Source organism: Rhamphochromis longiceps, linkage group LG16 (genome assembly GCF_057381845.1).
Source record: "Rhamphochromis longiceps isolate RC_006_pf linkage group LG16, R_longiceps_female_GT1.1, whole genome shotgun sequence".
Lineage (NCBI taxonomy): Eukaryota > Metazoa > Chordata > Actinopteri > Cichliformes > Cichlidae > Rhamphochromis > Rhamphochromis longiceps.
In genome coordinates, this window is record NC_140572.1 from 16777096 (window position 1) to 16921274 (window position 144179).

Below are 144179 nucleotides of genomic sequence, written 5' to 3' on the forward strand. Positions count from 1 at the left end.
CTCTCTGAACAGAAAGCAATATTATGGCAGCTAATGCTAATGCACTTATTTCAGCTGATGTGCATCTAAAGAGAGCTGACTGACAAATTGAATGTACAAGCAGGTAAAGAGGAAGAGAAGAATAAATGTGCATAAAAGTAGGATGCCGCATTAGTCTATAGTGTGTGTGTGTGTGTGTGTGTGTGTGTGTGTGTGTAGGAAAGAGGGAGAAACAGAGGGAGGGATGAAGGAATGGAATGAAGAGCGAGGGAGGCCTTTCACTTCCTCTGTGTGCACATCACGTCTCCTCTCCCTGAGCTCAATTACAGGATTGATACTCAGAGAGGAAACTTCATCATGTCGTACAGATGTCTTCACTGGGAAAAAGAGGGAGACGATGCATGTTGTCATTTAACGTGACATGGCCTGCGCTCATTGAGAACAAACAAAATGAGAAACAGTCGGACTATAGATTTCATTAAAGGCTAATAATAAATATGGAGCACTGGTGTAGAGAGGGAGCCCGCGGAAGGAAGACTGGAGGCTACTTACTGACGGAAGAAGGAACTGGAGGTTGGCATGCCTGTTGGATAGAGAATTTAACAATTCTGCTGAGTGAATTAATCGAAAACAATATCTTGTAAACAATAATACTCTTTCAGCAAGCCATTCTGCTCCATCATAGTAAACATTTTTTATAACCCAGACAGCTCTATAAAGTGCTTTAGGCATCATTGGGCACAACCATCATTAGTCAGTGCCTGTGTGTAAATCTGAATAAAGTCACTGGGCTGGTGATGCAGCGCAGACACAAGCCCATATCTATTTTACACTGTTTCATTTCAAACGTGACACAAGCAGAGAACACACTCCACAACAATGGCCATGTTTTGCTTTAATTTGATTAGGTTTTGTCTCAGCAAATGCCAAGTCCTGTTTTGCCTCAAGAACATATCTCTTAATCACGTTCCATCCAGGCTGTGTCTTTCATCTAAATCTCACAGCCGTGGCTCACACCCAACTTTATTTCGCTGAAAGGTAGGGGGAAAAAAAGCACATACACACACACACACACACACACACACACACACATATACACAAATGTACCAGCAGGCACACGCACACATCCAACAAGGGGGAATACAATGACAAAAGCCTAGCTCTCATCTCTGTCATATAAAGTGATGTTTTGTGTTTAGCTGTGTGCAATAGAGGTGTGTGCGTGTCTGTGTGTGTGCTTGCCTCTGTGTGTGTGTGTGTGTGTGTGTGTGTATGTCTGCAGGGCTCAGATCCATGTTGTTTGGTTTGCTTCTCCATTAAGAGAGCTGTAAAGGAGAGGGAACAGATGGCTGCTGGCCCGCTCTGTCCTGCATCCTCTCACAACTGCCACACTTCCTGTGCGTCCATTAATCTTCTCTCACTAGTCCTGCAGCACAACTTTATTAAAACAACTCAGGAGAGAGCGAACAACAAGCCCGCACAGCTGTCAGGAGCAAAAGACAGAACCATTCGTCCACAGAAGAACGGCCTCGGATTTCGAGACGCATCTGTAAAACAGCTCAAGTAGAATCTGGTTCGCTTTGAAGCAGGCTCTGCAAAGCGAGCGCTGCTGTAGAGGCACAATAAATGCTCATTAGAACGCAGCTGGAACTGCTGTTGTTGCAGAGTTCATTGGCATAGTTTGTCAAACTTAAACGTGTACGGCTCTAGCTCCCTGTCTGGAACAGACTACTGTTTTACTCCACTCTAGAAGCTTGTGGGAAATGTGGTGTACTGGGCACATTTTGGCCTGAGCTAAAGCTTTTTGAGCACTAATAGAATGCCTGTTAAACATTACAATAAATTATACATCTGAACTTCTTAATGCGATCGTGCGCGCTAATTCGCAACAAAAATGTGAGTCGTTTTTACAGTAACCTTTCCACATAAATGCGTAAATTCTATAATCACACAAGGCCTAAATTTGTTGTCTTCCCTGATTGTTTTCTTGGAATGAAACAAATGTGCAAATTTGCATGTTTGGCTCTATCATGACAAATTCTAACAACGTAGCTCTATTTGGCCCTATGCTCTGTGTCCATAACAGTCAGTGGGTAAATTGAAAAATCAATTCCAATTTAAATTATTGGAATAAAGGACTCCAGGAGCTGAGGATATATAAAAAAAAAAGAAAAGAAAAAAAAACGTCTTCTAGGTCCCCTTTAATTGGAAAGTCATTTCTTCGGGGTATTCTAATGGTTCTGTGGGAAGATTGCAAAATAAAGTTGATGAGCTGGGGGGAGGTTAATAGTGTGTGCTTGTGTTTGTGTGTGTTCTACTGACCCTGTGTGTTTTCTTTGCTCTGCCAGCCAACGTTCAGTCTTCCCCTCCCTTATGACAGAGGCATCAAATGAAGACTAATCCAGTGGGCTCACACACACTCAGACACACACTCCCTTATGCCTGTGGTCACTCGTCTCATCTGTCTGTTATCTGGGGGAGTGTCGGTGGCTCTTGGGTCAAACTAAATTAACCATCCCTCGCTCACAATTGTAAAAATGTAATTGACTTAATATAACCAACCCTGGTGATTTGGATACTGTGTCTGTGAGTAATTTTGCAAGAGCCTGCAGATGCCACTTCAGATATAAATCACTATTGTATTGATATTTCAGGAAAAACAGTGGCCGCTTAAAAAATGTATCTGTTCCAGGGCCAAAAACTCGTTATTCCACAGTAACAAATGATACTTGTTCAATGTCCTGAAAACACAGGTGAAAAAGTCAGACAAGATAAGATGTGAATCATTTACATTACTTTCCGAATTTCTAATTTATTCATAAACTTGAAATGGATCTACAAAAATTCCCTTGTGCAAATATATCTTCTTATTTCTAAGCCCATTGTTTGCTTTACTTGCTCTATGTCAGTGACAGATGATACTCATGTTAAGTTTTAGATAAATAAACCAAATCATTAATGATATGAATGCAGGAGCATGAAAACTAATAGGTATTAAGGCTTCAGCCACACCAAACAATTCAATGAGTTAGGAATTGTTTCCCTCACTTAAAGACATAAATCACCAACTGGAGCTACTTTGGTAACCTACTACTTTTCTCATCTGAGAATATTAACCACATCACAAAGGGAATGTTGATGAATTTAGAATACCAATTTAGAATTACGTTTTAACCCTCAGTGTATTTACAGAATTAAACCTTTTTAAACATATATATTACCATTTTAGCAACAGAAACACCAACATATGATACATGTTTCAAGTTTTCAGGGCCCCAGTATTGAAACTAAATATTGAGTTTGTGACACAGTTCCCGACTTTTTTCTTTATGATGCCACAGGAACAAACTAAAGTAAAAGGAATGACTGTGTCCATCATACGCTACTGTGGTGGTGGTGCTAAAAGGCTTGCAGAGGCCGACTTTTGTGTAGTTCCACGGTGTACTAATCTGAAATACAGTGAAAAAGTCAGACAACAGAAGACATGAACCACTTATGTCAATTCTTATATTTCCTCTGAGGGCAGGACAGGGTCCCTCACCTTAGGAAGCCTAGGAGCAACACCTCAGAGTACTCATTTCACTTGGTTGGGTCCACTCTCCATTTATATTAGAAAAAAATAACCTTCTGTTGTCACCGCAGGTGTAATTAATTACTTTGGCAATTTCCTTCAATACCAAAATATTTTTTTTGACACGGCGTACAAAGGTTAAATAAATGCATAAAACTATCAAATCATTTAATGTGTGCCACATATTCAATAATTTATTCATGTTTACCGAGGTAATATAAGATTTAATGAATATTAGGTTTATATACTGAATAGATTTAAATCTTCACATTTCTCTGTATGAATAACAATAATGCTCCTTGTGGCAGAAATCAAATTTCCTATTGACTATGGATCATGTGACAGCTAGTACTCCTACTGGCTTTAACTAAAGAACCCACCTCTGTCCATCTCTTTCAGGATCCCCACAGTTCTAATGATCTAGCTTCTTTGCATTTCAGAATTTTCTTTCTTCTTCCATCCATTCTTCCATCCAGTGTAACTCATTCACATTCACACCTACATCCAAATGTATAATCACCAGTTAACCTAACATGCATGTCTTTGGACAGCCTGAGTACTTGCTAACAGCTCACAAAGACATGGGGAGAACATGCAGAGTCCACAAAGAAAGGCAGAATCCTGTATTAAACCCAGAAGCAACAGTATTAAGCACCACATCACTGTACCATCCCCAAAACAGAGGTAATACTGGACTTTGCATCATTGTGGCCCATGATATAAACTTAAAAGAGTGCTAATGATGCTGATGTTGGTGCTAATTAGTGCTACATAACATAAGTATAATTTTACTTACCAAAAAATAAATTCTTGGACAGACTGTTTGTACTTTTTTTTGATAATAATACATCTTATTTGGCAGAAAATTATATTATGAAAGGCACCGACACCACAAACACAGTCAGGAAGTTTAATTCATGATTTGAATTAGCCAAAGTGAAACCCAGTCAGCATCTACCTGTGGCGTAGTGCTTCCACAAATTAATCAAATTGAAATAGGAAAATAAAAACCCATAGCTATCATCAGTGTTGGTCAAGTTACTTGAAAAAAGTAATCAGTAACTAATTACTGATTACTTCCCCAAAAAGTAATCCCGTTACCTTACTGATTACTTATTTTCAAAAGTAAGTAATTACTTAGTTACTTTTTAAAAACACAATTTACAACCTTAGGTGATAAAGCGATAGATCTTTGAGGCCAATTCTACTTTTTCTACATAATCCATCATACAAAATGTAATCAAATGGAAAGGTCCCTTTTTAAAACTTGTTTTATTAGTTTTAATCTTTTAACTTTATGCATCAAGCAAAAATTTAATTATATGCAACATTCTCTGACTTAATATTTAAACCTATTTTCTGCACATTCCAGCACATAAAATATTTTTTTGTGTGTGTTTTCACTCACTCTTTCAAATAGATGCAAGTAAAACACAGCAGAAAATAAATAAAGTCAAAGACTCAGCGGTCCTGTTGCTCTATTTTCACATGTAAAGCAAGAGTCGGGTAGGCGGAGGTTTACCCTGGTGCAGGTGTGCCGCGGTCAGTTGAAAAATCCGCGAGTTTCTCTGTGAATTTCCCATTACATCGTGCTTGCTTGGAAGTTTAGGGTTTTTTTTCCGCTGTAAAAAGAAGTTTTCTTCCCACGCACAACGGACGCTAATGTTTTTGTCACTTTTTATGGAATCAAACTCAAAGTAAGGTCAGTACTTTCACGTTTTCAACGCTGCATGCTCATACTCTCTCCCACAATCGATATGTGATCCATTGTTGATCTGCACACAGCTGTTGTCACAAACGTCGCACTTGCTTACGTCACTGTCATGAGAGATTCTTGCAAGAAAATTCACGGTTTTAGTAAGGCAGTAATGCAGCGTTCCTACGGGAAAGTAACGGTAATCTAATTACCGTTTTTGCAATAGTAATCCCTTACTTTACTCGTTACTTGAAAAAAGTAATCGGATTACAGTAACGCGTTACAAGTAAATCAGTTATAGAAACCGAGGCTAGGCCTGTGTTAGATCATACTATCCAAGATAACAGTGATATAAACATTAAAATGATATAAAAATGTCATATCATGATATCGTTGCTATAGCAACATTAACATGTCTACACAACAAGACAACTATGAGCCAGGCATGTCTGACAGTGAGTAAGGATTTACTACCTAAACAGGGAGCCACTTCAACAAACTCCAACAAAGCAGAGTTTTGCAGAATATACAAGTAAACAGGATGAGCTGATGTTAGATGGGAATTACTGATGTGGTCATATGGTGGAAAACATGGCTTTAGCAGGTGGTTTAAAAGCTCTGTATCTTTAAGATTCACTATGTGACAATACTGATTTGTTAGTAGGTTAAGTTGCTTTAGTTATTGTTAAACTAAAGTATTACGCAGTTGTTTTATGTACTACTCAAAGAAAAATTAAAGGAATACTTCTTAATTACAAAATAGCATCAAGAGGGCATTGTCTCCATGCATACAAGCACGTGGAGCCCATCGAAACTGCTAAGTACCATTTTGAGTTGCTGCAATAAAATTAGTGAGAGAAGCATTATTTTTTCACTTTGTTTTCTGGAGTCTCTTTGAATTCCGCCCTCTGTAGGTTAATAATTTTCATTTGCATGAATCAATGCGGCATCCTTTTGTTCCTAACACATTAGCCAGTCAATTTGAAGATAGCTATTCAACACGATTGTTGTGATCTGGTGTGTTTTCAAAATGTTCCTTTCATTTTTTTAAGGAGTGTACCTATATTAAAATTTCAAGAACACTAACTAGGCTATGCTGTCTCACAGCTATTGCATTATAATGCTGTGCTTGTGTCAATGGATTCACACTTTGAATTAGGTAGTGTGTCATCAGTGACAGTAGCTCATTTAAAAAGAAGGATGGATAAGGCCCTTCATTTACTTATACTTATAATTTGGTGCTGCTTGCAAGCTGCAAACATCAGAACACTACATCATCATAAATATCATCATCATCATCACAGATTTTTTGGAAATATCGTGATATAATTTTGAAACCGTTCCTATATCTGGTTGTAAACACAAGCTCTAAAGTCAGTCATGTTAACATTAGTGTCTGTGGAAACTGACTGAACCAGCCTCAAGTGGCCATTCCAGAAAATGTAGTTTATGGCGTTTTGCACTGACTTAATTTTTCAGCCCAGGAGTTTTAATATGGTGCACATTGTCTGTAACTGCCTGTATCCAGTTAAGTTGAATATCAAAAGAATTTTAAGCTAGTGATGTATTATGACTTCCTTTAAAAGAAAAAAAAAAAGTAACTGCAGTCATTAAATGTTGGACTTGAATATCTGTTCCTGTGTTTACAACATCAGAGGGGTTTTTTCATCATGCATACACATATTTAAGCAAAAACCCTTATTTATTTTTCCAGGTGTTAACCCATTACCTCACCAGTACAACATAAGTCTGGCCCTCCACAATCCTTTAGTAAAAAATAAAATAAAGAAAAATACTCCATACAATGTTGCGCACATCACCCTTTTTTACCAACCTGGTCTGAGACCTTTCTCCATCGCCTCACTGACATTAAGGTGGTGCTGTGTAGAGACATTTCCATTCAACAAACTTGTTGACATAGTTATCAGACATCAAAGAGCCTTGTGTCATTTTGAAAAGGCCTTATGAGAGTAATGGAGATGTTAAAGGCCGCGTTGGCCCCAAATATCACAAAAGGATGAGAGGATATGAGCACGCTTTGACTGAAGACTCAAAGGAAGGCATGATAGAAACATAGTTCTGAAATGCATTCACTAGAGAGAGGGGGGGAAGAGCTCGGCTTCATTTCCGCCTAAGAAGCGCAGAGTTAAAAGGTGGCCCCTGTACAAATGAAACTCAATTTCACGCCACATTATCCCTCCCTGTTCTCTTTCCTGGCTTTCATTTTCATTAAGACCAGAGACAATCATAAATTAATAATTACTGCCGAATGTCTAAGCACAGGCCGCCGTCCTACAGCCCTCCTCTCGCTTCTGTCGTCTTCCATGTTCATGCTTGCAAAATGTTAATTTAGGTAATGTGGCCTGGCCCTTGTCAGATAAAACTGTTTTGTAGTTTCACTAATGCATAATGGTCTATCTGATTAGGTGACATTAGTCCCATCTTTCAGATGATCAGCCTGCACCTTCCTAATGCCTCTCCACAGACTCCAGGTCACCACTGAGTTATCAAGAGACATGCAATATTACTGCCTTCACTAAATGGTCATCGCCTGGCTGGGATGATGAGCGAGGAATTAGTTGGGGTTAACTATGTAGTTGACACGACGTTGAAGCATAAATAAAGCTTCATTTCTCACTTGTGAAACTTTTCATCCTTTAAGTGCAAAAAAATCTGTTGCCGATCTTAAGCTAACCATGCAAGCACAAAACATCAACCAAGTCGCATTGTGACATTGGATGAACCAAAAGGATCATGCAAGAATAATCATGTGTTCATGATGTCTTCATGAGCGCATCGACACATTGAGCCAAGTAAGTAAAACACACAGCTCACAAGGCTTTCAGTGCTTTGAATATGCAATCAGCAGTGTGCTTTCCGCACTACGTTGAAGCAAAAAAAAAGAAAAAAAGGCAACAGCACATCTATAATGCACATTTGGTATTTAAAGTCTTTGTGCCTCATGGTCATATTTGTACTGAATTGAATTTATTACAAAATGTGCAGTGATATGAAACATGTAGCTGCGGGGCCTTTTCTCTCACATGCAAGTGCAGGAAAATGCATCAGATAGAGAAATAAACAGAATATCTGAGTAATAGCTGAGAACAGCCCACATCTCAGAAGCTCACTGGAGGTGAGCAGAGTGAATCTTTCACTGCAGCGCAAAGAAGGAACCTTGGAGTCATTTGATGGATCAAGTGGACGTTATGCAAGTTTCTTTCAAACGATAGTGAACTTAAGTTTTTACTGAGTGGAGCGTTGACAGCCAGTGTGAGTCTGAACTCCACGAGAAGCATGGTTTCATGATTGATTGCCCACTGTGTGTCATATTGTTCTTTCAAGGTTGATTGAAACTTTAACCTCATTTTTAATAAAAAGAAGAAAAGCTCGAAATATTTTAGGCCTTGAATTTTTACAATGCAGCACTGAATTATGCAGCAATCAGTCAATTATTCATCTCTGTGGCTGTGTTATGGCCATGCTTTAAAAAGCATGCAAAATGGGAATGGGCCAAGCATGCTGTGTCAACACATTTCACTCAGAATTGCTTACTAGAGAAATTTGTCTTTCAATGTCGATTTTATATTTTTTATGTGCTTTAAGAGCTGTACCTGTTACAGTTACTTGAAAATAATCCCTGTGGATAGGTGTTGTGAATCAAAAACAAAAGCAATAAATCAAGAAAAGCTTGTACAAGCATCTACCTATTAATTGTTTTTATTCCGAACAAAAGTCCCATGGAATTTTTGTTCGTACAACTAAAAACTAGATGTAGTGCAGAATGTGTCAGGATATCCAGCTCCACATAAAAAAAAGAAATATTATCCAGGGTTGCTGCCTTCCTCTTGGTATTTTTAATTAAACAAGTCCCTTATTTAATGCTTTCCATTTTATATTTGTTCCTTCAAAATCCCCCCCCCCCCCAAAAAAAAAACAACAACAACAAAACATCAAAAAAGAGTGGTCCACTTATGACCACGGTTCCCTTTTGGTATTGTAGGCATGTACTTGTGTGTATGTGTGTGTGTTTCAAAATGGAACAGATGACAGGACAGGACAGATTCAAACCTACACCCCTGCAGTCTTTCAATATATGGTTACCAGGTGAGCTATGGCGGCAACTCAGGTGAAACACTTTAAATAAAGAATTACAGGAACCTGTATTTCCCTATCCGTAAATAAATAATCTGTTGTGACTAAGACCTATGTATTTTCTGTTATATTATATAAAAAGGGCATTTAAATAATATTTTCAATTTTGTTTTTGTTTCCTTAAAAAAAAGTGGTCCACTCATGAGCTGTGTAAAACAACGGTCCCCTTTTAGTACAGTAGGAGTGTACACTGTGTGTGTGTGTGTGTGTGTGTTTGTGTATGCGCAGCTACTTTGTTTCTCCTTGCAAGTGCATGGTCATTAGGTTTATTTTTATATTTATTTTTAAGGACAGTGGAGAGCAGACAGGAAACAGCAAGTGGAGGATGGCATGCAGAAAACAGCCCAGTGCAGACTCAAGCCTCGCAGGCATCTGCGATGTTTCAGCATATGGATCACCTACTCAACCAGGTGAGCTATAATGGCAATACAGGTGAAGTGCTTCTGTTAAATAATTACAGGAACCTGTATTTCCTCTAATTTTCTTGTGAAAAATGATCAAATGAGTAACCGATTGTGACTAATGACTAAAACCTGCGTTGCAGCCTCACGATTTGACAGCTTTCAAAAACTTTTAATGAATTTGTGCTTACCTCAGCTAGTACTTTAAGTGTGCAAAGGAAATTATTCCACTGTGGACACGACTGCGTCAGAAAGCATGCACACAAGGAAAACATATTATGCTGCCGAAACGTTGCCAATATCACACTCACAAAACAAAAAGGCAGCACGACTATAACAGCTTTATGATTTCTCAACAGCTCAGCGAGACCCCAAGTGCTTTTTAATGCGGATATTACGAAGCATGGCCATTCATCGTGCAGGGCTGGTTAAAGGGAGTGTTTTTGTTTATCATTTTAGGGCAATATATTGTGAATTAGCATCATACACACGGAAGTACACATGAAGTAATTTATTTACAGTGAGCTTGGTCACACCCTCATTTGCGTCTTTTATCTAAGATCAGCCTATGCATTAAACACACACACACACAAGTCAAAGGGCACACTCGCACTTGCATCTGGAGTCAGTGAAAAGAAAGGAAATTGTACAGAAGTTATTCCCATCATCTGATTATACACATTTTTTTACTGCTTTAAAAAGCAAAGAACAATATGTTCATTCATTCTTAATACATAGAAAAGAGTTAAAAGTCTGAAGGCTGATTGTAAATGTCCCTAAAATGAACACAACTATACGACCTCAAAGAAAGCAGATGCCCCCATGTTTCCATAAAATCATGTTTGGGTATCGCAGTGGTAAAGATCTGTGTGTTTATGTTTCAGCAATATCAATGTGCAATCTGGAAATGTTACATCAGCGTATTGTGGGGCAACCGCTTCAAACACGTCAATGGCACAGAACTGTGTCACAAACATTGGGTTTATCATCAACATGTTAACTTTATTTGAATTTGAAATACAATGAGGAGATGATTCAAGAAGTTATATAAGTTATCAGTGACAACAGACCTAGACACTCCATTGAGAACAAAAAAGAACAAACATTGTGAACATGGGACACTCTCCCTCCTCCTCCTCCTTCTTCTTCTCCTGATTATAACGCAAAAGGTCTAAACTGTTTTGCAGTTAAAGGACTGACATCAGTTTATGTCTTGAGAATATACACAGGTGTTTCAGCACCAAAACTCCAAAAGTCTTTAGGGAAAGTAACAGTAAAATTATGAATCTTTTCTTATTGGGATATCTTGAAACCCTATAAAAAAAACTAAAATAAAAAAAGTGTATTTGTATAGGTCAAACAGGGATTAGAGCAATGTAATCAAATAGCGTTTAGATTTGAAAGGTTGCATCATGACTGATTGTTTTTCAAGCTGACACGACAATAATTCATCTTTTTTCTTCTTCTTCTTTTTTTTTAAAAAACGCATCGAGAGGTGCTGATTTCTGAGTGTGCCTCATGACAAAAATGTACAGTAAATTCCAAGAAATATTACCTCTGTTACAAAGATTACAGTAGTATTGACAGCAAAAAAAACAAAACAAAAAAACCCCTCATTTTTGAAAGTGAAACATTTGTTAATTATGTTTTTAAAATCATCCGGGCTTGAGTGAGTCAACCCTAGTATTTGTTCAGCACAATATAGGATTTATTAAATATCATAATTCCAGGACAAACATTTACATGCCTGCATGCTTTCTCACCAAAATGGCAGCTATAGGAAAGGATGACGGCTCAGAGATAGAACGAAACAAAACGGAAAAAAAAGAACAAAAAAACAAAACAAAAACTGAAGGTTTATATAAATGGCGGTATTGTTTGCCTAATAGTTCTACTGCATACACAATACCTCTTAACATTATATACACATACCTTATCAATCCACTCGGGTTTGACTGGAGTGAGTTTTTCCTATCAGCATCATCGGATCTCGTATGTACAACAAATGTAAAAAGGAAACTTGATTGTATTATCATCTAATTTAGAAAACATGAAAATCAAACATCAGTCGTCTTCTTCTTCTTTTGATGAACACATGGATAAACTCACGTTTCCCCTCCCTCCCCCTTCCCACCCCGCCCACACACAAAGGTTCATCTCGTTAGCTTCTCAAAATTCAATTTGAAATACAAAACAGAACTTCAGTCGGATTTCTTCTTCTTCTTCTTCTTTTTTTTTGAAGCTTTCTCGCTGGCTGAGATACAGTATAAAAATCTTCAGTGCTGTTAATTTATGAGTTATTACCAACCATGTACCATGGGTACATTTTTACTGTGCTCAATATATATGTTTATCCTTCACGTTGGCCAAGCTGTTGTGTCAAAACCTGCTTTGTCAAACTATTTCATAGTTGGCCTCTGCGATGAAAAAAAGACTCCTTATTCTACATTCAAACTCAACCTTGTCCAGCACTGGGGTGAACACAGCATGTCCATTGAACTCCTACAAGCAGCTTGACTTCCTTCCACTACTAAATCTGCCTGGATAAGGGCTCTCGAAAGTCTTCGTGAGTTTTCTTTTCTTTCTTTCTCCCCACCCCGCCCCCTTTTTTCTCGCTCTCTCTTTTTTTTTTTTTAAATTCCTCCAGCTCCTCGTGGCCTTATCAGTACATCACTGTGGTTTTCAAGAAAAGTCTTCCATCTGCAACAGAGAACACACAGAAGCCAAAGATTAGCCAACAGCTAACATCCCGCTGACGTAAAAAGCACTACTCAGGATGCGATTGTTGATGAAACCTAACTTTGAAATGTTGCCCTGTAGTCTTTCAATTTCAGCGGCACCGCTATGAATTCATAAACTGATTTGGGGATAAGATTAAGTTAGCAGCCATGACAAATATGATTAAATATCATGCAGACTTTTTACTTTATTACTTCCAACCACTACAAGAAACTTGGTGATATCAGAGGGAAAACACCAATACAAAGTGTGGCACGCTACATCAGCATAGATATATAAACACAGAGCGTACATGCATATTTTAATGCCAACAGTGTAAAAGCAGTTATAACAATGACGCACGAGACTCATCACACATATTTAACACATCTAAACTGATATCCTTGTTGAACATAATCCTGCACTTACGACGTAAGGCGCTCGCTAAGTGACATTTCCTGCATGGGAATGGTGTTTATTAGAAATGGCAGACATTCCATTGCTACGTTATCTCCAGACACCTCCAACCTAACGAGCTTTGTCCATTTCAGGCAAACACTCTTGTCTGAGTGTTCGCCTGAGCGAGCAGCGCTGCTCCGACACTGAGCTGGTAAAAGCATCTGTTAGGCACAGCTCAGGAGCATGTTTGACGTTTATTACCTTCACATTTCCTCTGCTGGAGAGTGCCACGGTAATGCCTTTAAGAAGCACACCTCTCCATGGCAGTGCGCCTAAATAATTCAATGTTAAAGAGAAACGCGCACAAAGGCGTTTAGCGGCGCGCGTTGTCGGACATGACACAAGCCGTGCAGGACATCAGAGACGGCGCTTGACTACTATTCCGCCGAGCCGCAGAGGATGCACCTGATTACGATGTCTTGGAAACAGAAGAGACAGCATTCACCTCCGCTAATTAAAAACATCCTATTGCTGTTATTTTAACACACATTTTTGGGGTGCTTTATTATCATCTATATGCTCATTACATTATCAATATTTTATCAATTAGTCCTGCCCTCCCTTTTAGGCTGTGTTTTATGAATTGTGCACAGACGGGGGAGACAACAAAAGCTTGTTGTGTGTATGAGTGTGTGTGTGTGTGTGTGTGTGTGTGTGTATGTACTGTGTGTTTTTGGGGGGGGGGAGGATGAGGGGTGTACAAACACACAGGCTAATTACCCAGCACTGCTGTAGGTCTCAAAGGCATTGCACTCTGGCTGCCTCTATTCAAGCAACAACCACTGAGTTCTGTGTAAAAGTCATTACAGCATGAATGCAGCAGTAGCAAGAACAGAAAGCCAAAGATGGAGGGGGGTGGGGGTGTTTGAATTTGTGCGAGTGTGTGTGTGGGGGGGGTGTGGGTTAGGTATGCACAACTCGACGCACACATGCACACAAGCCCACAACAGCAGATCAAGCATCACCTCGCAGTCTGTCTGCCTGCCTGCCCAGCTTCACAGTTGGAGCAATTTATAGGGGTGTTAATGAAAACAAAGAGAATGCGATTATTTGATAGAGGATGACATTTAATACACTGTCGAGAGGGGCTTAAACATCGCGGCGTTTTGCTCCTGACAGATGAAATGATCACGAAAGCGGGGGGGGGGAGTGGGAGGTGGGAACTCGACAAACAAATCTCCCCGATTCAAATACTTCCTGAAATCGGCGCTGATATTAGCGCAAATGTTGAAACATCTGCTTTACACACGCGACGGGGGGGAAAAAAACCCCCGTAAAACTGGCGACGTCTTGACACGTTGTTTTATGAAAGGCTGTCTCATTAAAATATGTTAAAACTTTTCGTATTTTTATATTCAAATCAAGATGAAAAGTTCATTAAAGAGAATAAATATTTCATTAGATGCTAAATAAAACAAAGGGAATTTTTGGCTTCTCTCAGCATAAAATTCCTTTGAAAGATTAATTAATACATGTAAATTATGCAAATTATGCCCATGCAAATATTTTATGAAGACAATTAAGGGATCCATTAATTACAGTCTTTTTTGCTTCAGTGACATTCATTCATTTAATTTTAATTTCACTTTAACTGTTTTGATGTTTAATCTTGCAACAAAGAACTTTATCTCCGCGCGCAGGGTCGTGTAAACTTGCCGAACACGTCGAGTGGGGAAGCGGCAGGGAACCAGAGAAGATACTGGGGGAAGATATTCGCGTGCGCACCGTTGCCAGGCAGTACTGGCGAGGTACAGTCCCAGTAGCTCGCCTGCCTGTGAAAAGAGCCACGCTCCCTCTTGGACCCGATTCAAAACACTGTAAAAGCAATTAATAAACACAGACTGTGTTAATATCGCAGAATTAGAGAAGTGTGACAAAAGACAAATAGAAATAATTAGTTCTCTAAAATTATGCCCTCATTATTTTTTTTTCCACCCCTCTCTCTCTCGCTCCCTCTCCCTCCCCGTTCGCCTCCCTGAGTTTGGAGTTGAGACTATACCCACACATTTCTCTCGGCTTTCATGCGAGTGATAGGCTTGTTTTTTTCCCCCTTCTGCTTGTGTAATTTATCAACATCATTTTTTGCCATTTGAGGTTAATTATACGGCGAGGCTTGCAGAGTAGAGTAGAGGAGACATGGGTGGCAGACAAATGCTTCTCTAATTGAACAAAACACAAAGTGCAGCCTGTTATTCGGTTTCCGCCTTCATTCCACTCTTCGAGGCAATGATCAGAGTGATTGAGAGACCACAAAAATTATATGCTCTACGCTCCCATCATGGTGTTTCGAACCGGGATTAGACGAGGAAAAATAATCATTTCGACCCCGACTTTACATCGCAGCAGGACAATGGCTGCTGTCACTTTAAGTGCAAAAGCTTTAACACATTGAATCTGACACAATTACATCACAAAGAGGCAGGCTCTTGACGAAAGTGTGAAATATTAGAAATTAAAGGGGGCTAAATATACTAATTTGGTATGAAATAGAGAGCTATAATTGCGCTGTATCTGGAAGTTATCTTTTAAATGATGACATATGGATTTCCCTTTTTTTTTTTCCTTTCTTTTTTTCGGGTGGGGTGGGTGGGGGCATCAAACTGTTTCAGATCCCCGCAGTGACTGAATGACATTTAATTAAGGAGAAGTCATTATTTCTCTTGCTACATTTCCTCTTATTTTTGCCCTTTCACAAAATATCAGTTCAAGTAGACTAATCATACATTAAAGAGTTAAAGGGACCTAACTTATTCACAAAACTGAACATTCCCCCACTTTTCACAGCAAATTACGTGCAGCATTTTCCTGGATAAATTGGGACCTCTCCCACTGATAAGGGCAGTTCTGAGCAGATGCAGCTGAGGCGTATTAAAGCATTACGTTCGAGTAATAATGAGGATATTCAACCTCTGTGAGGTGTCTTGTATCTGGGTAAACACAGATAGCAGACAGTCTACAGAGGTTATCGCTGGAGCGCCCTTCCCCAAACACATACTGCACCCCCAAGGCTAACAAACAAACAAACCATTAAAAATGTACAAGGCTTATTCATAAAATGGATTGATTTGCCCCGTTTATGACTATCAAAGGAGGGATTCCACTGCTTTTTGTGGTTTTATGACTCATTAATGCCGCCTGAGTTGTAAATAAACAACTTTTTTTTAAAAGTCTTTTTTTTTTCCACGACCTTACAGCTTAGCTTTTTCGCTATTTTCCAGCTCTATCCCACGCGAGTTTTACCTCTTTCCCTAAAAGCATCACACCCACTAAAAGTCAAGAGAAAGAACAATATTATTTCTACAGAAAACCAATGATCTTGACCTAGTGCTGTGGCCCAGATGGTGAGCTGTATGTCTGAACAGCAGGCACAGAAACTCTAATGTTCATAAACTGAAGCAGCGTGTGTGTGTGTGTGTGTGTGTGTGTGTGTGTGTGTGTGTGTGTGTGTGTGTGTGTGTGTGTGTGCAAAGGAGGGTGAGAGAGAAAGGGAGTGGGGGGACAACAGAGGAAGAGAGCAAAAGTGAGAGCCAGAGAAAGAGAGGGAGATTTATTGTCTCATCTGAGCCCCTGTACCTTGTATTGTCCTTTCAGCATCTGTTCTCCCACTGCTGCGGTCACTCTCCATCTCAGGGGTCAGAGATTCTGAGAGAAGAGAGGGATCACCGCCGTTAAACATCCCTGACATCCACCTATCACAATGCCACTTTCACAGCATCATTCATTCAAAACAAGAGACTAAGATGTCAATCTCTATCTAAGCCGCATGCGTCCCGTTTCTCGCTTTAATTACCAACAGTGTTTGGGAGGGTGGGAGAGAAAGAAAGAAATCCTTGATTTAACACTTTGAAATAACAATCTTTTAAACTAAAAACCCCAGCGTGGCTTGATGAAATAAAGCTAGCAAAGCAACGTTACACCTGCACCTAATATGAACAGTCGTGTTTTGATTTTTTTTTCTAATTGCCTTAATAACTCCATACTGCGCACCGCTAGTGGCAGACCAGTGAACTAATGATAAAAGAATGCCACTTTGATACGGCTGAGCTTGTGCATTAATGACTGACGCATTGAAGTGAACGTTTCTTTTACAAATGGAACTGGGCTTCTGCCAGCTTAGAGCTGTCAGATAAACACAGTGATCAATAATTGAGGAAATGTACTTGTACCTCAAAGGTGCTGGAAAGGTGTGCTTGTCTGTGTGCTTACACCGGGATACATCCCTGTGTAGAGTACTCGTTAGAGCTGAAAACGTCAGCCAATCGGCTTGCAGATAGAGAGCAAAATAAATCATTTGGAACTATTTTGTTCATCAATTAATGCTGATGTTGTCTGTTCCAGCCTTCTAAACGCGTGTCATAGTCAGCGTAATGTATTTTGCCTCTGACAGAACAAAGGTAATCATGTAAAGATATGTCACCATGGATATTTTAGACATGTTAAATGACTAATCAATTAATCAAGAGGTAGATTAAATGATAATTGAAATGACTGGGTGCTGTAATAGTAGTAGAAGGACATAATGAGAACAGAAAGCAAATGTATAAGTTGACTGTGGGAAAGTTGCAGTTGAAATGAGATAGCAACTAAAAAATATTTGATGTGGATAAATAATAGATCATTTTTGTTTTGTTTTATCACTTTTCCTCGGGAAGAATTCCAGCATTTGATTTCTTTTCCTTATTTGTCCCTCTAAATTCCACACTTAAGTAGTCATGTACAGCAACACTGTCTCACTGTGGAGTGTCTGACCGTTGAGTGAGCGCATGCTGTCAGAGGGCGAGGGCTGCTTCAGGGTCTGCTCGGCCTGCTCTCTCCTTTTGGATTCATACTCCAGAGCTTCTTGGAGTTTCCTCTTGGCCTTCTTCTCCTTCTTCAGACGCTTCTGAATGATGGCTAAGACGAGGAAAAGACCACAGCGGGAAAATAAAATGAGCTCTGGGGCAAATTAGCGGTGCCTTATTTTCAAATGAAATGTGATTATCACCATACTCTAGCAGAAAGATGGTAATCTTTTTTTTTAGTCAGTGTAGCACACTATTATGGAAAAGGGAAACTCAATTAATCCTAAATATTTTATTATATATAAAGATATTTCCTTAAAGAAGAGATTCTGAGTAAATACTCACTGTGACTTAGTAAACTGCTAGAGGGAATTAAAGCTAATTGAAAAATTTATTGGGATATTTTTCATGAGTTTCTCTCATTAAACATAAACGATACAGTTAGCATATGACTGTGATGCATTTTACATGAGACTGAGAGTAAATCTGTATCGAGTGTGTATTTCCAATTATGTTAACAGACTAAGAGGGGGAAAACCAGAGCTATGCTATCACATTATGTGCAGCCACAGAAGCACACAGAAGCTTATGTCTGCTTTAATCAGAAGCATTAAACATACATGGAGAATTGCTTATATACATTCAGGAGCGATCATATCTACATGAGCACAGGCCTGTGAAGTCTGAACATGAGAACACTGTACACAGTTGTGCACAAGCCCACCCACCTGCTCTCACTCTCTCTTACACACACACACACACACACACACACACACACACACACACACACACACACACGGCTGACAGTGCCAGGCAGTCGTCAGGCAGTACCTCTGTTCTTCTGCTCCATGGCGAGCTGCTTCTCCAGAGTCTCCCTGAGCTCCCTCTCTCTGAACAGCTCCATTTTCAGCTCTGTCTTCTCCAGCTGCACCTGCTTCTCCTGAGCCCGCGCATTGTCAATTGCCACTTTGAGCAGGCCCTGCACACACGCACACGCATACAGAAACACACACCAATGAATATATACACAGCGAGATATACAGCAAAAAAGGGATGAGTGGGGGGGCAGAGAGAGAATGATGTGGTCTATTTAAGAGCTTCAAGATGAAGTGACAGCAAACCACACTGAAAGTATGTCACAGCAGCTCTTTGTACTGCCCACAGCGCTGAAGCAGAACACAGGGCCAAAAGCTGACTGCTTCTACACGTTTCCTTTCAGTCAGACTGTCACCTGAACTAGCCTCTTACCCATGACGGTGCCTTTTAGTGCAACCTTTTGCTCCACAGCTCTGGGTACAGATCTACAAGAGTGTGGGGTAGTTATTTTCTTTCTTCTTCTTCTTTGTTTTGTTTTTTTTAGATACAGAATACTGATGTGAGTGCTGCATATGTCTGACCCCTTTTGGTCAAAACTGTGAAATACAACTGTTGACAGCTTTAACAAGTTAGAGCTAAAGGAAGCAAACGTTAAGAAAAGGGAAGTTTGTCAGAAAAAGAAGAAAAACAGGAAACACTTGAGATGAATTTGGTTAAGTAGAGGGTAAACGATTACTATGGACAACACCAGCTTATTCTCTCTCTGCTGTAACTTTACAGACTTACACAGCACAGCGGGGGTTCATAATATGAACAAAAATGACAAGCAACTCATCATATACTCCTGACTGTCCTGAATTACATGTTGCACAGTTCTGTGCACGTATAGAAGTGGCACTTTCATCACAATTAGTCCCCATCCACATGCAATTATATCCAATGCACTGGGCTATAGCGTACTAATTGTTGATTCCTCTAACCCCAATTTATTCTAAGTTGCTTTATCTTAATTTTCTGCTTGGTTTCATTTTGTTGATTTGTATATAAATATTCAATGCGAAGATCATTATCAAAGATGACTTAGAGGAGTGTTGGGAGCTCGCAGTGGGTTTACTTGTGCCTTTCTAATTACCACGCAGAGCCAAAAGAGAAGCAGGACTCTGGTGCCAACGGTACAAGTGCAACGAGAAGGGCAGCAGCGTACACACATCATTACACTCAGACAGAAGGCAAATACATTCATCTTTCTGACTGAGGGTGTTTGAGTTGCAGCTTAAATGGAGTTCTGAGCAGATAGTGCTTAAGGTCTGCAAACTGTCCATTCAAATCTTCGTGTCATGAAGTTTTCTCGGACAAAGAAATTAGCTCTTACTCTGTAACACTGACTTATAGCATCAGAAGCCTTAATATTGCAGAGAAACTTAAACAGTAGAACATACTGACAGAGATTTTGTGAAGAGCTTTAAAGGTACAATAAGAAATGTTTTGAGGTTATTTATGTACATCGCCTTTCTGCCTGTAGCTAGACCTGCCACGTACATAGTACACTTTATAAGTTACTTTTAATTTAAAGATGACAAATTGCTCTTTCAAACTTTATATGACCACTTAACATTTTTACATTTGTATTTGCATCATTTCTTTTTTAATTTGTTCTCACTTCTTCACATCTTCACTTCATAATCATTCTTCACCTCATCTCCTGAACTGTGAAATGTGCTTATTTATTCCTAATATTGTTGCACTTATCACTGTCCTGAGACCCTCCTGTCTCCGGACACCTGACAACAAGCCGGCTAAACAACAACAGCAGGTTATAAGCTAACACTGTGGTACGGCGGTCACTGTAGCTAGGATTATGAACTTGAATTGGGAGGGATAAAACAATATTCAGTTGACTGCAATCTGCTGACATCTAGTGGTGACATTTTACGCACTGTACCTTTAAAAATCTATAAGAATTTCACATCCTTAATATGCTTGTCCCAGGCACATAGCTCTAGCTGTGAACATAGAAGCTCCACCCACCTACTGTTCAGTTTGCAAGGGCCAGCCAATCAGAAAAACTTTCTTAAAGGCAGTGAGGGTGAACTGTGGAATTCAACTAAGGCCCGCGACGAGATACAGTAAGTAAGGCTTAAAAAAAACTATAAATCCCGCAAAGCTGATCTAGTAGGGTGCAGCTGGAAACCTTTCCAGGCTTTTTTAAGTCTGACCACGTAGAGGCCCTCATATCTGAGGTCAAAGGTTCAACGCAAAGTTTACTACAAGAACACAAGTGAGCAACAATACCTGTATGTTGGTAAGGAGAGTCTCTATTGATGACAGGCCGTCTGGGAAGAGAAAAGGTGAAGGGAATCCCGGAGGCAGGGTCTGTCCAGCCAGTGACAACCGCTCGTAGCTATCTCTTGCTGTTGGAGTGCACATTGGGTTGTCCTCTGCAAAGAAAAACAGTAACAACAAAGACTGATTGATGATTACTAAAAGTTGCTCCACTTGAAAGTAAGTGGCCATATATGTAAGCAGCTTTTTTGTTGGTAAGCTAATACATATTGATCCTGAATCAAGTTGACCAGCAGCAATGGCTGGGCCTGTATTGATCTCTAGGAGCCAATCCCAGCTATCCTTTCCACTCAGAAATATAGTGGACAGATTGCTCCCTTGGACATTCCTTCATATTTTTTTGCCTCTTCTCTCAGCCTGAATGGTGGAGTTGAACAATATCAACCAGGACATAAATCCAGCTTCCCCCATTTAAGAGATGTCATGTGGACTCCAAAAAATCAGAAGCAGGCCAGAAGTTTGACCCCAGAGGCTTGGGCTTCCTTTATGTATGCACGCATGGGTGACTGTCAAACTTAAGATGACATCATCCTCCATTCATCACCGGCAGAAGGGTAGGGCCCTGCCATCTGCTGTCCAGCCTCTCCACCGGGCCTCAGAGGAGGAAGGAGGAGCTTTAGAGGGAGGGGAGAGAAAGCAGGAGGCAGAGCGGCAGAAACACGTACAGCCTGGTCAAACTAAAACAGTATGTCAGACAGTGCCGTTTGCTGCCCCATCAGATCTGACACATGTTTTTGCCCAGTGAGCTTTTTATCAAGCCAGGAATTTCTAAGTGTTACCATCTTGCAGAGAGACACTTTATTAAACACATCCAAGTCTAAAAAGGTCTCCACAGGAAGCCTGCGCCATCAGCTGTTTAATTGTTAATTTAATGAAAGGGGGGAAAAGTTTTATTTGTAATGTGGAACCCTGGCTGTGTTGTGCACAGCACCTCTCTGCTCTCATCCAGTATTCATATCTGTTTATGTGGCAGGCTGAATCTTGAACAAACAGCGAGCGGAGCTGAACAGCCCTGCCTCTCCCTCCCATCAATATTCACCAACGCCAGCCAAGTGCTGGGAACAGCTGGTCTTACATTAATTAGTTTAAAGTATTTATTTCACCCATCCTCAGAGCAGATTGAGCAAAAACATTGGAGATTATTTCAAGCATCTGCAAATGCCCTGGAAACATCTCACCGCCAAAAGTCGAGTGTTAGGATTCACAGTTTAGGTTTGTAATTTGGAGATCTTTTTTTCCCCTTCTCCCCCCTTCTCTTCCTGAGTGGGGAAGATGGTGAAATATGCACCGCTGGTCCGTGGAGAGAGTAAACAACCTTTCTCCTTTTTCAGATGGAGTTCACTCCTGTTGATTAATTAGAATGGATGGTTGCCTAATGGATTAAAATTTGTTTATAATTTGACTTCATAAAAATAATGAATTGCCTACTTTTAAGAAGCCACTCCTGCGGTAATTTATTTTGTTTGGTGCAATCCTGTCTGCATTCCGAGGTGGGCGTCTGGGTTGAGATATAAAATGCACCCTCCCTTATACAGTGGCACGACATGAAAGTCCCATTTTATCTCAATAAAGTAACTAATCAAAGATCAAAAGCATTACAGTTGGCTCCAGCTCAGGTTGATATAGATGTATTGCGTGCATTATATGCATGCATCACCCACCTCCAATAAAATCTCCATAACAACTAGAGACGTTAGTAGACCTCGGGGAAAGGTCTGCTGTTGTAGCTTTGTAATTGATTTGTACTGTAGGCACTTTGTCCCTTATTTAGTGTTGGCATTAATCATAAATCATTGCTTTAACAAACTCCGGCTTCCCACTCAGCAGGCCTCCCCTCCAACACAATGTTGGATCACAGAGAATATTTGATGGCTTTGTTGCAGGGGAAACAACCTGTCATGCTCTGGGAAAAGCAAACAGCGTGTTTTGTTCGACAGACTCAAACTACCGTACAGCACCTCTTGTCAAATAACATTTCCACCAGGAGCTGCACATAAATAGTGGCATTTTCACAAAAAAAAAAAAAAAAAAAAAAGGTGGGGGATTTGGGGGATCTAATAAGTGGCTAATTTCATCAATATAATCAAAAGTGGCTTAATGAAACTCAAATGTAAATTCCAATGAACACGATGTAAATCCGCTGGTTTCCTCTGCTTCCAGTGTTAAAGCGCCCCCAACTCCCCCACCCACCCACCCACCCAACATTTCTCTCTGTGCCTGGCTGCAAATGCTGGCACGTGTTTGCATGTTTATTTCTCACCATCGCTCCAGAATCATTGACTTCAACTTAATTACAGCGACAGGTGTTGGAGTGATGGGGGCCGGTGGAATGGAGTACTCTGTTTCCAGGTGATATTTCTGCACTAGCAAGGCTGCCAACAGCAGCTGTGACAGCCTCTTGTGCTTACCGTACGGTAAAGGTACAGTTAAGGCCCCCCGACTATGAAATACTGTGTGGAAAAACACTCGCAGGTCACCCCTGTCACAAATAACATTTCATGCACAACTGTTTCGGTGGATAATAGGAGCCACAAATAAAAATGGGACGCTGTAAATACAATGCATTCTGAATGAAATGCCATAATTTAAAACAACGTGTCCCCCCCACCACCGCCGCTGCCACCCTCCTCCCCTCTCCATCCTCCTCCTCCACCCTGTTCTCAATAGCTGCAGAGGGAGTCCTTGACAGTGTGCTAGCAATGATGAATCACCTATCCAGTTAATTTTCTCACTCCTCATGTGTTGTGCTGCTAAAACAGGGGCCCAGGAATTGACTTGACAAACTATGAATGTAAAAAATATCACTTGGAGGGATCTGGGCTTATCTCCAATTTACATGTTATTAGATTTGTGTTGCAAGCAGCACTTGGACCTCGCAAAACTGAAGCAAAAAAGATGGGGCACATGATAACCAGAGATAAAACATGTCTAAAACTCACTTGAAAGCCTTTGAAACATTTGATGGAAAGTCGCAGGGAGTGGAGGGAAGCAGAGGAAACTGGCCTGATTTAAAATGTGACAGACACACATTGCAATCTGTGGTAAATCTAGAAGAAACCTTGGGAAATTTAGCTGCAATCTCTGGATAAATAGCTGTAATTGACCTTGGGAGTTGAAAATGTGCCATATGTTTCTGGTTTCTGTGTTTGAAACTGGGTCCCTCAGGACATTTCAGCTGAGTACTCACACGAAGGCAAGCGTGAGCAGGAGGAGAGGAAGATACGGGGGGGGAAAAAAGACACACAAAAAGAGTGAGCGAGAAAGAGGACAGAAGGATGCCGGCAACAGAGAGATAGATGTTTGAAGACGGAAGACGGATGGATAGATAGGTGAGGCACGGTCTGAGGTAGAGGAGGCTGCAACAGAAGAATGAAAGAGTGACAGAGACGTAGAGAGATAGTAGAGAGAGGGAAAGAGAGAGGGAGAGCAGAGGTACATTTGGCTGGACAGTCAGTGTGATATATTGACAGGTGAAGCCTTTGTCCTTGCAAACCTGTGTTCCTCCCAGCAGGAGAACTGAATGCTAAACCTGGAGGTTGTCAGCACAGGAAACACAAAGCAAGGCAATGCTTTTTCACTGCACAATTACATTTGATTTGACCTGCCAGGGCTGCGGAGAAAACCAGCCTCCTTCAAATGGAGTAGTTATGACCTCTCGGACAGCCATTAGCAGCAAACACAGCATTATTCAAGCTGCACTTAAAGCGCTAGGTTCAGAAAAATCTTGTCAAGGGAAATATCTGTCTTCTCGTACGAACGTGGCGATGCAGAGCTGGGCAAAAAAAAAAAGAAAAAAAAAAGAAGTTGCATGCAATTTGAGCACTTGAAAAAAACATGAGCCTTAGCTGATCTTGCACATGATGTCTGCACTCTGGAGGAAAGGAAAAAAGAAGAAAAGTCAGCTGTAACTGCGAGAGTTTTAAACAGGTAGCGTAGCATGTCGTATGCTGATTCTAACAACTGTAACCCCTGCAAATGCGATAAAAGCAGGTTTCATTTCCTCGCAGAATAAAATATGTACACGATAGCTTGCGATCAGGAAGATTTGGATGGCTCGCAAGCATGCTCGTCCTAAGCAAAGTGTTTGACGAGCCATACAGGACAAATTCTTTCGGAAGACTATCCCTTGCATATGCCGCGCATATGTGTGTGTGACACGCCGTATATGCTGCGAGGAAAGAGGAAAGGCTCACATGCTCGGATGTATGCAAAACTCTCAAGCGGACATACACATTCATTACACGCACGCACGGCACACACACTTAATGTGCCCTCATCACATTTAAGCTAATTTCCTTTTCATCACGGAGAGAGGAAAATGAGTGTTTGCCCCATCCCTGCTGGGGGACAAAGTCAAGAGCCCCGGTCGGTTTGGGCTAGATTAACAGGTAACATTTGGCTCCCACTCTCTTATCACAGCATGAAAATCAAACCGCGTGTTTTTCCTCCGTCGCTCTCTCTCCCCTCCCTAATGTTCCCTTCACTTAGAGATGAAATCGCTTGCTGCACAAACCCATTTGGAGAGAGGAGAGAAGGTGAGTGGGATAATCAGGCTGGCCACTGGGCCGTGTTTCCTAAATGCTCTCCAAAACATTACTGTGCACAGGCATAAAATTAGCACCGAGACCTTAAAATGTTGACATTTAGCATGACTTTTTGGAGAGTGACACCCTCATATTTTCTTGTAGGATATCATTAAATTTCAACTGCCCTATGGCTGTGCCTTTCCATTAATAACCAATTCAGTGTGTCACTTCTCCCTCTCTCGCTTTCTCTCCCCCCTCTCTCTCTCCCGCTCGCTCGTGCCACCTTTTTAAAGTAATGAGTCCATTGCTTTGCTTTAATAAATTGAATCGTATTCTCAAGGCCATATGAAGATAGAGCCACAGATGGACAGGCTGCATGGAGGAAATAACCATAAATCCTTTACTGTCACAGAGGCGGTCTGAGGTGACAAAAGAAGAAGATCGCAACCCTCGATTGGGATCGCGCCGAGATTACAAAAGACACAGTCAAAGGTTGATTCTGTCTGTTAAAACTGTGTTCTCCTAGCAGGGACAAATATACCCAATGACGCTCTTGTCGCTGATGCCGGCTTGTGGTCAAACGTAAGAAACAACACAAGGATCAGAATACTGACAGGTGCTTGTCCCAAAATGTTTTGGAGGGTACGCTGTGCATAATGGCACAGATTACACTGTTATGGTGCAGTTAAGAGAGATTTTGTCCTTTGTTTAACTATTAGCTTGGAGAAGGAAGGGGAGGGGAAAAAACAGGGAGAGAGAGAAATGGAAACAGCGAGAGCAAGAGGCAAGGGAGCAGGATCTGTGTTGACTTCCATTCAGGAGGAAGATATCTTGTCTTTTTATGCGGCCCATGTCATATTTATTGCATAAAGGTCAGAGTGTTCATTTGTTCAAAGTCAGCGTTTTCCCTCTCTCCTCTCCTCCATGTAATAAATGCAGGGGCTATGTCATTATCGGACCTCTGAGGATTACAGGCTTGGCTGACTGTGATGACTGCATAAAAGCATACAGGACTTTTGTTTCTGCCAGCGCACAGCTTCAAATGAGCTCTTAAAGAGAACAGTAGCGGAGGCAAAATGGCATTTTGTAGAGAGAGACGATCGCAGTTCGGATGGACAAAAGGGGAAAGGAGCGAGTTGGTTAAGGCAAAAGATTGAGGGGCTAAAATCCTCGCTCTTGGTTTTAAGTCAGGCCAGTGGTGGCGGAGCAAAATAAACTTGTGGCTCAGAAAGGGAAATGACAGGAGGGGGGCTGAGTTGAGACTTGAATAGATTTCTGTAATTCACCTATCAACTCCGAGCCCAAACTGTCAAGAAGATAATGCTTGGAGAAGGACATCACTGCGAGCAGCTTTGAAGGTGTTTAAACTGTCTTTGCATATTGACCTCTATTGTCCGGGCCCATTTATTAGCAGAAGAATCCCAGAGATTAAACTGGCCTCAGCTATCGATTGGCTATTTTGCCCAAATCATTCACATTTCAGAGGGGGGATCATTTGTACTGTACACCCCGCTAAGCTGCCTGACCCACTAATCATCAAGCCATTTATTTCTCTCACTCTTTGTTTAGTTCTCCTTTGTTTGGCATTTATTAATTCATTAGAGCAACTTCTCATGCAGCTTAACTTAGACGGTGACTGGGGAGTCCTGTTTCCAGCCGATAGCAACTTACATTCCAGCAAAATATGCCACCGAATATGCGCCCGACATCACAATACAGATGCCAATTACATATTGATAATTAAGCATTCAAACAAACAAACAGAGAGGAAATCCCCCATAATCACCAGGTTTTAATAGAACAAGTATTAGCTTGGCGTGGTTGGCCAGATAGCCTGCTGCTAGATCAGAGCTTTGCTGGGTTTGGGAGGAAGGGGTGGGGTAGGGTGGGGAAGCGGAGGAGGGGTAGTGGGAGGGGGGAGACACATTGGTGTCATTGCCTGGCATTGCAATCCTACAGGGAGAGGCTCTGCCGTTCTGCCGCTACTGCTGAATGACTGTCGACGACAGCTGGCACTAATCCAGACTGGATACACTGAGCTGCTTTTCTTTTCTTTTTCTTTTTTTCCCCTTCTCTTTTTAAATGAAGATGAAAGAACAAAAGAGAAAATGGGAAAATGTAAACTTTTAAAGAGGGCCTTGCTTAGGAGCACTTGTTCCGCGGCTGCCTGGTGAGGAAGCGGCAAAAAACTGATGCAAATCCATTAGCGGTCCTGTTTTCACAGTAATAAAAATACTTAAGGGGTTTTAATAGGAGCGACGTGTTAAACGTGTGGAAATCTGTTTTGATAACATTATTCATAACAGTGGCTTTGCGCTGTGTGAATTAATAACACTTCATTTACAGACGGAAGAAAGCTGGCATGGTATTTCCAGTTAAAGAGATTAATTTTTAAAGACCTAATTGACAGGCTGGGGTTAGGCAGGATAAGCAACAGACTATAAGGCTGCAGCTGCAAAGTCAAGGTGACTGGAATACTCAGAGAAAGGCTTTCAAAAAGCAGAATAGAGAGGGAGGGAGTGAAGAGAATTAGTCCTCGAGCACTTTTCCCTCCGCCCCCCATTCTTCCTCTCTTTATTAGGAATGATTTACTTTCTCAGTGAAAGGATATAAAAGCTCAAGTATAGCGGCGTAATTATCGCCGAGTGAAAATTTAAAGGTTTGACTCACAATGTCCTCAAGTCTGCGAGCAGACTGCCAGACGATAAGAGTGACTGTGTTGAACACTCGGCATCCAATCGGTTGTGCTTTATGGGCTTTGCCAAGGAAGAGCACACAAACAGCACTCAGCTCTGCAAGTCTGTAAACATGATGGACTGTGGCAAACTACTAGGGCTGGTGTTTACCTTGGCAGAGCCTGGCCTTGGCATGTTGGTAGCATCGCTTAATTACTGTTTACATGTAAATATTAAATTATACAAACAACCCCACAGAATGTCTCGGAAAGCGCAGAAACACACATTCAGGGTCAACCTTATCTGTCTGCAACAGTTGCCGCCGCTACGATAGGCATTGTTTTGAATCGCAAATTTTCTGCATTGTACATAATCTTCATAATTGTTTAGTGCTGTTGTCCAAGGGCATTCAGGTAAATATGTTCCCATAATCTGCATAATAGCAGATGCTCAGATATGTAAAACGCACCTTGTGTTCTCAGAAAGAAAAAAAAAAGACGGGGTTATTGTTCAACAACAACAGTTTCATCAGGATAAAGAAGCGTGAGCATTAACGTCTCCAGTCAAGACAGATAGATGATTGCTTTGATTACGGGGCCCTGCTTTCCTGACGGTCCTGAGCAGCATATATAGTAAAGCACTGGTGCCTACTGTGCATCTCTAGTATGGCTGAGTAAAGCACTTGTTCATTTGCAGTGAAGGGTAACATGAAACAGGCCTGAGCCTTCTGATGGACAGGGAGATTTCACCTTCGCCAGTGAATGATAATGCATTATTAAATTTGCCTCTCTGCTCACTAGATACACTTAGCTGACCACAGCATATTTATCTCCCCATCCGAGGCTCACGTCTTGGCAGGAGAAAGCATTCTGTCACTTTTGAGGCATTTCAAAGATTAAAAAGAACCTCTCTCTTTTCAACGTTCCTAAAAGCATCCCCACCCCCCCCCCACCCCCCTTTTTTTTCAGTGAAATGTGATTAGCGGGAGATGGTGTCACGCAATGGAACATTCATGAGAGGGGAGAACAAATATCCAAATGAACTCCCATGTCCTCGAGGAATAGCCCCTCTCTGCACCATCAGCAATCTCTCTCTCACACGGGCTGAGGAAATTTGATTGATCCTCTATTGAATTATTTTTTTGCACTCTTTCATTTCAACAGGACGCACTGACAAGTTGTTTGATCATAAAGCATTATTGTCTGCCAAGTCACATTTCAGGGCTGTGATGGCTAATGATCTTGCCTCCTGACTTAGGGAAAGTCAGGTAGTCAGCATGTGTTTGAAGCTCGCGATTCCAAGGACATCGGGAGGTACTGAGCAAAACACTATACATTAAAAGTCAGGGAGATGAGAGGGAAGGAGCTGGAACTTTTAATGATACTGTACGGCGATACCATCGGTGTCAGTGGAATATTTACGAAAAGAGCACAAAACTGACGCCGAAACTTTTGCCTGACCCAGAGTCCCCCGCCTGCCTTTTTATCATTGCAAATGCTTATGCAAAGAAGGAGCAGAACAAAGACTACAAAGGCTAGAAATCACTCTTTTGTCTTTTTTCATCTTTTTTTTTCTAAACTACGTTCCCCTTTCTCTCGCTCGCTCTCTGTACACGAACCCATGAGCATCCACAGGTCCTTGGCCAAAGCAGCTGTATGGAAACAGACTGTGATGCTCATACCTGCTCGGTTTGATCTTTGAGAGTGCGAGCTGGGGCTGCGGACAGTGCGCCTAAGCAGCGTCCTGACAAACAAAAGGCGAGACAAATCAACTTTGTCCATTGTGGTCACACCAGTGCACGGTGCATCGCCGACTGCTCGGATGATAGCAGGTATAGGAGAGGATGCACCACCTAGGTGACATAATGCACCACAGGCTTCCATTTATGCTTGAGAGGAGATTAGGAGCGCATCTCCTGTTGTGTCAACAAGTATACATAACATTCACCAGTGAAGTGCCAATATCATATTACTAATGATTCAGCCGCTTTTAAAATATGGTTTACAGAATCGCCTTACATACTGTACTTGCCTCTGCACGTCTTGTCAGGCATTTTTAGCTCGGTGCAAAAGAGATGTGGCATGTTTACCTGCACTTGGGGGTGGGGGTTAGAGCTGTTGATGGGAAATTGCTTAAACTGCCACATGTTTTTTTTTCTTCTTTTCTTTTCTTTTCTTTTCTTTTCTTTTCTTCTTTCTTTTTTTTTTTTTTTTTTTTTAAACAGAAAACTCTTCAACATACATACTGTACATATGGCTTGTGTTTCAAACACCTTTTCCCCAAGGAAATAAAATGATAGCCAGTGTTTGATGTCCAAAGTAAGTTTACAGCCAAAAGGCTTCTGTACCTTTCAAATTTCCCCTTGTTTGTCAGCTACCTGCTGTTTCACGAGACAGAGGCTTGTCGGAAGCTATCGCCGCAGACTTTCTGTTTGAAGCAATTCAATTAGTCACATGTGAGATAACACTTAGCTTTCTACTAGCCTTTTTATTTTTTCTCCCCCCAACGTATCGACTAATCTCTTTCTTTTTTTTTTTCATTTCTTTGGCAAAATTTGGACAAAAAATAATCACGTTCAAACAACAGCAAAAAAAAGCCCTACCATCTGGTTGCGCTGCACTTGGTGACACAACTTTGGGAAGTGTCTGTTTTATACGACAACAAACAGCCTTTGTCCTTCATCACCAGAGATGACATGAAAAAGATGAGGCACGTTCATAGGATGTGAGTGCTGAGGCATTATAGGGGCTGTCTCTGAGGCGTCTGACTGTTTAAATAGTCTCCATATGAGCCGGGGCACTGCATCCGTCCTCTGCAGCCAACCTGCTCCCCTTCTTAGAGTGCATTGCAAGAGATTAATTTAATGCTCTGCCAGGATCATAAAGATCAAACAAGTGGAGAGATATCATTAAACCATTGGAATGTTATCTCATTTATCTAAACAAACTGATGCGATGAACGGCCTAATTAAAAAGCTCGCCATAAACAAAGCTTCGGATGGGGAGGCCTCTCCCCTCTTTAACAATGGAACACATTTATTTTATTAATCCAATGCATCGTGTATCATATCATTACAGTTCAATATATCTATCATTAATTTTATTCCCTTCACTTAAAGCTTTTATTGGAATTACTTTGGTTATTAGTTGGTTCTAATGTATTGGTTACCTCTGTATTTGGCTGCTACAATCTCTCTTATCTCGCTGCATAAACCTGTGCATGTTATTCAAATTGCCTCATTTATTATGATAGCTTCCTCATGTAAATTGTGCTGACTGCTCGCCCTTGCACAGTCCTCATTAGACTAATGAAAACCTTCAAACGAAAAAACTAAACAACCTGCCAAATAAAGGTCTGGGGTTATTATGAAAATTACAACTGTGGGAGCCGGGAGAAGCTCTCTTCATTAATTCATGCTCAGCAAATTGGTAACTAATTTAGTTGCACTCCTCTGCATTAATGGGTTATTTTATAAAAATGTTTTCCACAGCCCGAGACCTCTGGTGCACACACTGAAGAGCTCAGAATCCTAATCAAGTCCAGTGACATATTAGGAATTGACAATCTCAAAGATAATACAGCGTGTGTTTGCTAGTAGATGTGCGCGGGTCAACTAGTTAGAACTGCCGCGGATTGCTCGGTCATTTGCTTTCTCCTCTAATATTGTGAAGAAATTAGAGTCATTTGTGTTGATTATCTGAGTGTGGAGGAGGCACTTCAGCTGAGAAGGAAGATTTCTGCTGCCGAGGAAACATTCAGTTGATTTATGTGTGCGGATCCTCGGTTAAACCCTCGTTCTTTGTTTGCGTTACCCCGTTAGTGCAAATCTCTCCTTGTTTCACATACGAACACGCACGCACACACACACACACACATATGCTCGCACACGTGCAGTTAGACGGTCTGTGACCCATAAATTCAGCTCATGATCCTGCTAATTATTACTATTCACTGCTTCACACCCTGTGAGTGAAGGTCTAACACTGATCTTCACGTCAGCCTAGCCAACAGGGAACATACAGCCGAATGATTTCCATAGTGGTTTTATTATCATTATCAACCTCACCCCACCCTGCATCACCCAGCACAGCTCCGCTAAAACCAACAGAGAATACTGAAATCTATTATTTGCTTCATTTTGTATTTAATCTGCCATGCTTAGTAGATTTCTATCTGCTTCTTTTCTCATTTTCCTCTTCTTCATAATTCTCATCAACAACATCGTAATGAATTTATAAAAGCAATTAATAGCGTAAAGGCTAATCGGCTAATTCTGCATTTTATTTTGGTAGGAAAGATTAAAAACAATTGATATGAGTGGCAACAAATATCATATCTAAAAATAAATAATTAAATAAAATAACTGAGATGCAAAATCTGTGTGGAAATCAGACCTAGCTGACATTTAGTTGCACTATTAAATGTTTTTGTAGTTAATTAAGAGAACTCCAGGGGTGTTATTAAATCGCAGCATGTGCATTACAGGGGGCTGATATGATGTTGCAAATGTAAAACGTCCAAAGCCAGGTAAAGACACTTTCAAAGAGATCCAACAAGCAAAACACATGTGTGCAGTTAACTTATTTCTATGTGCCTGTGCAACAATGCGCACTAAACAGAGACATGAAGCCATAGAAGCAGCAGCACAGTCTGACATCATGACAAATGAAGGGCAGGATCAATCTTTAAATTAAAGGTTTAACATTTCTCAATTTTATTGCCAATATTCAAGGACTCAAATGGACTTTTAGGGCCCTTTTCATAAAGCTCTAGAAATATAACACTTTTCTTTTGATAATGGCATGCAGACTTTTCCCTTGTGGATTGTAAGTTTCTTTAGAAATCTGTGCAACGATGACAGTTGTAATGCTGGCAAATGTTGCTGCTGGTACAAAAAGTAAATCTGAGTTTATGAAACTTTTTGCTGCTCTTGACAAATTACACAAACTAGTGTATGACCTATTTAAAACAGGCATATGCAGCAGAGTGAGCAGAGTGACTTCAGTCATTCATGTCAGGGGGAAAAGGTTTGGTCAGCAAAATACTGTACACACCTGATCTGCAACAGTTCCGCAAGTCTGGTCTCAAACTGCTATGCAGATATATGATATAGCCTTGAAAGACTTAACTTTACTTTTCACAGTTGTGTATGCATGTCACAGCATTAAATTACTGCTAAGATGAGCAATGCAAGTACTGATTTTATAAAAGGACAGCTCTAATGATGCATTCACTCAATGCAAAATACCCAACATTAGCCTGATTGTGCAACAAGAGCTTGATTTTTATTAATGGCTTTATTTTGCATACTTTACCTACGCTGATAAAATGCACATCCCAAGCATTCCAAAAACAACCCAACATCGTGTGGAATTAAGCTTTCATACAGATTGAGTTTTGAGCTGCAGTGAGAGAATGAGCTCCGCCTGCAGCTCACTAAAGATGCCATAGCTAGAAGGAGGCCTTCTGGATAGGTTTCCTATTGAAACGTCAGTGCAAATCCTCAACTGCTTGTTTAAGGGGGAGTAGGTTGCGGTCACTGCGGTTGCCACATTTTGAGAGATTGCTGTGGAGTAAAGTTTGTCAGCCCTCAGGGGTTCCCTAATGGCCTTGGGCCCAATGCCCATTGCCTGTCTCGCCTGTTCTCCAGCTGCCTGTCTGACTGCTGTAAAACTTTAACAGAAAATAACTTTTACTCAAAATGTGAGGAGCGCTCATCCCAACGACTTAAAAGTCCACACGGCGCTGCCTCGACCTCCACAATTACCTGCCAAGTGTGAAGAGAATCTGATGAACAGTTGATGAAAAATGCAAAGAACCAAAAGCCGCACAACACACACATACAGAGATTTCTCCATTTATTAGTGAGACTAGTGAATGGTCTGTTTAATAAGAGTGTTAATGAAGCCCATCCACAGAGAATCTCTTCACTTTTTGTTGACACTGTTTCATAGAAATTAGTTGCATCTCAGTAAATAGGAATGGATGGAGCTAAAGGGAAGGTAATTTTGCCTAGAAGACGCTGGCATTATATTATAATTAAGTATTGCGTATATATTGTATGTATGTATGAATGTATGATTTGAATGTTCTCCTACTGGATGAGTGGACTGATCTTGGTGAAACTTTGGATAAACATTGTCTAGCCCACTGTGAGTCCCATATATGTAAGTATGTGCATGTATGTAGTTTGCTAGTTCTTCTAATGTATGCTGATATCAGACTTGAAGATTTACAGGTCCACACTAACTTGATGGCACCTTTAAATATTATCAGTAAACATTGCTTAATTTTGCTGGCTGTTCATGCAAATTTCTTCAGACTTATCACTGCAATTCCTTCAGTCCCCAGTAATGCATCTGCATTGTGTGAAGTAAATTTTAAAAAAATGTCTGTCAGGAAGTTTGAAAAACACACTGAAATACCCGAGATTGTGGCCATTCAAACTGTAACTGTTCAGCTTTCTCGAGAATTTAAATTACATAATTGAGAAACTGAAAAATATGTAAAAAAAAAAAAAACCCCAACAAACAACAAATAACATAAGAATTTTGTGTTTCTACTTACTTTATGTGCTCTTGACTCATTTCAACTATACTACTTTTACTGTCATTTGTGGACACACTATAGTTTCTCTTCTCTCGTCTGATCTGTTTCCTCAGATATGGGCATGTTTCACTAGCTCTAAGTTCCCTCCCCTACCTCCAAAACATTCTGTCAGGCTAGAAGAAACACTGATAACGAAAAACTAGATAGCCAAGATATCCCTCATCTAAACAACACTTGCTCAGATGCCTGGACTGAAGCCCTTCAAGTCTAAAGTATATTAGAAAAACAGTTGTTCAGACACTTATAGAGCATGTAGTTGTAGACTAACATTCTCCCAAAAAATCTTTCTAACAAGAAATCTTAGAATGAGAGGCAGAGCCTTCAGCTCTCAGGCCCCTCTCCTGTTGAACCATCTCTCAAGCTCCTGGTGGACTAGTTTGCTGCACTCACCTCTTTTCACTCCTCCCCTGTTTATACGTCACTACTGCACTACTGTACGACTATAGTGTGTGTTTGGTCTTGTCTCCCATGGTCATGGCAGATGGCTTCCCCTCCCTGATCCTAATTCTGCTGGAGCTCTCTTCCTGTTAAAAGGGAGGTTTTCCTTCCCACTGTTGCTAAGTGCCTCTCATAGGGGGATTGTCTGATTGCTGGGGTTGTCCTTTTAATTGTGTACAATATAAAGTGCCTTGAAGCAACTGTTGTTATGAATCGGCAGTACATACATAGAACTGAACAGAACGGGGCTGAGACTTGACTCACCTTTATCAGCGTGCATCCTCTTTGCTTCATGGCTCATGTCATGGGCCAGGTCTCCCTCTTTAGGTCCCGGTGCGATGTTGGGTGACAGGCCAAGCAAGGCTTGGTTCATGGAGAGACCATTGTGGTGTGCGGCTGCATAAAAAAATCAGCAAAAAAAAACAAACCATTATTAGCTAGACAGGAGCTTAAACCTTCCATCTGTACAATCTGTAAAGCCCTTTAGAGGTTTTTTTTTTCTTTATTTTTTCTTTATTTGTGTTAATAAATGTGCTGTGAAGCAATATATAATACGTACGTATCCTGTCTGAGGAGCTTTCTGTGTGGGCTGGGGAGCTGGACACACTGCTGCTGCGGTGGGACGATGGGTGACTACCTGGCCTCCTGTGGTCTTCTAAGGAAGGAGCAGGGGAGGGACTGTCCGGCAAACGTTCCTGCAACCCCAACAGCCACAAAACCACACATGCAAAATAAATATCCAGCGCAGGCTCGAGTGTTATGCCACGAGAAAGAGGGAACTGTGTTTACAGCAGCCAGCTGTTATTATGACATTGCTTGCTTTCTCTTTTAAAAATTTACCTTTATAACAGAGGTGACCATTCTGGAGGGCAGACTTTGGCCCTGTGCTGCGGCGGCCATATTTGCAATGGTGCTGAGGTGGTTCATCTGGCTCATCGCCATAGTGACAGAGGCTGGGGGCAGGCTGACTGGGATCAGAGGGTGTGGCATCATCATGAAGGGGAGTTCCAGGCCTGAGACACAGGAAGAGGTCGTTGGTTACTCAATGATGCATATTATGAGTGAGCTACCCACAGGGGAAACTTGGCTGAAAACTCAGAACCTGCTGGTGTTAATTCAGCAATCAGTAATTCCCACCACTGAGATCCCCTTTAAAATTGGTGTCCAATAACACTAAAGCTTTACAGAGCCAAGCGCCAGGAAAAGAAAGGAATAATTCAGATTAATCACGTCTCGGGTATCTTTCCATGTTAACACAATACACATAAATGTTTTACAGCACGTGTTAATAATAGATACTACTGCAATAATAATAAAGAAAATGGGGACGATAACTATACACACAGTCATTCAAAGACCAAAGTTTACACTGCAATAAATATGCATCAATTATTCTATGATGAATAAAAAGGGGCAAATTATGGAAATTCTCTCAATATTTACATATAAAAAAATATCTCGGTAAAAACAAGGGCAATCTTGAAAGTCATTACCCAAATGACTAGTTAAACGCGCTAATGACAAACAAGTAGCGCTAGGCTACAGTACGGCAATGACTTTAGGCTAATTATAGCCGCCGACAGTGCAGACCAAGAGACAAAGAGAAGAAGAGAATGAGACAAAAAAAAAAGAGTAGGTCGCATTCAGCTCACCCAATAATGTGATTTTCAGGGTTTTTTTCTCTATACGAACACACAAATTATTCCATTACAACATCAGAGATATCTTACAAATGTTCTAAATTATTCAATTGCTGTCTGGCAGTAGACGCCTAATTGGGGAAATTGAAGACATTAGCAGCGAGAAAATGTAAAGAAAGTCTAATAAAGATACTGCGGGTGGGGTGCGGTGGAGGGGGGGTTGTAGCTAGTCAAATAGTGGCCCTGAACTGCACTTCTGAATGGCTTAATGAAAACAAGCCAACTTTCAAAGGACATGAGCACAGACAGAGGGTCAAAGCTAGGTGTCTGTATCCCCCTCCCCTCCCCAGCCGTGGCACCCCCCTCCTTCCCCCCGCCTGTGCTCTACAGGGACTTTGAACTGGCAGGATCAAAAGTGACTGGGAACAGTTTGGTCTCATTCCTCCGCCACTCAGATGCTTTTCCTCAAATGCTTTAAAGAAAACCTCATAGACACTATTGGATCTGATCGATCCTCTCTGTAGATTTTTTTTAACTCCTTTTTTTTCTGTCTTTCTTGGCAGCCCGGTTCAAGGTAAAAAAGAAAAAAAAGAAAGCTGTGTAGAGAAAAAGGAGGGGAAGAAAAAAAGATAGCACACTACAGAAAGCTATCCACAAAACAACTCCACTCTTCTTTTTTTGACAAAACATCAGTAGCCAAAGGGCAAGGAGATCTGCATGGCGAAGCCTCTAAAGAGAAGGACACTGGTTGAAAATGAAAGGACATGAGAAGTACTCCTCTCTGTCATTCCCCTCCTTCCAAAAGAAGCATTGATTTCCATAAGAAAGGTGGCATGCAGTTTCTCAGTGGCAAGTATTCCCAAACAATATAAAGCAGGGGAGATTAAAGAAAGGCGGAAGCCAAGCAGCACCTTGTATCAGCGCCTCTGCTGAAGCTCAGACTGAATCAATTACCACTCAGCAGGCTAAGCTCAATTAAAAAACACCACAGAGGGCCTGATTGCGGGGGTACTTACTGTAGGACAACATGGAGAGGTCTAGGCTACCTATCAGCCTTTCAAGGCCACTCAAGGGCCAGAGTGAAGAGACTTATTCTGCCTTTGAGGTGTCTCTATTACGCCCATTCAATCAAACGCAGCTACACACACATAAAGGTAGATTTTCACCATATCAATAAAGTATGAAAAAGAGGTGAAAAGTCACTTAAAACAACGCAGGTCTGCGCTTTGTTAGTAACATACCGCCACTTATCTCCCTGTCATATCTTTCTCTTGATGGCATGTGAATTTCATTGATGTGTCTCCACCTGACTGACAGGCTGGCGCGAAAACACAGGACCTCTGTTTGCTCTAAGGGGGTATTAGTCTCGCTTTCAGTGCCCGTCCAGCCCCTTTCTTGTCACCCCATCCTAAAGCGATGTTTCTCCCATAAAGACCCATTCAGGCCACTGTAGGGGAATGTGCCACGGGCCAACAAGGGTGCACCAAATCCTTTTATTTATGGCTGAAAGGAGCCAGGTGAGGAGGATATGCATTTATTCAAGGAATCTGGCATTTTCACAAGACAGAGTGTTTTCATCGCATTCATATGCAATTTCTTCTCATTTTCTTGATTTTTATTCTCATTTAAATGAAAGGACTATGAATAATTGCAACAACTTTTTTTACGTAGGTAACAATAAACAGAGATTTTTGCTTCTTTTTTTGTCCTTTTCAAAAACCAGAATGAAGAGACTCATTAATCGCTGTGATATTGTGAAGATATTCCAGTGGGCAAACTGTTAGAAACATATTTGTCAGTTTTCTGTTTATCTCTGAAATAGAAGTTCAGACCTGATGAGAGGTGAATTCCCACAAGCCCCCCTCCCAACCACCACCTCTCTCTTTCCTGAAGGGCAGACAATGCATTTGGAGTAATTTACCTGAAGTAAGCCTGAGGGACTTGCAAAGGTGAACTCCTATTTACCATCATTAAAACTACAAATCACTTAATACCAATATAAACAGCTCAGCTATTATGTCGTGCAGTGCTTGGGAGTTCACGCATGGATAAGCAAAGATCTGAATCGCGGAGGATGAATTGAATGAATTAAAACAGCCCTTGGTAGCAACATGATTAAAAACCTGTTACATCAGAATCAAACCTCACGGCTAATGGCAGGTTTGTTACTTATTAAAAAAAAAGATTTGAAGAAAAGTGGGAAAAAATGGATTGATTGACTGTTGAACGATTTAAAAAAAATGATTAAAACGCCAGCAGTGATTTATTTTGGTGATTTGTGCCGCAGTTAATCCTCATCGACACATAACTTCAGCCTTTTTGGCCATCTAACCCTACGGAGAAAAATAAGAGGAGAGGAGCTAAGCCATTGTCATTGAAAATGGGATGAGAAAGCAGCCGGGCCCCTTACCCTTAACTCTGTTGTGGACAGATTTCCCCTGACAAAAATTAAACTAGCTCCTACTTGGCACTTTATTATCTCTTCAACTGAATGATTTATTGTTTGTGGAGCGAAAGAACCAAAGAGAGGGGGAAGATTACATTTCCAGCCAAAGCTCAGGCCTGATCTCGTTTTTTACTCCCTCTGTCCAGGAAAAAAGCTCCCGACAAACAATAATGTCAGCTGTAATTGATCGGAGGTCGCTGGCTGGGCCTGCAGTAAAAGCGCACTATTTAAGCGACAATCGGCCCCGCGCTCTTCAGACGCTGGCTAATGAAGCTGTCTGTCTGGGCTATTTACCTTCTCTTAAATGGAAGGGGAGAGATGTACTGTAAGAGACAGGGCTGGAGAGGATCTGCCTCTCACTCCCGTGAAATAGGACCTGCACATGCCTCAGGAATGTATAATTGGTTGGCGCAGCCAAAGCTGGGGATCCGGTGCTAATTAAATGACTTGTTTAAAGCCTATCTGTCTTTGTTTGGGAGGCTCTGGGCTTCAGAACAATGCATTGTAAATGCTGTTGTCAAACAAACATTCCTGGTTATCCTTTGATTTGAATTGAACAAGACAAAGGGCTGATTTGCTCACTGCTAAGCCTTTGGTTTTCATGGTGTTGAGATATTTTTTCCTTCCCTCTTCTGATCTGTCAAACTGAACAGGGCCATTCCAGTCAAAGCTGCTAAATGGACTGACTCAGTGCACAATCCATATGCAGCTCGCCGCCGCAAAAACAATCTCCGTTTTCCCTCTTAATTGCGCTTGTAAAAATGCCCCCATGTTGTGTATGCATTTCTCCGACAAAGGTAAAGACGGTGGCGCGCACAAGGAGAGTCTTTGTTGTGGTCGTATCAAGGATTTGCACACTGGTCCCAAAAGGAAATGAATGGCTCATGAAAAAGTGTCTGTCACGCGGCGAGACATTTAGAGGTCTCCATAGCACTAATCAGCTAGTCGTCTTTACTATAACTGTTAATCTCCCTTTTTAAAAAAGGGGGGGAAAAGGAAGTCCTGCCACGGAGGAGGTGGACCGGGGGGGTGTGTGTATGCATCAGATCAAACATAAGACACGGCCTCCATAAATAAGTCGTCTAGAATTGTGGTGCCACTTTAGACTACACAAGTGCATGCTTCCATGTGCTTGCTAGTCCCACATTCATATACACACAGGCAAACAAGAAAACACACACACACAGATGGCAGGTTCAGTCAAGGCTGGTGAGTCCTGTTTCTCATTAAAATGGGGGGAGAGGGGAAGGTTTCGAGCTTTGATGTAGCCACCCACAGCCCTTCAGTGTCATTGAATGAAACTTTGAAGCTTTTTGTGTTTACGTAGTTAATGCTGATAATAAAGCAAACATCTTGTGTTTGTTAAATACCTGCTGTCCACTCACGTATGCCTACACACACGCACGCACACTGCAAACGGGGACATAAAACGAATACATCTTGCAGCAACAAAGAGAGGTAAACATGAAAACACACGGCCGCACGCTCAGACAATGATGCAGTATGGATAATTGTGTAAAGTTACGCGCCGGCGCAAAGCCAGCCGAACATATAAACACATGCGGGAAAGAAAAATGCTTTACATTCCAAGAGCTGTAACGATTGGATGAATAACAAGCTATTAACGCATCAGCAGACAAAATACGCTCAACGTGCCAAGGCAAAGACGCGCAACTGAGGTGGGCATAGACTTTTTGATGAACTAAATCACGAAATGTAACAAAAAAAAAAGAAAGAAAACATGATAAGAAAACATTTCTGCTTTCATGAGGTAACATAATTGCTTTCCAAACCCAAACCGCTGGAGTGTAACATGTGGTAGAAATTATCAAGGAGACAGACAGAGGTGTTTGTCCATTAAGCGCATAAAAATCTAAGGCAGGCAACTTTTATAGGATAATTTAAATCCTCGGCTCTAATAGTGCGCATTCCTTATGAAAATTGGAAGATCAATCATCTCCGTGACAGATCTGTTGTGGAAGAAGTTCTCGCTATCTTTTAGGTGGTGGTGGTGGGGGGTGCTGAACACGTTTCGCCACCGCCCCACCTGTGCTAACCCCCCCCCCCCCCCCCCCCCCCTTCCCATTTTAGCTGTCTATTTGTCTCTTTGCTGAAAATGTTAACGAACAGGGCAATAATCAAGCCATATGCTTGCATGTGGCAAATCTCATTACAGTAAATGACCTTTACCAACCAATGCCAACATCCTTGTGCTTGATAACACAGAGCGTGCGGGGCGGGCGACACAATGGTGGGTTTTAGTTTACGCAGTCATGCGCGGAAGTATGTGTGTGTGTGTGCAGTTGGCCAAGACAGCCAGGCCTTCAGGACACATTAGGACACGGGAGGCATTGACTAATTTGGGTCGGAACCAGGCTCACTTCACATTTGCCACACGTCACTCCGAGGATCGCCGCGGAATCGGCGCAGGAGCTCCGACGCTGGATCACTCACAATAAGCGGTGGCACGGAAAGTGCTGCGAGCAGAAGAGGAGAGGCGAAGGAAAGGAGAGATATTACTAGCAGCTGTTACTACTGCGGCTGCAATATATTCAAGCCCAATCAATAAAGCTCCTACAGACAGTGACACCCAAGCAGACAGAGGAATCATTTTCATCTGATACTTAGCAAAGGCTCCCCCTTTTAAAAAGATTGCTTTCAGTCAATGACAACCAGTTGTCATTTGACTAAGGCTCCTGAAATGAAATATATTGACGAGTGTTATCAATCACGACCCACTCTGCCATCATATCAATTTAGCCGGGATGGGGGTTGAGGGGTGGATGGTGGTGGTGGTAGGGAGGGATCGGTTTGCATGTGGTCATCGGATCATCTGTTTTAATTACAAAATTAGCATCACTACCTCCTGCGCTCTCACTTCCTCCATGACAAGCACCTCTCGAGAGAGAAAATCAGTAACGCTCAACCGTTGTCAGCGCGAGGTTTCCTTGAAATGCAGTTCAGTGTGGACTTTAACTGAGGCAGAGGACAACATGTTAAAATATACATAGATATATATTTGTTTGATTATTTGTCTGGAGATTCTAAATATCATTTATCAAGAAACGCCTTCCTTTGTTTGTTCACCCTCCGAAGGGCGTGCTGATTGTGAAATTCCTTTACGTTGTTTGAACTTGCTCACGCGCTCCGTCTTTATCTTGGTCCCAGAGGAGAGGCTTTGTGATGGTGAAGATGTCTGGGCTCAGGAAGGCTGATAGCTCTATTTGGATGAGGGTTCCCATATCATAATTGAGAGAAGAAGAAGAAGAAAAAGGGGGGAAAAAAGTGCTTTTGCGGAACACGACCAACTTTCTTTTCTGTCACGAAACGCTTTTTGAATCCTTCCCGGGCAATGCTACATTTTTACAGTGCAATCACAGTTAAAAGAGAACGCCATTTCGCTGTTGTCATCACCGCGCTGCCATTACTGTTATTGTGTACACACAGTAATATCATTACTCTATGCTAATGTTTCCTCTTAGACATAATCACGGGGAAATGAGAGCGCATGATATCCAGCCTCTAACGCTGCGCCATCTTAACTGTGCATGTGAAAACGGCTCCGCATCCGACGCAATCACACACCACGTATATTTCACATTGCTCCGACCTGCGAAAGCTCATCATCACCGAAAGGTTGAATGTCATTTATTACACGTATCACATTTACAGCAAGTGACATTGTCTTTTCAAATTGTGTTGATCTCTTCACTTTCAAAGGTCAGCCCCTTCCCTGGCTAAATTCAACCTGACAGAGAATAGTGAGGAGGGGACAGCCGAACACATGCATCACCCCGGCATCAAAGCGCTCCAAATTAATCTATCCAATTAATGAGGAATGAGGCCTAATGTTGATGAGGGATGACAACTCGACTGGTCAGTTGTTTTTTTATAGCTCTGCTCCTGCTATTGTGAGCTAACCGCAAGAGACAATCAAACAAATATTTCCATGACGGTTTGTCGAGTGCCGCCGCCTCTTCCTCTCCGTAGCGCCGCAACTCCGCTGCCACTCAAAGATGATAGAACTTGATATGGATCATTACGGAAATAATGTTTAATCAATTCCCCCTGTTATTGTAATCTATTTCTGCCGTTGTCTGCGTTTGTGTGTTTTGTAGCTACATCGGTGCGCCTCACAATTTCCCAATCATGCATATTCAAGTGTTACGCTGATGCTTAACAGCCGACGCAACCGGAATTAGAACGAGGACATTAGACTTCATTAAAAAGAGAAATGATTATCAGGTTTATCTTTTGAAATGTCTATTAAAATGTGTGTGTCGTTCTTCACTTATCTGTCACCTGGCTCCCATGAGCCTGGCAGCCTAATAGAGAGATGGTGAGGGCCAAAGCCCAAGAGAGCGACGGAGACCCATCAAGCTCTTCACTCAGACTGGAAGGCTGCCTGTCTGCTCTGCCACCCTCTGTCTCGCTCACTTACCACCACTAGCCCCCGTTTGCCCAACGCTGGCAGGTCAAAGAAATCCTGTTTTGTCTGGAGAAGGACCCTTGATATAAGAAGATGGGGAGAAAACCCAAATAAAATGTTGAATTGCATAAATTAGTCAAGACAATAACCTGCCGCTGTAAAAAGAGGTGTTATGATATGTTCGTGAAATGAATTCCATTCAGCCTATGGCTACAATCTAGTCTCTCCAAAGAGCTTTGGCTGACAAAGGCTCCCACAAGAGAGCTAGAGAGGAAGATGGATGAAGTTGCCCCTAGACACTCATATCAGGTCAGTATGTGCTTTATCCCCTAATGGTTAAGGTTAGGATTGAGTAGGGGGTGATACTAGATCTGAGCCTGAGGGCCACTGTTCTAGAGGAGAGGTGCAGGAAGTTGCCACCATCCTCCATCATGGCCCACATTCAGCTGCGCTGGGCCACCAGCACTAATGCAGCTAGCAGGTTGGAGCGCGTAGTTAGCTAGTTGGACGTGTCCTTCCACCCAGAGAGCTTTATTATTAGAAAGGACATAAACAGACTAATTAAATCGCAGCAGTGGAGCTGGGCTGACAGCTGGCACAGAGAATGTGACCAAACAGATCCCTATCAAAGTGCAAGAGCAGTGTCTCTCTATATGGGTCCTGCTTTTGTGTGCGTGGCTTTGTCTGCGTGTGCTGACACGCATGCCTGTATGTCCAGTAAATATACGCCCGGGTGCACGTCACCTCTACCCATTTTAGCCCCGTGTTCGGCTCACATTCGACGACTATCATTTCTCCACTCACACGCGCTGTCATCTTAATGTCTTATTTAGCGGCTTATCGCAAAGCACACTGACTCTCTTATATGTTCCAAAATTGCACAAATGCTATCCAACAGAGCAGTGAACACTCCAGTAATTAGTGCATGGTCTCAAGCCTGACTCCACTCAGCTCTGCAACATGGCCAAGCACGGACCCCATATAGAGAGGAGTCTAGTTATGCATTGATCTCAGAAAATTAAGGCTAACTGCCCCAGACTGCGGCGTCTTGATGTACCTTCTGGATGAGCAGTGTACTATACTTTGTGTTGTTTGTGGCGTAAACACGGTGATTTTTTTTTTCTCACTCGCCACGCTTTAAAATAAATACATGCTAAATAATTAATGACCCCGCCCACCCTAAAAGGTAAAACCACTGATGATGAGAAAATATGGCCTTAACAAGTCAATAATGGCGAGTGCAACAAGAACAGCCTAATCAATGCGGCTGCAACGTTTGCAAACAAGGACTTGAATTATAACGCCAATAATTGATCCCTTCCATTTTTTTCTCCCCACCCCCTTTCCCCTTCATGTGATGTCATTGTTTATTGATTGCTTCTCGCCCGTGAGGGATGATGGGAAGTTTCGGAGTTTGTTTTTTGCTGCGACTTTTGCCCCTCCCACCTCCCCTCCCACATCCAAATACACCACCCACCAACCCACCCTTCCTCCATTTGAAATTTGCAAGCTGTAGCACCAGCTTAACCAAAAAGGATTAAGTCCCATACCCAACTGAGAACACAGATAATGCTCAGTAATTGGTAAAAAATGAAGATGAATGGGACAGCTAGATAAGGACCAATTAGCTGCTGGGAGTGTACAGCTGTGGTCTCCTCACAGAGCGCTCTCAGGGGCCAAGGCCCCCTCTTTCTCGCTCTCTCTCTCACACACACACATACGCACGCAGGCACACGCGCGCGCACGCATGCAAACATGCAAGCGTGAGGGTAGGGCTTGCAGAAATTAGCCTGATGACCCTGGAAAGAGAGAATGATGCTTCCTCATCATCTCACCCAGAACCTCTTTCCCTCAACTCCTCACTCAGTCAGGCAAGACTCCAGGTACCTGTCACCACCCGTCCAAACTTCAGACTAGCATGAGGCTTTCCACTCCCCCACCCGCCCCTGTTGGGCGCAGGCAGCCTGGACCGAAGCCACAGATGTTGAGACAAAGGCTTTTCAGGTTTTCATGCATCGCTCCTTTTAAAGCTTCGCTGCGATGTTACAGTGCGGACTCGGAAGAGTTTTTTTTTTTTTTTTTGGTAGATTATGTTAGCAGTGACAGTTGTGTCTTCTCCTTCTACCGCCGCGCTGTTGTTTAGCCGGCATGTCGTGGCATCATCTGGCTGATGACAGTGGAATTCCCATATCTAATTACAAACAGGATTTCAGCTCCATTAGAGTTGTGTGGTGAGGAGTCAGATGAGTGGCAGGGCAGCACCCAGTGGCCAAAGAGAGACAGAGGGTGAAAGACAGAGAAGTAAGTGAGACAGAGAAAAGAGGACAAAGGGTGAAACCTCTGCCTTATCGTCTCAACCTGATTTTTTGTTGGTTCTTTTTGAAGCTCCGAGAAACACTTTTTTCCCCCCTTCTGTAACTGGAAAAAAAACAAACCCAATTCCTTCTCTTGGAATTGGCAGGTGTTTGTTAGTGGGCAGCTGACAATATTTTTTCTCCCAGTAATGAAGGTTGTGGCTGGGGTCAATGCACTGGGAGGGAATGGCAGGCTGTTTATCCCCCTCAAGGCCAAGCGCCACACGTGTTTTGCTTGGTCTGTGATCTGTAATTGTGGCATTTCCTGAGAGGCGCAGGAACAATCCACATTGTGCTTTGAGAGCTCTCCCTCTGCCCAACTAAAGAGTGCGAGGGAAAATCAAAGAAAGACCCCACACACGCACACACACACACACACACACCATCCTGCCTCTCTTTACATTTTGATGTCATTCCATCTCTGTATCTTTTTTACCCTTCTCTCCTGCCTCCCCTTCTTCATACATATCTATTTCCTTCTCTCCATCTCTCACTCAGGATGTTTGGTTATTTTGGCAGAGAGTTGAACTGGCTGTTTTTTTCCTTATAATTAATAACATTGATGCAAACAGGAAGGTCTAATTGTGATGAATATTTAATGTGAGGGAGAAACATTAGCCTGTTCAATTTACATCAACACAAAGACAGCGGCGGGCAATCCAACTCTACAAACAGTACAGAGTGTCCTTCACTGGCTGGCTCTGCTGTGCTTTGCTTTAAGCGCTTCACAATACAAGAACTGCTTCAGACAAACACTGAGATGAGGCACCTGTATTCTGTATTTTAGCCCGAGGAGGCTTTTTTTCTTTTTCGTTTCCCCTCCACGGGTTGATGTAGTGGCTCTTTTCTGATTAAATGGATCTATGTCCTTAGTGGTATTATCAGAAGGATGCTCATTATCATATCAATTCCTATCGTGGATGGTAACATAATTTGTGTAAGTAAACACATCTGTTTGTGTGGGTCTTAGTTTAAGCCGGTTGATTATAAAACGCCAGTCCATTTCCTCAGAGCAGCTGTGGTCTGAGTCTGTTTTAAAAACAGCATGAAGTCATTCCCCAGTCAGCACTCTGAACAACAGTCAGTCCAGTCCCAACAAAAGCCCCAGCCAAATGCATTTCCCCCTCTGCTACATCAGTCAACTGATTTATACATCTCGATAGCTATTGGATAATAGGCTCAAGTGCTGGATATATTAGGGATTCGCACTTCAAAAAAAAAAGAAAGCAAAAAAAAAAAAAAAAAAAAGCTCATAAATCAAACCCGAGCGAGCCACTTTATGGAATCTGAAGTAAAATCTGTAATCAGGCTTCCTTGTTAAGTCTCGCAACTGTGGAATCCCAAAATGCCTTCATTAAAAATAAAACATGTGAAGCAAAGTCTGGGGCTAGATGAAGAAGACAACATGCTGCTAGCTTGTGTTTCATGGCTCTGCAGTGCAGAGCGGGCCATATATCTCCAGCGTATTATCAGGATGACTCCTGCTGGCCACCCTGTCACAGGAGAGTGCTTGATATAAACAAGAGATTGCTGCGACACCCAGTAATCAATATTAGGATGGTTTCAGTACCAAACATCATTTGTCTCTGCGACCATTCCTTTGACCAAACGAAGCATTAATTCAAATCATAAATCTGAGCTGATTTAAATCCGAGGAGAGTGAGGGAGAGAGAGGGGCCCCTGTCTGACTGCCTGCCCCTAATGATTTATTTTCTACATTTCTGCGAGCGAGAGATTTGTCCATACTCACTGACAGGTCACCTTCAAACGCCAGTGGCAGACTGTTCATCACCATGCAGACGAGCATCTCATCGCTGCGAGTAAATATTAAAGGAAAAGAATCCAATTGATTGTGGATGGGGCCGAGAGGCGTCACTGCCATATATTTCACTCAGAGAGCTAATGCTGTGGCCCATGCACCCACACCTAGAACTGCTCCCCCTTGCCAGAATTATGATTCTACCGGGAGCCTGTGTGGCTGGCTGTGGGCTCAAGGTTACAATTTAAATTGTAAAAAGATAAAACAGTTTCTTATTAGCTCCATTGCCACAGCCTTGCTGTTAGTACTCACATTTATCTTTATTTCCGTGACCTCGCAGGCTCGTATTCTCTCTCTCTCTCTTTTTTTTTTTTTTACACACTCCATTCTCTCGGAGTGATGACCTCACACTTTATGCATTTCGCATTGTTAAATCTGCTTAGAAACACATCCTGTTTTCATCTCGCACGCCACAAGCTCCATGGTGTCAAGTATTATTGTCGAAATGTGTTCAGGAGTCAAGCCATTTATTACAGTAAGTGAATCAAAACCTCAATTTAGCAGGCAAAGCTACGGGGATTACACTTGGTTTATAATTCGGAACGGGCTCATGAATCCGCGCTAACATACATTATCATTCTCTTTAATACACTAAGTGCTCGTGTGTGATATTGCAAAAAATCCTTCTGCATTTTAGGGCTAATAATTAATTGAAATGGCACATAGTGAAAAACCAGAGCTCTCACAGCAATTCAATTAGACCTTGTTAAAAGCTGATAGCTTTGGGAAACTGTGTTCACAGTTTCACTTAGCTATTAGGAGTTGTTTTTTTTTCTTTCAACATAAAACACTTTCGGAAAAACATGACTTACATTACTAAAGCGGGCATTCCCAGTGCATACAAAATAACTAAAATCAATAGTTTATTGCTTTATAAACTTTGAGAAGGCAGCAGCACAGTGGAAAGAGCATCTCATGAAAGAACACCGTGCGAGTCTTCGGTTTAAGGCAAGCTGTGTGTCTGTGTGTGCCTCTGTGTGCGTATAACCTTTTTATTACTTTTGACAAAGCTCCATTGACACAAAGAACAGTGTGTCTGCTTTAATGACGAGGTGTAGAAACGACCTTCTTCTTTGACATATTTCAGTCTAAACCTGCTCTGGAATTATTGTTATTTTGGACTTTTTAGCCTCGGCTGGAAAGAAAGGAGGCAGGATACATGTAAAGAGAGAATGAAGGGTTTGATTGCCAGCATTGTTTTTTTGCCTGCTGGGGTACCTTTGGAACAATGCATGGAACCGCATAAGCTTTCACTCTTGCAAATCAAAGCAAATTTGCTCAAACTTACTGACAACCCTGACAAAAATGGAACTTGTTTAATAACCAGTCTGCATTTTTCCCCCTAATGTGTTGATTCTCGTTTTATACGGCCGAGGATTGAGATGTGTATAATACCCTGCCTCTCTGGACATTTTCTGTCTAATTTTTTAAACAGATAATTGTGCAGTCTTGGAACAGTTATGAGTTCTTTGAGCGTGTGCTGAAACGGTGGCAAGTGTGCAGGTCTTCGCATGTGTTTGTGTGCGGCTTGCATTTTTTTCCCACTAATGCGAGATGTATTTGTGACAGTGTGTGCGTGTATGAAGGGCATCCTCACCGACACTGGAGCTGAGGTCTCCATTCTCTCCGTCGACCCCGTGGTGGTTGGCGTTGCCGTGGTAGCTGCTCATTGCCTCCAGCTTGATCTTCTTGACCTTCATGGCCTCTGCGATGGCTGCGTTGGCAGCTGCTGCCGCCGCTGCTGTCAGGCCTGGAGAGAAGAGGCAGAGGAGACAGTGCGCTTACAGACCGCTACATGTCTGCTGTGGCTGAGCCACTGCACCTGCGAAACCTTTCAAAAAGCCTCCTTGGCAAATAAAAAAATGAAGGAAAAAGAAAACAGAGGGCAGACTTTTGAAATAATAAAACAATGAATAATTTTATACACTATGGGGAATAAGCTCCTGCGAGATCACGACTTTGTTTTTCATCTTCTGACAGGGGATATCTTCACAGCGGGTTATCATGCTGATGAGATGGATCCCCGTGTGTGTGGCAGCATATGATTTTTATGAATGTTTCAGAGACTCTGGCATTCCTCGCCGCTCTGTATTGATGTATTTGTACCTTGATGGAAAAAGATGCAGTCAAGATAACAGCGCATGATGCAAGCACTTTGTGTGTACAGCTTATAATAGTGAATGAGGAATAGTGATGCAGTGTGACACAGCGACGGGGGATGGGGGGGCAGGCATTAAACATTAAGTAAAGCGGGTTAAAGTGAACAGACATAGGGGCTGAGCTGCGTCCTCTGAATCTTATTGTGGAGGGTACTTCAGTGATACCGTCTAATGCATTCATCAGAGCTAATCGACCTGAATAATACCTCACAGTGCTGCTCGTGTTTCTTACAGCAATACATTGTCGTGCCTCATAATAAGAGGGCTCTTCTCACTGTCAAGGCGAGTCATCGGGCACAATGGAATCCTTTAGACAGACCAGCAAGTTTAATAGTTAGAGGGCCATGAGTGAAAATTAACTAAGGAATGAAGAAGGAGGCAATATGTGAACTTTTGTATCATCTCTTATTTCAAAATGTTCTGTGGCCTGCAGAAGTACGAAACTGATGAGGCAACAGGTCAAAAGTGGCAATGAGCTTGGCTCAAATATACTCAAATATTCATACTGGTTTTTTGTACGGAGATGATATGGGTTATTTCCAGTGTTGGGGAGTAACGGAATACATGTACCGCCGTTACGTATTTAGAATACAAAATATGAGTAACTGTATTCCGTTACAGTTACCGTTTAAAAAGGTGGTATTCAGAATACAGTTACTTTGTTGAAATAAACGGATTACACTGCGGTACTTTCCTGTTTCATATTGTCGCGGGTCAGGACTGTTTGGGTTTTGTTTGACAGCTACATTCTGTCGTTCCAGGCGGCAGCGTTACGGTTGCCATGGTTACAGGGCGACAATCTGTCTCTCTTTCTGCGACTGTGTGTTTCCTGGGTGAGAGAGCGCCTTTTCGTTGTTGTTGTTGTGCTAAGCTAACAGGCAGAATGCTACAAGCATAACTCTAAAGAATGTAGCATCATGGGCAGTGTAGTCCGTGTTGCAGGGAGAATGGACTGCCATACACGTTATGGGTCTGTGAGCGCGAGGAGGGAGAAAAAGGCGAGTGGAAAGGTACGAGCTGTCGTCGAGGAAAAACGGGAGCTGGAAGCATGTAAATATAATAATAACCACTGCAGCCAAGAAGAGTGCCTGACGAGCCCAGTTGTAAGTAAGCTATTAAGACTCGACTGTACACCGTGTTCGTGTTTTCCTCCGAAAACAATAAGTTCCGTTGGAGCAGCCTTTCAACGCCTCTCTCTGTCTCTCGCAAGAAAAATTGACCCACACAACAAAGTAAAGCTATTTTTCGGCTACCAGCCGACAGGGACCCCGCCGTATTAGTCAGAGGTCCCTTTACTACAGTTCGGAGTCGTGGACCTTCAGTAATAGTAATAAATCACACAGCAATAGTACATTCACGTTGTTGTAAAAAGCATGATAATACATTAAGTAATCCAAAGTATTCAGAATACGTTACTGTCATTGAGTAACGTAACGGAATACGTTACAGAATACATTTTGGGGCATGTATTCTGTATTCTGTAACGGAATACATTTTAAAAGTAACCTTCCCAACACTGGTTATTTCGTAGAACCAGCCAACCAGTTGTGGTAGGTGGCTGCCCCTCTGTGAGCCTGGTTCTGCCTGAGGTTCCTTCCTGTTTTTTCCGTCCCACTGTCACCGAGTGCTGGCTCATAGAGGCTCATCTGATTGTTGGGGTTTCTCTGTATTATTGTAGAGTCTTTACCTTGCAATATACAGCTCTTTCAGAGGTGACTGTTGTTGTGATTTGGCGCTAAATAAATAAACCTGGACTGAATTGAATTGAACTGAATTTGAATGTATTTGAGAATTTTACATGGATTTACTTGAGGCCAAAGTTAGCTGCTTCGTTAAACTACATGAATACTGACATCACTGAATCCCCTCTGTGATCTCAAAATACATGCCGAAATAGCAAGTTTAGACGTGGTCATCCACTTTAATGAAAATGAACTTGATGTGATTGACATAGTAGGTCTAATATTACAGCCATACATATGCTGAGCACACTGCAGAGATCATAAAGCACTGGTCTGTCATTGTGGTAGTTCCAGGGTTCTGGTGTATTGAACGTGACTGAAATCTTTATTCATGAGGCTGGTCTCAAACAGCAGGGACAGATAGTGCTAAAGCTCCTCTAGGCTTGGCGTGTCTCAGGAGAGTCCCACGACTCTTCTCGCCAGCCCCAGCAACAAAATCAAAGATGCATGGCAAGAAAAAGATATGTACCTATTACTGGAATCACTCATATCCACAATACGGTATATCACCTGCCCTTTCACTGGGTGCTGCTTGTACTTGATATGCAGGTTTGCCTTACGTTTGACGCTGAACAAAGCGGCGTCTCCGTTTATCATCGCTAAGCTGTCACGTCTCCGTGATGGGACTCAAAGCAGCTATTAGCCATGCATTTGAGGGGAGACACAAGTACAAGGAGAGGTAGAAATCAAACACGTGGCTCTAATAGATACATGCCAGCACATGCAAGCGCTAACAGACACACACACACTGACAAACACGCACACAAGAGCATACCGGCCTGGACACCCTTTCCTCTCATCCCCAGCTGATAGGCAGATGGTGAGAGTCACTCTGAGCCTCTGACATGGAGGTGCATATAATTTAAAGCCTTGTTTGCATCTTAAAATACATCAGTACCATATTGACGTACAGTATACATCATGTCAGCGAGGGCCCTCTCGTTTGCAGTGGGCCCTGGCTGCTGTTCCATATGCATAGGCTGGGCAGGAGGAGGGGGAAAACAGCCATTGCCTCATAAGAAGGTGATACTTCTCCACATAATGAATGTGGCCTCTGCCCAGTCTGAAGGTCAGCCTTCATTTGTGTATAATGGGCAAGAGTCAACTGTTTTCCAAATGAGACGTATGCAGAACAGACTGCCGAGTAAATATTGAAATCACCTCTGGGCTGTTTGTGTGATAAATTCCCCCCACAAATCAGGTGCTGCTAAAATGAGTGCAGCAATGGAGCTTTCTGATGCTCTCTAACTTGTAGGAATACGGTGGTTTATTGCACTGCAGCCTATCTGTCCTCAACACATATATATAATATAATTTTTTTCTTTAGTCGACTAAACTGTAGAGCCACTAAAGCAAAACGGAAACGGAAAGTAGGAGGTGATGAGTTTTGATCAAACGTTTAGCGAGAAAATAAAGGCTAGGAAATTGATTCGTACCATTGTGAAACGGATGAAATGATCACTTTTCCATTTTTCATTTATCATTCGCCCGCAACATCCACCCCTGTCTTTGACTAAGTGACACACTCCATAAATCGAAATCTTTGTTCTGATAATTGCTTCATTTCGCCGGATCAATTGTCATATCCACACAACGCACACCTCAATACAGCGCGTGTAATAAGGAAGCCAGGGAGATGTTGGCGCCCAACAACAAGTCTATTAAGCCACTAGAAGTCTAAACGTCAACAGGACCAATCCCACTCGGTGCTAATCTGCATTCATTACTATGCAAACAAAACAATCCAGCCTCATATAGTCCTTCAAAGTCACCTTTAGATTCAGACACTTTTCTCGTATAGACGCGCCGGCGAGTCCGAATCCTCCAGAGCACAAAACTAACAGCGCATCACGGTCGCATGTTGAGAGTCACACCAGCAAGGAAACAGAAAGGGGGGAACATTTCAACAAATAGAGAATAGCATGGTACTGTCACATGGGGAGCACAAAACAGCAAATAACAGAGACAAGGTCTGATGGTAGCCCTTGGAGCAGCTGTCATATTAAATAATAATGAAGGATCTATTAATATGCAAAGGAAGCAGCAGCCGACTGGCTTAACGCTGTCATGCCTCTGCATATTGTCAGGATCTTCATCATTAATTAACATGCTAGCTGCCCCATACCTGCGCCAATGTCAGAACATTCTTACAACAAACACCCCAATGCCTGTGCCCTCCGCAACTAACTCTTATAATTAAATTAAAATCAGATTAACTTCACATCAGTACACAAAAGACCGACTTTTAAGACTTTCTCTTGCAGTGATTGCAACTCCCCCCCCCCCTCTCAAAAAAAAAAAAAACCCCAAACAAAAAACAAGAGCTCATCTGCTGTGTTTCTGTTCTCCTCTCTGTTAGGGACTGCACCATGGGCAACAATGAAAACGGGCAAGCAGGATAAATAGGGAAGAGACACTCCATGTCAATGAGCATGGCCGCCTAATTTTATGCATGGACTGGTGGCAGCACAGCAATGACAAACTGGGGATGGGAACAACGCGACTCTTAGGTACACTAAACCACTTGAACTGTGCTATCCACATCATGACAAATTTAGTATCAATTACAGAGCGTGCTAACCTTATGACAAGCGGCGGACTCAAAGAGGAGGGGCAGAGGCACAAAGAACTGACACTAAATTACCTGGCGCATACTGGATCTATTTTAAAGCAGCTTGAAGTGGCGATGGATTAGATGATCCACTCTGCAGCAGGGGATGACGTGCTAATTGTACACTGAAAGAGGATAAATATTACTGTATGTTTCCACTTACAGCACTCGTGAGAAGAAGAAGCAACTCTCTGTGTCGCTCTTAAAGCGAGGCAATGCCAGGAGGCATTAGGAAATATTGTTGTTGGGTTTTTTTTTTTATCAGCAAAGTACAGGATGCACCTCGGTAAGATGTAGGTGACATTCATTTCTCTAATGGTAAATGCAGTACTCTTGCGTTATTCAAAAGATTGAAGCCATATCCAGGACATAAATGAATTATATTGAAGCTGCTGCTTAAGTAGTGGCCAGAGTGTGAGTGGAGGCCACCTCTCCACTTTAAAGGAGATGTCATCTCAGTGTGGTGTCAGTCCACAGCAAATAATCCGATTTGGGGGCCAATCTGCCTGTAATGCATCAGCAACTGGAAAGGCTCCAGCGTAAACCCCTGCCCCACACCCCCTTCCTCGGGGCATGAAGTATGCACACGTTCAGGCACTGACACAGACACACGTGTGCCTTCACACATGTCCTTAAGTGTAAAACTAAGCACTAACTCAGCACATTAAAACGTCCATTTCTAAATGGAACTGGTGTATGTTAACAATGTGTCTCACATCCACTCTCTGGTCCTGATGAGTGAAGACGACATTTGTTCTCATGCACTTCTCACATGTGACCGATACAGCCACCGAACTTAAATCTATGACCTTAAGTCTGACGCTTCAAAAGAGCTGCGCCAAAAAAAAAAGAAGGAAAAAAAGAAATAAAATAAAAGGGAAAACTGTAAAACGGTTAAGTGCCTGTCATGCTGCTCTTTAAAGCTGGGAAATGAGATAATTGAACAACTTCCTGCTTCGATCTCAAGATGAAACTTTTTTGCCAGTTTGAGCAATAGTTAACCACTATTACCATATTTGTTAATGCTGCTTATCTCCTTGGAACATCAGCAGAGGGATGACATGTTACTGTGAACCAAACACTGTGCGCTCTTCATCCGCAGCCCAAATGAAAAAGGGCGCAGCTATTTTGTGGGCGGCTCGAAGAATTGGTGAAGCCTCGGGAAGAGCTGTCGGCCCGTATTCTGTCTTTCTGTGCAGGCGCTAACTCATCTGAAAAATGAACTAATGTGACATGACACGATGGTGTAACTATTTAAGACAGTCTCTCAATGTCGTTTTTTATCATCAATCAGAACATTTGGACATGACAGGGAGATCAATTAGTCGCCTACTTAGATGCTAACTTATGTGTGGTCAATTATACTTAATTACTAATCTGTCAAAGTCTGTAACTTCCTTGACGTTTAATGCTTAATACTATCATCAAAACAATAAATGGTTTAATTACGACACAGAAACTGGTGCAAAAAGTTCCATCTCGCCACAGTTAGGAAGCTTAAGGCAGTTATGAGAAGACCAAAAAAAAGAAAACCTCAATTACTTTATCGCTGCCCCCTGAATACCCTGACTAAATGTCAAGATCATAGAGTCCCTCTGGGCTTAAAGGGGATGATATCAAAAGGCTTTTCTGTTGCTTTATGTTCCACTAAATAACATGGGTCTTTCTCATCATTGTCCCTCTCTGTGTTCACTTCAGCCTTTAAGTTTGCCTTCTATACTGCTGCGCAGATAGCCAGTGACCTCATCCTGTTCCCACAGTTCAAAGCACTGGCCTGCACTGAACCGGCACCCGCGTTTAGTAGTGAATTTCAAAGTGGGTGGCTCTTAAACGAATACGAAAACAAACAGAATTAAAATGTGTTCAGTGGGATCATTAAAAGTGTTCAAGTTCACTATGGAAAATCTGCTGCGGTGCTTTATCTCTTTGCAAAAGTGCAAAAAAAAATGAATAGTCGGTTAAATAGAATGCACAAAGCTCCTTTCGACAGCGTAATATCATTAAAGACGTATCACTAAGGAGAGCAGAATATGCAAAGCAGAGCACTTACAGCCACCAACATCAAAGCAGTCACAATGAAGCCAGCCACAAATAGAACAAAAGCATTAGTTGCAATAAGACTTGGCCCGGGGGTAAGTTAGGGCACAAACGGTTGTTGTTGATTCTTGTGGCGATAAGCTTGCTTTAGCATCACCACTGCCTATGTACATATACCAGTGGAGTGGATTTAATCGCACTAATTAGAATGCACTCAAGGCAAAATGCAACATCTACTGGAATAATCTGAGAGAAAAGATCTCCACTCCAATCTATTCTCCTCCTCTTTGTTTCCGGCGAGGGGGGGAGGGGGGGGGGGGGGGGGGTGGACAGCAGAGGATCTGTTTTTGGTAAACGAGTGAGCGGCTGGTGTCTGGTGGTTGGATGCATGTGTCACTTTGGACTGGTTGCCATTTCGAGGACAAGCTGCGGGGAGGCCACTCGTGGGGAGGCTGAGCGTGCATGTGCATGCGTGCGCTTGTGTGTGTGGAAGAGACCTAGACAGAGGGAATCAGAGCCTTAGCAACAGTGACAGAGAGATACAGACCAAACCATACCTGTGGGCGGGATCATGCCGGGGGACATGAGGCCGGGGACTGAGTGGGGCATGATGTGGGGGTTCTCCGGTGATGTCACACTCTGGGTTCTCTTCGGAGGCCGGCCGGGTCTGGAGCTGAAACACCGGGCAGAAAGAGGGAAGAAGTCGGGTGAGAAATGAGGAGGAGGGGCCGTGTGGGTAGTGCTGGTCTGGTGCTTTGTGGTGGTGGCGGTGGTGGGGGAGTGTTAACATTTGGAGCACTCCAGAATGCAATTCCATTCCAAAGAGCTAACATGTACTGTAAATAAATTTCTTTTCAAGGACAGTTGCTTTCTGCAGCTCAACATAATAGACTTCCATAACTAATTAGATTACACGGTGAATTCATTTCCTTTATTGAAGATCAACCACTTTTTGATGCATAATTCATAACCCATACCTCGTTACCTGTTCCTCCGTATTAATATCCCCACACTATTTGAATTGCCTCGTTTGCATATGCTAAAATCCAGCGCGCGGCCCTCGGCCTGGAAATTACATGTTAACTTGTTATAATTATTGCAGTCAGGCCACTATTGATTTATGAGACTTTTAAAAACCAAATATGTGTAGTTCTGGTAATGAATGATATTTTAAGGTTCTTCAGGAAATTAAAAGGCAATGGCTGCCTTAGGAAATGTTCTGCTTGCTTGATTTAATGCGTGCCTTAGCTGGAAGGTGGTGTGACAGAGTGATTCAGACCTGTTGGACGGTTCTGATGGGGGAGTTTTATTACACCAAACGAGGGGCACAGATCCAGCCGTGATAAATGACTGTGCCACCTTACTGTGGAGGAGAAAAGGCCTTCAAAGCAGATACACCCCTGACTTTCCACACATCTTACTCATTCACTTATTAATACAGCTTCGAGTTTCAATCAATACCTACTTTGCTGGCTTATAGTTACAAAGAAAAGCCTACAGGCTGAAAAAAAACAACAACACAATGAGCATGTAATGGGCCGAGATTCTATAGAGGTATATTCTTTATGAACAAGGGGCTGGAGCTGAAGATGAATTATGGTGACGTGACACAGGTGACATATTGGCCTCATACATTATTTCACATACAATAGTCCATTTCAAGCTTTACCGGGATACCGAGCGCTCTCTATCAAGAAGTGAGTTTGACTCGTTTTTAAAACACCAAAAGGTTTCCAGAGTGTTCTGAAACTACAGGAGAAAAGCTGGATGGATAGTGATATGTATATATCAGTTTTATATACATATATTTTTTTTTCTTTTGAGGTACGAGACATTTCTTTGTTCATTCATCTCCTGCAGGTAAAGTTAGTTCACACTTAAACAGTCATAATTAATATGAAGACTGAATTACACCATTTTTTTAAAAAGAAAAAAAAAGGTGTTTGCAAGAACAATCTAGATTCAATCAATGTAACAATAATGTCTTTCTCTAGACTTTATCAAGCACTAGGCTGTTTGTGTTACAGTACATTTCACTGTATTTCCCAAAGGCGGTATCTGTAGAATGACGCAGTGTGTTTTAGTTCAGACGCCAGTCGAAATTTATTCAGCCATATCTTGCGAGGTTTATTTACCTCACTCCTGCTAATAGAGTGCACTCACTCTATTTGTCTGAATGTGCTGACTCTCTCATATAGTGGCGCTGGAGGTTTTAGGACTAAAAGCAGACCTTCACCCAACTGTGTCCCTTTGGAGGGGAAGTACGAGAGTGATAGAAAGAAGTAACAAGAGGGAGAGCGAGCGGCAGAAAGCGAGAGGAGGGAAAGGGAGAAAAGAGGGAGGTGGAAAGAGAAACGAGTGCCCGCTCAACCTAGGAACGTCTGGAAACGTAATTCCTATTTCTATAGAAGAACCTCTTTGATCTTATGAGAGGGAGAGATCGCAGACAGTTTTGCTGTCATCACTTTCACTTGTACTCTGGCTGAATTATTTATGAAAGACCTCAATAGAGGGTATGTGATGGGTAAAAGGCTTTTTAATAACAATACTAAAAGCAAAAGGACCCTCAAATGGACAAAAAAATGTCACATCAACCTTAGATCATGTCAAAGGATGTGAACTCGGGTACAAAGGCCCAGTTAAGTAAAGGTAATGTTTGGATAGGCTGCGAGAGATTCTGTCCCGTGTGTTTAAAGGGATAGCATTTCATCTACAGCCTGCACACAAATAACACCAGCGAGCCATGAAAGCAATACACCAGCTGAAAATGGAGCTTTGAACTGAGGAACCTCCGAGCAACAGGAAAGCCTCTCAGAAAATTAATGCTACTGTCTCCTTTCCTTATGGCTTAGTAGACGTCTACATTTGCAGAAATGGCAAACACTTTATTAAAGAGGGGGTGAAGTGGCTCCTCTGCTCAACGTTTCCAAAGACTGCACGTGTATAATGTTCCCGAACGATTTGCGCCACATTTTCCCAGGCATACGGATCTGTGATGGTCAGAACCATCCAGGCTAATAAGCCGGGTCCAGGGAGGAACTCAACCTGGCCTCAAACAAAAGAGCCAGGCTATTTATCAAGCAGCAGATGCTGATTCCCTAAATAGCCTGGCACAGAAACAGCTCCAAACTAGGCCATTATTGCAGAAAAAAAGATAGCACAACTGGATTTATGATTGGAATTTGTGTACCTTTGCTACATTTCTTATCCGCTGTTGTCTTTTCTAATCTTTTATTTTTAAATTTTCTCTCTCTCTCTCTGCTTAAAAAAATCGAAACGTTTCAGGAAATAAGAGCCTCTGAGTTCCAAATTGGGGCTTGTTTGGACAACTTTATTTCTGTTCTAGAGGTCAATCATGAAAGAATTTTATTTCATGCTTTATTTATATTTATGGTTAAGATATTCAGACCCCCTTATATCTCTCTGGCTTCAATTAAGGAAGCAAAATAGGCCCCACCAGCTTTGGGCTGGGGCCACAAATATGTTACACATCTATTCTCTCCCTTTTTCTTGTTTTGCTGCTATGGTGAAAAGAAAATACTGGTGAACTTTCCCTGAACCAGACTTCCTTTAATGGCCCGGCCGTGTGTTGACCCAGCAGAGTCGGCTGGAACCTGATACTATCCAACACACTACGCTGCGCAGGCAATCAGATTACACGGGGCCCAACAATACACTCCACACGAGTCCAATTTCAGCACTACAATGCAATAAAAGCACAATAATTAAATTCACGTTCTCACCCCGTTTACAGGAAGCCAACACGGGGTGATAGGTATAATAAGAGGCATAATATCGAATGAGATATCAGGATGCTTTTTGATCTCACGGCAAAATTCTGACATCTCGCCATCAGTCTCGTTTCTGACAACGGAAGCAGTGACTGAGATCTTATTACCCAGAACGCTGTTAATGCAGTGATTACGATCTGTTATAAATCAATTGAAACCACAAATGTAATGTTTAGCCCAAGTGAGCACACTCCCTTAGTGGATTCAGTTACACACAGAAGTCATCCGCTCCTCCCATCTTCGGATATCTTTAGGAATTCAACCTGATTATATCAATAGTGGCTCGAGTTTGCAGAGAAAGAGCATAATATTATTTCCTGGTGGTTATGATTGAGCCATTAACCTTTTATCGCAGTCTTTTGTTTGACGTTTCTAAAAGCTAAGGATGAAGATATTTATTCCATTTCCGCCCGGTTGGCCAAAACAAGCGAGTGAATCATTCGTCTGGGGCTTGTGTAAACAAAAGGCCTCTCCAGGTCTCTGCCAATCAGGTCTTATAAAATATTAACCCAATGTCATTGCCCTTTTAAAATCTCTCACCTAGAATTCCCTAATTGTTCATTTTCTTTATCTCTCCAGTGCAGAGAGTAAATAAATTAACAAAATAGCTTTTATCGCCCTGAGTAACCTTTTAACTGAAGGATTATCTGGGGTTTATTTTTCATTTCTCTCACAGCGATAGCAGAGCATGCCCCATTGATTGGTTTGCTGGGGTGGTGACCAGCCATGAAAACAAGGTCTTATTGATAAAACAAAGCAGTTTCTTACCTTTTAAGTGCCAGGTCAGGCAGAAATTCAGACGCCCTGAACCCATCAGGGGCCTGAATATGCTGAGTGCATTGGTTTTTTTGGAGGTTTGTTTTTTTTTTTTTTAATTCAGTTCATCAAATGGTTTAAAAATATGCGCACAACTCCCCTGAGAGGTTAACTATGTTTTTAAAAAAAGAGGAATAACATGTCTGTGCTGTCTTACTGCCAATTTAAAATCCCCACAGGTCAGATAACATTGTTGTCTGGGAAAAAAATAGTGCGATGCTTAACTTTAATTTGAGAAATGAGTTGTGTTAAAAAAAACTTGGTCTGCTGGACAAGAGAAGTGTAATGCTAGCAAACGCAGAAGGAACAGGAAGTTGTGCTCTTTAATTTTACATTTGTTTGTTGATTAAACTTTAAGAGTAATAAAGAATTTTACATTTGCTCATCGAAATCACTGTTTGAGCAAAAGTGTCGACCGTTCTCTCAAACCGAGTATCTCTGGGTGAATAAGCAGCGTAGCATTTCTCGAGATTTTCTCAAAATCTACAATCAAATTAGCTGAGAATCGAGCGTGCGTGTATCAAAGAAAGCGTAGCAACTTGACAAAATGAAAACCAGCGAGAATGACAGGGCTATATGTTGCTTTCAACAAAACGGGGAAAAAGAAGGAAAAAAAAAAAAGATGATTTATATTTCCTGCTGACCTTGGCAGTCTATTCGTTGTGATGATCATAATCTCAGAGTCACCGTGTGATACATGGGAATGCATTCGCTCATCCATCTTTTTCATGCATCCATCTATCCTTACCCTCATCTTGTATCTGTATTTGCATTGAACCTATTCTTGGATTATCTCAATCAGCTTCCCCCTTGCACCTGTCAAACAACGCCTCGCACAGGTAGCCACATGGCACTTATCTGATCTAGATAGCTGGATTACAGCGAGTTTGAGTGCGAGCAGAGAGAAGAGGAAAGAGAGAAAAAAAGGAAAGAAAAACAGACTTTTATTTATTAGGGTTAGGAACAGCTGCATCCGCCTGCAAACTGTGAACCTTTGTTACGGAACAATATATCACAGATCAAATGGTGTGAAATCAAAGGCGGGAGAGAGTTAGCATCAATCCCACTAAAACCCCTTTTAAAGTGCTGTCTGTGCTCTGATCCCTGTGTGGACTAATGTGCGGGGTTGAGATCAGTGGTAGTTGGGAGAGTGGGTGCCTTCCTGATGCCTTTGTCTGGGCTCAGGCCTGATTAGGACCACGCTGGGTGAGACGATCGCAGAGTCTGACGGTACGGGGGAACTCGGAGCCGGTTTTGCTCCTTCCGCTGTCCTCGAGCCCGTGCAATGAAACAAGCAGACTTTGAGAGAAGACCGATGTTACAGCAGCTATAAAGAGCTTAGTCCTGTAATCGCTCTCTATTAGAGCCGTTTGAAGCCTTTCGGTTGTGAAACCGAATCTAAAAAAAGATCTGAAATGCGATAAACTGCTGATTATTCCCATGCATCATTAATGTTAAAAGCTGATTTCATAATTGTACGTCCCATAACTACAGAGTCTAAGATTGCTTAGCACCACATGAACAGACTCTGATAATGAGTAAGCAGACTTCCTACATCACGGGAACTGATGAGGAAAGCCTAATTGGTTGACTTTTCCATGCCTAATGGATGATTCTCTTAATTAAAAAGATACTGTACCAAATGTTAGAAATCAGATAGCGCTTAAAGTAAATGCAGTTAATCAAATGTATGAGAATGAGCAGTTCCAGGAAAGCCTAAATGAGATTGGTAGATATGATTTGGCTCCAATATTTATTAATTGCAAGTGCCTTTGGTTAGCAAAACAGAACAGGTCTTATCTTCAAACTGCTAGGAAATTTCATCTAACCACTCTCACTGATCTCTCTTTTTCATGAACTGCGATGCATATGAAACAAGTCTTCAAAACAAGGCTTTTAAAACTTACCCAGTCAGGGTGCCTTTGAGGATATTTAATTAAAATCTAATCCTGCATTCATTAAGGCTCACATAAATTAAGCTGTCATTCATAAGATTTATGGATTCTCATTTGCATATTGCATACAATTCATCAATTACTCAAGTATGAAAGGAGCGCATTTCCCTTGGAGCTGCCTGCTAGCCTGCCAACATTTGAAATGAGAGAAAGAGCACGACTGTCAGGCATTCACTGCAAACTTTTCCCCACAATGTCTGTGCACTGATTAATCTCATTTTCTAGGCATCCCTTACAAGATTGTACACAGTCCAGCTGCACTTTTCAATTATTTCTCCTGTCCTCTCAACTAACTTTGAAAGCAGGATGGGCTAAATGTGGACTGGAGGCTACTTTGGTCTTTATGTATATAACATGTCTTTTTGCCATGGTAATCATAAATTAGAGAGAGGGGTTTTAAAGATCCTAATGGAAAGGAAATGTAGTAATTTTATTGCAAATCCCATCAGGCAAATATTCTGCATGCTATAATAGCATATTTCCTGTCACATTTAGAGAAGAATACATCCAGCAGGCATTCTGACAGAGGGAGAAAGCTCAAGAAAAAACAAAAAAAGATAGAGGGGGAGGGTGGACCAATGAGAAAGAGAGTTGCAGTGAGAAAACAAAAGGGGGGGGGGGGGGGGGGGATCTTAGTGCTAAACACATAAAAACTCCCTTTTTGGACATGAGGCTATGGGAAACGCAGTATGGAGTAAGTGCTTAAACCAAGCGGAGCGTGAACGCATCTAAGATAAAAGGTCAGGCAAACACAAACAGGCCACTCGCGAGGACGAATGGAATTAATTGACTCATTAATATGCATGGCTAATAAAGCTCAAAATCCTAAAACAAAAATCATTGTCAACCATTCCCTTTTAATAGCTCTTATTTTCAGCTTGAGAAGAGCTAGTCTACAGGGTGTATCAATCTTAGGAGGGGTGGAGTTCCTCCACCAAACAGGCTTGGGGTAACCTCGGTGTTGTATGCTCATGTCCTCCCCAGCAGACAAAGGCAGAGTTGTTCTGGTGGAGGGATTAATTGAGAATTAATCCCAGTTTCTGGCAGTGGAACAGACCAGCAGTTAGAAGTGAAAGTCATCCTGAAGGGTAGTTAATTGGTTCCCCATAGCAAAAGCTTTGGAGAACAGAAATCAAGCTGCATTTTCATTAATCCTCCCCATTGTTTTGTGAAATTGTTGTGGAGAGTGACTTCAGATAGAGTCAATAGTTAAGGCTTTTAATTTGCTTTTAATTCTGCCAGTGGGGTGACAATTAACAAACCCCAAAGAACAATAGCTGTGAAAATTATGCGTTCGATTGACTCTAAATGACTCTGAAATCAAAAACCGATAAGCAATTAATATACTGTACTCTACAAATGGTAAGCACCTCCAACATACTTGATGCACTCCATCTAACTCTCTCACTCTATCTCTACATATACATACATATATATATATATAGGGCTTTTAAGCTTTGGGAATAGGACCGTCGGATTGTCGGATGTGATTAATTACGGGTCCAAATGGACACAATAGACAGAAAGGGTGATGTAATCATAACACGAGGAGACACGGTGGCTAACGGCAGAGATGGAGGAGGAAAAAAGGCGCAGAGAAAACGAGAGACGGAGCACAAGAGACAGCGGCGGCTCACAAACACATTCCACGTTCAAGCTAAACAGGAAGACCGTGGTGATTAGCATTAATTGCACTGAGGATTGGAATCCTGTGTGAAACATTAAACAAAAATTATCTACTGTTTATTCTGTTTTTTTCCCCTCATTTTTTTTTCAATAATTAATGAAAAGTAAATACTTTGGAGGAGTCCAAAAATGATCTGGGGAGGAAAAGAAATGTTTACATAATCAGGAAAAATGTTCCTGTACTCTTTTTCCTCTGTGTGCGCGCGTGCGTGTGTGTGTGTGTGTGTGTGTGCACACATGGAAAGGTTAGGGCTCAGGCCTGGTTCTCACTGTTCCTCAGTGTTTCTCCATTAGAAGTAACAGTGTCTGTTCCCCTGAGTGCCGACTGCTGGGAGAGTGTTTGCATATTTAGATACAAGCAGCCCTGTTTATGCAGCCCCACTCTTGGCTGCTCAAGTTCACTCCAACGCAGGTCCTGATCAATTTGGCCAGCTGTGCTTTAAATGCTGTTTACAGCAATAACATTGTGGCTAACAGAGCACAGCCTAGCCTGCACGCACACACACACGCACACACATTCTTACCAGTGAGAGACAGACAGACAGAGGGAGAGAGAGAGAGAGAGAAGCAACTTCAGAGCGAACCCCCAGCCTGCACATCCCCAGACGAGCATTTGTACTGAGTTAAAGACGAATCAAAGCCTGACTCCTCTGCAAGACACGGAAGAATTGGATTCCGTCTGTATACATCTCTGTGATCCTTCCGGAAGAATCACTGACTGCGAGCGAAGAGAGAGGAAATAACAAGAACTCAAACCCGGAGTCCCAACCTGACGTTCCAAGTTACAGGCGTCGTTTCTGACGAGTGATTGGCACGGAGCACAAAATAAAACGTCAGGCTCGCTGAAATTCCCACACACACATGACAACTGCTTTCGACAAGGTGCCGCGCACCTCACAAATAACTCTGTTTGGGCGAGACGCTACATTCCTCGAGACTTTGGGGGTTTCTCTTGAAAGCTAAAACTCCATTTAAGCCTGGCAGGACAGCAAATAGGCCTACTCAGCAAATAGCAGTGAAGCTGCTGCTGCTGCTGCTGCTGCCGCCGGTGTGCTCTCGCTTGATGATATAATTCTTAATGTACAGCTTGACGAGACATAAATCTTACCCGAGAACCACCTCACCTGAATTCTTTTCCCGCTCTCCTTCTCTCCCTCTCTCATGATGAATTGTTTGCTACATCTCGGAGACTAAAACCCTTCAACCTCTTCAAACCCGGGTTTCTAATAACGCGTAGGTGCTGGGGAGAGGTGACAGCATGATGAATATCACAACAGACAGCTCCAATATGGGACAATTTTACCAGATCGATATCTCACTGCAATATCACAGAAAAGGAGCTGATATTAGTCTACACAGTGTATTACAGATGGGGTACATTTCTTCTCTCTGCACTCCCAGTGAACCTGGGCTATATTTCATCCACATCGGCAATGGTTTACACACTCACAGACGCTCTGGAAACTAATCATAGCGTGGTAGCCACACCAGATGCATCTGCTTAAAATTATCCATATGTGTGACGCGCCTCTAACCCCCTTGTTCAACACGGCGATGGACTTGCAAATAAACTGTGAATCACATTAGAGGATGTTACAGGCCATTATTTCTAGCGAGAACAAATGTTTTGTCACATTCTAATAGAGAGATCACAGGCATCATGTGCGCAGCTTTTTAGAGCAAAGCCGAGGCAAAAGAAAGAGGCTTTGTCACGTTTGAAAAGAAGCACGAGAACCTCGCAATTAGGCGACAAAACTCTAAAGTTTGTTTGCCAATAAGCTGAAATTATTAAAAAAAAAATCTCTTCAACACGTTTTTTTTTGTTTTGTTTTTTTCAACTGAAATCAATAAGTCCGAATAAACTATTCCTTTCTAATTAAATGGCGCATACGTGTTTGTAGGCATGTGTGCGATCACAGGTCTGACTTTAATTTGCGCTAAGAGTAAATTATGGTTCGGGGAATTCATCACAGTACAAACATTTGTTGAGCCCTAGATGAATAAATCAATCACAAATGCTCTCTGACAAATTAACTGACACTGTTCTCTTTGTCAAGCTCGCCGCTAAACACCGTGGTCAAGTAACGTGTGCCTGAAGAAATGGAATGAGACACCTTTTACTTCCAAGGGAGACAGTTGCATATAGGAGAGAGGGAGAGAGAGGGAGAGAAATGAGAAGGAGACTGAAGGAGGGAGCGCAGACGCTGCTAACGCTTAATATCTTCTCTCTCCAGGGGGCCGGGGCTGAGGGCCCCACTGCTGTCAGCTGCAATAGGACCAGTCTTTTCGTGAGTGCCCAAGGTTCGTTAAGGGCTATTAATGGAACACAGTATCCCTTGTGTAGGGAACTTGTCAGTGTTTCATTAGAGACTGATAAACATATAATACATAAGTGTCAAACACAGTGTGCGCGCAGTGTGACATGGTGGCGGGAGGCGAAAGGGATTTTGGGATTGGAGTGTTACAGTCATTCCCATGCTCTGCACTGACAATATTTGGGATTTCATAAAGAGGGAGGAGCGCAGTGGACACACCCCGGGACCTGTTGAGCAAACTGTTTGGCTTTACGGAGAGGAAGTCCACAGCCGGCGGTGCCGCTTCGGCAAACACCGAACTGTATTATATTCTTCAATGGTTATCTGAGAAAAGAGGAGCGCCTTTTTGCACGTGCGTAACTGGTGAAGATGAGCTGGCACATCTCTTCTTACTGCTTAGGCCCAAAAGTACAAGCAAAAGAAATACATCGTATTCAATTAAAGTTCTTTTTTTCACCACTACTGAAACAAAGCAGCCCACAGCTGGGACTCTGGGTCTAGTTCACAAAGTCCTTTTGATCATTTTGTGGCAGTAAGAGAGTTTGGAGTCCCGTGGAGTACGGGACCAAGCCGATCTTATTATGATAATTGGGATACATCAACTTCAGATAGCACTAATGGAGTGATATTTCAGTGATCAAGAGTGCGTATTCGACTGTAGAAGCAAGTTCACTTTTTTAGAAGGAGGCATTATGCAACGCTCCGGTTGTGTTCCCAGTGGGCAGCCACTGAAACTTCCAGAGCAACCCAGAGTACGCTTTTAGCTTTGGTGTTGGAAGCAGCGCTTCACTCTGACGTTTGCCACCGAAGACAAGTGTTGCTCCGGTGAAGTTAAATCTATTTCCTCGCGAGTGAGTAATTGGTCACTATGACTATTAATCAGTTAATCTTCTCCTTTTCTTTTTTTTTTTACACCCTCTCTCTTCAACAGAGAAATATCAGAGGTTCAATAATTAAAAACGTGTCAGGTGAAAGTCCAACGCGCTTCCTCACACTGTATGTTCTCACATTCCCTGCTTTGTTCATCTTATTAACCTCCTCTCCGCTCGCCGCGCCTTTAAATGAAATCTTTAGCCCCTTACATGTGAAATTAAAACTGCCCTCCCTTGAGCGCTTTTAATTATTCTTCTTCAGGAGAAACTTCCACTTCTACTTTTTGTCAAGGCGGCCTTCTTCTCCCCCCCCCCCCCCCCCCCCCTTTTTTTTTTCCACACTCCTACTCACTGCCCAGGTCTGTCATGCTTCACTCCTCCCCTCCAGCCCGTTGCTCTTTCCCATTTTTTTTTCTTCTTTTTCTCTTCTTCTGCAGGTCTGTTTAATTCTCACCTTGCTCTGCCCTTGTCATCAAGCCGTTGAAGCACAAAGCCAGGAGCAAGGGAGTGTTTACTCATTTCCCCACTACATTACCTCTCCTATTAATCACTGCATGGAAACTTCTGGACACTGAAGCATCTCTGCAGTCGCTGCCCCAGCTGCCCCTCTACGCTAACAGGGCAAACTTTACATAAATGCCATTCTGGATATAAAAAAACCAAAATAAAAAACAGAGTGCAGAGCGTACACTTGCACTTGTTTCTTCAAGTAGGCACCCTTAAGCCAAGACTGCATTACTTCAAAGAGTTAAATATGTTAAATACCGGGATAATATTTTAATGCCCTTGTGTAAAAGGAAACATAACTACGGCTCTCGATAAAAAAAAAAAAAAAAAGAAGAAGTTTTGAAGCAAACATGAGTTGGTTGACATTGAAATGCATGATACATTATGAGCACACAGGACAGGCAGAGGTTAGTGTGTCTAATTAATCAAATTTAATTGCATGTAAATTGTACTTTAAATGCAGATGAGGAAGAAAAGCTGTTTTTATTTTTTCCGTCAGAGAACACACCCCCCCCCCCCCCCCCCCCCCCCCCGTTATTCTTCACTTATTCTATTTGTGAGATCAGAGAGATGAAAAATGAACTGTTTGCTAAAGCAAAGCTACGTCTCTAATTCCTAGTGTTAAGGTTTATTTAGACAAACACTTGATTTTTTTGTTTTGTTTTGGGGTTTTTTTTGTTATTAGTACTAGGGGGGAAAAATGTTTAGCGTGAAAATTCAATTTGAGTCCTGTGTGTCCATGCTGCCCCACGAACAAGGCAAAGCTGCTGCTGTGAAAGGATTCTTATGAAATTCAATTAACACACCAACAGCTTTCCTTTTCTCTCCTGCCCTAATTCCCACATTCCCGCTGAAATGACTGCATTCCCGGCAATTATGCTAACCGCTCGGAGTGCACCATAAATTTACAGGTCTGGGAAAGGCTGTAACGAGAGCTCCTTAAATATGGGAAGGAGATGTTTGAGAAGATGGATCGCCGTGGGCTAGTGGTCGGCCGGCAGTGGGCAGGGGGAACTTGTTTGTGAAACGCATACTACTAGCTGCTCTGCTTCTTCTAATGAGGCTATGGACATAAGGAACATTATCATTAATGAATGAACCCCTCCTTTTTCCGGCTTTTTCTTCATGTGTGTTTTTTTCTTCTTCTTTTGCTTCTTTTCTTGCCACAGCCCCCCTGTCCTTTTATTACTGTTTCACTGGGCAGCCCAAGGCGGCGGGCGGCATGTGCGTCGGCTATATATGAGAAAGAGAAAGAACCCAAAATATTTGAAATGCAAATAAATGAGTAATGTAAATAGTTTTGAGAGAGTTTACCCAGTGAACAATGGCCCCTTATGAGACACAAGTGCGACAGAGGGAGAGAGAACAGGACTGCTGGTGTGGGGGATCTGAGCGGTGGGGGTTGGAGGGATCATCCAACACAATATGGCCCTTCTCCTAAAGCAACTTGTTATCAGGCGCTACACAGAGCCCCCCATTCAATCTGCATTTAAATACATTTCAGTCCACTCACTCATTTGCATTCATTTCTCCCATTATATTTGAAAATGGCTAAATGTCTAGCCAACACAATGTGGGAGCCTATCACCGGCCAGGGGAAGCCCACACCTGATGCCAATTTAGCCTGCTCGGATCTATTCAATGCCGTGGCCTGATCTGACAACTCCAGCTCTTCCCCATCCAGGAGACTTTTCAATTGGATCTGCTCGCGGTGACAAAATTGTTTTTGCTCATTGAGGTTTTTTTCTCCTCTTCTTCTTCTTTTCTTTTTCTGTCCCACCCCCGCCTTTCCATCTTTCTCTCCCTTCTCCCATCGTCACTCCCTCCGTCTGTGCGTCTGGGTGTCTGTTTGGGAGCCATGGGAAAAGGAGAGGCAAATGATTCTCAGTGGCTTCTGATTTCCACTATTTGTTCAGCATTAGGCCCACTTATCTCTGAAAGAAAAAGCAACATGTGGAGAGAAAGTGACAGGCAGAAATTCAGCCTCACTAACAGGCCTATTGTGCCCTCAAGATCTGCATTCAAACACGAGGGGCCCTCCAACTCTTTCTCCCTCTCTCTCTCTTTCTCCCGCTCCCTCTCCCTGTCGCTATAAAATGTGCACATACTTGTGCATAGACCTCTGTCACAGTCAATTACTGCTGCTAATCTGTACTGCAATGGAGAGTAAATATTTCATTACTTTTTCAAATAAACAGTTGGTCTGAGCTCATGGAGTGTCATCTATTCTGTGAAAGGAGCTGTGACGTTCACATTCAATTACACCATAAAAAGCTGCCAAAGCTTCTGAAGTAGACTTTTTGTGCTGAGAGCACACTACCAAAATCATTAAGACTCGGTGGCAACATCTTGAGATGAAAAGCTGAGTGGAGAGCCCCAGCATTTACACTACAGCACCTTTTCTTCGGCCCGAAAAATCATCCTGGGAGCGCTGCCCTTGCCTCCCCCTTTCCTCGTTCTCTGTTCATCGGCCGGTGTCTACGCGGCTCAGCAGAGACACACAATGTTGTTTTCTCTGCAATGTACTAAGTAGTGTTGTGTGAGATTAGCAGATGAAATAATGCAAGGAACGGGGAGGGCAGGGCGGGAGTGGGGGGGGGGACTGGCGGGGGGTTGACAGAGAGATCCCAGAGTCTACTGCTCATTAATCACTGCAGCGTCTTTGACCTTTCATTTGCCAAGGGCGCTAAGAGAGGAGGAGGAGGGTGGCCGCGGCTGCTAACGCTGCCCAGGAAAGAGGCTGAAGAGAGGAGAGCAAAGGGATAGACAGTGGGGGGGTGGGGGGGGAGAAAGGGTTGGAGAAGAATCAAAAATATGACCGCGAGATTCTGCCGTGTCGAGTCCAGACGAGATGCGTTCTTAAGGAAGAGTGAAATTAATCAGCTTCGCCAACCGTTAGATGAATCAGGCATTTCCCAGCCCCTAGGAGGTATCAGCTGCTCTGCTCCACTCACCGGGCCTGATAGAGACCGATAGGCCCCCTTTCCCATTTACACATGTTATTAAAAGAATTACAAAGACGTCTGCTCGGCTCCCTCCCCTCACACCAGTGTGGGCTTTGGGAACTGGGTGCTGGAAGTGGCAAGAGGGTGTGACATTAGCGTCAGGCGTATTTTTAGCGTGCGGATGCTCCGCTCTCGGTTTACCAGGTGGGATGACTGAAGGCAGCCAGGCAGCGGTGGTGGTGGAGGTGGTGAGAAAAGCTTGACACACTCCAGCTATTGCAGAGAAGTGCTTGTATATGTGAGAATATGCGTGTGAAAAGAGAGGAGAGTGAGCGATAGAAGTCGTGATTGTGGCCCCGCTTTGGAGACTTGGAGCGCTGATTGATTCGTAGGATGATGCCTGTTATACATCATTACATCTCCATTGTCTGTTGTAACTTGGAAACACACTCCTGTAATTAGATAATGAAGTCACAATGTTTCGCAACAAGAGCACTATAAAAAAATTAAAATAAATAAATAAAGATTCCGGTCTAAATAATTAAGCTACAAATAAGCACGAGAGGAAATGAATGAGAATGATAGCTAATCAAGTGAAAACAACGCCACTTACTGAAGCAATACAGGGGAGATGAGTGATGCAAGTGCAGTATAGTTTATCACTGGATATGGTGGACAGTTATTAATATGCATTTAAGCTTATTTTTAACCCTAATTGATGTTCAAGGTTAATCTAATCAGACCAATTGTACCTCTGAAGAGGCTGCTCCAATTTAATTGGCTATTTTTATTGCCTCAGCGAGATTTTAATTGAAACCAAAGGGGATCTAACAACAACTGTGACATGTTGATGTCTGGGGGATAGTTATAAATATGTGACAAAATATGTGCATTATTAATGTGACTTCTTAATGCATTATTGTAATGCGTCCCCAGAAACGTAGATATTACTTTACGCAACACGGGTTTAAGAGTTGGGGGGGGGGCTCAGCTCATCCTGAATATGTCAACAAAATAATACAGGGATGCTTTAATCTGACTCCAGGCAAATCAGATTTAAATTGTTAACATTCAAAAGGAAAAAAAAAGGATAACTTCTGTAAGTGTAATGAACTCTGAAGACTCCAGGAAAAAAAAAAAAAAAGAAGCTGGCCTCTATTGAGTCCTCACAGTTGAAATGCTGATAAAAAACTGTCAGCGTATTCAGAGCCTTTTGCGCGCCACAGATAATGTGGTTCAAGAATAGTGTTACTACCTACACAAGGAAAGCGATGACACCATAAAAAAAAAATGCCATTGATCCCAAAAGAAGAGATTACATTGTGTCTGACACAGGCGTGAACATTAGCATTAGACTCCTGGATCAAATTCTGCACTGCAGCAGTAGCCATTGATGATATCGATCAGAATCGTGGCTACTACGATTATACATGAGCCATCAGCTGGCACTTTTAAAAAATGGACTTCCTCTCCTTCCTGGCTTTTGTAGAAAATTCTCTTTATCTGTATGAATAGCCCCCCCCCCCCCCCCCCCCCCTCTTTTTTTGGGAAGATCAGTGATTTTAGACCTAAACGGCTTATTAATTGCAGGCCTGCTTCCTGCTGAAAGATCCAGTGAGAATTCAAGGGGACACGGGATTTAGTGCTGTTGGAGTGTTGCTATTTGTCCTCCAAGGGATGACAGTCAGTGTCAGTGCTTTAAATATCAGGCCTATTTCCAGACCTGGAATGACAGAGGTTGAGATAAGTAAACATACAAGGCGGGCCAAACAAGGCGGAGTGAGGGAAAGAGTGAGAAAAGGTAAAAACTCCGGACTGCTCTGTCATCTATGAATAAAATGAGAGTCTAAGCGGGGCCCATAGACCAACAGTAAGAGTGGAAAACATCACCTACTCAAGCCTGACATCTGTATAAAAACAAAAAATAATCTGCTGTCAGCAGAATGTTCAATGACTCCTATCACCCGGCTGCTGATAAAGACTCTGGCCGCTGTAAGGATTGGGCTGTTATGCGAGGGGCTCAGTGGATCGGAATGCATGCTAATTGCCATCAGAAATATGTGGCGAGCCTTACAATTTCTGGCACTGCTCCGCACCTTGGCGAAGGACATGCCAGACGGACTCTAGCAAAACAAAGATTAATGAACAGCGTTGAATCGCTGTAATGCCATGTCAACAGTACCATACATTTCATTACAGAGGTCACCAGTGCGCCGGTGTTAATGCCATGCGAAAAATGTACACTGCACAAGTCTCAGCCCTTTCAGCAAGCTGAAAACAAGAGATAAATATTTTACTTGTTGGATTATAGTGTGTGTATATATATATATATATATATATATATATATATATATATATATATATATATATATATAGATATATAGATATATAGATATATATATATATATATATATATATAGATATATATATATATATATATATATAGATATATATATATAGATATATATTAACAAAGGGTTTTGTAAATGGAAAAGTTCACAGCACCATCAGAGTGACAGCAGAAAAATATATTCAACGTGTCAGTGTAATTCAGTGTGTCAGTAAAACCTGATGCTCTAAACAGGAGCAAACCTCCCCTTTTAAATAATTGATATTTTCTGATTAAATGTGGCAGTTTGGAGATAATGAATTCTTTATAGTGTGCCTTGAGCAACTCAACAGCTTTGCCCTGTGTGACAGCTTTATGGGGCGTCTTTTTACCCAAATTTTGAAAGTTTAACCTATGTAGATCAATGTGCTTCCTTAAAAGAGTTTAATAAATTAAAGTGCAGGGGGCTTTTTTTCTTTTTTTTTTTCCTCAGCGAGCAGAAAAAGCTGATGAGACAGGTTTAGTTTAATCTCAGGCAATAGAAGTCATTAACCATTCTCCCAGGAATTAAAATATAGCTTGCCCTTTTCTTCTCTCACTTATCATTAGCATCACTTTAATCTCCCCGCGTTTCACACTGCTATTTTAATCATTACTTACTGCCTTTTGACAACTGAAGAACATGGCTTCTCCCCCGCTCAGGCAATATCCTGATTTTAGCTGACAAAATGTAGGACATCATTTAAAAATATCTAAATTTCCTCTTCTCTTTTTTTTTTTTTAATTCTTCTAACTTCCACTCTTTAGACCCCTGAATGTCTGCCTATTTATATCAAAGAAAGCACAAAAGACGAGGGGAGATTGAGTGGACGACATTCAAAATGTAATTTGAGTTAGCTGCAAGGGTAAGAAAATGTGTAATACGGTTTATTTGTGCCTGTAGTGTTATTCAAATAATTCCACATATTGCTCTATGTGGGTCATGTAGGGGATTGGGGTTATATTTGTCTGCCCTTGAATCAATGAACATTTACAACAGTATCTCTGGAGCAGAGTATAAATAAAGCATTATGGCCAGTCTCTCAGTGACAATGACAGATGTAGGGCAAGGAATTTTCTTCAACTTTTGTTTTTTTTATTGTTACTGGTAACAGTAAAATCGAACAATAGTAGAGGATCTGGAGCATGGTTAATTTGTAAATGACGAAGAATGGCTGAACAGGTGATAGTTTGTTTTTTAAAAATGTGTATTTCTTTTGGGGGGTGGGGTCAAGCTTCACAAAGCTTCATTTTTTTGGAAGCGGACCCGCACGACTTGTTTTTTTTTACGCTGCTAATTTCTGTTGCGCAAACGCATCTATGCAAATAGGTGCGTTCTTGCGTCATTACATTTCATTTCACTGATTTAACAATAATCCATCTAAGCTAGTGTCGTTCTCCCCTAAAACACATGAAATTGAACTAATCTGCTTTTCCCTAAGTGACTCACTACTTCACTGCCTTCCCTAAACTGTGCCAAGATTAAAGGCATTACCAAAGAACAGAAACCTCGAGTCCTTTAGATTAGTGTTCAATTACTTAATCCTTTAATAGAATTTGAGTTTTGTCCAAAACAACAAAGTACCTCAAATGCGCATTATTATTGCTGTCAAAAGCGACAAGAAGATTAAGTATAACTGCTACAGGAAGGTTTAAGACTTCAAATTCAGCGCACGTGCAACTCTTTCACAAGTGGGAGAACTGATATAATGATCATTTAGAGAAACATATGGATGGCATATTGTCCTAATGAGCCACACAAGCAAAGGCAGAGCTTGAGAATTTGGAGCTGCTCGAAGACCGCCTCTAAGAACTCCACATTGCGTTAAAGGGGAATAAAAGCAGTTGTTTTTCTATCCTTGCCATCGGGTGCACGTAAACACGAAACCGGCACCCTCCCTCCCTTTCCTCTCTCCAAAAAAAAAACCCCGTGCCTCCCCTCCCCTCCCCTCCTGCCGCAATTTAAAAATCAACACTGAACTTGTTCGCTAAACGGTTGGAAGCAGTTTATGAACATTTCAACAATAAAATCCCCTCCTCTTACATCAAAAAGAATCTCGATTCATTTCTGATCTCTATCCAAGTTCAAAGGCTAAGTTAAAGTGATACTTCAAAGAAGCGTGTAATCAAAGACATGCAGCTGTTAAAACAATCTTTTGTTAGTTCATTGTCTTCAAACCAGACTCTTCACAAAATCCCCAAATGAAGGGGAAGCAGAATCAAATAAGTTACATTCAATCATTTTGAGTGGGAGGCTTTGGTGTCATGCTAGAATAACTGCAACACTGAGGATTTACTACTATTTACAGCAGCTGAAGCAGTACAATAAGGCTGGTATCCTGCCGCAGGAAAAACTACCAGGGTCCTCTTAAATATGCCAAGGGCTCGAGGCGCACTAAAATACGCCCCGCACAAAAAAAGTGAGGCATTTTGACAAATTAAGCACCTAGTTATGAAGGCTGCATTGTTATATTTGATGTTGTAGCCTTGCTTCTCGACTGCAAGGCTCTGCGGCTGTGTGTAAAAGCTGTATAATGTCCTCTCAGTCTTTCCTCCGTGGCCTGCTGCACTGTGTCATTTGATTTCCTGCACAAGGGCAAGTTGCAGCTGTATTAACAAGTCCCTATCACTACTTGATGCCATTGAATTTTAATGCCAGGCCAACCAAAAGGAGGGACAATGAAGAAAAAAAAGGGGGGAGCTTTGCCAGTCCACTGGCTTGGCTTAATTTTTTAATATGCGTTAGCACCTTGCTTTAATCCGACTCTAATGTACATCATCAGGGGTTACTGTTGAGATAGAGAAAGGGGCTGTCAATCAAGGCTTGGTCAAATTATACCCAGACTCCATTAGGTTTAAAATAGAGCGATGAGGTCTAGCGTGAGTCAATCAAATCATTTAAGGATGGCTGTTACAGTTATTACGTTCTCCTTGTTATGGAACCTGCTCTTACCTTTATTACCATCGCTGGCGGAGGAGAAAGTGAACGATCGCTGAAATGCACCTGTTGTTTTCACATTACATGTTACAGTAAATTTTCCTGGCATCCTGCTTTACGGTGACCATCATGCAGAAACTAAAAGTGCATACTATCAAGCTACAGACAGGTGATAAATTAAAGGAAAATCCAAAAAAAAAAAGAAGACTAAAAGTGTCTTGATTGGATGTTGGAAAACCGGGACAGCTATAGTGCGTCTCGGTTTCGACTCTACACTTTCTTGGGCATCTGTTGAATGGATGGGACGTAATTCTTCAAAAAATATTCCTTCATTTTGTGTTTTGAGGATTGCAATGGAGAGCTCTGACAAGTCAGTCCAATATCTCCCCCATAGGTGTTTAATTAGGTTGAGATCTGGTGACTGTGAAGGGCAGAATCATTTTCCCAATTGCTCTACATGGTCATCCAGGAAGAGACCAATCGGGACAGAAACATTTCATCAAAGCATGAAGGTGATCATAACTTTATTAAGTGATTTACAGTGAAGTGGACAAGTGGACCTTAAGCATGGAAGCAAAATACAGCCCCCGCCCCCTTTTCCCAGACAAAGGATAACCAGGCCACCCAATGCTCTCAGGTTTTTCCTTTAATTTGTCACCCATCTGTATAAACGAGACATTTCAGAGAATACAAGTATTGCATTACAAAGTGATCTTGTTTTTTTTAAATTACAACAATCATTAAGGGAGTAGCTTGAGATAAAGTAGAACGTATGGGAAAGGTAGCTTTAAAAAAATAAAATAAAAAAGACAAAATAATTTTTAAGTTCTTTTAAAATATACAAAGACCAAATGGTATTACAATAGGAGATAGTTTGGGTTAGATTCGCTTTTTGCATTTTTGGTAATATAAAAATTACCAACCTGTACATGAGAAGATCCAAACAGGAAGCGAGCAAGGTCACCACATGTGAAAAGAGAGAAAAGGGAGGGAAACAAAGTCAGAAACAGATTTTTCTGTCAGGGCTGTAACTTAATAACTCTATTTAGCAAATCAATGAAAGGAACCCCAACGTGTTTTATCTCCGCCATAAAGACTTTCACATTGTGTTCTGCTTTTGTTGGCCCAGTCCTCACCAGATCAGTGCAATAGCAAAATAAGATGAGTCTGACGCATCTGTTCTGCGACGCGTTCCACGAACTCCGAGCCAAACGGACAATATGCGGAAAAATTCAGAATACTGTTGCGAAATATTTTCATTTTGGAATGTTTGCAAACACGCCACGAGCCGCGTGACTGCCAGACAGCTCTTAACCACCACGTTACCAACTAACAGAAAAGTACAGGAAAGACAGAAAAGAAATGGCATCATCATCTCCGTATATGTCACAAGCCAAGGAGATCTATGTCAACCACCGAAGAAAAAAAAAAAGAAAGTGTGTGAACCTGCCCGCGAGCACGCGCCTGCGCGTGTGTGTGTACATCCTTGTGTATGTAAGCGAGTCTGTGTGTGTCTGACCTGCTCCATCTGGAGGATTCGAGCACTCGGGGGCTGTCACACAATAGGGAGACGAAAGCCCGCTGAAGGATAACAAATGACTTCATGGCAAAACAGCCATTGAAATTCTTTCAGTATGTGGCATTAAAAACAACTGAACAAATAGAGATAAGAAGGTGGGTAGGATTTGAAATTAGATTTTTCTTTACTCTCCCCTCTCCCTTCCTCTCTCCCTCAGCTTAAAAGCTAAACAAAACAAATGGAGCTTATTACTGCAGATTACCTTACACTGGACAGATTCACCACATGAGGCCTAGCGTAAACAATGTCTTTCTCTCTGCGCACTAACTATGTGCCATTTATAACAGTGAGCAATCATATCCACCGTACCCATAGATAAAAGCAAAATATATCCTGGCCAGCAGTTTAAAAATATAATTGTTTAAGGGCCTGTTTCCATGGGGGTTGCCATAGCAAACACTGATAAACCAATTAGGGTCTGTTGTATTACTGCTTATTTTACCTCTGCATAAACGGCAGCTGCCACAGGAGACCGACTGGATGTGTGTGAGTCAAAGGAAAAGCTGAGCCCTCCGTCTTCCTAACAGTGTCACTCACAAAGTGTTCGGACACGCAGTTAGCACTGCCAAGACCTGAACCATGGTTTCTATTTCCATTTAATAAATCATTTGATTTGAAGGAGGGGTGGAAAAAAAAAGCTAATCGCGTTAAATGTACTGCGCTGTCCTCTTTAACCCAAAGTTTTCTTGCGCCTGCAGCCAAAGATCCATCCAAATATAGTGTGCACACTTCATGAGAATCAACCAGGGAAAATTCTGGTTCATGCAGCTTTCTGTTGGATGGATGCACTGAATCAGCAGCACCGGAAGTGGCAATTCGATTAAATAAAGCAGGCACATTAACATTAAAATGGGACAATATTTACATTTTAATTCTGCTTGCTTTATTTTTTCCAAAAATGACTTTAAATAGGATTTTTTTTTTCACCATGCGGATGAGAGTGCATCCTCATAGAGGGTCATCTGATTGCTGTAGGGTCTCTACCTTAAAATATACAATATTTACAAGTATCTAAATCCTACTGTTGAATTGAATTTTGTTTGCTTGTCTTTTTTCTTACATTTTTCCCCCTAAAATAGTCCCAATAACATACCAACACTGGCTGGAAAACCTGTGCTTTACCATATGTAGTACAGCATATGTTTGAAGATACAGTTCATATAGTGGGCCTGGCCTCTCCAAATCTTTTTTTGGTAGGGAGGGGGTTGCATTTTTGGGTCCCCAAAGTTTTGAAATTAATCTAGCAGCCTTGTATCAACTAAACACCTGTGGGTGCTAATTCTCCAGTCAAGTGGTTTTACTCATGCAGAAGAAGATGGCAACACATACTGAAGTGGTTCAGAGTCTCAATCAAACCTCGAATGAAACACAAACTGTGGAAAACAACATGGAACGTGTCAGCTTGCACTGTAATAACTTGGGAAGCGTTTGAGTCTTCTTATCGGTCCACAATCCACAATTTTCTGTCTCTTCTGTGTAGTGGAAGTGTCAGTGTATGATTAAGTCACACGGTTCTTCTGTGTTATGATTAGCTAAAAACTGAAGGCTCGTCTCATTGCTCTTTGTCACGGGTCTCTTTCTTTTAAACACTTGTATCCATTTTTCACCATTTCCAGGCATTCTTTTATGAAGCAGATACATACTTGGCTGATCGACAGCAAGCACCATCATCGTTTCCAGAGATGGACAGTGTCTCAGTATTGATTTTAAAGAAGTGGGTTTTGTGAAGTAATTTCCTTTACAGCTTTTCAGTGAAATAATTACGGTATGTTCAGTGCGTGTAAATGATCAAAAGAGTTGCATTTAACAGGCAGCATGATCGGCGTTAGGTACAGGGGGCAGCAAACACACAGCTATTGCACAGAAACAACCTGCTCAAAATTTATCATGCGACCTAGTCGGCCTAACAATCAGGCGTTAAAGAGAACAAAAGCCCATTCCAAATAAATTCCCACTGTATTTGTGCTGGGATTTGATTTAGTGGCCTGTGGGGAGGCACCATTTGGTAGCACAAGAAGAGGCGGGGAGAGGTAGGTGGTGTCTGAGAGGAGAGCGTACGAGTGTGTGAGTGTGCGCGCGCCTTGTGTGTGCGTGTGCGAGGGGGCTAGGCACCAGGGGATGGTGGGTAGGGGGGGTGCTCATGTGCCAGAAGTGTTTATTGTGTCATGGTGATTTATTGAGTGAGCTTCATTTCACTGAATGTTCTCAGATATTTATTTCCCTAAAGGCCCCACAAAGATATGAACAGGCCTGCATCCACATATGTCATCATTGCCCATTTTACAGCGTCAGGAGATTTCTCTCAAACTAAGAGGGGGGAAGGAAAAAAAAGAGAGAGGTAGAGAAACAGCTAGTGGCGATCTGGGCACCTCTCCATCAAAGCCCTGTAAACAATGGTACCTCAGCAACACGGAAATGGCATTTTGGAATATGGCTGACGACTTTTCAGTGTTCATCCCTCCTCCTCCTCCTCTCCTCTCACTCATTGCTGCCAAATACATACTTACAGAGCATACATAATTTAAATCGCGACTTTGAAGGCCCACTCAGCAAGACCTCGCTTTGAGTGTTCGCCGCGTCACAGTTTCGAGAATTTCTTAAGCAGAACTTGAGAGGAGTCACCGAAGACTTGGGCAGACATTTCCGTCTCCTCGTGCAACATTAAGGGATTGCTGAGGCAGGCTTAGCATAAGATGCTAACTGAGATGCTAGGTTGTATCAAGACTGACGCATGGTTCGAGTTTTATCCTGCTTTGGTTCTTCGTTGCAAAAGCACTATGGTGATCTTAAACAGTGCTGCTCTAAAACTTTTCTATGCACATTCCAGAAAATGAGCCTGAGAGGACACGTGAGACAAAGCTGGAATTAGTGAACATCAGGTTTGGCAGGAGGATGAGCTTGTGTTCATTTTCAGGTCAGATATTAAGACACGAAGGCTTGAAGAAGGAAGGTTAGGTCTAGCTTTTTCTTCTTCTTTTTCTTTTTTTTACTTAAATGCACTTTTACCCGACTTTTTCTTTTTTTTTTCTTCTTCTTCTTTTTTTTTTTTTTAACCAATAGGCCAATGAGCGTTATGGCAATGTAGTATCTGGTTGATTCTTATTCTGTGGGGGTAGAGAGTGGGTGAGGCAGCCAGATGGTAGGAGTCTTTGATTCTCCAGATGGCTGTTCTGTGTGGTGCTCAGTGACACTGGGCAGGCTCATTGACATGCTGCCTCCCTCCCCTCCATCTCTTCGCCTCCTCTTCCTTCACCTACTCCTCCAACACAGTCGCTGTTACGAAGATGGATACCAGCCCCCTGGCCTCTAGCTGCAGATCTTGAGAGGATGGGATGGGACTCACCACTTAGCCCAACATAGAAAATATCAGTGTTTGGGTTCGTATTGATGACACCCATTTGCCACTGTCAGATCTACGTGAATTGTCTGTGGGAGGCGCTGCTATTGCGGCTAAAATGATTTAAGGAACGAGGAAGAACTGATCTTAGGCTGGCTGCAGCATGACTACGGGGCGAGTTGGAATTGGGGTTTAAATACAGGTCCTGCTTTAATAAATCAATTTCACAAAGCAGGAACATTTGTAAAACATTTATTCGGCTTCTCTCTTTATTAAATTTATGAGAGCCCCGTTTGATGGTTATATGATTATTCATTCTATGACTGGCAGTGCTATTTAATAAACTTTTGGACCTTTATATGAGAATACAACACAGAGTATCACATGGTTATTATTAAGTCATTTTGTCTGTGTGTATAAATTATTATATTGGGAGTTGACTGCTGACATAAAGAAAATTGTCATCTTGACCCTCATCATTAATTTTATGGGAGGAGAAAACACACCCTAGCCATACTCACGGCTGGAAATGAATCTACATTCATGCACATCTAAATTAGCCAGTTAAGCAAATCTTGGCCTAATTTGAATTGGACCAGTTAAGACCGTGTTTCTGCACATCAGCCAAGCTCTGGCATTAAACGCTCCCTGCTTTTATTCCCTGACCCCTGGTGCACCTCTCCTTTTGGGGTCATATCATCATTACCATAGTGCAAGCTCAGAGACTGTGTTTCTGTGTGCCTTAATTAATGTGTGTTTATAGGGGGCCACAGGAGTGAGTGCACTTAATGAAACATTGCTACGGTAGCCTCCAGGGTCCAGAAGAGACAGCTTCTCTATTGTGCTGCTGATTCTTACAGGCTGTAAACACTTAATTGATCTGAGGAGCATATTTCACTGCGCGTTCTAGGGAAATCCTTTTTGAATTGGGACTGTTCATGATTACTTTTTAACTTCTCTTTCAGGGATCTCGGAAAAAAAAATAACACTGTCTGGAGTCTGTTTATTTCCACCAAGAGAGGTTTAATTAATGATAAGTCTGTACATAAAATGAAATGAAAACACAAAAGAAAGGGAGACGGCGAGTAAATATACGGCGGGAAATCAAGCGAAAGAATGCCGCCGTCTTTCCAAGTGTTTCGTGCGATTATGATGATGCCACTGGAAATTATCTCTGCTTGTTGTGATGTCACGTCTGGGAGTCTGGCGTGGAAGTACTGGTGCTATAAAAAGGCCTGGAGGTCCCTGCTTTGTGGCAGATTGCTTTCCTCCAGCAAAGAGTGAGCCTGTGTTTGCGTGTGTGCGTCTGTGTGTGAGTGCGTGCAGCAGGGCCGATGACAGGGGCCATGGCCTCCCCACCCGGGGGACCGCCAATGAGAAAGAAGCATTTCCTCTAACATTCCATGGGTCACAAAAACAATTTGCCCAGAGAAAAGTGGCTAAACAGCCACAATCCTACTCAGTGAAGCTTGTGCAGGGTGGGGGGAGAGAAAACGCTTCAACTTTCGTGGGAAGAAATGTGCTATACCCTACAACGAGGCTGTGTGCTAATACCGTGCTAGCTCCACAGCAGTGTATAATTAATAAGTTTGCTCTGTATGTTCTGAAACTGTTTTGCATTGGAAAAAACAAATTCATTTTTCACGCTTCAGTTGCTTTGTGATTACTGTTAATCGAGAACACAGAATGATTCCCTACTTCATTACCCTGTACACATACCATGTCTGCAGCAAAAAAAAAACCCCAACCATAACTACGTGACTAACCCCTCATAGGTGTCCACATCACAGCGTACACCTCTCCAAATATACCTCTGCTTGAAATGGCCATATTATCTAAATATAAGCATGGAAAAATCAGACGTTCCCACCCACACAAGCACACACACACACAATCATCTGTGGCCCTTTAATCAGCACAGAGTCTGGACTCTTGATAGATAGATATTCACGATGACATAACACCAGGTCGAGTGAAACCTGGAACAGGAAAGCCAGGCAAAGTCCGCCATAAATAAGCTTGAGCTGATAGAGAGAGAGGGAGAGAGATGCAGCTGGATTGCTGCTGAAGCGCACAGAGCACTTCCTCTGTCTTTCCCACAAGCCAGACGGGCCGACTTCTGGGACAGGTACAGGGAGCAGAGCGGACATTCCTCAAAATACTCCCGATCTAGGACAACTGGAAAAAAAGACGGCGACAAGTTGCTGGTGCGGTGTTACTAGGACAGTGGGACAGGAGGGAAAAAATAAATAAATAAATAACCTCTGTCAAATGGCCGTGAGGCTTGGCGGTGATAAAATGCTGTGTCGCGGGGACGAGAGCCCGTTTCAAACGGCACAGCTCGGGCTTATCCTTTTCACTCATCCAGATAAAAGTTGTCGAGAGAGCACCGAGCCCTCACTCGCGCTCTCTCCGGCTGGTTATGAAAATGTGTTTAGCGCCAGTCTTTAAGAGGAGTTGATTGGGGGAGGAGGATTCTCCCTGAACACTGTGCTTTTCCTGGGAGAGTGAGGCCAGGTAGTTAATAGGGGTCAGAGCCAGGGCTGAAGTGTAAATTGGCAGGGGTGCATCAATTAGAGGGTGGCAGAGGCTAGGATAAGGAGAGGAGAGAAGAGCTAGATGGAGCAGGAGACAAGCATATAATCTTTATCGCCACTGCAGGACGCTGCAGGAGGTCTACAGAAAGAAAGAAAGCTAAAAGATTGCACAAATTAATGAGACAAAGCAGCGGCTTTATATTCACGTCCAGGGCTCGTCTAGGTTAGCGTGTCGGACTTGATATATTATGTGTAGCTGCAGCGCTGGTGTGTCTCTGAGAAATTACAAATGTGTCTCTGTATTTGCATAGAAGGGACAGAAACAGCCACTTATCCCACCTGGACACGGATGCACTTCAACATATATATATATAGATATATACACATATATGCACCTGTGTGACCCTCTTTCCCGCTAACATGTATGTTCCGGTGTCCGTGTGAACAATTATAATATGCTCACCTATCCAAGTGATCCAAATAATCTGAACACTGAGCACTGGAGCAGACGGCCACTACAGAGCTTACATTTGCAATCTTATACCGTTTAAGTGTATATTGGAAAAAAGACAATCTCACTTATTGAACACATTCACCCTGGAGGGCAAACTGCTACGGTAATGAACACCACACTCTCAGAGAATTACAGTGTCCTTTATCCCGCTGTAGTGGAGGATGAAAAAGGATCTGGCCGACACGTACACACAGGCGGGGACACGCGCACGGGCTCGCACACGCACACGGGACGAGGGGGGAAAGTGGAAGAGAGGAGAAAAAGAGAGCAAACATGCATTTCAAGACCCCATAAACCTGTAAACAAAATCTGTGGAGCAGATAAATTATAAACGCCACAATGCAATTAAAGCCGAATTCAATTTGAGCACACACTGTCCATCTGTCACGGTGAAACAAAAGCCGAGAACCTCCATTATTACCAAATCCCTGCTCCCGTTAATTTGCTTGCTGGGAGATTTTTAGTTTCTAGGAGCGAGTCGTACTTAAATGCCAGGGTTGCTCACTCAGGGCTACATCCTCTGAAAAACAGCCTCCAGATGCTCCCAATCAGCCTTCATCCAACTGTCACCTCTTCCCCACCACCACCCGCCCCTCCCGAATAAGAATTTTTTTTTTGTGTGCCCCCCCATCCTAATGAGCTTTTTTGTTCAACAACAATACAGCAAAACAAGGATACCTCAGGAGAGAGCTACCATAATCTACATTCTCCAGCTTTTGCTATAACGTGCAACAGAAAATTAGCAGTAAAAAAAGAAAAAATAGAAAGAAAGTGAAAACATCTAGAGGAAAATTTTCTCCTGGAGTGTGCTCTTTTGATCGCATCTGCATGTCTTGCAGGGAATGCCTGAAAGCTCCTCTAACAGGTGAGAAAACAACAGCTGATACAGTCACAGTGTGCATCTAAGATCTTTAGTCAGGCTCTGGTGAATTGTGAATCGTGTACGCTTCCTTGGTCCTGGTGAAACAGAGGCGCTCCTCTTCCTAATCCTGTTTGGCCACTTTAGAACGGCAGATAAAGATCTGTGCCCCAGAATCTGAGAGTGGGGTTCAAGGGACTGAGCTTTCTCTGCTTTATGCCAGCAAGAAGAAAAAGAAGGAAGAAGAAGAAAAAAAGACACAACTATCATCTTCAAAGGTGGAAGAGTGTGTCAATTTAAAATCAGAAATGTATCTGCCATCTTTATGCTTCTTAAACTACAATACATCTCGGCTGATTAAAGCACATCAAAGAGGGCTCATTCGTTCCTCAGAGCAATAACGGGGGAGATTTTAATTGCAAAATGTTAAACCTCACAATTAAAGGCTTTGTGGTAGTCGGATCTAACCCAAACACAACCATTAAGGACACCATACAAATTAGCCTTAACACGAAAGAGGCTCGGGAGGAACAGAAAATGGTAATAACACGAGCAGAAATGATAATCTCCCATCAAAATCCTCATCTCTGCCCATGCTTTTAGAGAACGAGGACAGAGCTGGACTCTTTTTTTGTTTGTTTTTGTTTTTCCACAGAGAGGGGCAAGCCTGCTAAGCATGAGGCAGGAGGTGTGGGGGGTTAAAAAAACTTATCGGGCCTCGCTGCTTTTTCTTAGACAAACCCATTTTGGACGGGGGGGGAACAGATATGCACTGTCCGTAAACAAACAAGTACATACTAACGCACACGTGCACGCGCGCACATACCATTGAGGTGTCGGCGTGTCAGAAAGGGCTGCGGCTGCCATGATAAGAGGCTGACAATGATACTGTACGGCTATTAGGCTGGAAATAGCCTGCCAATACAAACAGTTGTCAGGCCAGCCCATTGTCAGGCTGTGGATTTACAGTGAAGCCCAAAGAATTTAGTCGACTGCACTTTCGTAGGTAGTTTCCTGAGAACCTATTCAAAACATTGTTTTCCTTCAAAATACTTGAGCATTAATAAAGAAAAATAAACATGCTGGAAAGGTGCGACAGTAAGTGAATACATAAAGCACGCAGCTACACCACACTCACTCACACATAGCCGCACGCACGCACACAATGCGCACACATGCCTCCTTGTAACAAGCACAGAGCCTCCTTTTACAACCCCTTAGAGTAACAACCGTGTCTAATTAAAATTCACATTTCAACCAAAAAGGGAAAACAAGCCATCTTTGAACAATCCCGTCCGTCCTCGCCCTGGTCATGAATTTCAGATAAACACTGCGATACACAGAGAGTAGTGCCACATTAATTAAAAGCCTTGATAGACGTGGCTTCCATCTAACAGACCTATCAGGAATTAAATTTGTATCAGCGGCAGAAAGAGCAGTTGAGGGGTCCCTCAGGGGGATTAATGAAACAGACTTTCATAGCAGAGTCATCAGAGCCCTGGGCTGAGGGGAGGAGGCAGGGAAGAAAGGGCCAGCAGCAGGATGTCATGTGTGGGACCGTCGCGTCACTGACCTCTCATTTCATACTTTAATAAAGTTGCACCCAGGTGTCCTTGATGCCTTCCAGTTGCCTGGGGCTCTGGGAAAAAGCTAAACAGGAGGCAGATATAACATAATTCCGAATGCCCGCCCCTCCCTTTCTGCGTTCCCTCTGTGCTGTTGTGATATACATCCACGGGCACGCAAGCGTCACTGTGTGCTGCGAGCAGGCACGTATGTCGCAGGCACTTAAGGCTTTCTCGACCGTGCAGATTTTTGGGGCTTTTTATCAAGATGAAACTATGCTTTGGTTGAGAAACCTCGATGTGTTTCCTCACTCTCAAACTCGAGCATTCAACTTGTGCAATCCAAAGTAAGGGTGTTACATCAATTCTTCAGAAGTAGCCTCAAACGCTGCCGAGTTGGTACAGCATTTGCCGTGTCACTTCGGCTTCATGATTTACTATCACTGTGCAGTTGGTTACAGGAAATTGGAACAGTGCTGACTTGCTTTTGAATTGTGGTCGAGACAGTTTTCTGTTGAAAACAGAAGCAGATTATCTCGACGAGAGGCCAGCAGATTTAGAGATGTACAGTATGCAATATGTTATCGCAGCGTAGTCGGCCCAGACAGCTGCTATCTGTCATAAACTCTGCCTATTGTTGTCCACACTACACAGCAACATGTGACCTAATCTAGATGAGCAGCCACTGAGCAAATACAGAGTGGAATGGTGTCATTTTTAATAAAGCTGTTTTATGGACTCCAGTCAACAGAGCCAGAGGAACAGGCTGAAACTTCCTTGTGCAAATGATATGGCAGTAGGAGTTTCATAACTTCCTCTGCGCAGACAAGCCTGTGGCAAGTCTCCTAACAGAGCACAGAGCAGCAGTCACAGACTGAGAGAGAGAGAGGGGGAAAAAAATAACCTCAGCCTTATCAAGATTTTCCAGAGACATTTCTTTAATTAGTTTTAATATTTCTTGTTTAGATAATGTCAGCCAATTGACAATTCGGTCCCAAAAGAAACGGGGCAAGGGGGGTGTGAGGGATGGGAAGGTTGGGGGGGGGGACTGTGCACTTGTCTGATACTGAGAAAAAAAAATGGCTGATTAAACAGATTGCTTATTTCATTTGTTTTAACTGTATTTGCATTTTCTGGACAGAAATCAAATACCTTTGCATGCACAAACTTTTGCCGCTGATCGTTATCTCCGGCGCCCGAGCGATATGCCCTCTCCCCCCTCTCCCCGATAGTATTTGTTAAATTTACAGGTAAACCGTCGCAGAGAAGAAAGCTATCTCCGAAACATTAACTGTGTAAACACGCTCGCAACAAACCCCGCGCTCTCCACGCCGTTACGTGCTCTCCGACCGCCGTCCCGGACGTGGAAGCGTTCACGCCGGTGACGGGGCGGCGATGGAAAAGCAATTAAGGGCTGCGGAGGAAAAAAAGTTTCCCCTCTCTGTGAGATCTCGGAGAAAACGGGGCTCGGACCGTCGGCCTCACACAAACAGTGCTGATCAAAGCACGTAAACATCTGGAGCAATGCCTCTGGAACAAAGATATCTATTTATATATTTCTCTCTCTTTCTTTTTCGTTCTTTCCAAGATAACCGCTAAAGATAACCGTATTTCACGCATAAGGGAGCACTTAGAAAATGTTTAGACTGTGATACTGTAGCCTACCTGCATATACACCCCCCACCACCACCAACACCACCTGCCTCTCCTCTAATCTTTGTTTTTTCACAATCCTCACTCCCACATTAACACATTCTCTGCTTTTGTACTCATGTCGCCTCTCCCTAACCACCTATCTCTATCCCCCCCCCCTTCTCTTCTGCACACACCTTTTCTCTTCACCGGGCAGCAGGTGTTGAGTGGTTATGTTTACTCCCACCACCACCACCACCATACCCTCTCACTCTCTCTCCCTGTCTTTCTCCTGGTCTCTCTTTCGCTCTCTCTCTCTTTCTCTCTCACTGGCAGCTGGTAGGAGGAGGGAGAAGGCTATAACAGCTGCACATGAGGGCGGGTGGAAAAAAAAAAGAAAAAAGAAGCACACAAGGAAAACAGCTCAAACCCCCTCAGGGTTGTCAACTCCAATCCCCCCCCCCCCCCCCCACAAACACACACCCCCAAACCCCACCTCAACCTCTGGCGTTTCTTAACCAGGCAAACAGAGGGGAAAACTGTTGCAGTTGGAAGACATCGGGTGGCTGAAGTGGGGGCTCGTTTTTTTAGCCCTACCTGGTGATCTCAGCCTCAGCGAGCAGGAGTTTGCGCTCCCAGAGGGTCTCTGTATAAAAGCTGTCTAGTAGCCTGCATGAGAAGTGTCCACTTAAATCCACTTACTACCATTTAATCATTTCGAGTTTGAAAAACATGTCACTTCCAAATGGAAATTGTGCTGAAGGTACTTACATCTGTTGGAGAATAACACAAAACAACGGACACCATTGGGGCGGGTTTTTTTTCACTCTTCCCTCTTTTTTTTTCACCCCTCTCAAAGTCTGAGCACTGTGTCGGCATGTGTGTGTGTGTGTGTGTGTGTGTGTGTGTGTGTGTGTGTGTGTGTGTGTGTGTGTGTGTGTGTGTGTGTGTCGTTTTCACAAACAGCATCAAAATACATGAGATCAGCTCTCGGGCTTTGTTTGGCCCTGGCAAGGTTAGGCCAGCCTCATTCCAAATTTCCTGAGGGGGAACAGAGAGAAAAACGATTCCATGCAGATAAATCACTCGCACAGATCAAAAGACAAATCAGTGGCAAAGACAAAAGATGCTGACTCGCAGAGAACAATGGAGACAAGGAGATGTAGGTATCAGAGGAGTCGGCCCTAAGATCCCCGGCACCGCTCAATCAAACCTGCTAACCAGGGTTTGCACACTAGGTCAAACAAACTCTGCTTCTGTGAGAGGAAAAAGTGTATTTAAACTCATCTTACAAAGATGGGGTTTTTTTCAAGAAGGAAGGGGCTGCTGTGGTCTGATGGTTTAGTTTTGCAGAAGCACAAGTAGAACTGAGAATTGAGTTTCTGGCTTTTGCAAACTCATCTTCTAGTTTTGATTTAATAGCTACCCTGAGAATGGGAGATGTCCCGGTTTGAAAAGAAAAATGGGAAGAGAAAGAAAGAGAGGGGGTAAACTATTTGATATAAAGCGATGGTATGTGTGGGTAGTTGTGCAGCCGCACGTCTGTGCGGCTTGATATATGTGTTCAGCCGGGCTTTCTATAGTTCTGCATCTAAGACGAGAAGTCCTGTCCCATGCAGCCCTTCACGCATCACAGCCCACATTCTTCTATTAACTTCTTCAATACGAGCAATAAATAAATATATAGAATCCACAACTCTTTACCATGCAGCCATCACTTTTGAGAACCGAGGTGTCACGCAGACAAAAAAAAGAAAGAAGACGACGACGAGAACCAGCAGCACCCTCACCGATATTACCTTTTGATCAGACTGCTTCAGAGATATCAGAGGAAGAAACACATCACTTTTAGAGCTCTGTTTAAAAACAATTCTCACAAAGGAAGGGTCATGTGAAAAGCACCTTTGTGACTTCGCTTGAAAGCATGTTCCATAATGTAGAGGACCAAATTATGTTCAAAAACAGTTCACCATGCCCCACTGACAGCCATTATTTGAACCCCTCCTCTGAGATCCATGTATGATAACGCATCAATTTAGATTAAGGTGATGTGAAAGAGAAATGTAAAATAGGCTTCAAGAGGGAGGAGCTGATGCATTCGAGATGAATAAAATGATATTAAAATTAACACATTGAGCATGAGCACAGTCACATTTGACCTGTGAAGTGTGCTTAAGAAGAAAATATTATAATTTCCAAGCTCTGGGTCCAGATAGGCCGTGAGAGCTGTCCATAAAATCTGCTGAACTCGTCAAAAAAATGTGGCACAAGTCTTGACATCGGGCTTTATTCGAATATATGAGGAGATAAGGAGACCGACGGGGGCAGAGGATTTACCCTAATAGATTTGTATAGCTGGTGAGAGCCCCATTTGAAGTGTCCAAGGGAAGATCAGTGTGTAACTCTAACTGTTAAACGGAGCTGGGTCGAGCCCTCGGAGAATCTGACCCACGTTCCACACGGTGTTTGCCATCTCCAGTCCAAACATGTAAGATTTGATACTGCTGTTCAGGCCTGGAACAGAGGGGAAAAACAAGCCCAGTGCCACAACAAAGACAGGAAATTCAGCATAGATTCCTACTTCTCTCTTTTCTCCGGCCCCTCTATACCTAACAATGCTGGTAATGGAGAGAGAACAGTGCCCGGAGCTGGCAGAGACACCTGCGACATATTTTCTCCCCCACTCCCACTCACCCACCCCCATCCACCACCCTCCTCGCTCTTCCCACCCCCTCGACATTAAAGTCCTTCACAGAAATCAGAATTTAATAAATCACCCCAGAGCCTGACAGAGTTTATCTCTGGGGGTCGCCTCCACTGTGCAGAGACTCACAGACAGACAAAGCCCGGCCCGATAAGATGTGAAATTAAATACAGTTAGCAGTTTGAGACAAAGGAGGGAGAGTGTCAAACCGAGCTTTGTACGACGTAAACGGCTGGCTGCTAGTCGGGGCGCGTGCACGCACACACAAACGACACCGAGACGGCGGGGTGATTCATTTCAGGTTTCCTCTCACATTTAGCCTCATTTGCATCATCCACTGTCAACATATCGCCTCTCCCAGATATGTTCAAGAGCTTTCATTAGACGTCCAGGGGATGACATCCTTTTTACCCAGATGCACCATTATTAATCACCAGCTCTTCTCCTATGTGGACTCATCTCCATCACGGATCAAACGCTATCTGCCCGTGTTTCCTTTCATTCAGCAGACATCCCTGACACCAGCCATCACTACAGCTAAAGGAGACTTATGGGAGTGTGTTAGGGCTCAGACGACCTTATGAATGCAGTACATAAGCATTTAGTACTGAGAGGATATAAATGTGAGGATTTGTTCGACACTGGTAGGATCTGTCAGCAAACCTCCAGCCGACTAACACGTGTGCCTCGCAGCATACCAACTGGAGGACTCTGTGAGACAATTAGTGGCACTTTGAAAAAAAGAAAATGAAACATCCAGTATGAAATTGCTGCCTGGTGTTAGAAGCCTGATTGCAATGTCTCCATAACAGTGTACCGTAATATTCTTTTCAATTAGCAGCGGTCTCCAGTTCACATCAGGATATGGCCGACCTCAGCTGTTCAAAGCTGATTTTTTCCCCCTGCTCAGTAGTTAAGAGAAAGCACAGTCAGGTTTCCAGGAAGAAGGCGAGCGGGTTGCTTAATAGGCTTAGCCTGGTCGTTGGACCTGACCTTTCCCTTTAACAATACCGGGGCCGTCGGGCTCGGGCCTGCTATGGGAACACAATGACCGTGGGTGAAGCCTAATCTTCTCCAACTCCATTCTCTCTGCTGACCAGACAGCCTTCATCCACAGCCTCTCTGTTGCTCCAACTGATGTCTTCCTGCTGAGACAACAGTGCCAAAGAACTGTCAACAGGCCCGGCCCAGCGGGGTCTCGGCTGGGACGCTCACACAGAGCCCTCTGGGGTCCGCAGGCACTGACACTCTGCGCTCAGACTGTGAGTGCCCCTACGCAGAATGTCGAGAATGACAGGAATGCTGGGTGCCATCACGAATCCTGATAACGCCGTACATCTAAGAGCATGATTAGCAGTCTCTGTAGTCAGCCCATCTATAGTTGTTATTTTAAAAAAAATGGGCTGGTGGATATTGTTGGCTTGTCACTGCAGTGCAGCAGCTTGTCATTTCAAATAACCTGATCCCAAACCTCCAGCATCACATGTCCACAACGCCGTAGCGCGTCCGTGATAATGGCAGATGATTATATTATTGCGTATGCGCTTAAAGTTTCGAGTTCAGTAAGTACAACTCTGGAAAAAATATGCATTAAAAGCTTGCCTTTTGATTTGGCCTCTACAATTGTTGTAGGAAGGCATCGGTTCAGATAATATTAGTCATTAATGTTTATTGCTAGGGAAAAAAAATGGCTATGCTGTGGAAAAAGCATTACACGTCAAAGAGTATTGTAAATACGTGTTTATACACTCACAGATCCGGACCCACTCAAGAGATTAGCCTCGAGTGATTCTAAATCTCGTCATCCAAAGCCCATTTCTGTGACAAAATGCATCTGATAAAGAAAGAAAAAAGTAAAGAAATGCCTCAAAACTCAATTCAGCGCTGCGCTACTTAAACTTCTTAAGTGTTTGATCTGTGCAGGTGCTGACAAGGCTGTTCATTCTTTTCCCCAAATATTTTCTTGTTTTTATTTTTTTCGCCCCCCTCCCCAAGTTCAAATGATGTGCTGCAAAAGGTTGTTCTTTCTTCTCCGCGCAAGTAAAACTATACAAAGAGGTGTTTGATCTTTGAAATCCGATCTGTATTTCTAGCATTGTCTCCAGTTCCTACTGTGGCATCTTAAAGGTCAGGAGTGAAAGGCCATTTGATAACTACAGAAAGACCTTTCGGATTTATTACGCTGCCTTTCATCTCCTTTCCTGCGGAGGTTAAAACAAAGCATTGCATCCTTTGAAAAAGAAAGGATAAAATGGATCGCTTTGGAGCCTCAAGCCTCTTTTTTTTTTGTCACTAGGGGAAGTCTGGCGTGCAGTGTACAAGGAAAACTCTAGTGGGATATGTTTCTGAGAGCGACGAGTCTTCTCAGGCACAATTAGCATATGTCCTCTCAACCTTCTACCAAACCTCTCAATGAGACCCTGAAATCCTATTGAGATATTATTACCACTCAAACAGGGCATTACACGAAACATCTAAAGGATGCACGCAACCGCTCGGTGCACACGCGCAAACACACACGCACAAGCTCAATGACATCCACTTCCCTCTGAATATTCCTTTCTTTTTAATGGTAACCTTGGGAGACGGGCCGCACCGGCGCGACACTTAACAGCCACTAGTCTGAGAAAAATGTTTTTGATATGCTTGTGTCATTTAATCATCCACATTCTGCCGAGGCTGTGCAGGACAATTTTGCAGGATATTAACTCCCATCTAAACCCTGGCTTGTATCATTTGTGGGGCCAGTCAAGCAGGAGTCCCAGGAGGAGCAGAGACTTCCTCCTCACAGTCGTAGTAATCTAAGCTTGACTGGGCACACACACACTCGCACGCAGCTACACACACAGACAAACACACAACTAATAGACAGGTAGAATCAACCATAAAGGAGGGAAGGAATCGGTAAACGTGTGGCACAAATAAAGGCCTTTTACTGACAGTCGCAACAGTAAAAAAGAAAAAAAGAGGACGAGTATATTTGTGATTTGGGTGATCAAGTAACAAAAAAACAACACAGCCCAGGGAGGTTGAAGCACAGCTACAACAATTTTACTTCCTTTTCTTTTTTCATTTTCACCCCAAAAAAGTTAGAGATTGAAGAGCATTCGTAAAAATGTCACTTTAACGTGATCCATTTGGACAGCTCACATTGCTTAATGGGGTAGGAAATTCATTTTTTTTCTGCTGTGGGACAGACATAGTGGATGATGTGATTCTATGCAAAATATATGAAGCCATTACTAGAAAAATGCATGAGTTTCAATAGTTGGGGGGGGGGGGGGGGGGTGGGGGGTGGAGAAAGTATCTGAGTGCACGGAGGCTATCCCTATTCTTTACCAAGAAGCATCGCATACACACACACACACACACACACACACACAATGCAAAAGACAGCAAAGGCAACTGATGAAAACCATTTTTGTTCCGTCACAAAGAACTAGGTCACCCTCTCATAATTGTCAATCATGCAATAAATCTCTCTGTGGCACAAATGAATACAGCATTGGAAATGAGACAAAGCTTATTGGCATGCTATGTCAGCTTGACTCAATTCATCCTCCTTTTCACACAAGACCATTCATATGTGAAGTTGTGCGAGGGTGTCTCTCTCTCTCTCTCTCTCCCTCTGTCTCTCACGTTCACACTCTAACTCTCCTTCTCTCTCACACACACACACGCATACACATACACTCTCTAACGGAGCGCCCAGCACGCACTCGCGCGCAGGCGAACACGCTCACACGCTCCTAATGTGAAAGACACACAGGGTTAATATATGTGGACAGACCATTTCAGCCAAGGGCCGCTTTATTATCATAACCATGTTTGTTTCCATAGAGAACGTGTCTCACTGTATTTTCTGCACTACTGTGGAATTACTCGCAACGTACACAAGCGACTGTTGCAGCGCATCACTTTCAAGGGATTAGCACACGTACGGGCAGAGTTTGACAGCTTCAGACGGTCGAAGTTATCACAATCACGTGCAAGCTGTATTTGTTTCCAATAACGATGAACAACTTGCTTTTTTTTAAAAATCTTTTATTATGAAGTATTAAACTAAACTCACAAGCATTACCAGGTGTACAGTGGTTCTGTTTCCTGCTATCTGATTGGCCGGGAGCATTGGCTTGACGCAGCACTACAGCTCCATCCACAGAGGTTTGTGTCACGTCTCTTAGGACCCGACTGTCACTCTTTAAGAGGCGGGTAATAATAGCCAGGCGCCACAGCAAGTGGTGGCACAGGCGATTTTAAAGAAACATCAGGGAGACGGTGACATTTGAGTCTGCGAGGAGAGAAACCCAAGCGCCGCAACCAATAAAGACTCCCACCGATATTCTCACTAGGCTTACAGGGGAGAGACACAGAGGCAGAGAGTGAGGGGGCGCGAGGCAGAGAGAGATGTCAGTGTTAGATGAAAATGTGTTGACCTGGAGATATTGATACCCCCGTTCATAACCTCTACAGGTGTGCGTCAGGAAGCAGCTCTGGGTGTGGCTCTCTCTGTGGATAAAAGCCAGAGTTGCAGACCTCATTGTTTCACAGCACACTGAGCTGTGCACGGTTCACTTTGAACTGGCGAGAACTGAAACTGAGAATAGAGGTACCCTAAGTAAATAGAAAAAAAACAACCACTTTTTGATTGGGCAGATTTATTAGCGAGCTTATGGTGATTTTTTTCTTCTTTCTCTCTCATCTTTTGAAAGACAGATCTGGAGCAATCTGTCGAGCAGCGCCTCACATCAATCTCTGTTGTTAGATGTCTCGTCTAGATATGACCTATTAATATATTAAGGTAGTCTCGCAAATAATCGCAGCAAGTGAGACAAAAGTGTTTTTAAAAATGTAAAAATAACACAACTCTTCATTCCCTCTTTGCAGACTCTGATCCCCAAGAGTTTCTGAAACTCCAAAAACCAGAGCCATGAGAGAAGCTTAGCATCTAGCCTGCTGGCTCAACAGGGAGCTTATTTTATGCACACTGTTCGCTATAATTCAATGCAACAAATTGACTGCATAAAGTGTTTCTGGTGTCTAAGTGAATTCAAATTCACACAAATAGCTGTGGGGATGTTTTTTTTTTGTTTTTTTTTTTAATCGCAAGGTATTGACTGAGCAGATGCTTTGAACCACCGTAGAATGTGCTGCTAGTCTCAAGTGTCATTAGCTTCAGGGCTTTTCCAGCTAGCGCCAGGTAAAGATTAGATAACAATCAGCCCTTTAATAGATACTGTTGGAGGCACTGGAGCCGTTCCTGTGCTTTGCTGTTCTTCTGTTGTTAGCTTCAGATGAAGAAAAAGAGTGGAAAGCGATGTCATTTCCTCCCCGGTTTCTTCTCTGTGATGTACCGCTGAGCCCAGCAAGGAACACGGCTGTTGTTAAATTACATGTAACTGTTGGCTCATAGCAGAGTCATTGCAGAGTGGCTGTCTGTCTGCGGTTAAGCATTCCTGCTAGGATTTTTTTTTTAGAGGCACAATTCTTTTGTGTGCCTATTTTTTTAAAGAGATGTTGAACATATTTAGACATGAATTTGAGAAATTTAACTTTGTTATGAAATTCATTTATGATTAGTTGACCAGCTCCTCACAATTCTAGATCAAACGTGAAAAAACAAAAGAGACGAAAAAAAGAAAATTTAATTTAAATTGCTCTATGCCGGACAAAAGACGGCTTGTGCAGATTCTTAGCCCTTACTCCCACTGTAATGAAAAAAACTGCTGTATAATATGATGAGCATTACTTGAAATTCCAAAAAAAAAAAAAAAGTACAAAGGGCTTTTTGTTGGAGGACTTTCTTCTCTTAATATCCTCCAATTATTAAGGAGGAGTACTGCATTGAGCAAAAGAGCTCCAAAAACATTGACACTGGAGGAATAACATCTGCATGTTTACTCAGGAGAAGATTCATCCCCGATAGCCTCCACGAAAATGAAGAGGGGGAGAAAAAAACAAGGAGAGGAAATTTGTGGAATCCCATCTGAGATTGCTTCCCTGATGGATTCCTTTTCCTGTCAGCTCAGACGAGAAATGAAGCCGGGGAAAATTAACTCCTGATACAGCTACGCTGAATTAGACAGAGAGGAGGGGGGAAGAAGAAAAAAAAACCAACAGACTTTTTAAGGATTCCAGCCTTGTCATTTTCAATTTTCTGCTCTTTGGACATGCTTGTATTCAGATTCCCCAACATCTATTCGCCATATCAATCCTAATTAGACAATCTGGGCCCACGAAGGATGAGAGCGGAGTTATTTGCATAATTTAATCATAAATACTCAGTGATACATATTTCCAAATGCATTTGTACAATTATCTTTTCATCCTTGGGGCAAAAGTATTAATATGATTAGGCAATAATTCTTTAAAAAAAAAGGGAAAATAGGAAACCAGCAAGTGTGCACTCTTTTTTAAACTCCAGCTTTGGGCTATATGAAAAATTAATTAATTTCTGAGGAAAATCAATTTCTCTATGTGACCATATTAGACAGAGCCAGGCACGGCCCTGCATTCCTCCTCCAATCAGGAAATCTCATCTGCTCCCTCTAACTTCTGTCAGTAGCATTTAACATCCTGGTACGAGCGTCTGTGACTTCCGCTGTGCTCCCTAAATGCGCTGTAATGCGAAAGAGCTCGTAAGTAAAGACGAGCTGGGGAGCTGTGACCGAGGACGGAGGAGAATGGAAATGAGCATGACCCAAAATCTATTGCTGGCGTGTCAGACAATCACTCACAGGTGAAAGAAATCATCAGGAAAAAATCAAACCGAGCTTAATGTGCAAGATTACTCGTGGATAGATGGAGAGATTTTAAACAGCTTAAGTCTAGGGGGGGGGGGATCTAAGCTAATGCATGTCTATGGTTGAGGAACGTAGCAAATAAATCATTTTCACGCGCTGATCAATGCAGAAAGACCTGACGGACGTCGGCGTTGAGATTTTAAGCCACTTCGTTTCGCAAAGGAATTAATTGGTAATTCAAACTGCTGTTGCTGTTCCAGTAAAGGCATGCAAATAAGGCAGGAGCATGGACAACTAATGCGTCCAACAGGCAAATTAACAATACAGGCCTCTTTGCCATGCAAATAGCCTCTAAATCCACAAATGACATTAGACAGTGTCAAACAAAGCCTCTCTAACAAGTGAAATCTGTGGTTTCAACAATCTTGCCTCCCACTTCATTTAAAGCTATAGAAATACGATCCCAGAAAGCAGTGAGGACTTGATGTAATGTAACTTTTTTGTTAACTGAGCTTCTCCGTGGACCCCCTTCTCCCCAAAAAAACAAAAAAAAAAATGTTTTAATTTGCTCTTGTTCCAACTGAGTGAATGTCAAGTCAATAAAGCAATTCTGATTTTCAAGGAGACTATTTGTTTTGCGGGAAAAGAAAAAAAACAAAACACCTTGCCACCATCTGCCAACTGCACAGTTGACTTGAGCACATGTACTGTACCTAATCAAATTTAGCAGAGCCCCACTGAAGGATTAAAATGCAAAAAAAAAAGCAGAGAAAGAACGAGAAAGAACCTTAAATGCTTCTTCTTCTTTCTTTTTTTTTTACTTCAATAAAGTAGCAAAGCACAATATGAGGGCCAATTTGGCTTTCAAGAAAGCAGTTCAATAGATTTGTATTTTAAACAGCTTTGTATACCATTATCTCTCTCTATCTCTCTCTCTTTCTCTTCCTCTCCCTCTCTTTCTCTCACTCTCTCTCTCTAATCAGGCATCTGTCACTCTGTTTTTGAAGTTATTATCGCCCAGGCTCCCTCTTGGATGTGGTTGCTGGGTGACGGGTATCTCGGCACCCACTCTGACTGGGAATGATTTGAATGGAATCCAGAAATCTCCCCTGAGTACCTGTAAACACATCCGTGCCTTGTAGAAAACAAATATATTATAAGAGAGCTCAGCAGAAGAGAGGCGGGAGAGAGACAAGCTGGCACCCTCAGTGGCAGCTCACACTGAGCGCTAAACAAAACAATTACCGTCATTTGCAAATATGTGTGTTTAGGCATAAACACTCTTGAAATAGGAACAAGAGAGGTGATAGCTCTCGTAGCACTCGCTGTCATATCAGTATCAATTAGACGCATTTGTTAAAGGAAAAAGGGGCTTTCGCCGTGACCTGTCACTCGCGACACTTCGGAGGAGGATCTGCTCGACTGAAACAAGGCAGGTAAAAATCTATTTAAGGGGAGCATGTAAGTGAAAAAGCCATCGCATTCCCAGCGGTGGGACATCGTCTGGGGCGTGTGGTTAACCTTCAGAGGTAGACAATGATTGTCAATTAACTGCTGTATTTCTTGCGCCCCAGCATCGGATAGCCTTGCCTCCACAAAGCACACCAATGAGAGATATGCGATATCAACACCCCCCCCCCCCCCCCCCCCAAAGTCCCGCTCCCGCCCCACCCTCCGTGTTATAATAACCTTTCAGAGAGTTCAAGTGTCACACAGCAATAAGAACCTTTTTCATCCCACCGCGGGGAAAATGAAAAGGAAAACAAGTAGCTGAAACAGAGGGCTCCTGGAGAGGCCAGAGTCATAATGTTGGGGTGGGTTAGGAGGTGGGGGTGTGTGTGGGGGGGGGAATGAGATGGCAGAACCTGCATCAGTATGGGAGCAAGAGCGCAAGAGCGAACATGGCTAATCTGGCACGAGAGTCCTTAAGAAAATGAAGGGGCCGAGAATCGCTATATGCCGAGTGTCTTTAAAGATGAGCAATAATCACTACAGGGTAAGCAGACACAGTTTAAACACTCACTGTAAAACTAAGAACTTTAAATGAAAATGAATTCTAATTATTTAAATCTTTTTATAAAACACAGGAAAAGGGGGGGGGAAATCCAACACGGCCTTTGTGAACAGCTCTGCTTTTATTTTTATTTTTTTTTTGAGTTGTGCTAAAGTAAGCATGGTGGGGAACAATTTGGTTGGAGCTTGTTTGTGTCCACATCAAAACTAAAACAGCGGGATGCAGTGGTGCTCTGTGATGCTATTCACATTCACACTGTGTACAAAATGAGACGAGTGTTGTTTTAGCACAATAGACTGTGGGAGGGGGGGAAAAACAGCATGTGAAAAAGTAGGGGCCCATTGTATAGGAGTATTATTCACTTCATTGTTATCACTCTGCCACTGTATAAAAAGAGTAGTGACATCGTGGTAATGGGGAGAGATGAAAAGCTAAACTATCTCGGGCAGCGGGCTGTTGTTGTGTAACCTGAGTGGGTTAACCGGTGAACTCGTCTTTTTATCTGGAGAGAGCACAAACAGCAAATAAAGAAATAAAACGAGAGCAAATACTTCGGAGAGGGGACCTGTTCTCACCTACGGGGCAACCCGCGTCCCCGTGACTCGGGCCGATCATTTTGTCACTAGCTATTCAACGACAAGGAGAGCAAAGCACACATCCCCGCAAATAAAATCAAACTCTTTCTAAGTAACAGAAGCCTTTTATCCAGCGGATGCCTCGCTCTTCCATGATGTAATTCTCCAAATGGGGCAGGCAGGCAGGCAGGCCGGGTCTGAGTGATTGATTTCAGCCCAGCACAGGGAGAACCTGGCTGCTTTCAGAGACAATTACAGTCCTGTCCATGTGCCTGTAATAGCCCAGCACTTTAGCGTCATTAAAGCGACGCGAGGCACTGCATTATCCTTTAACCCCATCGCTGGCCATCCCCCCATTGACAACCCGGAGAGTTCAACCACGTACTTTGTCACCTGAAGCCCCACGCCAGGCTTGAGAGGAGGATCACCGCACTGTATGCTTCTCTCTGCGGAGTGTGTGTGCGTGTCTGGAGTGTGTGTGTGTGTGTGTGTGTTTTGGGGGGGGGGCTCTGCTCTCTTGACGCTTTATGTAAATGAAGCTTAAGCGCCAAAGTGCACAGGTGAGATTTTTGAGACGACTGCAAGTGGGATGGAAACATAAGACTGCAGCATATTTATACGGGAGAATACAAGGGGGGTGTTTACTGATAGCATAGACTGCAACACAATGCTGTAACATAAATTTAAACATCTGAAGTGCACGACAAGCAGCCTCGTCACTGTAATAACATCACTCTCAGACTTCCTCCCTGTGTGGTGCGTGCTATTTGATTTTTTTTTTTTTCTTTCGTTTGTTTGTTTTTCTGCTGTTTTTTTGCCCACATGTACCTTTTTAGTTACAGCAACACTTTGAGGCTTCAAATATACTAAATGTTAACACTCGTGGATTTCTTAATGACACAAACTGGCAATAAAGAAGAAGAAGAAGAAGAAGAAAAAACATGCTTGCGCAGCAACTTGTGTGTACGCGTCTGTGTGAATATTTGCACGCTGCATCCGAAACTCTGAATTAAGTTCGACCTCACACGGTTGGGGTTTTTTCTGGAGGGGACAAAAAATAGGGGAAAAAAAGAAGATGCATGCTTTAAAAACTGAGACTCAAAAGTGTTTATTGCTACCCCTCCTCCCCTCCCCAACTGATGTGAGCCTTTCCATCATATTTGCATTTCCAGCTCATTTCTAGAGCCAGGAGATCAATATGGAATCAATCATACTGACAGGTAAGATGGTAAATTTGACCAGGCTGAACCATCCTGTGAGACTGAGCGATACATCAAAGCTAGGAGCAACAGGACAATAATATTTTTTTAAAGGCTTTTAATCAAATATTGATCTTCGCTTTAAATCACACTGATTTTAAGATATTTTTTTAAAAAAACTCCAAAAATAACTGAATGGGTCAAAATGGTTTAATGTATTTATTTAAACACTCGTAGTCCTTTGCCTCATTTGATTTAGTGAAATCAAGTATGTTTAATTAAGACAGATAACTGAGTGCTCTCATGAATTATCCTTAGCACTTACAGTGTGCAAAAAGAAAAGAAAGCTCCTCCATTAGTGCACTGTAACCTCCCTGAGAAATGTCATCAATACTAAAGGGGGGTGAAAAAAAATCATACAAGAAAAAAGCTGGCCCTTTTATTTTTTTTTTAATACTCTGGTTCCTTCTTGTTTACTGTCTGAAAACTCAAGTTCTAATTGAAATCATGCTACCCCCTGTGGCAAGGACAAATAATGAGGCATAGCCTAGTTTTATTTCAGTCATTAAAAAAATAAAATTGAGCTAAAAGCTGTCTAAAATTAAACAGAAATTGGAGTTTTAAAAAAAAAGAAAAGGCTCTTATTTGTAGTTGTATCTTTGTGGTGGCAGCTGTATAGCGAAAGTTTATTCAACAGCACTGTGAAACTCAACCAGGGTGTAGCCTACATTATCGATTCATTTGTTCAGAGGGAGACAGGCTATCCATCACGGCACAGCTTTGCCTTGCACGTGTTAAAAAACTTTCACTTAACTTTTCCCCTCTCTCTTTACCACTGGTGAAGTGCGCCGGTCTCTTCCTGCCCAAACACACCAGCCTCGGTGTTTGGGATGGAGTTTGACACACACACGCGCGCATTTTCACACACTCCGTGTAGGAATCAATTATTAAATTCGGCTAAGACAATCGTACGACTCTGACCGCTTGTTTTGCAAAGGCAAAATGTCTCCCCCTTTCTAGCTCCTGCGCCTTTACGCACGGCCGTGTGTGCGGACATTTAAACCCCCCAAAAAGAAAAAGGAAAATCCACAACAGAGCTCGCCACTAACCTCGCATTGGTGCAGTCGTTGTACAGGGTCTCGAAGTCTTTTCTGGAGATGAGTTTACAGCGGTTCACGCCGGGCTGGATGGCGCCGAGCCCTCTGAGGATGCGGACCTGCTCCACATTGCACACCACCGGCGTGATCTCGAGCCGCTTCAGCTTGGTGTAGACCGTATGCAGTCCGCCGACCAGGTGCTTCAGGAACAGGTCGAAAGCCTGAGGAAGGCAGATGAGCTCGCAGCCGTCCACGGTGAAAGAGGCGACTTTGGCACCGCGCAACTCGACCATCTTGCACTCGTTGTTTTGCGGTATGTTTTCAACAGGCGACGGAGTCGAGTACACGGGTTTGCCCGGGGGGAGAGCCGCGGTTGGGGTCGGGATGCCCGGGCTGCTGGTTGCGAGGAGCTCTGATCTGAACAGGTTCTGTCCGGGTCCCGATGGGGGGGCCAGGGATGGAGATGGTGATGAAGTTGTCGACGGCGGGGACGTCGTCGCGGAAGGAGTCGAGATTGGAGGCGGTGGGACCAGAGGGTTTGGTGGGATCAGAGCAGCCGGTACGGCCATGGTCACCTACAAGAGGGGAAGAGAGTAGCCGAAGTTCAAAGTAGAAAACCCAGCCTGCCGAGATACCCCTAAATGAAAGAATCCACGAGAGTTTAGCTCCTCAGATAAGTTGGAAAGTAAAAAGAGCTACCGAAAAAAAGGCGTGCTGAGTGAGGGTTTTTTCTTTTGGGGAGGGGGGCGAGCGGCGGGACAATGATCAAAGATAGGAGGAGGAATGACAGGAGGAAAATGAGCTGAAAAGTGCAGCTCCGCTCTGTGGATGAGTTGTTGTTGTCACACGGTACAGAGAGGGAGGAGCTAGGGGACAGTGGGAGCCTTTGAAGAGCAGATAACTGGGCTCCGGCCACTGCTCGCACGTTTCACGTCTGTTAAATGATTTCATTGCCCAAAGTAAATACGTTTATGCTGGATCATAAGTTGTAAAGAAAAGCGTATGTTTAAAACAAATAGTTTTTAAATCCCTTTTTGCCAACATTAATGCAAAGCTCACTTCACCTATGGCGATCAAGATTGGGGTAATGTTTTTTTTTAACTTTTGCTTTCATTTTCGTGCAAATACTAAAACAAATTTTTTTTTAATTAAAAAAAAACCCCTCAAATGCTTAAAAAAACCCTTTTAATTCGCACGTTATTTTTGGTAATTTTTGTCATATTTACCAAGAATGCACGCCAATATGAATCACTGTTCAGCCGACTCCATCTGTGAGGAAGGATGTTTGGTCTTTTTATGTGCACATCCAAAGTGGCTGTAACTTTTTGTCTTGTGAAATATTTTTTTGTAAGAAATATGTGCAGTTAATTGCATATAAAGCTTTCATATATATATATATATATATATATATATATATATATATATATATATATATATATATAAACCCTGTCATGTGAGTTAGGGGTTAATGTTAATGTATAGATTACATAAAGGTAGCATATTTTCTGGTAATTTTGCAAATTGAAGTCAGACAGTAAAGATTGATTTCCAACAGCTTTATATCATCTTTCACTTTAAGTGCATCCACTCAGTTTTATGTACTGTCCATCTCAAACCCCATGATACTTTTCACAGGAGTCAGGTGAATATTAAAAAAAATGTCATGTAGGTTAGGGGTTAAAAAGTTCATGCACTTAAAGGTAAAACCTCAGAAATGAAAGATTTAAAATATTAAACAATATTATAATATTTTAGAACTGAACTATTGAAGTTAACCTGGTAAGAACACAAAGCCATAAACTCCAGGAAGTGCAGGAAAGAAAGATAAGAGAGAGGAGGAAAATAACAGCACTGCAGAAATGTGCAGGGTCAAGTCCATGTGTAAGTGTCTTGCTGCAGCTCATATACACTTAACTGCACATTTATTTCCAACCACTAAGGTACATCATGAGGTGGAAAACCTGACTTCCTGCCTTTCCTAACAAATCAATCAGTTTATGCAGGGCACTAAATCATGTACGGATTATTTTAAATCAGACGTTATTTTATTTAAAAGATGGCAGGCCATTATTGATTTCCTGGGACATTTGGATACTGCGTACATCACTATAAAATTCTTTGTAATCCATTTCCCAACTACCCGAGATTTCTAAATATCAAACTGGTTGTAAGATAAATTATATAAAGTATACTATACATATATGTCACGGCTTTATTATTTTGTTTGTGCAAACTTTTTGAGACAAATGTATTTCCCATTAGTTGGATTTCAGTTAGTTTCATTCTGGTGAGCACATCAGCACTTATTATGTATTGCACATCTTAAAGATTGTTGCTTATCTGTCTGCATTTGCCTTAATATTTTGTGTATTTCTTGTGTCCTGTTAGATCAGCTTTAAGATAAGCAGTGTGCCATTTCAAAATTATCATTCAGGGAAGAGGTAGCTTGTAGTGTAAAATCAATAGCTGCTTAAAATTCATTGCCAGGCAATCCATTTGCCCTTTATGTTGCTAACCTTTCACTTAAATATGCACCATATTAAGATTTCATTATATACAATGAATGTCACAACAGTTTGCCCACTATTTCTCCTGTTTGCATGGGTTAACTGCAAATCATGGCGCTTGTAATGTCTGAAAAATGACTTTCATTAAGAGTATGCAGAAAAAAATAGGGAAACTATATGAGCTTGAGTGGTCTAATAGGTATTAAAAGGCACCACCGGATGTGTATGATGTTTTAGATACAAAGGCCCTTTAAACAGACTGGATGTGTCTGTATCCAGTTACGAAAACAGCCACATAGCACAAAAACATATCCGTGAAGTGGTGAAAAGTGAAATCCTTACCTGATGTGAAATCATGTATTTTAACACAATCTCAAAGGAAACCATTTCTCAGCTTCTGAGAAATGGTTTTTAGAAAGTTTACTTGTGTCTCGAAAAAAAAAAAAAGAAGTGTCTCGACTTTTTCCTCAGGCGTTGGTGACCTAAGTATTGGCAGCTTGGAGAAACACTTTCAAATTAGCCCCATAAAAGGAGTTCTCTGTGGCCTAATATTTGGTTAACTAAGTAACATAAACAGTTAACACAGTTTTCCTAAAAGTACACAGAAGTAGAGTACATGTGGATGAGATTGCGGTAAACAAATGACTATGTCAAAATGTAATCACCCCCCCGTATGATGAATGGCATCAGGAAAGTGTTTGAAAATGTATGGATATGGGACAGGACTTGTGTATGATCAATGACACAGTATATTGTTTGATGTAATAATTTATTCACCCCATAAAGCTTTGATAAAACAATGTTGAAAAGCAATTTAAATTGAATTCATTTAAATGTCAATTCTCATGGTTAGGATTTTTCTATAATTGGCTATTTAATTAAAATAATTTTCATAGTCATTAATACAGCCAGCAACTTGTAGCGCGCTGACGTGTTTTAATTACATGGTATTAACAAAATTGATATGCTTTAGAAAGCATGGTGAATAAGAAATAATTAGACCAATCATACATCATCCTCTTATGGACATTAAGTGTATCACAATATAATTGATGAACTTAAAAAAAACGAGAAAGATAAATAACTTTAATTGTACAGAGTTGGTGTACAGAGCTGGGAACAAAGAATCATACTTACGATGTATTATATTTCAGAGGCAATTCATTATCTGTAACATCACTTAGCTCTCTGTGCCCAGCACTCTCCCCTAACCTATGATTACATGACATTTGAAAGCAGTGATACTGTGTAGTCTTTTAAACTGTCCTTTTACCCAGTCTGCATAAATCTTCAAAGTGCTTTTCCGCATGGGCAAATAAGAAGAGGAAAAGCAGCTTCAGACATAAGAATCATTTAGATGCTTGGAATAAAGCTCTTATTGATCATGAATATTTGTTTTCTCCAAGGTTATACTGCCTTGACCCCATCTATCCATAGACATCGGCCAACACAAACATGCCACTTGGGGTGAACGGGGGGATGTCAGAGAGCACTTTCTGATGGTGGAGGATGAGTGATAATTTTCGGCACAGTCTGCATCAGTGTCTTTCCATGTAGAAAGAGTGGACTTTCACACCTGCTGTCGAGTTGTTGAGTTATCAGAGAGTGTTTGTTCAGAAGCCCTTACTTTTCATTTACAGAGCAAAATATGATCCTTTGACCTACAGTGGCTCATTCATTAACCAGTCAGTGGAGTGCAAATGAGGTATTACTTACTACATTCTTCACGCACAACTCTTTCTCAGCTCCTCTCATCTGTGCATTTGTTACTTTTTGTTTGTTTTATATGAGAGCAAATTGAAACTTTTTTGCTCTCGTTCAGATATCAGACATAGAAACTCTTTAAACTTTTTTTCACGATTTCCTTAAAGAATTTTATTTTGACCTCTCTTTTATGTATAAAGCCATGATGCATTGAGTTTTTCCTTTCCAGTCACCTTTCTCACTCACTATGTGTTAACAGACCTCTCTGCATTGAATCATATCTGTTATTAACCTCTGTCTCTCTTCCACAGCTTGTCTTTTATCCCGTCTTCCTTCTCTCACCCCAACCGGTCGCAGCAGATGGCCCCGCCCCTCCCTGAGCCTGGTTCTGCCGGAGGTTTCTTCCTGTTAAAAGGGAGTTTTTCCTTCCCACTGTCGCCAAAGTGCTTGCTCATAGGGGGTCATATGATTGTTGGGTTTTTCTCTGTATCTATGAAGTGCCTTGAGGCGACTTTTGTTGTGATTTGGCGCTATATAAATAAAATTGAATTGAATTGAATTGAATTATAAAGCGAAGGTAAAGTCAGTATTGTTAACCAAAGTGGTGAAATATAAAAGAAATAAACTGAAAAGTTCTGAAAGTCATAAAAGAAAGATAAAACGTCACAATCGGCCAGGATTTGGTGAACTGAATTCGTCTCTTTATCCTGCAGCAATTTTCTTCAACAACACTGCCAATATGAAACAAAGTAATTCGGTGCAAGAAGCTGTGTGTACACTTAACCTTGACAGACGTGCGCTGAGAGTTTGGGCATTGTAGATGCGCAGTCTTCGACCTCTTCACCCAATTGTTTGGACTCAGCCGAGCTAATAGAAATGCTCCTTCGCGCAATAACAGCTTTCTGGTAATGTAACTGCTCAAAGGAGCAAATGGAGCTCAATTCATTTTCAAAGCACCAGCCCCACCAATAGTACCACAATTAGAGTAGTCACGGCCCACATCCTCTAATGCTTCATTTGATGCCACGCAGCTTCCAATATAACTGGGGTGCAAGAAACAGAGAGATTTGTGGATATCTAAATTGCTAAAGCAGAAACCTGTATAAACAGCGGTAATTACCGGCCCATTGACAGTCTCTCAGTGTTGTGCTCATTCTGCCACAGTCGCAGTGATTAAAATGAATCCTCATCGACTTCTCCATTAAAGCGCTGGCAGGAGCGATCCCGTGACCTTTCCCCATTGATTGAACATAACAATCACAATTCAATTGTAATGCAAAGAGAACATTTGTTATAATGTACACGAGATGCATGAGCCATTTCCTGGGAGCGGAGAAGGGTAATCAATGGAGTGACTCTTGGCGTGATGCAAGGAGAATGAGGCTGTGTTTGCGGGCCCTAATTCATACAGCCTGCAGTGTATGATGGAAAGCAATGATATGCATGTAAACACTCAGATTTCTCTCTGCTCATCATTCAGCGGGATAACAACAAATTCTGATTTCTATATCTACATGCTCTACGTCACTGTGGTTGGCAGTGGTGTACATGCCTGCACTTTAATTCAATCTGAGGTTACAGTTTGCACTGCAGTCATACTGAGGTATCCCTTCCAAATTGTCTTTCACAGAGCAGGAAATGCCAAGAAGTGACTTAATGCAACATCTGACTCCAGACTACACAATACTAGAAGAGTTACTCAGCTGACGGCTGAGGAATAACCTAAACCGTTACGCTCTTGGAACAATCTCACATGAAGCTATACAGTGTGTAAGTGAGAATCGAGCAAGGACAAGCTTGTATAAGCACAATAACTAACGATTAGCCAAATTCGTGCAAATGAAACTACAACTTGAACAATCTGTGTGCCTGAGAAAAAGAAAAGCATGATAGGCATAACAACCCATGCTGTTCAATCCCCCTTTAAAAGCCGCACTCGATCATGTCTTTCAAAAACTGCCTTATGAAGAGTGTATGCGAATTATGTCCTTAAGGGATTTCGTTTTAGAATCAGGAGATTATAGTTTACACGGACATTAAACAGATTAAACCAGCCAGCTCTCTAAAGGCAGTTATCTAATGGAGAAAATGTGGTATGCTAATTGAGAAATTCCGATGGTAAAATTATATTTAAACCCCGCGCTCTCTCGCTCTCTTCCTGCTGGAGGATTTTTAGTTTGGCTTGATGAAATCAAATGGCTAATCACAGCCATAAGCTGAGAGACGTTAGCTGAGTGAAACAGTGTTTGCCATGCTAAAAGGTAATTGTCCCGGAAAACTTCATCGATGACAGATTCAATTCCATTTAGTAAATGTTTAATAAATGTTGTACAAACAGGCAGGCCTATCTCGCTGCGCTTGGAAAACAAAGGGAAACTTTAATTGCTTTAATCATCCCTAGCTTTGACGTTGTTATTGGCCTTAAAAATAGCAGTTAACAGAAACTGTCCTGCTGAGGAAATTGAACCACATTTGGAAAGCGATCCGTAATTAAGATAGGGGCATCCCGAGCAGCTAGGTCCCAGCAAATTGTTGTGACTAGGAAAAACATTCCAAGTCATACAAAGCTATTCAATTAACAGAAGGACCCAAGGAAAACAACCTCTCTATTATGTATCACTTACTTTAATCAGATCGAAAGCAATTGTATCCCTTTTTGAAATTCCCTTAACGCAAACATGTTAATTAACAGATAGGAAAGTGGAAAGATGTATTTTTCATTAGTGGGTAAAATAATGTTCCCCTTTAACATCAAGGAAAATCAACTGCTTACTGCAGTTAAACCAGTCAGCGGTGTAAATTCCCTGCCAGCATTTTTATTTAAAACCTCATTAATGTGCTTCAACCCAGCATAGCTGTACCTTTAATCTGCACTAAAAGGAAATAATGCGTTTCCTGCTTTATTTACCAGCCTTACTTAACAAGTGTTCCTGTACAATTAGAATTGTTAATAGATCTGGAAACAAAAGGACTTTGAAGGTGGGAAAGTGCTGACATTATTTCACAGGGGAAAAACACTCTTGAGAAAAAAGATCTGCTGTAAATGTAGTTTCCTGGAACACAGGCGTACTGCAATGTTAGTCTCTCTCATTAGAAATGCCATGCACAGGACATAAATCAAGGCCCGTAAAACATTTCATTGCCACACAACACTAAATTACACACTTGCTGGTTTGCCACACTGATTGTATTTAAACGTTGTAATTTTACTTTATTCCCATTAAATCTATGCAGAGTTTTACAATCCATAAACAGAGCATCCGTAATAAACGTTAATAAATGTCATAATTTGCATTTGGAAAAAAACACCCCGCTACATTTTTGCAAATATCAATCTATGAACCTTTCAACATTTCGTCAAACAAAATGCTAATTGTACCTTTAGGAATTTAGGAGACAAGTGACAAGAAATGAGATGCAATGTCCTTTGGAATCAGGAATCAGGGAATCAGCTAAGCGGGAATACATTAAGGGAGACACCAAAGCAAACCGGAGGAGGAATGTTCATATAGTGGAAAAAAAAGAGAATGACATTACATATATTATCATTATACAGATATGCCATTTAAGCATTTAAACACCTGTTTCACGTGACCCTTTGTTGCTCTGTTTTGTACTGATTCTCCCCACTTTCCTGCTACTTCTTCTTTACTTGATATACATGGAGAAGCTTACCCTCATTGGCTAATCCTTATAGCTTACTATTGCAGGTTTGGATCCCACTTCTACCTCCAGAACTTCCTTAATTCTTTGTGGCATAGATTCAGAAACAGTCCCAGAAACATTCCTGCTGCAGATTTGTGGGCGGCACCTTCGTGATGTGATTCTCCTGTTCCACCAAATCCCAAAGGTGCTCTGCTAGATTGAGATCTAATGAGGCCATTTAAGTACAGTGAACTCATTGTCATGTTGAAGAACACAGTATGACATGAATGACCCTCGTGACTCAGCTGCTGAAAATAACCATCAGACGATGGGCACATTGTGGTCACAAAGGGCTCGACATGGTCAGGAACAGTTCTCAGACAGGCTGTGGCAAATAATTGATGCTCGGTTGGTACTAACAGGCTCAAAGTGTGCCAAAAAACAAACAAACTACTACATCACCACCAACCTGAATTGATGGTACAAGGTGGAATGGCTCCACAGAGAAAGTGCAGCTCATCAGACCAGCAACACTTTTACAGTCCGGTCTAATTCAATTTTGCTGAAACCATGCCCACCATAGCTTCATTTACCTTTTCTTAGCTGACATTAGTGGCACACAGTGTGGTCTTGTGCTGCTGTGGCCCATCTGCTTCAAGCTTTGACGTGTTGTGCATTCAGAGAAGGCTCTCTGCATACCTTTTTATTGTTGCCTTTCTATCAGCTCTAAGCCGTCTACCCATTCTTCTTTGACCTCTGCTGTCATCAAAGAGTTCCTATCCAAAGAACCAGCACTGACTGCGTGTTTTTCCTTCTTCTCTTTCGGACCACGCACTGAGATGATCATACACGAAAATTCCAGGCGATCATCAGTTTTTGGAAATATTCAACCTGCTTCTTGCACACCAACAACCGCGCCACACTCAGAGTCACTTACATTACCTTTCTTCCCCATTCAGATACATTGACTGAACTTCAGCAAATCCTATTAACCATGTTTATAAGAACAGATATTTGCTGTAATGAGCAGTTGAGCAGAAACTTATATAAGAGACGGACTATAAATGTATGAATGCTGTGCATTAACTGAGATTAAAACTATTACTAATGTCATGTTGAAGCTGTTGTGTGCAGTTGCATCAAAGCAAACACTCATTATTTATTAAATTACAGCACTTTAAGTTGTATCTTACATTAAGAAACTGTCAAACTTTAAAGTGTGCTCCTCAGTGTGCAGAAGAGTCTTCTTATACAGGCCAAGATTTATTAAACATATTATATTTAATATGTAATTTTTCCAAACTTACAGCATAACGTCCTAGTATGAAGCAGTGTATATTAAATACTAACCAGCTTATCAGTGCAATGTTTAAAGTATGAACAATAGGACAGAAACGTTAAATTATACAATTGTCTTTTAAGTAACAGACAACTGCAGGCAGTTTGAGAGGAAACATTATATAACTTACACTTATTTTGTGTGTAATGCAAGATGAGGTTTGGTTAGGTTTGTGTAAAATTACCTAATTTCCCACAGCTTCATAAAGCTAAAACTACACAGCTGAACATTTGTAGTAATAGAGAAGAAACCATTTTTAATGGAATCATGTTTGGCTAATGCCCAATAAGTTAAGGGCGGTATTCACACTGAATCATTGTGTCATTAACATGAACACCAATACATCTTACACTGAGCAGGCCAAGCCAAATAGAAGCTGCTTGCCAGTCCAGCAGCATCAACAGCCATCAGTCATGGAAATAATCGGCAATTTGTAGCAGTAAGTGTGCTTCTTTGTCCACGTGTTTGCTTCACAGTGGGTCAGTGATTCTACAGTGTGCGATATAATAATTAGAATGTATTTTGTGAGTAAATACGAGAAGTCGTTTCTCTTTTTAGTATCCAAAATGCAATACATCAGAAACTCTTGGCATGGCACCGCCACGTTCTTTAATATCTCTCAGTTTGCATTAGGTCACCGTGTTCTGCCGACTTAAACTATGCATCCAACAACAATGATTATTCATGTCATTCTTCAAAGGTCCTTGAGAGAAGCTTGATGCAGCAGCGATTCAACCTTTCGTATTAATTCAAGCTTGGCTAAGACTGTACCATCTGGGCCCTTGTACTTCATGATTAATGCCAAAGAGTTGATTCATATGTGCAATTGGAGTTTAATAAACATGGATTTGGGAGTTAAATGGCACATACAAATGCTCGGGATGAACTCATTCATAGTATCTAATTTGTGTTCTCTCTAATAAATCCTGCACATAATTGCTTGGTACAATCATCTCCCAGATACACAAATATTGGGATTTTGTGATTAGCATAATGTGTTTCTTCCATAGAGGAAATAATCCTACAACTCTAAGATGCCTTCAGACATATGTACACAAGATTCTTTATTTGGTCCAAATTAACTTACTGCGGGTACAGCGTGATTAATACTGGCACCAAAAATAATTACTGTTCAACGCTGCACAGATTAAGCATCGAATAAGTTTTTCCCTTTTAAAATCATGTTGTTTGTAGTAGACATTATGGCTTGGAAAACAGAATTGACTTTGTAATCCTTCTCTTACTTATGCTCTCTTGATCTCTTTCAATGTCACAGTACTTAGTGGAGGCTTCATGAAGGAAGGTGCTACTACTGCTGGTAGTATCCCAGTCTGACACAAAGACACCACACAACAGTGACCTCTACAGGAATAGAAGAAATCAAGTGAATTCCAGTTCATGCTTACTTGTACTACTGTAACATTAGCCCCAAAATGATCACATTAAACATTGCACTCACCTGATTGTGTTCTACAAAAGCACAATCTTTGTTTCTAATAGAGTACAGAATTATATTTGTTTTATTACAAATACCAACAACTAAGAGCAATAGTAGTTTCTAGAAATTTGCATTTATGGCACAACTAAGAAGTTAGATTATTGTTGCTTATTGGCCACTGGATCCCTGTGGATGAGCCAGGACCAAGGCAAGTAAGAGTAAAGGTGTAACGCAAACAGGTGAGTTTACTGCATATTAACAATTAATGGCCTCCCGAATTCCAATCCCTCTTCTTTTAGCCCAAAACAAAGAACGGTGCCGATCAGTGTCTTTGGTAGCGTAGAGGAAGAACGGGTGGGTGCCAAGCCACACAGACCTCAGCCAAGTGCAGGATCACAGAGGAGGAATGAATGATGCTCAGATAAGGGGCAAAGTAAAGAGGGCAGACCAAACAGGAAAACTAAGACGGGAGAATGTGCGGGGCGTTGCCTGCCTGAGCAGGGAAATGTGTTGATATGAATACATGGCATTCCTTTTTTGATTCTTGGTGTATTGTATAATCTGGTGTTTTTTGGGGGGGGTTTACTGCAGTAATGACTGGAAATATTCCAATTTAGCATGTATCACCAGGGTGTAAACGGTATAATAAGGCATCATTATATGACAAAAGTGCAACCCTCTAACTCTAACTTAGCAGAAATATGTAACTTATTTAGTAGAAGCTCTTTTAGTGCAATAATTCCTTTTGCAGAGTTGCTTAGCAGAAGCGCATACTCTGATTAGAAAGAAATGAACTATCACTAAGGAACAACACATCTGAGAAAAAAAAAAACGGTCCGTGGGGGTTAAATATGCAGCTCTTGAGCTAAAGTACTCATGGCACAATTGGAGACCTAAAAAATGCTAAATTAGTAGTTGAGACCAGGCAGAGAATGGAAAAAAGAAACACATAGGCTAATCTGCCTCTTTTCCCACACAAGGGACCGGGAGAACACAGGCTATGTTGTACCCCCCTTTTCTTCTTACCCGAGTTCTCCTTTATGTATTCAAATTCACTTCAGCAGCATAAAATTCTCCCAAGAGACAGCATTGTCCTCCTGTTTGTCCCTTGGGCTTCCCATCTCTTAGTAACATCTCTTCACTCCTTACAATTTATCCCTACATCTATCAGACAGACTTTTTTTCACAGTACCCTCTTTTTAAATAGTTCAATGCAATTTAAGGAAAATTAATCAAAATGCCTTTAAAAAAAAGGCATTTTTAAATACTTAATACAAATTATTCTAGTTTTTTTCCTTCTTTCTTTATTAGTAGGACAGTCAGAAACAAGAGCTCTGAATCAGCCTTTCACTGGGTTTAACCCCTGAATAATAATCTCGGTTGTGTTATTATGTGTGAAAACAAAGGGTACACACATTTTCCCTCTCTCTGTGTCTCGCTGCATTCAGGAAACTTAGAATGGCAAATTTTACACTGATGGCTGAGTTGCAATTGCAGTTACAAATGTATGAACACTAAACTTTCATAATAACGCGGTCCAAATGTTTCACAAGGCACGTAGGTCTGCTCTAGTGAACTTGAATGTGTGGTCCTTGGTGCATAAAGTAAGCATAAGGCCAGCTCTATAGCAATGAGGCTTTACTGAATGAAAAAAAAGAGGGGGGGGGGAAGCCAGAGGCGTCAGAGTTAATACATTAACGAAGGGGACGACGAACAGACAAGAAATACAAAGAAGTGAAAGGACGACTGATTAGCGTGGAAGTGAAATAATGCTTATTATGGCTTATATTTTCCGCACTCAAGCGATGATCCAAATATAAGTTGGTGAATCTGGAGCCTCGGCGTGGAAGAATATCACGAGCAGTTGCGCCAGGGGCTTTTACTCCGAGAATAAAATCATCACACTTTAGTGGGAGTGTTTCTATCACATTCTAAGTATCACAATATTGTGATATCTATTCACTGCTGGCATGATGCAAATGGGCTCAATGACATGCTTGCCTCTACAAAACTCTCCCACAGGGTTCTAATAAAACAGTACAATTTCCCACTCTCCACTCTCCCTCAGAAATGTAGCAGTCTGCAGCCCTGTGATCTGCCACAGACAAAATGAGACGCAGCAGCTACAACAGAACTGAGACGCAGCCAGAGTATTCCCTGCGCTCCTTGAATAGATAATGCTTTCCTTCACATTCCTTTATTCTTTCAAAAAGAATGCATCAGAGGCCAAATATTAATTCTTCTCGTCATATGGAGGAGCTACACAAGTAGCATACTAGGATGGGCTTTTGAATGATTAAGGGAACACATAAAGGCTTTCTTGTGGCGCTTTGAACTTTCTGCAGAGTTCTGAGCACTCGCAACTTATTCCCCACTCTGCAGGAGACTTGATGTTAAAAGACAACATTAATGAAAGCTCTGTAACAGGTAGAGACAGAGGGATTAATGCAATCTAAACACAGCAAGCCTCTCAGAACTGGCTCTGGCTAGCAGGTGAACGAGGAAACACTTTTCCTCACTTTCCCCCTTTCCTCTCACCATGAATCTCCTTTAAAGAAATGCCAATAGATCTGATTGCCTAATTCACTATTCCCTCCCTTCCTCCCCAGGCCCATAAAGATGCACGTGTGGGGGAATCACTTCAAGGAATGACATTGACTGGGGAAGTGCTGACTTGCACCGCTGTTTGTCTTTTGATGTGAGAGATCAAATCAATGTACACGCCTGTCTCCGAGCAATGTGCAGGCAGATTAGCATTAGCCCGAAGGTGCCTGCTTACACTCAATCATTAGCGTTTACGTGCAACTCTCTAAATAATCAGGATGTACTCAGTGACGTTGTAGGTGCAAAAATAGAAAGAGAAGAAAACATTTGAAGACATTTGAGATGAAGGGTAGTGTGAGGCTGTCATAATGACACCTACCTAAGCCACAGACTCTGCTTGACACTGGCATTTATTATTGGTGTGAGCTGTGTTATTTGTCACTGGTCTGGTGTGCAATGGTGCTTTCACATGGAAAATGCCACAATGAGATCTCCTGAGTGCTTAAGTCAGATGGATTGAATGCTCTTGAGCGCTGATAAAGGTTGATTTTAGGTTCTGCCAACATTATTGTGGGCACACTAATGCAGAATAATTATCATATTTTTTGCTGTCAAAAGCCAGGACGACGACATATTTAATGCTCTAAAGTGTGCCTTCGCGTCACAGGCGAGAAATGAATTCAGATTTGAGTATGCTCAGGTTCATGTGTTTGTATACTTTCTCAAAAATGCTAATCCTAAATGTCCTGTCACCGTTAAAGCCTCGGTCCTCAAACAATCACTGTGGAGGGGAAAAAAACTATTAAGGGGTGCAACTTTGAGATTAAAAAAGGCACGAAGAGCTTGGCAGTGCGTTTCTGCCACATTTGAATTCATAATGTTTGCCTGTAACTTCATGCTAATGATCAAAGTTGGGGGTGGGGGGGTGGGATTCTCCTGAGTGCAAGTTATGAAGATGAGATGAGGAGAGAGAGGGGGAAAGGGAGAGGGAGAGAGAAACTGCTTTGCTGCCCTGCTTTGAACACTTTTACACTTTCCAACAAGCTTTGTTTTTTAATTGGCTGAAATTAATCTTAGGGATGTAGATGCCTGATTTGCATTCATTAAAACCCAACCAAAAGAAGTCATGCTTAATTCCAATCAAATTTGCTTAATTATGCATGGCGAGATATTCCCAAATGAGCTGTGGATTTTTGTTAGACCCTTTTTTTGGTTTCCTATAGCAAATAAAATGTAATGAAGCTGTCTTTTTGTGTTTTACTGAATGTTGAGGAGCGTGTGAGGAGCACCTTGAGCCCGAGCTAGAAAACAATATTACTGCTAAAGTAATTATAAGAATCTGCATTTTTCATTGTTAATTGTGGATGTCAGCGTCATTAATTTTAATTTACGACAGGCAATAAAATTAAGAATACTTTGTGCTGATGTTTTAAATCATGCCTATGAAAGGGACACATAATGCAACTTAAATCTCAAGTAGATATTGATTGGGGTGGATGGTCTTTTCTATGAATCTTAAATAGGCAGATGCTGGGAATCTGCTTGAGACTTCACTTTTACGAGTTAACTCCGGCACCAGATAGCAGGAGTGCAATACAATTAAAGTGTCAGTTTAGGCACACACACTTGTGCGCACATTCACACACACTTAATCAGCTAACCGCCTGTCGAACCCTCATAAAGGAGTGAATGTAACAACGCGGTCTTAACATGAACTTCTCGAAATAGAACTCCACCGCGCTACCTTTTCTTTAATCCAGCAGTCGTATTAATGCAGCTGTTGGACGATCTCTGACTGTTTGTACAGACGGATTGAAAGCAGGGAGAAGGAGTTCGAGGTGTGGTACTATAGCGGGGTCTATGGGGGATGACATTATGTGTTTCTGCTCCAACACTTGATTTATAGCTTCATTTGGGCCGTGCTTGTACGAAAAACATCCTGCTGCTGCAGGAGCTTTAGTGCATTGTAGTCTGAAAACAAAGGAAGAATAAAATTGATCTTTCTGGACACACACAAAATCAATGAATGGCTATTTCCTGTTCCGTGGCATGTTAGTCCAACTGACTTGCTCAATCCTTGAACTTTCCTTGTGTCCTCATCGCGGGAGAGGAAAGGTCTTCAGAGTTCAGTGGAAACATAAGATGATGTCATTTCAAATTGGCCTTGGATTGGAGGGTTTTTTGTTTTTACCTCTCTACAGCCGCCCTAAAGAGAAAATATTGAAAGCTTATCGTATCTTTTAAAGTTCAAGGTAGACAGAGTTTTTGGTTTTTAAAGAGTTAAATAACACTCATGTTGCCATCACGACCACAAAGGAAAAACATAATAAAAATCTTGAAATGTGTGGGCTCTTTTTTCTTTTTTTTAAATTCCACATGTTTACCTATTGTTCTAGAGGATGTGTTTGTACCTGTTGCACAATGCTTTCTGTTCTCCAACAAGGTGATTGTGTTTCCAACACAAAAAGACTCTACAGTGATGTTCAATTGTTCTCTTTGGGGCTGGCTGTTAGCCAGCAGCTCCTTCATGACACATGGAGCTGGTACTATCAGCTCCCCTCTCCTCTTCCTGCCTGCTTTCCTGCCGGTGACTGAGGCAAGTCACTCTAATGCAACAATGATGGTGATTTCACTCTGCTTATCGAAGCGAGTAAGTACTTAAGCAGCTGCTTGTACTTTGATCCAATTTACTTCCTGAATGTGTGCTTCCTCATGCACAGTAAACAGGCCTGCCTAAGTTGTCATTAGTTCAAAGCCAAGGTAAATAGTTCACATGATTATTGTTCGCTCTTTTTTGCTCTCCTTTGTACAGTAACTCTGTTAACAGAAGTGAGCTAACGTGAGCCCTCTAAATATGGGGGATATTTCAGGTATCGGTTTTTATCTTGCAGCATTGCCTCTAATTCAATACTGCCGGCGGAACTCTGGAGGTTGAATGGGAAAGCCATAAGCTGAATACCGCAACCTTTAACATCATTGTGTGCTTGAATCATCCCCAAGGACAGGACAGATAAAAGATGATCAGTAAGAAAATTGATAGCACTGATTTAATAAACATCCTCAAAATGATCTCTGTGACCTGCAGGGAGTGCGGCAGTCACTCGTACTTCGCCTGGGTTAAAGAATCAAGTGCGATGATTCATTTGAGTGACTGAGGTAGTTGAGTTTGATGGATCATTCCTAAAAGCATCATTGCTAATCTTCAGCTCCTCTTTTTTAGGTTATTCACAGATCAGTGAGTTTTCCGGCTAATCCTGGACCTGACGCTGCTCTTGTCTGTGTACATGGTATTCATCATACTCTGACAGGGAGAGTCCTTCAGACGACAAATAACCTTCAGAGAGAGGAGGCAGGCAAGCAGTAGGTGTGCAGTTATTTTGGATACATTTCACAGTGGAGTAGGAAAGCTGCATGGGGAGATGTATGGTGTCCTTGTTGGGCGCGAAGAGATGGACCCCTCTCCGTTTCCTAGCATAATCATTCTGAGCCTCAGCCATGCCTTCGACAACTCAATCAGACAGCCCTCTACCTGTAAAGTGGCTGGGTTGATTTGATTGCCATTTTTATTGGATCCTGGTCACATAAATCAAACCAATGGGGACGGCTGTACAGACGTGACCACTCGTCATTCGCTAGTAGCCTTGGAAACATTGTTTCGGGGACCGCGTGGCTGTCATCGGAGGTAAATCAGGGTTCTGAAGTTTCTTTCCTCCAACACAGGAGCATGGAGTTAAATCATCTTGAAAATTGATGTCACTGTGCCCAAGTGTTTTCACCTATCCCTTAGATAGAGTCCCATCAAGTGGTGACAATGTCAGCACTTTCACCTTTCTCGCACAAAAAAAAAAAAAGGATGTTTCCTGTCCTCGGGCCTACGGGCATGCTGTGGCTGATAAGAACCCTTAAAGTTTTCACCGTTTTAATCATAGGTCTTCATCCGTTTATTAAAGACGTAGCTTTAAAACAAAGACGAGCACTCAGACCAGCTACATCACTCTATTTGTAATGTATCCTGTGTTATATGAAGTAGGCCGCTGTTTCAGGAGGTAAACTCAGAGACCTTGTCTTTAAAAGTTAATACATTGTTCATCGCTAAGCACTGTCTGGTGAGCATTTTGATTCAGTGCGAAATGATTAAGTCTAACATGTCCACCAGCGCTTACAGTGGGAACATATTAGATTAAATACAGGTAGCTAATTTCCTCCTCTGCATGGGTGAGTGGGAGTATGAATGAAAGTGATGTAAAATTAATTTAGACCTCTAAAATTTTGATCACGCCGCGGCTATTTTGGTTCTCATGATGACAAGTAATAGGACGTTGTTGCTTTCTAACCTCACAATATTACCATGTTTGCCTATAGGGCTTTCAGGATCAATTTCATTCAGCATAAATATCACTTGATCTGTAAAACAAATTAGAAATAATAAAAGCCATAAAAATGCACCCAAGCTCTATTGAGATGTCCCTCCTAGCCATGTGTCAAGACTGAAGACATTAATGATACACGGAGGAGAGAAAATTACCATCTAGGATACGTCCAAACCAGTAAACTGGTAAACAAGCTGGCCGTTAGGAGTGGGGATGATTTGAATCAACAAGGGTGAACAGATATGGATACTCGGCGCATTAGTGTTAATAGGAATAGATTATGGAGGGATTTCGTGGAGTGACCTTCAGTGCACTAATTGAAATAGTATTCCGAGTCAGCAGTGGAGTAATCAACTTAAACACAGAATCATAAATCATCATGAATAGCGCTGTCACAACCAAGCCATTAGCCTCATGTTTTTTCCCCAGCAACCTCATGAAAATATCTGCCACACCGATCCGTAGGTTAATAGGAACAGAAATGGCATTTAGAGTCTATTTGGATCAAATGTACTGAGAGCTTGAAAGTAGAACTTTGCTAATTTGCAGGTAATGTGAATTGATGTAGTAAGGCTTGAAGATAGTTCAGACGACGAGTCAACACGATAACAACGTAAGGGGAAAACTCGTCTGCGGAAAAAAACGCAAGAACTCGATAAAGCCTTTTTCCCAACTCTAGTCCTCTCCGTACGTGACCGAGGGAGCCAGCGGTGACTAGATATGTTATCAGGCGGGGGTTAGGTAATCGTGCTGGCTGTGTGTGACCTTTGTCTTCTCGTATTAATTATGTCTGACTGAAACACAATAAATTGCAGGACCTTGCAGCTACACTTGCTCTCTCGAAGGATCTGCAGAGAGCGACCTGGGCAATCATTGCGCAATTCACAGCAAAACAAAATGACTGAGTGTAACGCTGCAAGTTTTTCAGAAGCTACTCTTTGATCTAATCCATATTATTGTAGTTTATTAATATTATCGCTTAATGCCATATTTCAAGTATTGATACACAGTGCTTTGTCAAAGTTTACAACATCTATATTAACATCAACAAGTGTTCTCGCAGTAAATAGCTTTTTAATTGCAACTAAAGTGAACGAATTAGATACTAAACAGTCGCTTAGCGTCAGTAAAACGTCTTTCACACAACAATACCCAGCAAACTTGTCAGAAATGCTGATAAGAGGGCCGATCCTGAGCGCTTACACTGCATTAATCAAATAGCAGGTCTAATTAAAAGCGCTTTAAACAAAGCTTTTTTTCTAAATGTTGCTCAGGTATGGCAATAATTTTTGATCAGCCAAGCCTGGAAGACAAATAATTAGAACTGCCACAGCGGCCTGATGAGTGATGTCAGCATCTCCGAGTGACCTTCCCCTGCTAATTAATTTTCATTCCAGGGAAAAAAGACCCCGTTGTTGCACATTATTAATTGAGTTCATGAAAAGATGCACCTGATTAATTTTTGTTGATAATACTTGTCATTCTGGCCGCCGTTCGTAATCATTTTATGGGTTTTCATCTTAGTGTTTTTCAAAGTTGATCTAAGTCATCTTTACTGGAGATTAATTTGTCCAAAGTAGAGCTGCCCTGTCCCAAAAGACAGCAGGGCCTCAGTGCGTCTCACTTAGATGCCCAGCAAGCACATGCATTTGTTTATTTTTAATTCCCTATACTAAAAATCATTGTAAAAGTAAAAACAGCTAATCTTATTTTTCTGTATTTACTGTATTAAATACATCGTCTATGAAGACAGTTATTCACATTTACTGCCCTTAACAAAAACTGCATCTTAACCAGTCTGCACCTTTACAAATGGATGGCTGTCAGCTGAATATTTTATATTATCTACATTTTTTCCATTAAAGATTCTGGGTATTACAGTATTATAAGCCATAAAAATTAACCGGAAGACAACAGATATATTAACCTTTCTTCAAAGCTTCAGGAAAAGATGCACATTTTAACACCTTAACTTGCGAACACGTAAAGTGTGTTTAATGTGGTACTTACAGTGTTGCTTACTATAGGTGAAGTCTTAAAGTATGATTTTGTTTTATCTGATAGAAGTGCTGTATTTTGACATCTCAAAAAATCCTAAACCCTACAAAATCAAAGCATGCTCTCCCTTTTACACATAAATTTATATGTATATGCTGTAAGCTTTGCATTCGCTGTATTTTTACACTAATATATGTAGATTTTTTTTTACATATTCAGATAACAATCACAAGCATGTCCATCCTAGGAAACGGTAAAGACAAAAAGAAGAAAAACAGCAGGGAAAATGGAATGGCTGCATATAAATGAATGACTTTCCGTTAACACATGCAAAGATTGTCCATGATCCAATCTACATTTACATTCAGACCAAATCAGTAGCCACTATGATTAAAGAGCTGGAAGTCCTTAGGTTGTAAATCATTACGGTAGTAAGAACGTGACACGATAATTTGGTTTCTGTCATAATTACAATTCTATAGTAAATTTACCAATACCGTAATAATCTACCGTAGTTGTCCCTTTATCATGCAAGTGCAATGAAAAAACTACCATTAACTGCTCAACAATCATTTTGGCTGTTATCACCGTCTATAACTTTAATGTTCAGAAACCTTCCCTCAGTCCCAAATTCTGATGTTCTGAAGGAGCTGATAGTGTCACTGCTGGCAGTGGAAAAAGAAACATCCAATAAAGCATGATGAGTTACAAGGATGGATTAACAGAACTTTGACACAGTCTCAACAAAAGTGTTATATATTTTAGCAACTCTTAGAGTATATATAACAACTTTATTGTTAGAATGATGTTTCAGCTTTTTGCCCTTATCAAGGTCACTTTGACAGAAAAGTCAAACGAACGTATCTCATGATGGTCAAACCCAGCTCAAGTCAACTATCAGTGAGTGAACAATCCAATGCTTGGTAAACCCAGTGACAGAAAGAACCTACATCATGGGTGACCCTGCCTAAAACTTTAATCATTTTAGATTTATAATATCCAGTAGCTAGGATCAAGTTTGGCAGTCAGTGTTCCAAATCTTCAGATTAGTGAATGTGGTCATAAGCTTCACTTTTATCTAGTATACGTGCAACACGGTAGACAAAGGACGTTTTTTGTCTGCACTGTTTTCCAACAAGGAGTGGTCACTGCAAAACAGGGCTGGGTATTTCTAAAGCTCTCCTCAACCGTTATATGTGGTTGGGTTAAAGGCAACATCAGTGATTTCAGCTAATCACTTTTAATGGTTGAGTAAAATCCAGAGTAAATAAAGAGCACCCCACGCCAAATTTTCCAATTCTTTATGTTGGTTGGTCACATTAGTACCAGCAACTATATCAGATGCCAAAAACTGAGCAACTGGCACCGTAACGTTATTGAAACTGTAGTGCAAATATGCCTTAAATGAATGAACGTGGAACTCACTTGGTCCTTTCTATTGCGAAGTAACATGTTTTTGAAACTTGGAAGTGTGGTGGTAAAAAACCTTAAGTCATTTGTTTGTTGGTGCAGCAGGTGCTCATATTTGAATTAGCCTGTGCTGACGTATTAATAGTTAACCTGGCTACCTAGCAAGGATGTTTAATCCCTTACCAGTCGAAGGCTCATGCCATTTAATTAAACTTTTCCAAATGAACAGAATTTATTCAAGAAATCATATTTGACCATATAGAACATATAAACTGTATTTGCCACCAGAAAGGATTAAAAGACTAGTTTAAGTAACACCTAAATATTTGCATTTGTATTTGCATTATTGCTTTCAGTTTCCTGAGTTTTATACAATATACTATGAGAGGCAGCGCCTTCATCTCATCCTCCAATAGATGCTCCTACTTTACTTTTAAGTTGAGGTTTTTGATAAAGCATATGGGTAGGGCTGGATGAAGAGAACCCAAACCATCCCACAGGTATTCTGCTGAAGGTTTAGGCTGCCAGGGGGAGCTTGCATGATGTACTGAGCACTTCTCCTCGTCGCCCCACTTTTCACTACAGATTTGTTTGTTGCTACTGCTGCATGTCTTTAACTTGACTTATTTTCCCAAAATGTATGTTTTGTTCTGTCGAGGTTCAAGTTTTTTCCTGTGTTCTCTTCCCCTCACCACCAAAAAGGCTGCCCACCCCGATCCTTGTTCTCTTTGTGCTTTCCTCCTGGTGACTACAGTGGAAATGATATTTAGATCAAGTCTAATAAGTAACAACTGAGCTCCAAACAGATCATTTACAACAGTAAAATAATCTTTATATAGTTATATTTAATGAGTAATAGTAATTTAAATAATCTGTGACCATTCTCCTGTAGTGAGTTGTTTTTTTTTACTTCAGTAACATCTACTGTAATAGATTACTTTGCAGCGTTTTAATATTTTAGTGATTTTTTTTGTGATTTTTTAAAATTATTTAAAATTTTAGTTATTAGAATTGTGTATTCAGTGGGTTTTCCCTGATCAATAAAATCATCATCTTTATAAGTTGTTGGTGCTAAGCTTCTACTGCACCACTGCAGTGTGTCCCCCTGGGCTACGTTTAGCTGTAGTACTGTGGTGCTAACATGAAAAGTAAAAAAGAGGGTCAAGCTGGCCAGTTAGCAGATGGGCTCATTTACTAATGATTCTATGCATGAGGAGAAATAAACGTAATTTGTCATGTTTCTACTTCCTTAAATAAAACGCTGAAATATGCATTGCAGGTTGTTTTTTTGTTTTTTTCTTCAATCTTCTTCTTCTTAATGGAAAAAACCTTTACAGCCACAAAAGCCTGCTATTGTTTGATAAGCTGAAAATGTAGAGTGGTGTATGAAACTCCATTTAGATTTAATAATACCCAAACCATTCTTGTTAATGAAAAACTGTAATTTATCTGAAGAGGCTCCGAGTCATCTTTGAAATGCAAGATGTCACCGAGCTGAGAGAAATGCAGTTTTTAATGGATACATCGACGCTGCCGCAGTATTGTTCATGACAGTCGAAAATGATGTGAATACAGTTGCACGTCATTGTTGGGAAACTATTAATAGATTTGTAATTACGGTTGGTAAATTGTTGATTATTTTTTTCCTCTGTGGTATTTGATATGCTCAGCACAAAGAAGAGATGAATTAAGACTAATAAACAGGTCTCACGATTCTGTCTCTAATTGGAGGATCATTATATCTCTTCCAGAGAGATGCCCACAGCTAAAGCCTTTAACGGCACTATTTCAAACAGGACACAAAGGCCTTAATGAATACTCCTGTGACTTCACAGTGTCTTTCACAAAGGGACACACATACTGTATGCTGTTTTTATCTTATACAAAGTTTCCTGTAATTGTTGGATTGAGGTGCTAGATCAACCCCGCTTCCCTTGGAAATAACAATAATTACACTGAGGTCATATCTTAGGTTAAAGAGCTAATTGATCCTTTAAAAACATGCGAGAGACTTAAGATAGCAGTGGAATGACACTACATTTTCTTCTGTATGAAACCTGCACCTGCTCGCTCTGTGTGTCTAAATGTGATGGATTCTGGAAAAATATAACCGATATTGTTGTAGTGCAGAGTTAACTGTTTTACATTGTCCTAACATGCATACTTATGCATTACCATTACAATACAATAATGAAAATACATAGAGAAAATGTAATGCATGCTCAGGGAATGTGTTTAAATCTCTGGGTGCCATTTGCTCCCATCAGTGTAGCTGATAGAGTCATTAGAGAGCTGCTGCAGCTCGGCTCTGGGGTCTCTCTCCTGTAAATGGCTCTGTTGGATGGGTGAACAACCTTCACATGGTTCCGTGGCCTCAGAGCACTTCACTAAAGCTAATAGGTCATAGCTGTAGAGATGGGTGACAAAAGCATGAGAGTTAACAACGGATAATGTGAGAATGGATTGCATTTATCTGGCGCTTTTCTCTGTTTCACAATTCAGTGTTTTACATTGCATCGAGCGAGCTTTAAGTGTAAGTCACGTTGTTTTTTCCTCTGACTGCAATGACAGCAAGGTTTGGGAGTTTTGACATTACACATATGACCTCCATGCTAATGGAGGAGCTTCTTCTTTATCTATTAGTGACTAACGTGATCACCCTTGGACGGCTGAAAAACCAAAAGTGCTGAAATCGTCTAAATGATGAGCTGAAGGATCTGTGGGTTTTTGCATATCACACCTCCTCTATGGCTTTAAGAAAAAGGGTGAAAGAGGTCAGCTCAATATGCATATAATTTGGGGTTACATTTGAAGTTTAGGTTTTAAGCTTCTTGATGAAAGACAGCTATGAATAAATGTAATCTTTTCTCTCACATTTGGTCATTTGCTGAGAGGTTGGAAAAAAGCCTTTGTGCGCTCTTTGGCTAATAATATTCCTTATTGCCATTCCTTTACATTCATTGTCCTGCTGAAAAACCCTGTTTAAATGAAAATAGTCAAACATGATTAAAATTACTGATCTACGTTATCCAACTAAATAAAAATCAATATTGTTACTGTCACATTTTATGCACTCGGTTTGTCACGGATGGATGAACAGAAAAGTTTAGGCCACACCGAGGAGGAACTTATTTGTTGAGCAAGGGAAAAAACAACAAGACGAGGGCAGACTGTCAAAGGATCGAAAGCCATTCATCTGCTCACCTGTTCAAGGTGTGCTTGGTTGATGTCCTCCTCTTTGGTGGGAAACATATGTCCACAGCAGCTGTGCCACCATGAATAGGCGGTGACTGTGTGCTAGCTAACTGCATTCCTGGGAATCAGGCCAAGTCTGAGTGGAGTAAGCTGTCCCATTTTTGATGCGAACATTCCACCTGATTTACACATCTCTTTTCCTACAAAACTAGCAACCATCTACACAAGCCAGGACAGCACCTGACCAAAAATAGTGAATTGTGTGACATTTCTTCGTGCAAATAGATATAACATTAAGAAATTATGAAAACACCTTCATCAATTTAACGAAACAAGCACACAAGCAGAAAGAGTAACACATTTTTTTAAAAATGGATCTACTACTACAACATCTAGTACTACAACTTTTACTAGACGGTAATGGAAACATTTACATGTGAAAGAAACCCCAGCTGGGATATGGTGTGTTTGGTGACTTAGAAGATGCGCTACCAATATAGGTAAACTTATTTCTGTTGTCACTAGCAGCAAATCCTAGTAACTGATTTCAATGTGTGTATTTAGCAAAGTTTTTGACTGTTTACTTGTGTTGTATTTGAAGGACATTGTCTTTGCATGCTTTTTAAGTTGCAGTACATTCTCAGATGAAAAGCTATTAGAAGTGCTTTGAACATCTGTGTTACTGAATCTTGGCAGTGAAACTGCAATGATACACAATACTGTTTCGATATAGATGGTAGGGGTGCAACAATACTCGTATCGATATTGAACCGTTCGATACAGTGCTTTCGGTTCGGTACGCATATGTATCGAACAATACATTTATTTATTTTATCAACTTTTCTTCTGACGATGCTGTCTGTGTTGAGCGCTCAGTGAATCTGAGTTTGACTACTCCGCCTAGGCTGCACTGTTGACTGCAGATCCACTGAGCGCAGCGCAAGCTAGCGAGACAGAAGCTAAGCTCGTTGCAACATGGCAACTGCCTCAACGCTACCCGAAATTGAACCTCCCCCACCCTCATTCAGATCTGGCGTTTGGAACTATCTTGGTTTTCTTGTGAAGCATGACCCTGATGGTCATGGACAAAAGTAAAACAGTATGTCGGATGTGCCACGCAATGCTCAATTGGTGGGAACTAGTGCGTTAGCGCAGTTAGCTTGATAACGTGTTGATGCCGTCCAGCCCCGCGCACAGGGCGATCTGCGGTAACTCGTTAACGGAGATTTGCCGCGTTATGGGGTTAATGTCATTTTAACGAGATTAACGCTGACAGCACTTGTGGGAACACAACGAATATGACTACACATTTACGCCGACATCATCCTAGTGCAAAGACAAGTGGAAGCAGACAAAAACAACAAGCATGCATGCTACAAACTTTACCCGAGTCATTTAGACAGCCGTTAGCACATGATTCTCCTTATGGGGACCTGATATGTTTAATGTGCTGCTGAGAATATAGCCCAGAAGAAGCGTATAGTATAGCTTTTATTTTGGAAAGAGCCATTTCTCTGTAATAAACTCTCTTTTCCAAAGATGAGCGATTCCTCGATCAGATAGATTTTTTTTAATTATTATTATTTTGTTGTTTCAGCAACATTAAATTTTAAAACTGTACTTTTGAGTTAAAATATATATTTATAATTTTAATAAATGACAAATTAAAAAGGCATGAACATTTTTTGTATCAAAAAAATATCGAACCGTGACACCAAAATGTCGAACCGAACCGTGAATTTTGTGTATCGTTAGACCCCTAATAGATGGTGTAGGCTTACCTTGGTTCAGACCTTTGAATCTGTACATCGCGGTATTTGATGGACCTGTATTTTCTCAATTGAAAACTAAAAGGCTCAGTGAAGTCTGTGGCAGGACAACACTTATCAAATCAGAACTACTAGTGAATCTACCACCATCGTAATGCAGTTAAAGATTAAGCAGGCTCTATGCCATTAGCCATTTGTGAAGTCTCCATTTTAAGATTTGCGCAATTATTATGTCATCTTGTAAGTGCTATATTTGGATGATGAGGCAAAAGGCTAAGTTATCCACTAAAGCTAGCAAGTTTGATTAGCAAGGTGCTTTCATAGACTTTGTGGGGGGATTGCAAAAATACAAATACAGAATTCTAATAATGAACTCACCAAATCTTTTGCACAGATTTTTGGACAGGCTCTTTGTACAGTTAATCCATTTTAATTAGCCCGGTTGGCAAGCAATGCAACCTTGTCCCTAATAATATGTAACTTTAAGCCTTAATAAAAACTAACATTAGTGAGTTGTGCAGTGGTCTGCATTGTCACCTCACACCAAGAAGATCCTGGGTTCGAATCCACCAGCCAACTGAGGATCTTCTTCATGAAGTTTGTGTGTGTGCAAGGGTTCCCTCTGTGTACTCCGGTTTCCTCCAACTGTCCAAATACAAGCAGTTAGTTGGGTTAGGTTAACTAAATTGGCCATAGGTCTCTGTGTTAGCCCTTCGATATACCGGTGAACTGTCAGGGGTGTACTCATGAGAGCTGACTCCAGCTCCTCCTTCCACTGAATTGGATAAGCTGTCATGGTCCTGGGTCGGTGACCCAGCGCTTTTAGTTATCATTTTCTAGTTTATGATGATGATTATTATTGTTTGAGTTCTGTGTGTTATATTTGGTCTGCCTTTGAGTCTGTGTCTCTGTCTATGGTGTCACCCCATCTGTTTGTGAATCTGTCTGTTTAGTTCAATGTCTTGTCTGGTTCCATGTGTCTGAGTTTCCTGTTTTATTGTGAAGGTCTGTGTCGTATGTGAGTGTGCTCAGTTTACGTTTCCCCTGTCTCGTCAGCTGTGATTTCTCCCAGGTGTGTTCCCCTCCTGTCTCTCATCCCTTGATTACTGCCATCTGTGTATTTAAGCCCTGTGTTTCTCTGTGTCAGTGTCGTGTCGTACCCTCAACTAGCTGTGTGTTCTGCTTCTATGTTCCTAGTGTTTGGTCTCCTGCTCCAGTTTAGTGTTTCTTTCCAGTGTTTCAGTCCTTGGTTCCTCTGTTCTGACTTTTGGTTTTCTTTTGGTGAGTTTAGTTTGTACGAGGTTTTTCCCAGCAATAAAGCTGCGCCTTAAGTTTCACTTCCGTGTCTGAGTTCTGCATTTTGGGTCCACCACTCCTGCTTGCCTGCCACACAGCGATTCAGGACAGAACGACACGACCAGTATGGATCCAGCAGACTCACTGAGGAAGCGCAGCGCAGCCTTTGACGGGACCCAGCTAGCGCTTGGAGGGCCTCCGTGCTGCCGTTCCTCACTAGCTGCTTACCCTTCGGTCCACTCACCTGCTTCTTCCCCCCGGATGCCCCGGTCTCACAGAAAACGCTCCCGCCGGTCCCGGGAGGATTACTATGAGACCGCGAGCAACCAGCTTACACCAGCTCAAGCTTTCTACAAGATGTTAGGGATCATTATAGTGCCACCCGACTCACCCAGCATTTCCACATCACAGCAGGAGCAGCCACAGCCGAGTCATTCCTTGTCACATTCTGCCAGCGCTGCTCCCTCTTCTACTTGGAAGCGGCGAACGTGCCGCCAGCACTCACGGCTCCGGCAGGAGCCTGGGACTCTTCTCAACCAACCGCCTAGGGTGAGTGACAAAGTCCCCCTTCATTCGCCTTCTGTGTCGAGGGATAAACGTACCGTTTCCCCCAAGGCCGCTAACGTCAGCTTCATGAACTCTAGAACTTCTGTTCCTCCTGTTCCAGAAAATGACAGAATTCATTTTGAGAGCGATCGTTTCCACTTTGGTTCAAAAGACTGTGCTTCTGATGCTCCTTCGGACCCAGGAGTTAAGACTGTTTCATCTGGAACTGTTTATTCTGGGGCTATGTCAGCTCGGCTAGCCGCCCGGCCCGAAGCTCGGCTAGCCGCCCGGCCCGAAGCTCGGCTAGCCGCCCGGCCCGAAGCTCGGCTAGCCGCCCGGCCCGAAGCTCGGTTAGCCGCCCGGCCCGAAGCTCGGTTAGCCGCCCGGCCCGAAGCTCAGTCGCCACCTCCACCACATTCAGCCTCGCTTCCCATAGCACAGTCACATCCACAGCCTGACTTACTACAAACCTTATTTCAATCCTTAGCACAGTCAATAGCTCAGTTGGTAGAGGAATCATCAGCCTTATCGTCAGCTCGGTTTCCAACTTCACAACCATCATTTTCCCGACCTTTTCTTCAGTTGCCCTCAGCTCAGCCACCTATACAGCCATCATCTTCACCTACACCTCCGGTACAGCAAGCTATGTCTATCCAACCCTTACAGAACTGTTCCACAACCTCGAATCCTAATCAGAGAGACAAACCAAACAATATTGTTATCAGTCCTCAAAAGCTGGCCAGTTCTGAGACTGAGATTCACTCCAGGGCCTCCCCAGAGGCTGGGTTTCAGCCCCCAGCAGACTCTGGACCCCTGGCGGTTAAGAAGCCAGCTGAGGACCGCACCCGGCCGTTGCTGCCTGAGCAGACTCAATGCTCTGTGCAGCTGCAGTCTGCCATGTGTTTGCCAGAGGCCCGTGTGCCTGGTTCTGTTCTGTCCCTGCCGGAGGCCCGTGTGCCTGGTTCTGTTTTGTCCCTGCCAGGGGCCCGTGTGCCTGCTGGTTCCGATCTGTCCCTGCCAGAGGCCCGTGTGCCTGGTTCTGTTCTGTCCCTGCCAGGGGCCCGTGTGCCTGCTGGTTCCGATCTGTGCCTTCCAGGGGCCCCTGTGCCCACTGGTCCTGAGACTGTTTTCGCTGGAGGGCCCGAGGAGCCCGTCCAGCCTCCTGCTTTGCCAGCTGGGGGGCCCGAGGAGCCCGTCCAGCGACCTTCTTCGTCAGCTGGGGGGCCCGAGGAGCCCGTCCAGCCACCAGCTGCTCCACCAGCAGCCTCATCCACACCCGCAGCAGCAGCCGCATCCACAGTTTCATCCACACTGCCTGCTGCAGCGCCTCCGTCTCCGGCTTCCACGCCGCCGCCAGCTGCAGCCTCTGTGTCTTCATCCTCGCCAGCTGCAGCCTCTGTGTCTCCACCCACGCCAGCTGCAGCCTCTGTGTCTCCACCCACGCCAGCTGCAGCCTCTGTGTCTCCACCCACGCCAGCTGCAGCCTCTGTGTCTCCACCCACGCCAGCTGCAGCCTCTGTGTCTCCACCCACGCCAGCGGCAGCCTCTGTGTCTCCACCCACGCCGTCGCCGGGTCCAGCTTTAGGTCCACCCACGCCGTCGCCTGGTCCAGCTTCAGCATCCTCTTCGGCATCTCCTGGTCCAGCCTCTGCTTCAGCTTCATCCTCATCTGCCTCGCCTGGTCCAGCCCCCGCATCAGCTCCAGCATCGCCTGCAGTGGCCTCCTCTTCAGCGTCACCAGTTTCGTTTGGCCCAGCCTCGGCCTCTGCCTCGTCTGGTCCACCCTCCGCCTCGCCTGGTGCCGCAGGGATCACGCCACCTTCAGGTCCCAAACTACCGCCTCAACATCATCGAGCGTTTGTCAGGCCTCTTGTTGGGCATCGTCACCACCGTGGCCGCCCTCCGGACTTCTGTTGCCACCCCTGCCTTCTGCGTGGACAACCTCCTACACGCCGCCACTGCCTTCCGTGTGGTCGGCCCCCGGACCTGCACCCGCGCCGCCGTTGCCGTCCGCACGGTCGGCCCCCGGACCTGCACCCGCGCCGACGTTGCCGTCCGCACGGTCGGCCCCCGGAACTGCACCCGCGCCGCCGTTGCCGTCCGCACGGTCGGCCCCCGGAACTGCATCCGTGCCGCCGTTGCCGTCCGCACAGTCGGCCCCCGGAACTGTTTCCACGCCACTGCCTACTGCGTGGCCAGCCTCCGGACCTGCCCCACTGCCGCTGCCATTCGCATGGTCGGCCTCCGGAACTGAACTGTTTTGGCCTCCTGTGCTGTTGGCCCCCTGAACTTGGCCATCTGGGCCTTTTTGGACTCTGTCCCTCCGTCCTGGGCCCCCTCCGCCCGCCCTGGTCGGGTGCTTTTCTTTTTTGGTTTTGGTCCGTTTTTGTGTTTCTGCTGGGCTGTCTGGAGCCAGCCCTTGAGGGGGGGGGGGGTACTGTCATGGTCCTGGGTCGGTGACCCAGCGCTTTTAGTTATCATTTTCTAGTTTATGATGATGATTATTATTGTTTGAGTTCTGTGTGTTATATTTGGTCTGCCTTTGAGTCTGTGTCTCTGTCTATGGTGTCACCCCATCTGTTTGTGAATCTGTCTGTTTAGTTCAATATCTTGTCTGGTTCCATGTGTCTGAGTTTCCTGTTTTATTGTGAAGGTCTGTGTCGTATGTGAGTGTGCTCAGTTTACGTTTCCCCTGTCTCGTCAGCTGTGATTTCTCCCAGGTGTGTTCCCCTCCTGTCTCTCATCCCTTGATTACTGCCATCTGTGTATTTAAGCCCTGTGTTTCTCTGTGTCAGTGTCGTGTCGTACCCTCAACTAGCTGTGAGTTCTGCTTCTATGTTCCTAGTGTTTGGTCTCCTGCTCCAGTTTAGTGTTTCTTTCCAGTGTTTCAGTCCTTGGTTCCTCTGTTCTGACTTTTGGTTTTCTTTTGGTGAGTTTAGTTTGTACGAGGTTTTTCCCAGCAATAAAGCTGCGCCTTAAGTTTCACTTCCGTGTCTGAGTTCTGCATTTTGGGTCCACCACTCCTGCTTGCCTGCCACACAGCGATTCATGACATAAGCAGAAGAAAACATTTGGATGAAGTTATAAAAAAGTCAGTTGTAATTTTTTCTACAGAAACCGTAGCCAGCTTTTCTTCCATGGTGTAAACATCTTTAGAAACAACAACGTACATGTAACATATACACATAGTCAACAACATACTCACAACGTATACGTTAATGTCAACAACACACATGTAATGTACACCTAAATTCAACAATGTATGTTTATAGTGTTGATCATTATAGTAAGATACATTAATGAAAAAAGAATAGCTAAAATACATACCTCCTGCTCAACAGTTATTAACATTTAGCTCTGCACAACATGCAACATCACCATGCTAAATGCTAACGAATAAATTCATCTTAAATGTTAATTAATGGTTAGCACCATCTTTGTTTCTCATATTAGCATGCTCGCATTTCCTAATTTGCAACATGTATGGTACAGATTTAAAAATGAAAATATAATATGTTTGATAGTAGTTGAGCATAAATTAAATAGCTGGACAACTTTAAATTGTTAATGCTTTTAGATAATCCTCTGGGGCACTCCAGCGTGTATTCCATATAATAACCGCCCACGCTTAAACAGCTGAATAACAACAGATTTCCATGAAACACATGAAATTGTATTCAAGAAATTAAACAATAAATATGACCCTCAAGTTGGTGTTAACGAAATGTCTCTGGGTGTCGAATAGTTTCTCAGTGAATGTAATCACTATTTTTAAATATGACACTCACTCTACTTACAATAAACTGAAGCACCTGTAATAATTATTCGGAAACTTGCACAAGTAAACAGAGCCTGTGAGGGCAATTTAAATGTAAACATTAAAAGGCTGTTGCTAAATGGAAATGTCGTTTCTGTTTGCCCTGATGTCTGATCAAAAACAAACAATAGACATCTGCAATATTTCGCTGTCCTATCACCAACCTCCATCCTATGAGGAAAAAGGTCAACAGAAGAGCTCCAAATGGGATGGTGATCCCAAAATAACAATCCCAACAAACGCCCCCCCTCCTCTCTTAAACACAATCACACAATCAAAGCCCTACTGCCTTTCCTTCATTGTTTAATTTCTGCTGGCTATCTTAGATATCTCTGCGGCTGTTCTTATCTTTGACCTTCAGCTTGTTGCTTTGTCGTCACCCCCTTACATGCGCACCCTCCACCCACCTACCTGCTCCCACCCCCACGCCAGTGTGCTGCGACCTTCAGAGGGGTGTCATTACTCCCTGACCCATTTGACGATTCCCTCATGTGGAATGTGCATATGCCGAATCGCTGTGGATCTGCACAGTATGGGGTGAGGTGAAGTACTTACAGAAATATGACTTGACACGCTTTATCAAATGGGGAAAGATGAAGACGAAACAGCTGCTGGTGCTGTCGTAAGCAATCTGGCCGTGATTGAATAAAAGTGTCAGGAAAAGGGCTGCTTGATGGTCTTTTGTTCTCCCCCATCCAGCTTGATGTTAGTTTGAGCTGTCAGGAGGGAATCACAGCTGGGTGATTTATCAATACTTGGAGTGACCTTGTAGCCACACTGCTATGTGTTTGTGGGTGTTTGTGCAAAGGCTTGTATCTGTGTGTGGCTCTCCCAGATTAAAAAAGACACAAAGTGGAATATTTTCAAAATAGTTGGCACACATAGACAAAGACTTGGCTTGACTTGGAACAAAATTCTCTCTTCTCTTAAACATAGTAAGTGGATTGTTCTGCCAACACGATAAGGGTATTTTTCTCGACATCAGAGCACTCAAAGCAGCACCGGGAAATGTTTAGGAGAAGTGTGTCTCTTTTAACTAACTTTCACAATTTTTTTTTCTAAAATCGCTTTACTATTTTTCCCCCCTGACCTGTCCACACGAGCTCTTCTCCTCACTACTTTCTTTGAGATGTACTTGGACAGCCTGTTTTCACAGCAGCCACTGACTGTCTCTGTTGTGATTAAGCAGATGTTTTATTGCAGACTGGAACAGTCATTACTGCCATAAACCCATCTGTGGAATTGCTTTTTATGCAAATTTGCAAAGCATCTGCATAAATAAAGTTCTAATTAATACCTTTCTGCAAACCTCTGCGCTCTTTGATTCCTAAGTGTTCTTAATTGTGTACAAGCAGGTAGAAAGTACAAATCAATGCTCACAACATGAGAAGATTTTGTTCTTCATTTACATTATGTGTGTGTGTGTGTGTGGGTGGGTGGGTGGGTGTGTGTGTGTGTGTGTGTGTGTGTGTGTGTGGGTGGGAGGGTGGGTGGGTGGGGGTGATTATTTAATTTATTTATTTAGGTAATTCAGATGATAGAGGTAAGAGCAAATAACTAATGACTGTCGCTATAATTGGCAATAGTTTGCAGACTTATAGATTTTTGAAAACACGCTGCTCAGCTGTTAGTTAAACATAAAGCGTGCATTCATACACAATTATATTTTTGATAACCCAACATGGTTAATTATTGACAAATTGTTAATTAAGAGCGAGCTGTAAGCAATTTCAATCAGGGAAAACATTTATGTAAAGTTGCATTGAGTAGCGTTTTTAGCTCCTGTTGTAGGTTACAAGGGAAATAAAACAAAATCTGCTGCTACCGGTTGATTGGGAACTACTGAAGAGTAAAGTTTCCCTGAGAACATTAAGGCTGCTTTATAGATCCCTTTGTTGTGAGGGTGCCAATGGAAGCTCATTAATTTTCCCAGGTTTTTAATGGGGAGTGTTGAACATGTGGCAAGAGTTGTCTTGGTGGGACTCTTATGGCTTGCACTTATGCTGCTGGAAGGAAGCTATTTGTTAATTGTAACAGTGTCCTTTGCTAAGTAATCGAGCCCATTTTATTGTACAACCCAATTTACTTAAGCTGTGTTGACAATTTGTCATTCAATTCATATCAGTCACTTCTCTTCTTTCATGCCCTGTTTTGCAACTTATTAGCCGTGATTTTATTTGCACCTGCAAACATTACCCTCTCCTTGTCATCTCATCTCTGTCCAGTACATATCACCTTTAAAACTAACCTTGTGCAACTCCACCTTGGGTTTGGGTATGGACGTTCTATAATAATACAGCATAATAAAGCACAGTAAAAGGTACAAAGGCATTTAGATTAAACCCCCCCAGTATCTCTGAAATCACAAGACGAAAGGAAGTGTTGTGGATGAAGAAGGACTTTGTTTAATGATTAAAGGCGGCATCTGAGGCATGAGCGAGAAGGAGGAGGAGCTGTCAGCGAGGTCAGGAGACGAATGACAAATGGTTTTGAAAAAAAAAAACATGTTGGGATAGAGGCAAGATCCTCAGCTTCAACTTTAACTTTTATTTTGAAGTGTTTAAAGAACAGCACTGTTTTAAAGCAAAAGGACTTTCCCACTTGCACGTTAAAGTGTGTAAAGTAAAGCCTGTGTGCTAACCTTCAGCCAAATGCATCAAAACTCACTGTATGACATTTCATCATTCAGCCACTGACAATCCTAAACACATGGCCAAAGCAACCAAAGTGCCCCACACAGACAATTTATTGATGAGAATAAATGCTGTGTAACCGTCTAACTATGCTGTGATCCATGTTTGATATTTACTAATGCTAGCACAAACAGTACTAAACATTTGAAATGGGGTATAAATACCAAATTAGAGACTATAGAAGTTGAAGCTTTTGTACAGAAGTCGGTATCATTTACGTAATTAACATGCAGCCTGGGAGCCAGATCAACACGGCCCACTGGGTGGCTTGGCAAAGTTCGAAAATTTGGAACAAAATGCTTCACATCTGTAGTTTTTTCAATAAAATATGTCAGCCCGGTGACGCCTTTATACACAAGAGTGAAAATGTATTGTCAAAAGGGAAATTAAATGTCATCATCGTGACAGCTGGCTTCAAAGTCATAAAGAGTAACATGCTATTGTTGTTTAGGTCCAAGAACTCTGGAGGTGTTGTACTTTTGCAGAGCCGTTGTAAATTATAATCCACATACCATAAGAGACACAGCACCGAAGCACCTCAGTGTGTTCTTCAGTCTGTTTTGTGCAATTAATAAATGTGAACACTTTTAAAATGTGCTTGTTCTTCTTTAAACTTAGATTTAAGTTTAAAATAAGTCCGTGACACACACAAACACAAAAGTGATAGAGGGAAAGCTTTCTTCGACAATGCAGTGCCAGTTTCTTGCACAGCAAAAAATACAAACATACGCGCTGCTACTCTGTTTCTCTCATCAGCTAGTGAGATCTAGCAACTTTTAGCATAATGAATTTAGCAGGGATGCCTTCTCTACACAGCCCATCAGTCCTACCATCTAGGAGATTAAATTATGTCTGTAAGCATTAAAGCTTTGATGCTGTATTTGGGCCGCATGCATGCATCCATTTGCAAAATTCTATATAACAAAATTAAAAACATGGACACCTATGGAAAATGGCTTGGCACTAGCACTTAAACCCAACCACTCCAAACAGTCTGCTGACTAATGCATTTCTAATCATTTCTGTGATCAATGTTAGCTACTGTGCAATAAGATTAATCAGCCATATGCAAAGCTAGGATCACCTTGAACAAGGCACGACGAAAGAGAGGAGAAAAAAAGGAGATAAAAGGGCTGAAAGAAAGTGTCCTGCTGTTATGTATGATAAGCACACCGTACAGAAATAAAGCGCACCTGCATTATTCACGTTTTCCATGGCGTTGGTTGTGTGTGTGTGTGTGTGTCAGTGTGTGTGTCAGTGTGTGTTTCATCGGCATTACACCATTGTGCTTCCCTCAGCTGTGCTTTGGCATCTGTGCATGGCCATCTCATTGCTGAATAGCTGCCTGATTATTCCAAATCTAAGGGAATATTCAAACAAGGCCGATAATGCATTCTTCCATATGATTCTCCAGAGCTGGGACAGCTGTTCAGCAGCTTTCAGTGCCATGTTCAGAAAGGGACAGATTTCTCTGCTCAATTAATAGGCCCCCATTAAAAATCCAGGAAGAAGTTTGACAAATGAAGCAGAGACTGAGTTTGTCTTAGAAAGATAGCTACAAAATAACTATCTCGCATAACTGATAAATAGCACACACTTTGAGCGAAATGATTGGGAAATTAATGTTTAACTTACAAATCAATGGCTGCGCTGAATCACTGTGGCCAGACGAGGCTGACGGATTGAAATTTGCCTGTGGAAGCACACAAAGCCTGCACTATACGGAGAGGAGTGTCGTTTACATTTCTAGACAATAACTGTCAGTAACTTTGTCACTGTGCAGTCATCGAAATTAAACAGATTACAACCAGGTCAATTTCACGAAGCGGTCGTGATAAAAAGCAACATGATAAAACTTTAATGACAAGAAGTGGTCGGCTGTACCCAGACAGGAGGAATTACTGGAGATCACTGTCTCTTTGTTCACTTCACTTTAGCCACACGGTGATATGAGAACACAGAGCGCTGCTGCTGCTGCTGTGCCGCCGCCACTGCCTCGTAACGTTTCAACTGGCAGATGAATTCTTTCAGTCTGGCTTCGCCCTCTCCCTTTCTCCCTCACTCTCCCAAGAACAACGAGGAGGTTGTCTGTCCAAGGGCACACCTGTAAGGTGCAGACCCTCGACAGGCTTACCTCAGTGGCCTCTCCTGCTGTACTCAAAAGGCAATTATTCCTCTCAGAAGATAGAGCACTGTCAACTTCAAACAGAGGACATTCTTTAGGCAGATTAGGCGAAAATTATGTTTTATTATTTGGGCCCTGAAGAATGAATTGGACTCTATTTGGCCGTCTTTGTGGTGAAATCTAAGACAGTTTAAATGGCAGAGGTATGTTTGGAGTCAAGGTAATACTCTGGTGTCTTTATGAAAGGGCAACAGAGAGGATCAGATTAGAAACTGAACAGCGAGAGTCTTTCAGTGCGGCTGTGCTATCATCTCTGTCTTCTTGTCCGTGCCTGTAGAGAGGTTAAATTAAATGGCTGTAATAAATGTTTTGGTCTTGCTGATGTGGTATGGCTGGCTATCAAACAGAAACACTGTGGAGAAATGGCATGGTGGAAGATCAGAGAGAGGAACAAATGGAGGGTGGGAGAACTATGTCAGCACATTACCAACATTAGAAACGGACTTGTTTTCACTTAAACCTCAATTATAATGGTGGCTCCAGAAACAATTATATTGATGAATGCTTTCTTAGTTACTGTAATTAAATTATTCCATTTAATTAACGAATTATATTGAATTTCTCCCTAGAGGACGGCATTAGCCTCATCTGCTGTTTTACAAACAGGAGTACTCTAATGTTGTGTGCTATGGAAATGATTACTAATGCCTAATGAAACTGTGTCAGATCAGATAAATGCTGTGCACAGTCAACAAGCCAAGCTTGTAACACAGCCAAACTTGAGACAAAACAATAAAGCCAAAGAAAAAATTATTGATTGTATTTTTTCAAGGGCAGGCTTTGTAAAGCTGACATCAAATGAATTATAATTCAGAGTGCCTGCTTCATGTTTTAAAGACTATATAGAAAGTCAAAGAGAATTTGCATTAAGCAGGTTTTAAAAACATAATTGTCCTTGCACCAGTTCAGTCAAGTCAAGCTTTTAATTTACAATGAAAATAACCAGTGATTTAAAATTAACTTTACGTGTCTAGTTAAAAAACCACCCAGATTTAAAAAAGAAAGAAAGAAAAGGTCTTGCTTTAAAAAATTAGTAGCACTAAATTAAAGTGTGGATTTACTGCATAAAATGTCAACCCACTGCCCATTACACTCGTGTGTGTGTGTGTGTGTGTGTGGGGGGGGGGGGGATTATACACTATATAAAACTACGTAGAAAGCACACAAACTCTGATGGTTCTGCAGTACAAAGCTACACTATGTAAATCCACAAATGAGGAAAAAAGATATCCAACTGCAGCTGACCATTGCCCTCTGGTGGGTGTGAAAAGCACCTGCTTGAAGATGACTAAATATAGAGGGTAACTTAGATTTGTTTGTATTTCTTGTGTTGCAAATTTCACAAGAGCTCAGATTATTCAAGACAAGAAACAAGCACAAATAAACACAATTTATACCAGTTACACAAAAACAAACCAGCTAATTTATTTCTTATTAAGCTGTTTCGTTTCAAAGGAATAAAAAGAAAGAAAGCACGAAAACGTTAATCCAACAGTAGTAATGTGATGCATGTGTTTATTGTCCGATCCCATTTTGGCTTGGCCATATTAGTCCATGTGAAAGGAGACAGGAGTTGTGATGCTGTAAGCACATACCGTGCATTCTCTGTCCTCCGCTGTGCAGTTGTTGGGCATATTGTGAGGTTTTAATACGAGGGATATGGCGGAGGGCTCGGCTCACATTCACTGTACAGGAAGAGCCAAGAATGACAGTTGCTCCTCTTGCAGCTGAGACATCCATGGATTTATATTGCACTTTTAAAGGTCAGCACATGACAGGCAATCAGTCAGCTCCCAATTGGATGATCAGCAGTCATTTGAATATGTTTCTAAAAAACTTTTCTCATTATTAAAAAATCTGAAATTGCAAGCATTTTCTTGGGGGTGACTCATCCTGATGTAGGTAAGAGTTTAAAAGCCACCCTTAATATTATGATCACACCATCTTATAAAATATACATAGAAAAAAATCTTTGATAATGGTTATCTTAAAATGCAAAAGGTAAGATGATTTCTTAAAAGAAAAAAAAAAGACTTTGCTGTAAGTTAAGAGAAAGCCATAAGATGAAAAAGCAGAGGCAATTTAGAAAACCATAAAGACTTTAAAAGAAATCTCTAATAATTGTGAAATAAAGTGCAAGAGTCAATATGACTTTTGTGTAATATTAAATAAAATTGCTGTATACATTAGAAACATGTTTTCCTCGTATATTTTGGCTTTCAAATATGACCATATGTAACCCGAGCGATTCTCATATTTAAAGCATGTTCAGTCAAGCCTGCAATGGGTGTAGTTACAACATTTTAATAAGAGGACTCAAACTGCCTGAAGGTGAAAGTGGATGGGAGTGGCAATAAATGTCACATTAAAAGAAATCCTAACACACACTGAGGTTTCATATATATATATATATATATACATATATATATGTGTGTGTGTGTGTGTGTGTGTGTGTGTGTGTGTGTGTGTGTGTGTGTGTGTGTGTGTGTGTGTGTGTGTGTGTGTGTGTGCCAAATTGTGGCACACCCATATTTCCAGTTCAAGCATGCTCCCGTGGAACCATCATAGGTAGCATAATATACACAGTGTATTATGAGGGGTGTGTGTGGGGTGGTCGACAAGTCAATTCTGTTTTGTTAAGCTGAGTTATAAAGCTGCTGTCACTGATCTCGAGTGGGCTGAAGGCTGTAATCTCCTTTATTTCTGGGCCAAATCCAAGAAAATACAGTAAAGAACAAAAGCAAGTTCCTCCAGGGTCACATTTCCAAGTCTTTAGAGTGCAAAATGAATACAGGACTGGAAGTTTAGCAGGGATTGCCGCAGGACGAAGTTCAAACACCTGCAGGTTAAAGTACAGTACAGTTAATCGGTGCTAAAACGCACAATGGCGTACGCTGCATTTGATTGAAATGCTGAGCTATTTTGATGGAAACATGCGTAGCCTGTATATGCGCGCAGGCTTCGTCGCTGGCTCAGGAATGTTGGCATCAAGTATGCAGTCCTGACAGACAGCTGCACTGCAGTGGCGTTTTTAACATGCCACACCAGGACACAAGCCTGCAGGATCCTCTGTCTCTGAACAAAATCAGAGAGTTTGTAAAGAAATTAGAGCGAAACTACTGGCGAAGCGAGACGCAGAGAACTCACCAGTTTGACTCTATCTGTGGGGATGTTAGAGTTAAAAAGATTGCTGAATTTCCTTTGAAATTTGAGAGAGAAAAGAAAACCATGTGTATAATAAAATATTTCCCCTCAGAAGTCTGTGTCCAGTTTGAAAAACTTGCAGCTTTTATAAAAGCGTAAGAAGCAAAGCATTCTTTTTAAGTATGACCCTGCGGGGTTCTGCACCGACTCCATCAACGAGTCACTGACTCACTTTACTCTAATGTCTGCGAACTGCGCCTGTAAACCGCTCCTTCATGCTCACAAACACTTGACACCTTATTCTCTCGCAAGTGACTCTTTAATCACTAATCCCCAAGAGTTTTGGCGTTATTTCCACCCTCTGCCATTTCACCCCATCACACAACCACAGTATTCATTACACTAGGTGTATCGCGATCGGCTGGTTGCCCTGTTTATTTTGTACATGTTCAGCCCCGCCCTGCAGACGCGCTGATATCACGCAGTTGCGTAATTTGACAAGCCAGCGCAAAATAGGGAGAATGAGCGTTTGACAGCTGCCGTTTTCCTGCTACAGATTTCTTCGAAACAAAAGAACACTTATGCTGCATTCATTCGCTAAAGATTTCGGATAGTTGCCCAGAATCTCTGCTTGCATGGCCGCTGCCGTGAGGAATAATAATGTTTGGGTTGCTCCGCGGCAGGACGCGCAGTTCCTCCAGAAAACCTCCGCACCATTGACATCCGACGGTCTTAGAGGTGAAGATCATGGACAAGTGCTCTGTAACACGAGGGATGCCATCCCGGGAACTTCCTCCTTCCACGATTACAATTTGGTAGGGGCTCGTATTATTATTATTATTTTCTTTCCCCGTCTGCCTCTCAGCATCACAGGCTTTACTGGTGTCAGCAGGTTTAACGCAGGATTACAGTGTGTTGCTGATCAAAGCAAAAAAAAAAAGAAAGAAAGAAAAAAAGGCTGTTTTCATTTAAAGATGTGACCCACGATACTGAAGGAAGGCCCGTGTAATTACAGCTAAATCCTGGGCTTTTAACCTCTGCATCGATGCTGCTATTTACTAACTGTTAAGAGGGGGAATTGCAAACAGGACATGGCTGGGATGTGACGCGTTGCTCCCGCTCCTGAAACAACTCCTGAGGAAGATGCATTGCCGTGCAGCGCAACTGCATGTTCTAATTTCAGCCATGTATTCTGAAACAGCTTAGCCTGGAGTGTTTTAGAAGGGCGTCTGCTGCTTGTAGGGAGGGGGTGGTGGGGGCGTCTTTGATGTGGATGGGTGCACACGAGTAGGCCCCAGCATGCATCCCAGATTAATTTACGTCAGTTACTTTTGTTATTGTCAGACTTCTAGTACCTTAAATGGGCAATAATGGGAAGTTCTGAATGTCTCTGATTTTTCATTAACTCTTGCCCCAATTAATATTTCTCCAAGTCCAAAGAAATAATGATATAAACAGATGAGTGCATGATGAGTGCTGACCTTGATAAATCTGAATGAAAAATGTCCTAAAACTAAGCAATTAGTGAGCTTGAATCAATTGCACAACACTTGTATTTCCTATTCTGCTGTCTTTACATCCACAGTAACAATCTTGCTACGACTCACCTGATCATTTTCCTCTGTTT

The 144179-nt window shown here is 42.2% G+C and overlaps 2 protein-coding genes across 2 annotated transcripts in view; one reads left to right on the top strand and one right to left on the bottom strand.

The window, feature by feature from the left end:
- Positions 1-10329: 10329 nt before the first annotated feature.
- dachd (dachshund d) lies at positions 10330-104074 on the bottom strand. The gene is made up of 11 exons (XM_085384686.1): positions 102965-104074; positions 56962-57077; positions 49453-49605; positions 36007-36180; positions 35727-35870; positions 35432-35563; positions 20869-21014; positions 18592-18739; positions 17729-17872; positions 16553-16621; positions 10330-12502 (listed from the first exon to the last, which is right to left on the bottom strand). Exons 1-11 carry the CDS (start codon positions 103519-103521, stop codon positions 12465-12467), a joined length of 1821 nt encoding a protein of 606 aa, XP_085240812.1. The 5' UTR covers positions 103522-104074; the 3' UTR covers positions 10330-12464.
- A 38916-nt stretch (positions 104075-142990) lies between these two features.
- Positions 142991-144179, top strand: part of klf5b (Kruppel like factor 5b) — a 4471-nt gene continuing 3282 nt past the window's right edge. Inside the window, exon 1 of the mRNA XM_085384479.1 lies at positions 142991-143367. Coding sequence (XP_085240605.1) covers positions 143188-143367 — 180 coding nt within the window. The 5' untranslated portion in view covers positions 142991-143187. The remainder of the gene's footprint in view (positions 143368-144179) is intronic.

What these genes read in the sequence shown, in the direction of transcription:
- dachd (XM_085384686.1), bottom strand. Translation starts at nt 103,521, where the DNA reads ATGGCCGTACCGGCTGCTCTGATCCCACCAAACCCTCTGGTCCCACCG. An exon ending in CGGCATGATCCCGCCCACAG is followed by an intron (nt 49,606 to 56,961) that starts GTATGGTTTGGT and finishes TCTTCTCTCCAG; the next exon opens with GCCTGACAGCAGCGGCGGCA. An exon ending in CAGCATGCGCTCACTCAACG is followed by an intron (nt 16,622 to 17,728) that starts GTCAGACACTCC and finishes CTCTTCTCTCAG; the next exon opens with AATCTCTGACCCCTGAGATG.